Genomic DNA, 128,184 nt, shown 5'->3' with positions numbered 1-128,184 from the left:
CTTTTGTTACCTGGCTAGCAGGGAAAAGGGGTCGAGGCCGGTCCTGACCTGTTACAATGAAGACTGACTTGCTAAGTGGGATTACACCAGAAGCTTGCAGTGGAGTAATGGTAAGGAAATCAAGCAACCTTAAGTATTTCGGCTGTATAGGAGCAAATTATTTTGTAGAAGATCCTTCGTGTGAAGATCATGGAATCAAATATGGGACACTTGGACTTTGATATAAATTTCTATTAAGTTTTCTCTGCAGTGCAAATTATAATTCTAAAGCTAATATTTTCCCAATGTGTTCAACAAAATTTATCTATAGCATGGCCTCTTAATAAATGTTCTGTTCTTTAAAGAAAAAGAAAAAAAAAAAAAAGGAAAGACCTGTCTACTTAAAGTAGAATTTCCCTGTTGTTTTTAAAGTTGGATCCCTGAAGTGGTATTCTCTTACTGCTCTGAACATTTTATTGCAGTGATATTAGCTGAATACCATTACTGGTATCCTTAATTCTTATTTCTGCTCATCAAGGTTAATCATGGTTGTCTATATGGTAATCACTTTGAAATGTATTCAGATAACAGCGGTTTCAGGTGTAATCATCAAAGCTGGTTGGTCAGGCATTCCAGATAGTGGTTCTTTTCAGAACCTTTTTTTAAAGGGTTGGTTAACTACCTCAGTAGCAGAGGATTGAACTATACCCTATCTGTACTGTACATAGAAAATCTTTGTAGATAAAATCAAGGCTTGTTTAATTTTGACAAGAGGGTAAAATATATACCAAATGTAACATTCTAAGTTGCCTTTAATTTCAGAGGCTTTGTAAAAGATTCCCTCCTGTCCATCGTAACAGGCCTTGTTTTTGTCGTATTTTGTGGCTGAAAAAGCAGCCTTGCTTCTTCAGATATTGTAGTTATTTGGATGTATAATAGTTTAGCAAGATGTTACTTTTTGTAAAACATCAAATGTTAAAAAAAAGTGCATCAGCAACTTGTACTAAATACTGCAGTGTCCCTTTATAAAAGGTCAGACTAAAACTGACAGCTGTACAGTGAAGCCTGACATTTGGATATTTTGAAGTTTTTCATAAATCATAGAAAATAGTATATGGCTGTAGTTTAGCTTTTTAGGTAAAGGTATGTTTTCTCATTAGTGCATTTCTTACTGCTGATTGCTGTAAAAACAAGCAGATCAGCTTTCCATTTTCTCTTTATGCAGATCATGATAATCTGTAGAGTAGAATACAATCATTTGTGCTATGTTTTAATTTTCTAAAGCACCTTGATGACAGTGAGTGTTAAGTGGTGAAGCATCCTCTATTGAATCACTCTTCCAAAAAGTTCTATCAAGTCCAACTATGCATAGGTAAGATACACTATGATCTAATACGGACTTCACAGAAAGAGCTTTTGTTATACCTTCCCCAAAGGGATACTGCAGTTGTTACTTACCTGTAGGCACCACAATAAGATCTGAGACACCGAATTAAGGTTTTATACACACCAGTTCCCCAGTAAATGAAAAAAATTTAAAAAAAAATAGATGTCATATGTTAAATTGCTCATTGCAAACAATCATTTTGCATTCCTGCAAATAAAATTGTTTTATACTGTAAGCTGGAGGCAAGTGTAACTTATTTTTGTAATAAAGTTTTTATTTTTTTTATGTGTCATTAATATAAATGTGTGTTAGTGCAGAAATCTTCTGGTTTAAAAACTCGTGCGCACACATTTCAGTATGTTTACTTGTATTTACATTTTTTAGAATAGTCATTTCCAGTAGTCTGTCTCTCACATTAATTGAATTTTTGTTATATTAATAAACCATTTTAGTATATTGTATGTCAATTACTGGGATAGCTGGGACATAAAGTGTAATTTAAAATTTGTCAAGTATTCATGGGAATATGTAAATGTGCCTTGCTAGTTAAGAGAAAAGCTACGTGGCTGATGATAAAAAGTCATTGCTTAATGAAACACCTATTGCCACAGTTTCATATGCTGCCCATGGTAAAGTTCTACTTTCCATATTTGAATAAGAAATATGAGTGTTGCATCAGCTTCTAAAATCTTAAACTTGATAGGATGAGGTTTATGGAATTTAGGTTTGCTAAATGTAGCCTTAAATTTTGATTTCATTGTAATCCTTGGTATTGGCAATCCCAGTGCCAAGGAGGTTGAAATGCTCCCTTCAATGAGGTTGTAGTGCCAACTGGCATCTTTACTGTCATGGTTTAATGAAGAGCACTGTCAAGGTGTTCATGCCAAATCTGACCTGATTCTTTATAGGAACTTTAGAAAGTGGGAATACCATTTTAACTTGGATCTTCCCAATCCCTCCCATTGCTGAAAAACAAACTTCTTAAAAGTTTTCAAGTGTAACTGATTTTGACTGGGGGGGATAAATGATTATTTATTCAGAACAAATATTGATGCAGATGAAAAATGAAAATTTATAATAATATGGAAGCTGAAATTTTAATCACATGTCCGCAAGAGAAGGTGGGCTATAGGATACATGTCAAAATGGACTGGAATTGACTTACCTGTAGAGTTTGTAAGCAATGGTGAGTAATAAGTAACAGAATCTTGACAGTGTTCTCGAATAATTATGAATTCAAGCCATTCTGACTTTTACAATTAAACATTATTTGCACTGTTCTGACATTGGTGCAGTTTTTTTAACAGTATAATGATAAAGCTACCGTAAATGCATGTGGAAACTTGTATTGTGGAAAAATTGATCTTTTAAGAGAAAATGTTAATTTTGAAAATTTTAAAGTTGAATATGTAAAGGAAATGAGATTTCACTAATGGATATATAGATATTTGATTTTAGATGACACTGAATTGATCATGACGGATGTCAATGTTGTAGATCACATCAACATTTATTGAAGTTATCAGGATATGATGCTTATGAAATATCACACATCCTGATGTCATATTAAGACAGATTTACTATTGTATTACAACAGGAATGTTGGAGGTATATAATTCTGTGTTAGTTTATATATTAATGAAGGTATTTGTGTTCCAGAATTGAGTAGCTTATACAAGTTACTTTTGCAGCTTATAGAAGCCCAAGGATTGGAACTAGTCTATTTTAATGAAAAATAGTATTTCTTGGAAGCCATGTTTAAAGCAAGTATTCTAGACATTACAGTCTATATTACACAGCATATAGCTGAACTAAAGTGAACTTAATAAGCAACTATGTTTGCAAACATTAGTGAATATAAGAAGTGATGAGTAAACTAACTGTGATCGTTTATACTCTAACAAATACTCTTATATCAGATAGTATATAACTGAGCTTGGCTGAAATAGAAAAAAAAATCTGGAAATCCCAGGGTTTATAAACTAGATGTGGGAGCTTAAAAAATCCTGAAAGAAGGCAATTGCAACTATTTGAATAGCTTGCTATGTATTGGCATGATCATCAAAAATTAAACACAATTTAAGACAGTCTTTATAGAATATTCTGACAAGAAATCATTAACTGAGAAATGTCAGCTACGTAAAGGTATCCTGAAATTCTCTGCCCTTTGGTATACAAGATGACACTTAAAGAAAACTGTAAAAAAGTATGCATATATTTTTGATAGTCCTTGGTAGAAAATTACATTCTATGAAGTAAATAGGAGGGGTGATGTTAAGCATACTTTATTACAGTAAAAGGTGAAAAAAAATCACACATTGGAAATTAAACTCAAATGATGATTCCAAAAAAGGATATTCCTTAAAAATGAAATAGTTGTAAATTGCTTAAGATTGTACAATTTACTTTTGAGATTAGAATCAGTATTTGCTTATAAGTTAAATATGAATGACTAACTGGATGCTACATTTAATCAAGCAATGAGTTTGGTTGAATTTAATTGCTGCAAAAGAAACAAACCTATGACATTGTATGTACTATAGTTGTGTTATGCCACAGTATTCCAGTGAAAAATTACACCTTAATACTTTTTAGAACAAAATTTCAAGATGTTATATAAAGTGTATACTGCTTCCCCCCAAAAAAGACTTGGAATTCTAGGAATAGTACATGCGTGGAAACACTTAGAAACATAAAGTTAAACAATGTCATACATATTTAATCCTAATATTCACACACCCTTCTAGAATAGGGATATGTTAGTATGATTGTCTGCTATTCTGAAGAAGTGCACAAACAATGCAGGTAAGTAGGTAATAACATTTCAGTATGTGTGAGTTAAAACAGGTGAGATAAAATTCTTAAATGGAAGGAATTCCATTTTATCCCATCTGCATACAAAAGACGGGAAGAAGGAAAATTTGACAGTATTCTGCCTAGCACACTAACTCACATTCAATTTGGAAATGTTCATGAATTCACAGATACAGAGATTGGGTTAAAATGATGCAAGTTGCCCTTTGAAATGTTCTCCCCCTAGAAGCAAGGTGAGCTCCCTTTCCAGGCCTTTTAGAAAGGTCTGTAGGCCTGGCTGTGCTGCCAACAGAGGAGCACATAATTGTGGAGACATAAAACATGCTAATTATATATAGCTTTTGTGTTTTTTATGCCTACATTTACACCACCCAGAAATGTTCTATAAGGGAAATTGGCGGTTTCTAAATGTGATCTATATAGATTAGCCTAGGAATAGAAAAACCATTCACAGAATATTAATATACGAGACTCTATCTTGAACGCAGAATGTAACTGCTTTAATAATCCACTGTACTCCAAACGGAATCATGAATTCTATGCCAGTACCAAAGCACTTATTTGTAGTGGGACTACAGGCTGGGACACGGTATATGAGAAAAGTACATGTACAGACATTTGGATGGTTGTGTCAAGAATAACCAGACTTGCATTAGTTTTTAAGACTATTCAAATGAAACTCGTATTTGCTATTTGGGGGTGCCCATTTTGTATAGTTTGCATTTATACACTGCTCAAAAAAAGAAAGGGAACACAAGCAGAAGACATCTGTGATCTGAATGAAATAGCCTTATTAAATACTTTGTTCATTACATACAGTAGTTTTGTGTTCCCTTTATTTTTTTGAGCAGTATATTTAGTAGTTTAATTCTGAAAGTACTTTTAATTTTTGTTAGATATTGACCATTTCATTGTAAGCTAAAGTACAAAATGTATATGTTTTGTTAAAATAACCTAATGAATTTTCTGAAAGAAAAATGTCAGATAAAGAAACTACAGTACTTTAAATTAGTTTTGGTTTTAAACGTCCCAAGTCATGGGTTAGATTGGGAATATGGCATGATGATGAGTACTATGCTTTTTGTTCATGCTATAAAACAAAAGCTTAAAAAGATTTTTTTAAAGCTTATACTTAATTATCTAGGTCACACTGCATACATAGCAAGCCAAATTAGGTTTATCAAAGAAGCTATTTTTCCTGTGAGTAAATTTTATATGAATTTTGATTTGCAGAATAATAGTTACCATTATGGATGACAGCATTATTAAAAGAAAACATCCTAGCATAAGTATGTGACATAAAACCATCTTTCAATATAATGCAATTACTTAAAACTTTAAAATACAAAAAGTTTCAAATACGTTTTAATACCTCAAAGAAGGAGTGTTACACTGTTAGCATTAATAACTAAAGACTTTCCATAAATGGAGTTCCCCATAGAGAAGGCTGGGTTTCCTGTTCTCATGAATCTAATTTCATTGGATAAAGGGCATGACAAATGTCCAAAAATTTCCACTAGGGCCAAGAAAATTTTAAATATTCCTTTAAATATTTCAAACCCAAATTGTTCATGGTTTTAAAAATATAGATATGGACTTGGAAATACTTTTGAAAGTCCGATTATATTATTTCTACTTAGGTCAGCTGAGAGGTTTATAGAGTGTAATATATATCATTGGGGGGGAAGAGCCCTGGGATGTGTATGATAAAATTGCCTTAAAATACAGCAGCTGTCTCCTCCCAGTATAGCCAGGAAAGAAAAAGGGGCTTGCAAGATTTAACAGACTCGTTTTTAGCAGAGTTCATCCAATAAACAGGCTTGTAGCTTGTAGCCAGCTTTAAATTGATCTAGAACAGCGACTCAGTAAAATCAAGCAATGTGAATTGGTCAGCAAACAAGCACTTTATCAAGAAGCGTTAATTAATAACACGGCTTGCTCAGCGTTCTCGCGGAGCCACACAGGAGTATATCGCATTAGGGGAGCAGGTGCATAAAATGTATCTGGTGTCCAACTGGTTTTGCATCGGAAGTGATGAACGGGAACTGTACTCTTGGGATTGCTGAAGTAGTATAATTCCCAGCGTCCCTCAATATTTGCCAGCTGCAAACGAATGTTGGAATTTATATTCAACGACCTCTGGTCCCCAAGTTTACAGCCACCGCTGAAAAGCCATCTTTTCTCATCTTTTACCGCTATGAATTTGTGGGCAGGATACGCTGCAATCAAGCCCAGGCATCTCGAGGGAAGAAAAGTGATGGGGGGGGTGGGGAGGCAGGGCTTCCGCGTTTATATAGTTTCAAGGCTTCCATCCAACAGAACGCGAGTTATTCGGCGTTCCGGGCATCTGGGCAACGATCAACGCCGCCATTTTAATGGGCTTTATTTCCTCCAGGCTAAAGGGCAACCAAAAGAGTCACGGTAAGGGCGGAAGTGCCTCCTCATCCTGCCCCTTCTTGTTTGGTCGATAGCTTTTGCGACTCGAGAGATCGCGAGAAGAAATCGAAAGAAAAGAAAGAACTCCGCTCCTTTCAAGCAGCGGTGTATTGGCGCTAAGTAAGGGAACCCGGGTGGGAAAGTAAGCAAGAACGGCTTCAGGGGCCGGCGAGGATTATCTTCCGCCTTGGAGGAGCGACGCTATTGGTCTAGCCCTCCGCCACGTGATGCGAAGGGCTCGAGTGTTGGAAACCGGAAGGCAGGGGCTTTCGGTCCCTTCAAGTGTGCTAAGGAGCGCCTGGGGATCCTCGGGTCAAGCTGAAGCCGGGGGCGCAGTCTCCCCCCATCCTCCAGGATGAGGTGGGCGCGCGCGGCCGTGGAGAGGCTGTGCCAGCGCGCGCGCCGGGTGGACGTTCTGCGCGAGACCTGCCGCCAGTACCCTTTGTTTTGCTGTATCCTTTTGGGGTTCAGTGTGGCAACGCTCCTACTCAGCCGGTAAGGAGAGAAGCCCGCCTGGGTCCGGGTCTGGTGCTGGCCGCTATGAGCGAGATGGCTTTGGACTTGGTTACATGTGCCTGCTGGCGCAGCTTCTCCCTACGGGGCGATGGAGGAGGATATAACTCCAGAAGGGAAATGGTACTTTTTGATAGGATATGAAGAAGGGGAAAGATGTGATGCTTTCTAAAAACAGAGGCAAAGCCTTTTGATATGATTGGGATTCCTCCGTAACCATATCAGGTTCTCAAAGTATGTAGCACTGCGATCTCCTAAAAGTGGATTTGTGTCACAGCCCCCGCCCCCCCCCCAAGGAAATAATTTCATTGGGTTGGAGAAGAAAGAAAAATGTGTGTTACTTTTATAAGCTTTATTCCCACCACCACCACCGAGTTATCGAATGTTGTGGAACTGTAAACTGTAGGACTTGCTCTGGCAAATGAGGAATAAAGCTCAGAACCAGTTTTGGTAATGTCCTACTTTAGTGTTGCAAGTGTGGTTGCTTATTTTTTGTTCTTTTTAAATGTGATTCCCACGGGGCTCTGGCTCACCCATCTAGAGCTCCTGGCCAAGTAAGGATTGGATGCAGATAAGATCAGATACACAGATAGGGAAGTTTTTCCTTCCCCCAGCCATTCAGTTCACAGTACTATAGGTGTAACTCAAGCATAGCACACATTGGTTTCACCAACCCCAGTCAATTATCCAACTTTGCTAATTTCTTACCATATGTTTATGCCCTTCCTTTTAAGCATGATTCAGGCAGGTAGAAGGCATAAACATAAATGAACATGTATGGTTGTTTTTCTTACCAATTTTCTAAAGGAGACTAGCTAATTTCACTTTTTGTGTCTCTATATAATCCACTTGTAAACAAGTGAAGGAGGGATTTATAATTGTTCCAATATAAACAAGACTGGTTTGAGTTCAGCTTCAAAACTTCCCTTTAGGAAAGAAAGGATGGTGTGAATTGTTCAGAGATCTGAGGAAGTTGGTTAGAACAATGGATATCAACTCCTTCACCACTAGTGAATTTTAATATTTATTTACAGTATAGATGTTTTAGAAGACTTAATAGGAGTTATAATTTATCACATCTGTTAATGCCAGGCTGAGGAGATTTTATAAGCTATGGTCATACTGTATGCAAAGCAAAATTCATTTAACAAATACATTGTCAGAATCTGGAAAGGACTGGTTAAGGAATACTATCAGATTTGTGACTCTTGGAAGCATAGCTAAAAAAAATTTTTTTTTAAAGTAAACTGCTGTTCTGATTTTAATTGTCAAGACATAATAGCCTCCAAGGCAAGGTGAAACAGTGCAGTTGTGTTTACAGAATTAGCAAAAACAAAAAACAAAAAAAAAGCCTGGTTAACAAATGAGTGCTTCCTGTCATTTTCCCTTGTCTTAAATTGCTTTGTTTTCTGAAGCTAGAGCAACAACTGCTTTGGAATTATAGAAATAGGGATGTATAACCAGGGTTTATTGTTGGTTTGTATATCTGGAATTTTTTCCATTCTGACATAGTAAGGGAAAGGATCAAGAGTAAGGGCTAGGTGCAAAGGACTTAACTGATTCCATCTGCAGGATGATCCCAATAGTTGCTCTTTAGTTATTGTAAAGAGATTTCCCCTTAAATTGCTGAAATGAAACTAAAGCATCAAATTGCCAGCTTTTTTTGAACCCAAGACAAATTCATATTTAATAAAGTATTTATATCTATTTTGGAACTCTTACACTGAGGAGATATTTTTTAAAAAATAAAGTTGGGCTTTGGTTGGTATCTTCTTCCCTCCCTCCCTTTCTTGATATATGTTATTTGCATATTCCTAACTACAGTATTTTTTATTCACTTACGAAATTTATAAGCCACCCATCTCACTATCCAGAGCGACTCTGGGCAACAAAGTAACATTTTTCTTTAAAATATTAATAAAATATTCTGTGAATTGGCCTATTGGGCCTGAGTATGCTATTTCTGAAGTAAATACCATGCAGGATGACTGTTTTGATAGGTATGTAATTATACATTGGGCATGTAGGTATTGAATATAATATTCCAGAGTTGGAAGCAGGGCTATGTTATTTTGCGCTGTTGGATTGTAATTTTTCCCTTTACTTTTGAGGTATCGTCACATCTTAATGATCTTCTGGTCTTTTATGGCGGGATTTGTAACATTCTATTGTTACTTAGGACCAGATACCCTCTTACCAAATATTCTGTTTACAATAAAACAAAAATCCAAGGTAATGTATAATTTTGTCAGTGTACTTTTTATATTTTTTTATGGACAATAGTGAAATATTGCTTGTGTTACCTGCAGGCTTCAGCATTTTTAAATGTTACACGAGAAGCTGGCATTTTAGATCTATTCATTGCTAATTACTTTTAGTTGCTGTGAAGCAAATTAAATATATCCTTGATCTAAAAGGAAGAATAAAGTTGTAGCAATAAACTTGTTATTGTGTTAAGCTTGTGTTAAATAAACTTATTATTCTACTTTTCTTTTGCACCCTTATGTTTTGAAACATTTCCTAGTTGTTGACAAATTTGGATTCTTTATGTAGAGATTTATAGTGGGAACAGGAAATTCATTTTGCCATTGTGGATTAATAAAGTTAGTTTCATTTCACCCATAAGTTTAATGGCATTTTAAAAAAAGTTTTCATTCTTTTACCATTCTCAGAAAATCGATTGTAAGACTGTTCTTTAATCAATTAAATTACTTGATAGATTTTTATTGACTTACTGGGTAGGATGTATTCATAACATATAAAGAATTATTTTGTTGAGTTCACTGCATAAATACTGAATATATTACCTAGTAGTGAACTAATATTTCAGAATCGTGGTTGGGAAGACATTGTTCATCCTTATTTTGCTTTCTGTAGATCATACAAAAATGCTATGAAACATGCATATTAAAAAAAAGCCCAGAGTCTTCAGAAGTAGTTGTTATGAGAGTAGTGCTGGCAAGCTTATGATACTGGAGAAGTGACTTGAAGTTGTAATGAAAGAGGGAGATTCTAAGGCAATTTGTATTTTTCTACTTACAGATATCCCTGACTTACGACTAATTTTGGGTGAACCCCAAAATTTATGTTGCTAAGAGAGACAGTTGTTGGGGGTGTCTTTTCCTATTTGAAAACCTTTCTTGCCACAATTGTTAATTGTTATTAATTGCAGTAAAGTTAATACGGAAAGTCAATCCCCATTGACTTTGCTTTTCAGAAGGTCGCAAGAGGTGCTCACGTGCTCCTGCGACACGGCAATCGTCATAAATAACATGCTAGTTGCCAAAGCGCCTGAATTTTAAGCACGTCATCATGGGGATGCTGCGACAGGCATAAGTGTGAAAAATACATCACTTTTTTCAGTGCCATTGTAACTTCAAACTGTCACTAAACGAATGGTTGTAAGTTGAGGGCTACCTGTATTTTCAGCTAAGGTTTGATACTCCTGCTGCTTTAAATAAATAAACCCAGAACTGATTCTAGTGTTAAAAAGAAGGGAACTTGCAAAGTTTTCACTTGCAGCATTATCCAAGGTAAGACTAGGTAATCTATTCCTATTTCCCTGATTTGGTTGGCTTGATGGGAAAGTTAGTCTTTCAGTAATAGCCAATAAGGATTAGTGGGGAGAAAGGGAAGGCAGAAGAGAAATGTTTTGAAAGTGGGATCCAAACTATACATTTGAGAATTGCTTCCATGCGTGAATTAACTGAACTTTCTACCTGATGTATTTATGCCAGGGGAATAATTTCTATTTTTTCCATACTGTACAGGTAGTCCTCAACTTACGACCACAATAGAGCCCAAAAGTTTGTTGTTAAGTGAGAAATTTGTCAAGTGAGTTTTGCCTAATTTTACAACTTTTCTCGTCACATTTGTTAAGTTAATCCCTGCACTTCTTAAATTAGTAACACGGTTGTTAAGTGAACCTGGTTTCCCCATTGACTTTACTTCTCAGAAGGTCACTACATTACATCCAAATGTAAATCACGTGACTATGAGGATGCTGCAACGGTCATAAGTGTGAAAAATGATCATAAGCTTTTTTCAGTGCCATTGTAACTTCCAACAGTCACTAAGCGAACTGTCGTAAGTCGAGGACTACCGGTAATTGCATTCCCTCACTTCCACAACTGACAAAGCTTGATCAGTTTTGTTACCAAAAAAAAAAAAACACCTTGAAATGGATAGTAATTTTACTAATATTCTGAAGAATGAATTCCTTTCTGTTTTCATTTTAGCAATTAAAATTGCAAGAACAATCTTCCCAGAATGGCAGTTGTGCTATATGTGAAGATATCAAATGTAATAGACATGGGTGAGTTAAAATATTTCAGGGGGGTAGCGGTAATTATATTTTCATATCTTAATGGGGATGAATGGAATATTTTTGTTGTTGTTTCTATAGACCTGCATCTCTATTAGAAGATTATCAGCCATGGCTGGGCCTGAAAGTTCCTTCTAAAGTTGATACTTCCTTATCAGAGGTAATTGTTTATCATCATCAGTTATAGATAACTCCTGTAACTCATTTTTTAAACCAGAAGGCTTTTTTAATTGTAGCGGTATCAATTGCTATTCTTCTTAAAATGCTTAAACATAAACATTTCTGTCATATTTTCTAAATCCCAAGATGAACAACAGTTTTCATTATTTTTAAGTTGCTACCCTGGTAGGATAGTTAATCCTTTCTGGCTGCTGATAACACAACAGCATTAGAAAATCCAAGTGCTAATCTGGATGCATGCAAGAATTTACCTAGTTGTACTCTTGAACCTATAACTACCGATATGAACATAGATTCAGGTAGCCTTGGTAGTTATATGTATGTTATTGAATATGTCCTTCAGTTGCATACCATGTCTTTGGTTATCTCATTTATTATGAGCAAGCAACTTGAATTACAAAGCGCAGAGTGAAAAATATTAGTGTTTTTGCATGTTTATATGTGCTAAGTATTATTGTTGGCTATTATACACATCTTAATTATTTTACTTGTTTGCAGATGTTTGAGCTAGTACTAGAAAATTTTATTTATCCTTGGTACAGGTAAGGTTTTTATATAATTTGCCTTTGAAAATCCATCTGATCTCCCTAAGACAATGTTGTTATTTTACTTTCAGGTTTATTTAGGTTCTCTGGGGATAAAATCCAGGACATCCAATATGATTTATGACAGAATAAGGACACTTACCGTATTTTTCGGTGTATAAGACACATTTTCCTCCCCCAGAAAAGTGGGTGGAAATATCTGTGCGTCTTATATAGCAAATGTTGCTGAAGCCCCGCCCACCTCTTTGCAATTTACCTCCTTGCAGCAAACAGCCTGGTCAGCTTCAGCACAGTCTGATTTTGCACAAGCAGCTGATTGGTGATTGGATCGGCCTCCCGGAATACCACCTATAAGCTGTTCCAGGCTGCAGAGATCGCCCTCGCCCGTCACTGCATTGCTGCCCATCGCTGCTCCCACGCGTCTCATTTTTGGCCCATTCCAAGCGTTGGGGATAGATGGCGGCGGCAGTGATCCCTGCTACCTGGAATGGGCAAAAAATGGGACACGTGGAGACCAAAAATGGGACACGCAGAGGCGGCGATAGGAGGCAGCAGCGATGGGCAGCTGCAGCGGTGACGGGTGGGAGCAATAACAAATGGTAAGATTTGTTCCAGTTTTCAAGTTTAAACTTTGCAACAAAAAAAAATAGAAGTTAAATTAAAATTTACTGGGAAAACTGCTAGAAGACCATTTCAAAGGCTTTGTCAGAATTCTTCACTTAACGACAATAGTAAAGTGCTGCTCTTTAGGAAGTTACTGCAGGAAAAGTGCTGGCTACTGTTCTGATCTCTAATTTGCTTCAGCAAAAGGCGAATAGGGATGTAGCTTGCATGAGAAATGCAGGAGGAAATAGAATGAAATAGAATTCTTTATTGGCCAATTGTGATTGGACACACAAGGAATTTGTCTTTGGTGCATATGCTCTCAGTGTACATAAAAAAGAAAACATATATTCATCAAGAATCACAAAGTACAACACTTAATGATAGTCATAGGGTACAAATAAGTAATCGAATCATAGTAGGAAACAATAAATATAAATCTTAAGGATACAGCAACAAGTTACAGTCATACAGTCAAAAGTGGGAGGAGATAGGTGATAGGAATGATGAGAAGATTACCTTGTTTCCCCGAAAATAAGACATGTCATGAAAATAAGGCAAATCAGACTTTTCAAGACGTGTGATAATATAAGCCACCCCCGCAAAATAAGCCCCCCCCAACTACGCGCCCCACTCCCCCCGCCGGGCATGAAAGGGCTCCTGCCCCTCACTTAGCCACCCGCCCCCTTTAGGGTGCAATTTGGGGATGGCAGGTGGGGCGGGCGAGAAGCGTCCCACTTCCCCCCCGGCCCCACCTGCCACCCCTCTCAATAAAGAGACGATGGGGAAGGGAAGCAGCCAGGCTGCTGTTGCCATTGGGGTGGGACGTGTTGGGCTGCGAGATGTGCAACTTACCTTTCCAGCACCATCACGTTCCTCGCATTTCTGTCTAGGGAGACACATTGTAGAAAAAACTTTCGCGAGTTCAAGGAGTTTGTTTGAACTCACGAGAAAGTTTTTTCTACAACGTGTCTCCCTGGACAGAAAGGCGAGGAACGTGATGGTGCTGGAAAGGTAAGACGCGCGTCCCGCAGCCCAACACGTCCCGTCCCACCCTAATGGCAACAGCAGCCTGGCTGCTTCTCTTCCCCACCGTCTCTTTATTGAGAGGGGTGGCAGGTGGGGCGGGGGAGAAGTGAGATGATTCTCGCCCGCCCCACCTGCCACCCTCAAATTACACCCTAAAGGGGGCGGGTGGCTAAGTGAGGGGCAGGAGCCCTGTCATGCCCAACGGGGGGGGGGAGTAAAGACGGCAAGGGGAGCCACATCATGCGTCTCACTTCTCCCCCGCCCCACCTGCCAGAAACTAGTGAGACTCGTTGCGCTGCCTCCGCCACCTCGTAGAGCAGGACTCTGCAAGGCTTGTGCCATTGCATGCAGGAACTGCAGCACAGCCGCGAGGTTTGACATACTGGCACAGCCGTGAGTGGCAGGATGCCAGCTGTACCAGTATGATGAAGCTCGTGGCATGCAATGGCACAAGCCTTGCAAAGTCCTGCTCCACGAGGAAGCAGCGGTGGCGGAAGACGTCAGGGTGGGCCAACGCGAAGAATGGGGAGGGGAGGCGACGGCAGCAATGGGACATCCAGTCCCACGCTTACCACCTCCTGCACCCCCAAAATAATAAGATCCCCCGATAATAAGGCCAAGCCCTTATTTGGGGGGGGTCAAAAGAAAATAAGACTTGGAATACCAAAGGCTTGTTGATTTACAGATAAGATACATAGGAAATAATATAAAGATTATAAAATGTATACGAAGAAAAAAATCATAAACTAATATAAACCTAGAATAAAAATTAATATTCTTGTTTGATAAAATTAAACCAACGAAAGTGCAGCCAAACTAAGATGGAGCTATATTTTGTTTTGAAATTTTGTAGGGAGATAACTGATGATGACTCACCTGTGGATGAATTAAGAGTAACATTACGATTTTTTGCATCTGTGTTACTTCGCAGAATTTACAAGGTGAGATACACAGTGATGGGATCGATATTGTATTTAATTAATGGCTTTGAGCCATAGACATAGTAAAACTACTTAAGAGATTGTCTCATTGTAAATATAATTGTTTTATATTAATCTAATTCTTGTGAAGTTCTTCAAAAAAATATTGGGGAAAGTTAGTTTAGTAGAGTAGTGAAAATTAGTGATGAGTTTTTATGAATTATGAAGGGATAAATTGTTCATCTCTTTTGAATGTTTTTATGAAATTTGCAAAATAACTCCAAAATAATTCCTTAATTTTCCAAGATCTTGATGGTGGGTTATAAGCTGTAGGGAGAGCATGAGACCAAAGGAATAATATGAATGAAATATATTTTGCAGTTACCTTTTTAGTTGCAATAGAGCAAATAATTTCTCTTTCTGTTTGTTCTTTAGGTGAATATTCCAACTGTTGTAACAAAAAAAATGCTAAAGGCAGCAATGAAGCATATAGAAGTAATAGCTAAAGCTAGACAAAAAGGTAATATTAAACATTGCATGCCTTTTATTTAGAAATAAATTGACCTTTCTGCTCTTATATTTGCTTTTATTTTTATTCTTTTAAGTATTGTCAGAAATGAATTTTCATATGAACTTTACTGAATTTAATTTTTCCTACAGTAAAAAATACAGAATATTTACAGCAAGCAGCTTTAGAAGAATATGGACCATCACTCCATGTGGCTTTGAGAAGTAGAAGAGACGAACTCAATTATTTAAGAAAACTTACTGAACTTCTTTTTTCCTATATTCTGCTTCCAAAGGCAACAGATTGCGGGTATATTATACTACATGTTATATTATGAAGCTCTAACATTCAGTGTGTTTAAATTTCCTATTTTTGTAAAATAGAAAAGCTAACATGTCAGAAAATCTTGGTATGGGCAGATTACTCTACCAGTCTTAATTTGTAACAGTTAAATGAACTTGGAATAGTTGATTCTTTCAGTGTTCATGAAAAGCCATCAGTGTAGGGCAGGGGTCTGCAACCTTAAACACTCAAAGAGCCATTTGGACCCGTTTCCTACAGAAAAGAAAACACCGGGAGCCACAAAACCCTTCCCGTGCCTGACTATTTCTTGAGCGGCCACAAAACTAGCATATGTAGTTGAATTAAACATTCTGTTTTCTTCTAAAACTTTTCTTGGATTTATCCATGGTTGGCCTATCGGGGCTTGAAAAGCTCAATAAATCGGGTGCCGACGGGTGTTGCACATTGGCGGTTGTGACACATATTTTGAGTGACAGGGGTAGCAGAGGGGTGAAGCCACAGGTTGCTGACCCCTAATGTAGGGTAGGAATTTGGTCTTGTCAATGCCTGATTGTGCTAAATTTCAATCAGTGGAGGAAAATCTTCTATTGTCTTCAACCATCAGGTATGCCACCTCCATTTCACAAAAGGCCACACCAGTATTGAAACGGCTTCTCAGGGCCCGCATTGCAAAAAGGGGTAGGGCAATATTTTTTTAATAAAAAAAATAACCTTGAATAAAATAACAGGTGGCAGACCTGTGGTTTACATGAATACATTTTACCTGGCTCAAAGCTCCTCAGATCCTTTGAATACTTATAGTTTGTTAGAAAAATCTGGCCTTTGGAATTGGTTTGAATATTTCTTTCCTAGAATTTGCAAAACCAGATATGGAAGTAAATGGATCGGTGTATGAGTTTTCTGTTCATGTATTTACTATTTAATCATGTTGTATATGAATGGCATGTATAAGAACTTGCCTCTCTGCAATATTCTAGAGTTTTAGAGAGAGTTAGTGGAGTTCTGTCTTTGGGAGTGAACTAGATAAGGAAGTCCACATCTTTTTGGCCAAGGCTTCTAGAGATATCCACCAATAAAATTAACATGTCCAGATTAAAATGGAGAGTATGGAGAGAACGGCATAACAATAGCCATTGTTCTTCAAAGGCATGCCCACTTATACTTTTGCCTCTTGAGTTGAGTAGAATCAAGAACTTTCCTTTCTAAGTGAATGGCTGCAGCAGAAGTGAATGTACAAGTCGCAGTTTGGAATAGTCTCCTAGTACCACTCTGGGATAACTACCCTAGCAATATCTTTTTTTAATACCACAAGCTCAGAGAGATCCTGAAGAAGTTCTATTATGTAACTTGCCGGGAATGAAAGATTTTTAACTCTGCAATTATGCCACCATCCAGTTTGAGGATCACCTAGCCTTGTGATGGCGAACCTATGGCACGCATGCCACAGGTGGCATGTGGAGCCATATCGGTGGGCATGCGAGCGTTGCCCTAGCTCAGCTCTGGTGTGCATGCGTGCACCAGCAAGCTGATTTTCGGGCCTTCTGAGCCCACCGGAAGTCAGGAAACAGGCTGTTTACGGCCTTGGGAGGGCCTCCGGGGGGGGGGAGGCCTGTTTTTCGCTCTCCCTAGGCTCCAGAGGCTTTCTAGAAGCCTGGGGAGAGCAAAAAACAGGCCTTCCCCACCCCCGGGAGGCCCTCCCGAGGCCGGAAACGTCCCATTTGCCAACTTCCGGTGGGACTGGAAGGCCCGTTTTTTGTTGTCCCCGGGCTCCAGAGCCTTTCTAGGTCCCACCAGAAGTTGGCAAACAGGCCATTTCTGGCCTCCGGAGGGCCTGGGGGGGCGTTTTTGCTCTCCCCAAGCTCCAAGTAAGCCTCTGGAGCCTGGGGAGGACGAAAATCGGGCCCACCGGGCCATTACGTGCCAAAAGCGGGGGGGGGGGACGTTGGGAGGTCGTGTGCGCATGCGTAGGGGGGCGGGGGCAATGAATTACAGGTGTGGGCATGCACACGACACCACCACCCCAGCGCTCCCCCCACTTTTGGCATGCGACGGTAAAAAAGTTAGCCATCACTGACCTAGCCTATTAGTTTATGAACAGGACTTCTACTACCACAGCATTATATATGCATATTTTTATATACAAAAAATACTCTATACTAGAATACCTCAAAATGCAGTTTCTTCTCCTCTCTAGATACCTTGTTTACTTGTCCCTTCTCTAAAGTGGTTGTAGAACCAGTTATACTGTCTAGAACAGATACCAGTTTTTCTGAAAGAAAAAAAAAACCCAGTGCCACTGCTTTAATCATTGAATTAACTTTGATGGGTGGATCCCATGATAGTATGTTTAGAAGCAGAGAGAGAGAGGGAGATTCACATTCTAACTAGCTGGACAGTTCTGTTATCAATTAAGAAGTAGCTTCCTCACAAGTTTGCACAAGAGCTATGAGTGTCCGCCTCAAAAAGCTGGCAGATAAATAAAGGGGGAAATCTTTCTGGTTGCTGAAAGTTCTGTAATTTTATCCTGTCCTCTTTCAAGAAATCTCCAAGAGAAAACTAAGGAAATTTTATTTTCTGGGGAGATGGCTGTCCTTAAAAGTGGCAGCATCATCCTTTTTCTCTCTCCAAGCGGTAGCATTAAAAAAGTTGGACTGTTGCCATAGGGTGCTCATGAAAGATTTAGAGCACTTTCTTTGAACTATTTTTAAACTTGGGAGTCAGTTTGGTCTAGTGGTTAAGGCACCAGGCTAGAAAGCAGGAGACCATGAGTTCTAGTCCCACCTTAGGCATGAAAGACAGCTGGGTGACCTTGAGCCAGTCACTCTGTTTCAGGCCAACCCCCTTACAGGGTGGTTGTTGTTGTGGGGAAAGTAGGAGGAAGAAGGTATATTGGATATGTTCACCGCTTTGAGTTATTTGTAAAAATAATAAAAGGCAGGATATAAATAAATATACTTTGTATTGTCTGTTGCACTGAAGCATGTTCTGCTGAACAACTAACAGAGTAACAGCTTGGCCCCAATGCTTTTAGCTTCAGAAGTGGTAGAGATTAGCTATTCAAGATTATGTTTTTTGCAAAGCAGTGTTGACCTCTTGGCTTTGCAGTCACCTGAACAAAAGTGAGAATTTTATGTGGATTCACATTATCTACCCTCACTCCAACTATTATCCTTTCAGTACCGTGGCTTGCCTTGATTGTCAAAGAAACACCAGGAAATTACCACAACGATATCTAGATGTACATTATTTTGAGGCAGAGATCCCACTACAAGTTTTTCTTAGCTATATAACATGTTCTGAGGAGGTCCTGCCCAGACACAAATAGTCATATGTGCAGCATGAGAAATGAAGGAAAGAAAATTACAAATCGGGAACTGTTTTTTCTTTGTTAGTACCACATATGTAGTGCCAAGCTATATCTTTTCAGTGTATCTGGCTTCTCTCTATGTATGCCAGGACAGCACATTAAATTACTTGCAAGGATTACAAGTGTCAAGAAGAAACAATGGCACACAGGCAAGAAATTGTTCAGTTCCCTCCAGAGATGAGAATATCAGTCTATAGTTTATTTTCCTTTCCCATTGTATATTGTTACATGAAAAGTTGAGACTGGATAATTGTTCTTCAGATTGCCATGATGTTTAACAGAGGATATCATTAAAGCACTGTATTTTTCTGGTTCCTTCAGCCCAGTGGCAGGGATCAAGTACACAGAGGCTTCAATTTGGCCTAGTTATAGTTGGCTGTTGTTATAATAAATGCCCTGTGTGTGGCATAGAACCCTATTATTTACAGGATCACCTGCTCCCAAAGGCTAAATGAGTAATGTCTCCATTTTTAGGAGTTACAGTATATTTCAGATGCATTTGCTATGAATTGGCTGCTTGATTTTAGTGACAGGTGTTGGGGATTTTTTAATTTATTGGTTTTAACTTCTTGTCATTCTTTTGTATGCCCCCAAAGTCAGATTAAGTGGGTGGATATATAAAGACTACCAAAAGGAAAAAGGTGTGTGTGTGTGCAGATCAGTTTTCTGTGAAAAAAATGTAAGATAAATTGTGTATGTATGTATTTATTTAACAGTGCATTAAATGATTTTTTACACCAATTTAATTTGAATGCTAACTTCATGAAAGCTTATGAAGAAGGTATATGACTACATAAAATTGGCTTTTTATTCTCTCTAGGACATTCACCTTACTCATAAGAGAAATCCTATCGGGTTCTGTTTTCCTTCCCTCTATGGATTACTTAGCTGATCCGGTAAGTGTTGAGAAGCTCCAGGTAATTTGTGTAGGCCATGGCAGGTGTATGGTGGCTTATGAAATGTGCAATGAAGGAGGAAGGGGTTCAACGAGAGATTTTTAATGAAAAATATTAACCTCAGGGTTGTCTCCTTTTATATCCAATTGAATTGTAGCTTGCAAGGGTCGGATATCTTAGCTAGGTGCAATTTAGGAGGTGTTTGTTAAAGAATCTTGATGGCCTGGAGGTTAAGATGCTCGCCTCCCACGCGGGAGATTAAGAGTTCAATCCTAGACAGTGACAGATATTTCTCTATCAGGGCACAAATAAAAAATATCTGTTGTGAACTCCACTTGGTGTTAGGAAGGGCATCTGGCCAGTAAACGCTCAGCTCCATACAGTCACCCCAACTGTACCCCAAATTAAGGGATTACAGGGTTATAAAAAGGGAGTTTTTGTTGAAAAATCTTTAAAATCTGCAGTGCAGTTTTCCATTTTGCATCCCCATACTCCATTACTTCAGCTGGAAGTGTTGGGAAAGGAAACTGGTTTGTGACATCGAGAATTGCTTCCCTAGAATATCAATTTTCTTTATCTTATTGTTATCTTCTTGTCTTTTCCATTTGAGCATAAAAGAGCAAACATTAGAGAAGAGTTGGGAGGCAGTTACGCTTGGTTAGGGACTTTGGTAGACAAACTTCTAAGTTGACTATATTAGACAGTTAAATAAATTCATATCATTTTATATACATTTGGATTTACCCAAATGTTCTTATAAGCCATATCTAAGGTCTATAAAAATTGTATTACATGTGCATGCAAAGTAGTACAATGGGTAGAAGAATTCAATGGAAGTCAGGTTATAGAAGGCTTTGCAGAATGGAACTGTTATGTAACTATATGTGTGCCGAATTATAAATTCCCTGGTTTTTTTCCCCCTTAACTGCAAGAAAATTGAATTATACCAATACAACACGGGACAAAGCCCAGTCCAGCAGAAGTTACTTTTTGGGGTTCGAGTTAATGCTATGATAATAATAACTGATTGGAACTCTAGGAGTTATATCTAAAGGACTTCCTCGATATCTGGAAACATTGAATTTATCACAGCTGAACATCCTATTTTACAAAATACTATCCTGCTTGGAACTGCCTAAATTCTTAGACTTTCTCTTAATAATTCTCAGGTCCTTGGTTTCCACCAGTTTTAGATGTGAATCTAACTGTAGATAACCTACACTTATTAAATTTCTATAGCTGGTGTATAGAAGGCTCTATTTCTAGAGCATCTTGCTGCTTCGGTGTACAGTACAGGACCAGAAGTAGAGGTGGAGGTAGTTAGTACAAGTTGTGGCATTTTCCCCCCTCACTTGTTCCTTCCTCCCTTCCTCCTATACTGCTTTTCTAATAGAACCCTGTGCTTGGACTACCAACATTCCATTCATCATTGGGCAGAGGAACAAAAAGATACATAGCACTCTCTTTGCTACCATGTAGAGATAATCTGGATATTTACATTACAAATCTGGTAGCCTCACCCTAACTGCATTTGTTGAGTGTGTAGGACAAGAAGTAGGTAGTTAGGTGGAATCTCATGTGGTTCTGGGCCCCAAAGTGGTGGTTTACATCCCAGTTTTACAAAGATGTCGGCTGATTTCCAAATTAGTCTTTCACACAAGTTGGAAGTAGGGCAGAAGTGCCGAATTCTTCTAATGGTGGGGCTTAGAGTCTTTAAGGATTTTTTCTAAGGAAAATACAACATGAGGTGCCTTTTGCTTCTGCTACCTCTTAAATATGCCTGTCTTTTCTTTTAGGATACTGTGAACCACTTGATACTTATCTTCATTGACGATAGTCCAGTGAGTACTACAAGAAAAAAAGAATTATAGTAATTGTGAAATCATACGGCTTTGTTCTTGGATGCTGGATTTTTTTTTTCTGATTATTTTCTTACAGCCTGAAATAACAACTGAACCTGCTTCACCTTTGGTTCCTTTCTTGCAGAAATTTGCAGAATCTAGAAACAAAAAACCTTCTGTAAGTGTGAAAAAATGCTTGTTAAGTGTATATGCATTAGAAAATGATGGTATGGATAATTAGAAATAAATTCCATATTGAATCTTCTATTAAGGCCTTGCACTTTGAACTGAAAGAATTTGAAGGCAAGCAGGATCTTTTCTTTCTATTTATGAGTTTTTTGAAGAAAGAAGGAACAGTACACGTATTGCAATTTTACCTGGAGTTAGGTAAGAAATCCCTCCTCAATATGTTATTTTTTTAGTTACATTAAATAAAAATGCATTATAATTTTTTTTTAAAAAAAAGTTACTTCTGCAATGCACTTAAGCTTGTGTTAGCAGACAGAGGGGATAAAGTGGCTTCCACACTAAAGTTTATTATCTAATACATAAAATCTTAAAAGATGGAAAAGAAGGGAAAAAACTACCGATAATTTTTAAAGTGATACTTATTTACTTTGCAAGTATAAGTTTGGACTAATACAGCTTTTTTTTGGCTGAAGTTTCCAAGATTATGTATCAAAATCAGATTTCTTAAAATAAGGTATTTGGATTTGTTTTTAAGTGAGCTAAAATGGAAAGCCCCTCTTTCCATGTGGCATTCTGTTTATATTGTAGTAGCTGATGGATGCAGTTTGGAAGCTCCTACAAAAGGGGGCTTAAATCTGTATCCTGCCATTTGTGAAATAATTATCTCCTGGCCTGCCAAAAATATGAAGCTTTCCCTCCCTTGTAAAGTATTAGATAAATAATTTGGGCAGGCTCTCCTTCAAAAGCAACTTTATAACCTGAAGGGAGAATTAACATTTTGAGAGTTGTCTTCTCTCTAACCACTCATACACAATTTGGTTTCACTTGACTTTTGTGCCTTGTGAATTGCCTTAAATCAATCTCTGATTTGGCTAATATAAAATCTAGGGTTTTTTTTTTTTTTTTACTTCTACTCTGTGATGTTGCAGTTGTAGCAGATTAAAAGAATCTTCAGTTGTATCTCAAGTGGGAAAAGAAGTGGTAACAAAGTGTCCCTTAACGTAATACTCCCAAACTCCTGTGGATGATATGCATTTCCATAGTTTTCTGAAGAACCTCATAAAACTTTGGGAAGGTCTAGATTCATTTACATGAAGTTGAATGGAATTTCATGTTGTCTCCGGGAGCCACAGAATCTTCATACTGGCTAAATTCAATCCTGAATTTAGATTCATGTTCCTTTCCTCGCAAATGAATTTTTCTCTGGTTCTTAGTAGGAGAGATGATGCCAAGTAATTTCTAGCAAATGCACAGATTACTTATTGGTGCTTGTTCAACAGTGTTACTATTGAAATTGCAGTTGATGGAATAATTATTGAGAATATTTTAAAGCAAAGGATTAATCTATTTGCATTTAAACATTTTGGCTTTTTGTCTATTTTTAAATGTCTGATTACATGTCAATAAATTATAGCAGTTTTGTATTTTACGTCTTGATTTTTTTTTCTGGCTTAACTAATAGCCAGAAGAGGTTTAGGAAAAAGTACTATGAGAAACAACATTTTAACTTTGATTAAACTTTTAACATTATGTTTGGCCAAAGATAGAAATTAAAGTCATCAGCGATGCCTCCTCTTCTAAATTTTACAGGGATGAATATATGGCAGGGATCCCAAAGCAGATTTGTTTTAATTGCTGGGATTTGTGTTATTATCATAATCCAATGCTTATGGATTTAGTAGGTAAAACTCTCAGAATATATAAAGAACATTTTTAACAAAGGAAAACTGTCAGTATTCTGAACTCAATACATTTCTTTATTTTTTTTTATCCCAATCAACAGAGCAATTTAATAATAGAATTTTGCAGGCAGAATTATCAGATTCTGAGAAAATGTCCCTCCATGAAGAAGTCAAGAAAATCTATGAAACATATTGCTTAGATGAAAGCGTTGACAAAATTAAATTTGATCCTTTCATTGTGGAAGAGATACAAAGTAGTAAGTGAAATCAAAAGAAAAATGTATTTGAAGTTGTTGTGTTTTTTTTCTGAATGGTACTTGATGTAGAATAATACAGATGTTGGCATGAACATGTCTTAGCAATATTGAGAATTTGGGGCATAGTGGTACCATTACCTACCCAGGATATATTGGGAAAGGCTGATCTACTCAGTGAGCATATAACAACAAAATTAGGCATTGCCTAATTATTTTAAAAAATTGCTGTATCTTTGTACCTTGATCAGCCCCAGAACACTTTCCCATGAAATGAAAAACAAACAGATGTCATGCCTTAGTAAAAATCAAGGTTGACCTCTGATGACTTCATGGAAATGTACACTTAACTTTTTGACAGCAATACAGAAGTCATTTGCAATGGTTTCTTTTGAGATGTCCTTTCAGTTTCCTAGTCTAAACTATAGATTTGGGATTCTTTAAAAATCTCCCACTCAAGTATTTATTTATTTATTAGGTTACCCAACTTACAAATGGTGTCTCTGGATAACTTTTATAGTTGTAAAAATATAAAATAACAAATAACATAGCACACCAGACACATGGACTCATTCAAGTTCTAGGCCCCATTTTGCTTAATTTCTAAACTCAAAATCAGACAAATGCTGATGAGACAGATATCATAATCCTGAAATGTTAAACTTTTCTATAGGTAAGTATTTTCATATTTCTTATTGACACTCACATTTTCGTCTGTAGTTGCTGAAGGCCCCTATGAGGAAGTTGTGAAGCTACAACAAATGCGGTGTTTCTTTGAAGCCTATGAACAAGTTTTCTCACTCTTAGAAAATGTCTTCATACCTAGATTTTGCCACACGTATGAGGTAACAAGTGTTTGTTTATATTTGAGCCACCTCAGTTTGTAATTTTAATTGTTTTTCAGTTTTACTTTTTGAAGTTTTCGAGCTCAAGAAGTCTACTTGTTACATTTCTAGAATGAAATAACCCTCTATATTAGCTCTAATGTCTTAATGTATTCTGGAATTATGGAATGACTTAACCCCTCTGTTTTAGTTCTAAGTTCTGCTTAAATTATTGCAGTACATTATTGTGGAGTTTCCTTAAAAATAATGGAGAGATAATAATGCAGAATACTGACACGAATTGAGTATTATGATCATGCTGTGCCACTATTGCTAGTTATAATAATTCTTGGTCCATTCAGAGCACTGGTTTTCTCTTTTAATGTCTGTATAGATTTAAGAGAAGTGTCTCTTCTCTAATACATAGGCTTGTGAAAGTACAATTTCTTAATTTTAGAGAGGTTCATCAGGATAGACACTAATGTCTTCTTGATATCAGGCAAATATTTATTTCATCTCTTTTTTTTTTACTGTCACAAATACTGTACATACTATACATTTTTAAGAATTATAGAACTATATCAGAAAATATGTTCAACATTTTAGTTATTGCTACCGGTACCTACTGTTTAGGTCCTTCATAGATTTCAGTATTGTCCTGCTTTCTATGCTGTTACATATATGAACTATAGTGATTTTTATTTCTAATCTGTATCTTTGTAAAATCGTTTCTGAAGAAAATGTAGCAAATAGAATAAAATAAAATAAGAGTGATCGGCAATTTTCAACTATTTTTCCTTATTTAGTATTTCAAGCACCTCTTTCAAGAAGTTGAATCCCCAACACGCAATTCCAAGTCAAACAAGTAAGTACAGCGTTAAGTCCTCAATTTATGGCCACAATTGGGACTGGAAATCTTATGTAAATTGAGGACCCATGTGACTGGACCCAATTTTTTAAATATTGCTTGCAGTGGAAATTAAGCAAACCAACACAGTCATTAAGCAAATCCATTCTTCTGAATGGACTTTTTTTGCTAGAAACTGGCAAAATATGTCACAAATAATGGTCGCATGATTATGGGACTCTTCAAATGTCATAAAAGTGAGCCAGTTGCCAAGGCCCAAAATGTGGTCATGCGACCACAGGGGTTGGCAACTTTTTACAATAGTCAGAAGTGTTTTATTGTGCCATAAAGTACCCATTCTGAGGCTGTCATAACTCCAAATGGTCATAAATAAATGGTCATAAGGCGAGCACTACTTATATAATATAATATACCTGCCTTTAAAAGTTTTAAAGAAGGTATCTGTTGGATGTGTTCATTATTGTGTCTCATTAATTAAAATTAATTAAATAAAATAAATAAATTAAAATAAATAAAATTAAATAAAAGAGCAACTAAGATGATCAAAGGCCTGGAGACTAAACCATATGAAGAGCGGCTACAGGTTTTGGGTCTGGCTAGTCTAAAGAAAAGAAGAATTAGGGGTGACATGATTGCAGTATTTCAGTATTTGAGGGGCTGCCACAAAGCACCAGAGGGTAGGACAAGAAACAATGTTTGGAAACTAATCAAAGAGAGAAGCAACCTGGAATTAAGGAGAAACTTCCTAACAGTGAGGACAGTTTGCCTTCAGAAATCGTGGACACTCTATCACTGAAGGTTTTTAAGAAGAGACTAGACAGCCACTTATCTGAAACAGTATAGGTTCTCCTGCTTGAGCAGGGGGCTGGACTAGAAGACCTCCAAGGTCCCTCCTATCTCTATTTTATTCTGTTTATCTTTGGCTGTAATTCAGTATGTCATTCTTTTAAGTACAGGTAGCCTTCTGGTTGTGACACCATTTGAGACCAGAATTTCCATGACTACTTAATGAAAATCACAGTAAAGCAGTCGTAATGTGGGGTTCCACGTAACTGAATCAACTAGAGATGGCAATCCCAGGTGCCATCATAATTCCAGGACCACACAGGGCATTAAGTGGGAAGAGGCAGGTGTCCCAGGCAAACAGGCTGATAGATGAGAACTACAAATGGGGAGTGTCCATTCTGCCCCACCAAGAAGGGACCAGGGCCATGAGTCCTCTGTATTGTGCAATACTGCCAGTGGAGCAATCCTCCTGCTGGGCAGCATGATGGGGATGTTTCCCTGGTGCCTCCCTCATGCTTAGCTAGGATGCCTGGTAGTGATTCTTATTTATTTATTTATTTTTTAAATTTTTATACCGCCCCCTCTCCCGAAGGACTCGGGGCGGTGAACAGCCGAGGTTAAGAAACATCCAATACAAACATTAAAATACATTTAAAACAAAATTAAATCCAATGGCTTTCCCCAATTTAAAACCCCTTACCCATAAAATTCACCAATAAAAATTCTATGCCAGCCCGGCTTGCCGAAATAAAAACGTTTTCAGAGCCCGGCAAAAGGTTCGGAGGTCTGGGATCAGTCGTATCCCTGGGGGTAGCTACTTGATCAAATTCCTGCATGGCAAGTCAGCTGGAGGGGAAGGGGACCAGTGAGTCCAGTGGAGGGGAGGCAGGCAAAAGACAAAGGTCAGCTGGGGGTGGAGTGGAGGCAGTTGTATATGCGGGTCTGTCTGCAGGCACCCACATTTTGATGATGTGATCACAGAGGCCAGGGTAGTCGTTAGTACATTTTTTTTAGCAACATTGTAACTTTGAACAGTCGCTAAATGACTGAACATAACCTGAGGACTATCTGTATTCTTTCTTCCATAATTGTCAATGATGATAAGGCCCTATTGTGACAATGTGTCCATATTAACAAGAGGCAGCAGTCATCCTATTTGTTTGTTATCCAGTGTAGTGCCCAACGACAACAATGTGCCTGTTAAACATGGCTTTTGATGTCTACTAGCTCCTATCCTATTAAACTATTTTTTTTTAATTCTTTTCATTAAAAAATAAATGGGAATTACCATATGGCATAGCACTATAGCCTCTGTTTAGCAAACTTTTATATGGAGCACTAGTTCAACATTACTTCATGAAACAACACAATTTTCCAAAAACAAATTAAAACTTCAGGGATGGTTTGCTTCATATTGCTCTCCAGCAGTTTCAGCAAGTAGGACAAATTTCTGTCCTACCAGTGAGCAGCTTGGAGAAACACCCTGAGCAAATTGCATTTATGGTTGTGTCAATGTGAAGCATAGCTGTGACACAGTGATTACTAATTATCTCCTTGGTTTTACCAATGAAAGAAAATGCTGTCATTAAAAAATTGCAGTTTTGTTGTCTTGCTTCTTCTTTTTTTATATGGTTGGTTCCTCTCAAGCCTCCCAAGAACCAAGAAAGACACGTGGAGTTATTTCTGAGTAGTTTCCTTTTATGTTCTTCACCTATAGACAGAGTTTTTAAATCCTTAGTAAGACCACACCTGGAATTCTGCATTCAGTTTTGGTCACCACATTACAAAAGCAATGATGAGACTTTGGAAAAAGTGCAAAAAAGACCAGCTAAGGTGATTTGAAGACAAAAACATGAAGAATGGTTGCAGGAATTGGGTATGGCCAGTCTAGAGAAAAGAAGAACTAGGGGTGACATGATAGTAGTATTCCAGTATTTGAGGGGCCGCCCTAAAGAAGAGGAGCTCAACTTATTTTCCAAAGCACCAGAGGGCAAGACAAGAAACAATGGATGGAAACTAGGAGAAGCAGAGAAGCAACCTGGAATTAAGGAGAAACTTCCTAAAAGTGAGGACAATTAACCAGTGGAACAGGTTGCCTTCAGTTGTTGGTGCTTCATCACTGGAGCTTTTTAAGAAAAGACTGGAGAGCCACCTGTCTGAAATGATATTGTTCTGACCTAGGCTTCCTTAGAAAGTATAAAGCACAATCTTACTCCCGGCAAAACCTCTTTTATTTACACGGCTGTGAATTATTGTCATTCACAGTCTGCAAAGCTTCACAAACAGTCTTTTAGGGGAATGTTTATAAACACCCACCTTATCTCCCTTGGAATGCTGCCAGAGAACTAATTGCCAAATGCAGGGCAAGGCCAAACTTGGCACAGAGTCAAACAGAACTTTTCGAAGCTTGAACCGACCAGATGAATTAATTGCTTTTTGCAAAAGCTCACGTCCCGTTCGCTCCTCTTTTATGTCTTATGGAAGGGTCCAGTCATCTCCAAGCCTTACTGCCAAGTTGATCCTGTTTTCTTAATTGTTCTTGTCTTCTGGCAACTCTGCGCATGCGCACACTGGGAACAGGCTCCCGCTGTTCTTCTGCCTCGCTGATGTCAGACTCCGGAGACTCCAGAGGCAGCACATAACTATCAGATGGCCTTGGTCCCCTCTCTGCCTCCGATGCAGAGCCCTTGTCCGAACTTTCCTCAGCCCCCAGGACTGGCCCAAGTTCCTCCCCAACCTCCCCACTGTCCAACTCTGCTGCCAGCTCCGCTGGCCGCCAGCAAGCCACAACAGGTATAGGGTCTCATGCTTCAACAGTCAACCTCCAAGGTCCCTTCTAGCTCTACTTGATCGATTGATTGATTGAGCCTTACCAAACTAAAGAAACTATTTGCATAGCTGTAGATATGCTCTGAGAGTTGCTAGGGAGGAGCCATTTTTACCCACTTCTTTCTGACTAAACGTTCTAAGTTTTGCTATTGCTTTGCACTCTGGAATGCAGTTTCTCCCACCTGAGAATCCAGATTACATTCCATCCCAGCTGCACAGAAATAAAACCATTTTTTCCCCTCACAGTTTCCTTTTGCTTGATTGGAACAATGGATATAAAGTAATGTGTTACTGTAAGCTCTTAAATTATATACGCTTTGCCGAATAAGACTACCTACATATATCCCTTGAAGTATTTTCTTATTTTGAAATTGTTATGGATGTGCCATTTGCTGTTTGTTTTATGCAGAAGCATGCATAGAAGAGGTGAATCGTCTGGAATCAGAAGTATAAGCAGCAAAATCAAAGGAGTATTCAAGAGCACTACAATGGAAGGGGCTATGCTGCCCGACTATCTCCTTGCTGAAGGAGAGGATGATTTTGTGAGTTGAGCTAACAATTCCGAGTTCAACATAGATTGTGTGTATTTTATTGCATATCTGCCAAGTCTTTCTGCATTGTTCTCCTCATCTGTTCCAAGTCCCTTTTCACTTTGCCTTATGTTTGTTGACTGTCAACATAACTTACACCATGAACATGAATTTCCAGTAATGAAGCACTTTTATTTATACAGCTAGTCCTTGAGTTACGGCCACAATTGAGCCCAAAATTTCTGTTGTTAGGTGAGACAGTTGTTAAGTGGATATGGACCCATTTTACGATCTTTCTTGCCACAGTTGTTAAGTGTATCACCACAGTCGTTAAGTTAGTAACCCGGTTGTTAAGTGAATCTGGCTTTCCTATTGACTTGGCTTCTCAGAATGTCACAAAAGGTGATCACATGACCCTGAGACACAGCAAACGTCATAAATATAGGTCAGTGGCCAAACATCTGAATTTTGATCATGTGACCATGGGGATGCTGCAGTGGTCGTTAGTGTGAAAAATGGTCATAAGTCGCCTTTTTCAATGCCATTGTAACTTTGAACAGTCACTAAATGAACTGTTGTAAGTTGTGGACTACCTGTATTTGGGATCATACAACACTTTTCTGAATTAATCCTCCTCAGATACCTTTCATTTGTGTGGACTTCAGTTCCTAGAATTTTCATTATCAGTCAGCTAGCTGGGAAATTTCAGGAGTTAAAATTACATAATTGGAGATGCCAGTGTCTGTGGGGAAGAGAGGTGGACAAAAGAGGGGGAGGCAGAGGTGAAGGGGACAAGGATGTCACAGTAGCATGTTGAAAGCCCAATCCCTTTGTGCGTGGATTATATCACACATACCTACAAAGAGATGGGACTTGCATATGGCTTTTCATACATAATTAAATGTGGAACTGTTAATTCATCATTTCAGCATCTCCCAATAAAATTAGCTAATTATATGAGAGCAATATCTGTGTCATATTAAGTGAAATTTTCTACAGATACCACATATTGCATGTACAAGTATCTTGGTAGCTAGCAAAGGAATCTGTGAATATTTATCTTATTTTTCGGTCTACAAGATGCATTCCCCCCCCCCCAAAGTGGGTGGAAATGTCTTATAGAGCAAATGTTGCCGAAGCCCTGCCCACCCGCCAACCCCCACCCTTCAGCCTCTGCCTCCCAGCAATTTGCCTCCTTGCAGCAAACAGCCTGGTCAACTTCAGCACAGCCTGATTTATCACGAGCAGCTGATTGGCAGTTGGATCAGCCTTACGGAATACTGCCAATCAGCTGTTCCAGGCTGCGGGGATCACCGCTGCACATTGTTACCGCTGCCGCCTATCGCCACCTCCGCGCGCCTCATTTTTGGCCTGTTCCAGACAGCGACGATAGGCAGTGGTGGTGATTCCCGCCGTCTGGAATGGGCCGAAAACGGGGCGCATGGAGGCGGCGATAGGCAGTGGCAATCCCCACAGCCTGGAACAGCTGATCGTCGGTATTACGGCCGCCAGTCAGCTGCTCATGCTAAATCAGGCTGTGCTGAAGCTGACCAGGCTGTTTGCTGTTTGCTGCAAGGAGATAAATTGCTGGGAGGCAGAGGCAGATATTTTTTTCTCATTTTCCTCCCCAAAAGCTAGGTACGTCTTATAGTCCAGAGCGTCTTATAGTCCGAAAAATACGGTATATATTTCCCCTTTCATAAAATAAAACTATAAATGAAGGTGATTCAGATTATGTCTACTAAGTACTCTTTTAAAGTGTGTAATTAGTTTAGTTTGGTTTATAAAACACACATGCAGATATGCATACAATTCAGCCTCCATTGCACAAAATAAATATGATTTGACTGCCTGGTGCAGTAATTTTTCAGGTCAATTCTTATTAATTTCCTATTTAATTCTCTGTGTTTGCTGCCCTTTTTGCTTACACTTTAAGAAACACTTGGGTACAGATAGTCTTTGTTTAGTGACTGCCTCATTCAGCAACTATTCAAAGTGCAAAGGTGCTAAAAAAATAACTTTATAATCGATATCCAAGTTTATGATCTTCAGAGTCTCCCTCAGTCACATTCTTACATGTTAGTACACATTGTCCTTGGGCTCACCTGTTTATTTTTTTCCCGCCTCTTGTAGAGTGGATGAGGAATGGATTGTATGAACTGGCACTGGCAGCCAGTTGCTTTTGATTGTGTGCCTGGTTATTCTCTTGCAATCACTTCCTCTCCAATGAATGTAAATGAAAACATTAATGCCCCTCCTGCTAATTATTCCAGTGGAGTAAGCATTCCAAGAGCAGAGGAGTAGTTAGGAGGGAAACAAAAGCCAAAAGTGTGAAACTGATTTAGTCTGGTCTGTTTTAAGGTGCTACCGCAACTTTGGGGAAAGCATTCTAAAGGGCAAAGGAACAGGGCAAAGGAACAGGGCAAAGGAAAGCACAATCATAGTCTCACTTAGAGACTGTTTTGCTTAATAACAGAGGTGTTGGTTCAATAGTGATTGCTAAACGAGGACTACCTGTACAGCTGGAAAATGTAAGTGCATGGCAGTATTGGGAGAAATTCCTCATAATCAAACATCTTTGGGCTTATGTTGCTTACTTTCAAATTCTGTTGTCACTGTTGAAAAATTGTGTGTTTCCTCTGTGGTAGAATCATTGAATCAATTTAGTACAATGTTAAATTCCTCTCTACCCATACATGGATACATTCCTGATCTCTTAAGATGCCGATTAAAGTCAAGAAATCCACCAATCTTGACAGCGCGTAAGTTGATGGCCGATCATCAGAACACCACACAAAAGTGGATGGAGGTGTGGAATAGCTGTTCCCCCCAAGATGTCTCCGAGCATATCAGTCCTAGTAGTATACCTCCAGGATTTAGCCTACCCCGACACATATGGGTGACATATAATAGAATTAGAACAACTCATGGGGTGAAATTTTACATTAATTTAACAAGTGCAATCTTATTTTTCGCTGTACAGTTTTCGTTCCATTTCATTCAAATAGTTTGTAATATTTAACACTTAGAGAACAGGATCTCTACTATGCACATTGTATAATAAATGCAGTCACATAATAATCTGAAATGGACTTTGATGTGGTAAATTTTTACTGTAGATTGAAGAAGGCATTATGGTAATGGAAGATGATTCACCTGTGGAGGCACTTAGTATGCCTAATACACCTCGCAATCTGGCTGCTTGGAAAATTACCATTCCTTATGTTGACTTCTTTGAAGACCCGTCACTTGAAAAGAGAGAAAGGAGAGAGAGAATTCCTGTATTTTGCATTGATGTGGAAAGGAACGACAGGCTGGCACGTAAGCACTATCGGATATATGTACAATGTCTTCCAATGTTCTTCACATTTATACTCCGTTTGACACTCATCTTGTCTCAGATAACATTTCCAAAATCATTGAGCCCTGAAAAAGGGAAGAACGAAAACATCTGAACGGATGTTTTGCCACATGGAGAATGATGGTAAAAATATAGCATCCATGGTAGATTGAGTTTCTTTTGTGAACACCTCAGAGTGAAGCTTAATGGAGGGATAACAGATCCCTTGTTAGGCCCCATTTTTTGTGATCCATTTGTCCTTGCTAAGGACATTTCCCAAGTCCTCCAGCATAGAGCAGAACAACTTCTCTGGTGTGCACCTTCATATATTTCCCTCTACAGTATCTTTCCCTAACAAGAGTGGTTTCAGAACTTGTTTTCTCATCATCTGTGACGAGAGAAAGACATCTGCAGTCAGTTTTGTTTCCTGCAGTCTTAGGAGAGTACATTTTCTTTTAAAATGTCATATCAGATGCTAACACAGAGACAGAACAGTTTGATCCCAAAAAAGTAAATAAGACTTGTTAGTTCTTGGTTGACAGACTACCAGGAAATCCGAGTTATTGACTAGACTGGGAAGTTGGGGGGGGGGGGAAACACCTCAGAAAAAGGCAGGGCAAACCATTTCCATATTGCTTTCTAGTTTAACTACATGGATGAATTCTGAAATCCCCAGAGTGAAACTTGATAAAAGTGTTTACCTTAATATTGACAATTATGATTGCTAATAAAAGCTTTTAATAAATTTGAAAAGTGTGAGGTTTAAAATATGGTTGAAGACTTGCTTTTAGTTCTGTTAGATGTACGTTTCCATGTAAAATTCTTTTACAGGTAGTTCTCAAGTTACGAATGTAATCGAGCCTGCCCATTCCATTTGTAACCCGAGAATTCATGGGAGTGAATCTCGTACTTTGAATGAGATCACCCTCTGCTTTTGCTCATGCATTTGATAATTGAATGCATGGCTTGTATAATGCACATGAGGTATCTCGGGGTGGGGAAGTCCATGGGTGGGCCTAGTGATGGAACAGGCCACCTACTTCAGACCACCCAAGGCCTCCCCTGACCCACAGATACCTCATTCTCCCTCCCCTGGGGTCCCCACAATTGCTTCCCCTCCCTTCCATAGTGCCACGCCGGGTGACTTACCTTATGAAGATCTGTCTCCTCTCCAGCCTGTTCCTTTGCCTCTTCCTCCTTTCTCATCAGCAAAGGCCTTGACGAGGTCTCCGGCAATGAAAAGGAACCTGATAAAAGGCCCCCATGGCCACGGCCGTCATATGCTCTTCTAAAGACAGCTGTGTGTCCAGGAGGACACCCAGATTACGAGCCCTCTCTTTGGGGGGGCGAAGATTCACCCCCAATAGTCAGCGATGGCACCTGCTGACTATATCGGGGCGCCGGAAGCCACAGCCACTCGGTCTTGGAGGGATTGAGTCTGAGCCTGTTCCTCCCCATCCAGACCCGCACAGCCTCCAGGCAGCGGGACATCACATCAAGGGCATCGTTGAGGTGGTCTGGGGTGGAGATGTACAGCTGAGTATCATCAGCGTACAGATGACACTTCACCCCAAAACCACGGATGATCTCACCCAGCGGCTTCACATAAATGTTGAACAGGAGGGGCGAGAGGACCAACCCTTGCGGCACTCCCCATGCGAGACGCCTCGAGGTCGACCTCTGTCCCCCTGCCAACACAAACTGCGAGCGGTCGGAGAGGAAAGAGGAGAACCACCGCAGAACGGTGCCCCCTATTCCTAACCCCCTCAACCGCTGCAGCATGATACCATGGTCGATGGTATCAAAAGCCACTGAGAGATCTAATAGGACTAGGACAGAGGAGCAACCCCTGTCCCAAGCCCTCCAGAGATCATCCACCAACGCGACCAATGCCGTTTCTGTGCTGTATCCCTGCCTGAAGCCCGACTGGTATGGGTCTAGATAGATAGCTTCATCCAAGTGCCGGGGAAGTTGTCGTGCCACCACGCTCTCAACAATCTTCGCCACAAAACAAAGGTTGGAGACTGGACGATAGTTGGCTAATTCAGCCGGGTCCAGGGAAGGCTTCTTGAGGAGGGGCCTCACTACCGCCTCTTTCAAGGCAGCGGGAAAGGCACCCTCACTCAGAGAAGCACTTATAATCCCCTGGAGCCAGCCTCGTGTAACCTCCCGGGAGGCCAGTACCAACCAGGAGGGACACAGGTCCAATAAACACATAGCGGCACTAATCTTACCCAGAACCCTGTCCACATCCTCGGGAGTCACAGGATCAAACTCCTCCCAGATAACATTCTCAAGACCTGCCCTCGTCTCCTCCCGTGGACTCATCCAATCGGAGTCCAAGCCATCCCGAATCCGAGCGACTTTATCGTGCAGGAGTTGCACAAAATCCTCAGCACGACCCTGCAAGGGATCTTCCCGCACTCCCCCCCGAAGAAGGGAGTGGGTCACCCTAAACAGGGCGGCTGGGCGGTTCTCTGCAGATGCGATAAGAGCGGAAAAATGGTTAGATTTTGCCACTTTTATCGCCACTAGGTAGGTCTTGATATAAGACCTCACCTGTGTCCGGTCGGAATCGGATTGACTAGTCCTCCAAATGCTCTCTAGGCGTCTTTTCTGACGCTTCATCTCTCTCAGCTCCTCAGAGAACCAAGGAGCCAATTGAGATCGGCATCGGGTCAGAGGCCGCAAAGGCACGACGCGGTCCAAAGCTCCAGAGGCCGCCCTTTCCCAGGCGGCCACCAGCTCTTCAGTCGAGTCGTGTGTTAGAGTCTCAGGAAATGGCCCAAGCTCCGTCAGGAACCTTTTGGGGTCCATCAGGCGCCTGGGACGGAACCATCTGGTCGGTTCCGTCTCCCTGCGGTGGGGGAAGGCGGTAGGAAAGTCTAATTGGAGGAGCGAATGATCTGTCCATGACAAGGGTTTGATATCTAGGTCCCCTCTACCAAGATCATTCAACCACTGACCAGAGACAAAAATCAAGTCCAGAGTGTGTCCCCCTATGTGAGTGGGGCCTTGAACTAACTGGGTCAGGTCCATGGCCGTCATGGAAGCCATGAACTCCTGAGCCACCTCTGATGCCTCACCTGCGGATGTAAGGTTGAAATCCCCCATGACAAAAAGTCTGGGGGTATCAACCGCCACCCCAGCAATGACGTCGAGTAGCTCGGGCAGGGTCGCTGCCACGTGGCAGGGAGCCAGGTACGTAGTCAGCAAACCCATCTGCACCCCACGGCCCCACTTCACACAAAGGGACTCACATCCGGCTATCTGAGGAACAGTGGTCTCCCTCGGACAAAGACTTTCCCTAATAAATGTGTATGGGCTTCTGGGCCTCCTTTCTCGTTGGCAAAGTGCTTGAGGATTGCATCCCTTTAGGCTTTGTCAGCCCTTTTCAAAAAGCCTTTGCCAGTAGGAACAGAGCTTCAGAGGGACACACCTGCTCCTCCCAAGCTCCGCTGGTGCCAACAAACGGTTTTTACAAAGGGCTGCCAAGGCCTAAAGGACCGAAGCCTTCCCTCCATTTGCAAACATCCAGGCCTCATTCTGCGAATTGAGGCCTAAAGAGAATAGAGGCATAAAGTGCAAGATCACATAAGATCAGTAGCATGAGATCTCACATTACTGATCTTGCATGACCTCTTGGTACGTTCTGTTCTCTGCAAATGCACTGAAAGCCTGAAGCAAGCAATGAAAGTGCAACAGAGAGGAGATCTTTGCAAAGTAAGTGAGTCTCCATGGGCAGAGTGCCTGTGAAGACCCGATTGGGGTGGGGGGAGGGGGAATTGGTGGGGCGAACATTGCAGAACCTCTGCAACAGTCATTTGTAAGAGCGAACAACTGCCATGGTGCTGCAATATTCATAAATTTGGGATTTGTTCGTAAACTAGGGGGTGCTTATTTGAACATTCACTAAGAGAACGCTCGTAACCTGGGGATTACCTATATTCTGGACAAATAAAAAATGATAATTTTGTCTCTTTATTTTCAGTTGGGCATAAACCTGAGCACTGGTCGGTCTATAGAAGATATCTTGAATTTTATGTGCTTGAATCAAAGCTAACAGAATTTCATGGTATGCTTTCTCTACCACCTATTTCTGGGGATATTGTTGTGTATCAGTTACATTCTTTAGCTTGTATAAGTGAAAATGAACTTTCAACATGTTTAAATTTTATTGTATGACCAGGTGCATTCCCTGATGCTCAGCTTCCCTCCAAGAGGATTATTGGACCAAAGAATTACGAATTCTTAAAATCAAAGAGAGAAGAATTTCAAGAATACCTTCAGGTAGGATAAAATACGTTTTTGTGTTTATAAATCCATGGAAATAAATATATATATATATATATATATATATATATATATATATATATATATATATATATATATATATATATATTTATATTTTCTCAGGTTTTCGCGGGTGTTTGTATGTAGGTCTTTGGTTATTCGGGTCTTCTCCCACGTAAAATTGGAAGTGTCTTGGCGACGTTTCGACGAAGTCTCATTCGTCATCTTCAGGCTGGTGTTCTCGGCTTCGTGGTGTTCTTTGCTCCTGGAAGCACGAAGCCGAGAACACCAGCCTGAAGATGACGAATGAGACTTCGTCGAAACGTCGCCAAGACACTTCCAATTTTACGTGGGAGAAGACCCGAATAACCAAAGACCTATATATATATATATATATATATATATGCAAAAAGAACTTAAGAAGACACACACACACACACACACATACATACGTGTGTGTGTGTGTGTGTGTGTGTGTGTGTGTGTGTGTGTATTATATGTCTTTTTTTCCTTTTTCGTAGGCTTTTATGTGCATATTCTTTCTAGCCAAGTTTTACCTACGTAAACTAAGTTGTTCTACAGCCCTGGTTCTGTGAAATCTCATTCACAAGTTTCTGGGTCTTTTTAGCTTACGTAGGTAAAACCTGGCTAGAAAGAATATGCATATGTATGTATGTATGTATGTATGTATGTATGTATGTATGTATATATATATATATATATATATATTTGATTTATATGCCGCCCTTCTCCGGAGACTCAGGGTGGCTTACAGTGCGTTAAGCAATAGCCTTCATACTTTTGTATATTTTATACAAAGTCAGCTTATTGCCCCCACAAACTGGGTCCTCAATTTACCTACCTTAGAAAGGATGGAAGGCTGAGTCAACCTTGAGCCTTGGCAAGATTCGAACTTACTTTAATTGCAGACAGCTGGTGTTAAATTACAGTGCTTTTGTCTGCAGAGCTATCCAAGCTCTCTATATTTCCTAATAGACAATTATGTTTGTCTGATATACTTGATTGATTGATTTATAAATTACACTTCTATAGCTGCCCACCTTTCCACCAACTCTGGGCAGCTCCCAATCAAAAATTAAAAAGTATATAAAATCATTTTAAAAACTATAAAACTCAGCCGGCGAAAGTATAAAACATTAAAAACAACAAACATCTGCTGCTAGTCAGTGCTAATGTGCCATCACCTAATGTTCTCCCAACGCCTGGGGGCAAGGGCAGGTCTTCAAAGCTTTTCGGAAGACCAGGAGGGTAGAGGCCTGCCGAACTTCAAGGAGCTGAGTGTTCCATAAGGCACAGGCTGCCATGGAACACTCCTAGCTCCCATCAGATCACAATATTTGGGGAAAGCGACAAGGAGGATGCCCACTCTACCTTGCCTGATAGGATGGGTGGGAAAAGCAGCCTTGACGATATCCTGGCTACTTGCCGTTTAGGACTTTAAAGGCGATGTACGGCACCTTTAATTGGACCTGGAAAGAAACTGGCAGCACAATGCAGCTCACATAACAGAGGACAACTAAGGGCCTCCATTCCTGTGTGCACTGCAGTATTCTGGACCAAGTGGTTTTCAAGGGCAGCCCCATATAGACTGCTTCACAGTAAACTATCTTTTCTCAGCATAATTTACATATTAGAGTTTAAATTGTCTTTGCTGAAGAGAAGTTCACTAGAGTCTACCTCTTTGTTTTCCTCACAGAAACTTTCACAACATCCAGAGCTAAGCAACAGCCAACTTTTGGCTGACTTCTTATCCCGTAATGGTGGAGAGACACAGTTTCTTGATAAAATACTGCCCGATGTAAATTTAGGTAAGAAAAGTGCTGTTATTTTTTTTTTTAAATGGATTCAGAATTGAACTTGAAATATAAGAGATATTAAATCAATTCAAGCTGCTACTCAAAAGTATGATTTATTGGCACATTTGCATGACACAATAGTGATGCTTTCATAAGAGTATAAGAATTTTTTGCTTTAGTACTAGGCTATAAATGAAAGCCGAATAAAGAACTTTTAAAATATCTGCACAAACATTGTTATGATTTGGTTTGGGATCCACAGATCATTAGATAGAAATAAAACAAGAACAGATCATTTTCATTGACCTCCGATAAATTCTGTCTTGAGTTCTGCAAACACAGTTTATCCGAGGAGTCTATTAACACTCTGAAGCTTAGCTTCGTATCTGAACACATGGTGGTGTTAAAGCGCTAAACACTGGCTAACTTCTCATTATGATGTAAGAAGAATCTTTCACGAATTTAGATATGAAGTAGAGAAACAGGCAGCAAAGTTAGAAAAGTGGCAAGAGAATTTTAAAAAATGTTGATAATGAAAAGAAAAACTATTTCTCTCTTTTTTTTTTTATCTTTTGGCATGTAGGTAAAATGATAAAATCTGTTCCTGGGAAATTAATAAAAGAGGTAAGATACCTTGTTTCCTTGTTGTTTATAAACACCATTTATCCCATATAGCTTGTATGGAAACCTGTCCATTCTAACTATTTTTGGCATTAATTTCAGAAAGGCCAGCACTTGGAACCATTCATTATCAATTTTATTACCTCCTGTGAGTCTCCGAAGCCTAAGCCAAGTAAACCAGAAATTACTATTCTCAGTCCTACTTCGGAAAACAACAAAAAGGTATAGTACGTCCTGTACAGAAACACAGAAGAAAAATAGACTAGTAAAGACAAATATTCAAATAGAAGTATGACACTAGTTAATAATCACTTTATTATGATGATTAACATATTTCTGTTTGGGCGATTATTGTTTTCTTGCAAATCCCTCACTGTTACACATTTATTATGGAAAACAATATTTGGCACATCTGTTAAAAAATAAAGGTTCTTGGTGGGCATGAAACCTAGTATTGTAGAAATGAAATACCAATTATAAGCTATTCTAATTCTTATTAACACTTTTTAAAATTATGATTTTGGGCCTCCAAGGACTAGGGTGGTAGAATCGCCGTGATAAAATGACATTATAGATTAGGCAGATTTGGAACGTTTGGCCTTTTTTACTAAAGAAGTTAAGGGGCATACACAGAAAAAGCTTAGTTGACTTAGTTGACCAAAAATGTTTTTTTTTTAATTGAAAAAGTTTTACAACAAACACAATTTCCCCACAACCCCCCCTCCCAACCCCCCCTCCCCCTCCCCGACTTCCCAGAGCAGAACACAAGGTATTTCTATTAACCTTTAACAATAAACTAAATTGCATAACCAATCATTAAACTACCACCCCTAAAAAAAAAAATTCTTAACCCCTCATATATAAAATCCTATTTCTTAAACATAATATTTCTAATATCACTTTTATAACGCTTATACAAATAAAAGAAATCATTCATAAGCTATCTGATATTTTTTGGTCTGATACTTATTTTGTATATAATCAATCCATCTTCTCCAGTCCTGTATGTATCTTTCTTGTGTATGATCCTTCAAATATGCTGAAATTTTAGCCATTTCAGCTAAGTTAGTTACTTTCAGTATCCAATCATCAATAGTAGGCAAAAAGTCCTTCTTCCAGTGTTGTGTGACCAACAATCTTGCTGCTGTTATCAAGTTCAAAATCAATTTAGTCTCTACAACTGTACAGTCTGTAATTATACCCAATAAAAACAACTGTGGAATAAATTTCAATCTCTTTTTAAGAATATTCTGCATCACCCACCAAATCTTTATCCAAAATGCTTTGATTTTTCTACAAGTCCACCATATATGATAATAAGTTGCATCATCACAGTCACATCTCCAACATTTAGCTTGCACATTAAAATACATACGTGATAATTTTTTAGGATCTAAATGCCATCTATAAAACATTTTATAAAAATTTTCTCTTAAATTTTGTGCTTGTGTGAATTTCACATTTCTAATCCAGATCTTTTCCCAAGTCTCCATCATTACTGGCTCTTGAAAGTTTTGTGCCCATTTAATCATACAGTCTTTAACCAGTTCGGTCTCAGAATCTATTTCCACTAAAGCATTATACAACCTTTTAATATGCATTTGTTTTTGATCTCTAATTTGTTTTACCAAATTCTCCTCATTTTGCACAAAGCCAGTTTTTTGATCTTCCTTCCATCTAGCTTGAAGTTGACCATACTGAAACCATGTATAAATTATACCTTCTTCTCTCAGTGTATCTAGAGATTTCAAATACATTACCCCCCTTTCCATAATAAGAAGCTCTTTATAGGTGATCACCTCCTGTTTTTGTTCTATACTTATGTTTTCTATTGCATGTGTAGGATTTGCCCATACAGGTATCTTATAATTTAACTTATATTGATATTTTTTCCAAACCCTTAACAACATTTCTTAATATATGAACCTTAAATACTTTATCCACTTTCTTGTCATATAACAAATAGGCATGCCATCCATATAACAAATCGTAACCTTCATCTTTTAAGTTTTCACCACTCTTTTCTTTCAACCCTCTCAGCCTCAGGGCAAATTCCATTGATCTGTATTGTAACAAAACCATTTCGTCATCCACTTTCTCTGTCTGTGTCATAATCTCTCCTACTTTAGTTTCAAGCTCTAAGTTAGCATCATCAATTTCCCGAACTCTCTCCTCAATCTTTAACATATGAGTAGCCAGCCCTGAAACTGCATAAACAATATCATCTCTTATTTCATCATGTTTTTCTTTCACCACATTTGTAAGTTTCTTTAACTCCTCTGAAAATCCTCTCATCATTTCTGCCTGGTTGTTCAGGGCACCCATTATAAATTCTTTAAGGTCTTGTGACTGTGTATCAGCCGGAAGTTGTTGTTTTTGAGTCACTACAGGGGAACCTCCTCCTCCTTTAGAAGTTGGTGGCTTTAGTTGTTTAGCAGCCATTTTTTTTTAAAGAAAAGTTTTTCCTTTTTGCAGCCACAAAATCTTGTAAACAGTCTTACAAAGTATATTTCAAAGTTTTTCCAAAATAAACAATCCTCTCTTCAAGCTATATCCAATCCCCAGCAATTTACTCTTCAGGCAGAGGGCTCTTAACAAGCAATTTCCTTTTAACTTTCACTTTCCCTTCCGCCCTTAACAAAGGCTTCCTCTCCAGCCTCCAGCTCCAGAGAACTCCGTTTGCAACAATGTATTCACGGAGTTAAGTTCTGTTTCTCATTTAAAAAGCTTGCACTCTTGCTTCCGCTCTGTCTGCCTTAAGAAATCATTAAAACTCACTGTTTGCCGGCAGAATTGGTCGCAGACGTCTTGCTCTGTAAAACAGAGGCACCAGCGATCCGGAGCAAAGGGAGGGGTGAACTGGGGAGCTCTCACCCTCCGAGTCCCTGGAATTAATCCAGTGACAATCGGGGAGCTCTACCCACCCCCTCCGACTCTCCTCTCCTTCTTTGCCCGAAGGAGAGTTTTTTCAAACCGCCGACAGCTGTTCAGCGCTGTCAGGGCGGTTTTAACGGATCGGGTGGCTGGCGGTCTATGGAGACCGTCCTCGAACGTCCGCGGAGCCACCGGAAGTCCAAAAATGTTTTTTAAAAGACAACTGGACTTTGTTTTTTTTCTTGAAGACTTTTCGCTTTCATCAAAGAAGCTTCTTCAGCTCTGAAGAGAGCTGAAGAAGCTTCTTGGATGAGAAGCGAAATGAAAAGGCACTTGAAAAAACACTTTGGGACAACCATGACCTGGAAAACTAAGAATCTCCATAGACACTTAGTTGACTTAATTTATATATATAAAAAGAACTTCACACAGCTGTATGTCATTACATTTTGGCAGCTTTATTTGGGGCCACCGAAATTGTGAAAGGGAATTCCCACTGAATACACCCATAATCAATGATTACTTTTTTGTTTGGTGACAAATTCCACAACATTCACGCTTTTTAAAAAACCTGATTTTTCTCTGGTTTTAGCTATATAACGAACTCTATAAGAACAATGCAAACCGTTCTGAGAATTTAGAAAGAAGACAGAATGAGAACTACTTCTTGCAGATGATGACGGTTGAAGGAGTTTATGACTACTTAATGTATATTGGTAAGAAATTGCTGGTAGGGTTTTCTGAGAATGAAAGCGGAAGTGGATGAGTGCAAGTGATCTTGATTTTGTTTTCTGCTTCTTCTTTTGTAATACAAGATCTGGTAGACTGGTTGTGAAATCAATGCCACCACTGTCTGTGCATTTTAATTATTTAAATTAGAATATTACTGTAGCACAGAAAAGCTCTAGGAAAATCATTTCATCACCGGCAAATGAAACCAAAGTATTTTTAGAAGAGGATGCCAAGAGAAGGCAAGCCAGTATATGTTCCTGATTTCATGGGCTTTACCAGTGGAATTTAAAGCCAGGAAAAAATAAGAGATGAGGGTTCTCACAGTCATAAATTCCTTAGAATGGCAGGCTTCTACAAGCTGAAAGAAAAGTTATTACAACATACTGCATAGGTAGTAATTCTGTCCCGGATAAATATGCATTGACAAAAATTCTCAACATATAAATATTTTTACAATTTGAGAGAGAAGTAATATTTCAAATTATCTTGGGAGTCACTTAATAGTGAAATGGGTGGCATATATAAATTTAATGAATTTATTTATTTGTTTATACCATGTTTCTCCGAAAACACAACAACAATAATAAGCCCAACCCTAATTTTTGGGAAGTGGGCCTATTATTACCCCTACCCAAAAATAAGCCTGGGGGATGGGCATGACCACCAAGAGTGGGGGGGGGGGGACTGTCCTGCTGCAGTTGCAGCCCGCTGGCCCCTTTGGGTAGCGCAAATACTGCTTTTGCCCTTCTCTTTCTGGGCCCAGCGCTTCTGTTTGTTGGGCACTTCCCCAAAGCTGGCAGCTCCACGGGTAGCTGCTTTGCTTTTTCCCTCTTTTTGGGAGGCGAACGGGAGGCTTTTTGGCGAACGGGAAGAAAATGGGGAGGGGAATTTTCCTGTCTGTCCTCCATTCCTCAACTTCAGCACAGACTGAGGGAAGGATGGCAGACAGGAAAATCCCCCTCCCCATTTTCCTCCCGTTCGCCAAAAAGCCTCCATTCCGAACGCTGAAGGTTTGGAATGGAGGCGACGGTGCATCCACAGCACGTCCAGTTCACCAAGTCTGGCCTGCTGCACCTCAAAAACAGTAAGACTGCCTCAAAAATAAGCCCAAGTGCTTATTTTCAAGTCTAAAAGTCTAAAATTGCTTATTGCTTAACACATTGTAAGCTACCCTGAGTCTCCAGAGAAGGGCGGCATATAAATCAAATAAAAAAAAAAAAAAAGAAAAGACTCGGTTTTATTTTCTGAGAAACACAGTATTTCATATTTCTTAACCTATCTCCCTCAGAGAGGGACTCTGGATGGTAAATAAATAAATAAAATATTACTGTAAATATATGTCAAACATGAAACAGAAACAATTAAATAAATATTAGATTTGTGTATGATTTGGAAAAATCTGTTAAATTATTCACTGTACAGTGTAAGCCTTGATTTAGGAATATGTTATTTGAGAATATGAATACTCTGTTAAATTAACTTTGTAATTAACTTTGTGATCTTTTGAATTGATTTTCGTCTGTTCAGACTAAGAGAAATTCGTTTTAGTAGACAATATGTTGTTTGGGTTTAAGGAATGATTTAAAGATAAATATGATGAGTTAAAATTCCAGAGCATACTCGAAGAATGTATAATATCATACTCATGAAAGGCAAAGAAGGACTATTTTCTATTTTATATATATGTAAAGGTTGACTTGCAGATGAAAATCCTTTTTCCTTGTGTTCATTTTCCTTGATAAAACCATTGGGACTGGATAGAAGGGGGTGGGACAAAGAGAAATTAAATAGACTTTTCTGATTAGCTATCACTGAGTAATATTTTTTAAGAAACGATAAGCACTGAGTAATTTTGTTTTGAAAAGTAAACTCATGAGTTGAGCTCTAATTCTTTGACTGCATGGATAATTATCTTGGCTAGAATATGGAAGTAGTTTGCCATGGCTCTCTTCCAGGAGGTGTTTTTTTTTTTTCCTTTCAACTTCCCAGTTTAGCCTTGTTGTTCCCTGGATATCTCCCTTCCAGGGAGAACGGAACTTTCCCAGACATGCTAAAAAACATGCCCGCCCTGGGAAAATCAAACACTTACTGAGACAAACCCATCCCCAAATTCTGTAAGACAAGAATATTTCTGTTTTTGTAACAACTGAGTATGAGTTAATGAGAATTACAGTATTTTAGAGACGGAAAGACTCCTTTGTTTTCAAGAATCAGGAATCAAATATCTGTCAAATCCTGTATGTTGCAAGTTAATGAAGACCAGGTTCTGCAGGTCACATGGAAATCAGCTGCGGCTGGATGTGTTCAACAGTTTTTTTCATTTTGTGCCTTCATTGGATCAGGTCACAGTCTGGCTAATCCAGCAAGGCCGTTACTAAGATATCGATGGTAGATGAAGGCAACGATTCTCCTGGTATTTAAAGTACTCTTGTTCTCAGTGTCAGAATTGAAGTATTGTGCCATCTTCCATAACTGGCTGGAAAATAAGCTTTTTTAAATAGTGTGAAATCTAAAAGTATAAGTTGAGAAAGTAGACTTTTAGTCAAAGATGAAACAGTTGCTTTGATGTTAAACTTTGGGCTCTACAATAATATAAAAGGTATTCTATGTTACAGCTAGAGTTGTTTTCCATATTCCTGACTGGCTTCATCACATCTTGATGGGTGGAAGGATTCTCTTCAAAAATACCTTAGAAAAATATATCGACAACTACTTGCAGTACAAACTAGAACAGTTCTTTCAGGAACACCGTCTGGTCTCACTGATAACACTCCTCAGAGGTTAGTAGAAAGCTGCAAATAAACCTTTGTTGTTATCAAAGGTGTTGCTGTGCGTACATGGAGAAGGGTTGGCAGTCTACCACAGGCAAAAGCTAAATAAAGCAAATTTAATTTTACCGTATTACTCTGGGGCCAAGTGTCTGTTATTTAAGTGACTTAAATTGGCCAACTACCCTATTTCTCAGAGTATAAGATGTTCCGGAGTATAAGGCACACCTTATAGGAAAATACGAGGAAAAAAAAAATCTGCTTGAGAGGCTCTCTGTTTGGGAGGCTGCCTTTGCAGCCTCCAAAGCTCCAAAAGCTCTGTTTGCAAAGGAGCTTCTCTTTGCAAAGGCAGCCTCTCAAACGGACCTTTTGGAAGCTGTTTGAGAGGCTCTCTGAGCTCCGTTTGAGAGGACACGTGGAGGCCGAAGGGTGGGGGCTGGTGGGTGGGCAGGGCTATATTCGGTGTATAAGATGCACACAAAGTTTTGCCCTTTTTTAGGAGGGTGGGGGGAAGTGTGTCTTATACTAGGAAAAATACAGTAATTAAAGCAAACCTGTATGGGTAGTTTTACATTGTCCAAAAAAAATGTCTTCTTGTTATTGTTTTTTAGATGCTGTATTTTGTGAGAATTCTCAACCTCGCTCTCTCCAAGATAAGCACAAACGGGCAAAGCAGACCTTTGAAGAAATGATGAAATACATTCCAGGTTCAGTGTTTATGTGGCATGATTTATCAAGAAGAGAGGCAGTCTAAATGACCAAAGTCCATCAGGTTGAATGGCACTTGTTAATATAAACATTCTTACTACTATATGTTTATCAAAGCATTCTAGTATGAAAGGGGTATAGGATTTAGAAATAGCTTCAGATGTATTACCTTGCTAAAACTCATGAAGCCCAAATAGGCTTTATAGATATTGGCCTTTTCCTGTCCCCTTTACAAGCTATTCCTCTTTATTCTAATAGTGGCAGTGACCAAAGCTTTTACTGGACATAACATCTTCAAGAAGTGATATGCCCTTTGAGTTGAGAGCATGACCTGGGCTATGATATTATTGTTGTATAGTGTTTAGTGGAAGAAAATATAGAGATTAGAAATGCCCTGATTTTAATTCATGAAACAGGTTTTCAGCCACATGCAATAGCACTTAGATTTATATATCGCTCCATAGTGCTTTACAGCACTCTTTGAGCAGTTTACGAATGTCAGCATATTGCCCCCAACAATCTAGGTCCTCATTTTATCAACCACGGAAGGATAGAAGGCTGAGTCAACCTTGAGCCATTCAGGATCGAACTCCTGGCTGTGGGCAGAGTTAGCCTGCAATACTGCATTCTAACCACTGAGCCATCATGGCTCCTGCATGCAGGCAGTGCAATTTCTAGTATATACAGTCAGGTCCAGAAATATTGGGACATCGACACAATTCTAACATCTTTGGCTCTATACACCACCACAATGGAGTTGGAATGAAACAAACACAATGTGCGTTAACTGCAGACTGTCAGCTTTAATTTGAGGGTATGTACATCCAACTCAGGTGAACGGTGTAGGACTTACAGCAGTTTGTATATGTGCCTCCCACTTGTTAAGGGACCAAAAGTAATGGGACAATTGGCTTCTCAGCTGTTCCATGGCCAGGTGTGTGATATTCCCTCATTACCCCAATTACAATGTGCAGATAAAAGGCCCAGAGTTCATTTCAAGTGTGCTATTTGCATTTGGAATCTGTTGCTGTCAACTCTCAAGATGAGATCCAAAGAGCTGTCACTATGAGTGAAGCAAGCCATCATTAGGCTGAAGAAACAAAACAAACCCATCAGAGAGATAGCAAGAACATTAGGCATGGTCAAAACAACTGTTTGAAACATTCTCAAAAAGAAGGAGTGCACCGGTGAGCTCAGCAACACCAAAAGACCCGGGAGACCACGGAAAACAAGTGTGGTGGATGACCGAAGAATTCTTTCCCTGGTGAAGAAAACACCCTTCACAACAGTTGGCCAGATCAAGAAGACTCTCCAGGAGGTAGGTGTATGTGTGTCAAAGTCAACAATCAAGAGAAGACTTCACCAGAGTGAATACAGAGGGTTCACCACAAGATGTAAACCATTGGTGAGCCTCAAAAACAGGAAGACCAGATTAGAGTTTGCCAAACAACATCTAACAAAGCCTTCACAGTTCTGGAACAAGATCCTATGGACAGATGAGACCAAGATCAACTTTTACCAGAGTGATGGGAAGAAAAGAATATGGAGAAGGAAAGGAACTGCTCATGATCCTAAGCATACCACCTCATCAGTGAAGCATGGTGGTGGTACTGCCATGGCGTGGGCATGTATGGCTGCCAATGGAACTGGTTCTCTTGTATTTATTGATGATGTGACTGCTGACAAAAGCAGCAGGATGAATTATGAAGTGTTTTGGGCAATATTATCTGCTCACATTCAGCCAAATGCTGCAGAACTCATTGGACAGCGCTTCACAGTGCAGATGGACAATGACCCAAAGCATACTGCAAAAGCAACCAAAGAGTTTTTGAACGGACAGAAGTGGAATGTTATGCAATGGCCAAGTCAATCACCTGACCTGAATCCCATTGAGCATGCATTTCACTTGCTGAAGACAAAACTGAAGGGAAAATGCCCCAAGAACAAGCAGGAACTGAAGACAGTTGCAGTAGAGGCCTGGCAGAGCATCATCAGGGATGAAACCCAGCATCTGGTGATGTCTATGCGTTCCAGACTTCAGGCTGTGATTGACTGCAAAGGATTTGCAACCAAGTATTAAGAAGGGAACGTTTGATTTATGATTATTATTCTGTCCCATTACTTTTGGTCCCTTAACAAGTGGGAGGCACATATGCAAACTGCTGTAAGTCCTACACCGTTCACCTGAGTTGGATGTACATACCCTTAAATTAAAGCTGACAGTCTGCAGTTAAAGCACATTGTGTTTGTTTCATTCCAACTCCATTGTGGTGGTGTATAGAGCCAAAGATGTTAGAATTGTGTCGATGTCCCAATATTTCTGGACCTGACTGTATAAACTGTATGATTGGAGTTATGCACACTGCTTTCCAATTAACCCACTGCTTGCCCCTGTAGGTTTGGTAGGCAATAGATTCCATACTAGATTTAGATTGGTAGAACTGTTTTTTTACTGCAGATCTTCCAGATGGATTTGAGTTACAGCTGTCAGCCAGTGTTCCCACTACTAAGGAATGGAGCAAATTTCCCAGCTTGACTCTGTATGAAGGCAAAATTAGATGGAAACCAGAATATGATAATCAAAAATGTTATGCTAAATGGAAACAAAAGATGACCTCTTCTTCATTAGAACCATTTCTCCTAGATAAATGACAAGAGTTCAGGAAACCAGTTTTGTACTTAAATATCCAAAAGAGGATGGGTAACCTAGAAATGGAACATGGAAGTAAAAGGGGCAGCAAGCAAACGAACAAAAACCCTGAAGGTTTTAAGAATTGGAGAATGGATGGTGGTGAGGCTGAACTTCGTTAGCATCTTCACAAATATATTCTGAATCCCTTTCTCAAAACCAGCAGCTCATGCCCAGGACATAACCGAGACAAAATGCCAAAATGGAAATTGAGATTTACAGGACATGTCATACTCCCTGCACTATAGAACCAAGTCCCAAATGCACCTGGTTTGGGTGCTTTATTGGGAGTGGATTTCTTTCAGCTGTTAAGACAAGTGTGGTCCACGAATATGAAAAAGAAAATCTGGCTCTAAAAATGTGTGTTGAGTGACAGAAAGAGGCAATCATGCATCTAGGAAAGGACACGAAACCGAGGTTAAGCAAATCCTAGGTTAATCTTAGAGCTCTAGGTCAAGACCGTAAAAGATCAGTAGTCTGATCTTGGGAAATGAAAATTAATCAAGTAACTGAATTAAGCTATTTCACTAAATACAGATAGTCCTCGACTTACGACAATAATTGAGCCCAAATTTTCCATTGCTAAATGAGACATTTGTTAAGTGAGTATTGCTCCCATTTTGTGACCTTTCTTGCCACAATTGTTATGTAAATCACTGCAGTTGTTAAATTAATAACATGGTTGTTAAGTGAATCTGGTTTCCCCATTGACTTTGCTTGTCAGGTCACAAAAGGTGATCACATGTCCTCAGGATACTGCAACCGTCATAAATGTGAGTTAGTTACCAAGCATCTGAATTTTTATCACATGGCCATGGGGAAGCTGCAATGGTCATAAGTGTGCAAAATGATTATAAGTCACTTTTTTCAGTGTCCTTGTAACTTTGAACAGTCAATAATAATAATAATAATAATAATAATAATAATAATAATAATAATAATAATATATTTTAAAAAGGTACTTGGTTGATACCTAGGACGCTGGCAGCAACCCTGGTTAGCACCAGTCAATGGTATTTGTGACACATTTTTAAATGTCCAGTTTATTTATTTATTTATTTATTTATTTATTTATTTATTTATTTATTTATTTATTTATTTAATTAAATTTCTATACCGCCCTTCTCCAAATAGGACTCAGGGCGGTGCACAGCCAAAGTAAAACAGAGCATACAAAATTTAAAAAACAGTATTAAAATAATTAAATATTTTGGCCGTAAATTAAAACAACCCAATTTAAAATCAATTTAAAATTTAGCTCAAGCCAGCCCAACTAGTTGAAATAAATAAGTTTTCAGGGCCCGACGAAAAATCCGGAGGTCTGTTATTGTACGTAACTCTGGGGGAAGGTTGTTCCAGAGGGTGGGCGCCGTCACAGAGAAGGCTCTCCCCCTGGGGGTCGCCAGCCGACATTGTCTGGCGGACGGCACCCTGAGGAGACCCACTCTGTGCGAGCGTACTGGCCGGTGGGAGGCTATTGGTGGCAGAAGGCGGTCTCGTAAATACCCCGGCCCTAAGCCATGGAGCGCTTTAAAGGTGGTCACCAACACCTTGAAGCGCACCCGGAAGACCACTGGGAGCCAGTGCAGCTCGCGCAGGAGAGGTGTCACATGGGAGCGCCTCGTCGCCCCCATAATCCCCCGCGCGGCCGCGTTCTGGACCAGCTGGAGCCTCCGGGTGCACCCCAGGGGGAGCCCCATGTAGAGAGCGTTGCAGTAGTCCAGGCGGGAAGTGACTAGTGCCTGAGTGACTCTGTGTAGAGAGTCCCGATCTAGAAAGGGGCACAACTGGCGTATCAGGCGAACCTGATAAAAAGCCCCCCTGGCCACGGCCGTCAAATGATCTTCTAAAGACAGCCATGCATCCAGGAGGACGCCCAAGTTGCGAGCCCTCTCCGTGGGGGCGAGTGATTCGCCCCCAATAGCCAGCGATGGTGTCAGCTGACTATATCGGGACGCTGGAAGCCACAGCCACTCGGTCTGTTTAATTTAATTTAATTTAATTTAATTTCCAATTTATATACCGCCCTTCTCCCTGAGGACTCAGGGCGGTGTACAGCCAAGATAAAAAACATAGAATACAAATATTAAAACATTTAAAAATATATATAAATTTTGGCTGAGTTTCATTTTTAATGAATAAAAGATAATAATAATAATAACTTTATTGTTGTTGTATGTGTATACACAGTACATGTATACACAATATACCCATACAACGAAATTCACTTAACACCCAAAGACCACAAATGAACAGTTGTGAGTCGAGGACTATCTGTATTAAAGAAACACGCTGTTGAAGGCAAGTTGTTGTGTTTTGTTTTAAATATCTGTATTATAATGAGGGCTTTGGATGAGATTTTGCTTACCTATTATCTGGGGAAGTGGAAATGCTTTGGGACCGAGGACTAACTAATTTTTAATTGTAAACCACCCAGAGTTGCTTTGCAGAATAATGTTGGTCAGCATATAAATTTAATTAATAATTAACACATAACCTTGGGGAGGAATTAGTTGGACAGCAGAGAAGAATTGGTGCATAGCAACCATCCCTTGTGGACAATTTCTTCTAATTAGTGTAATCATGAAGAAAGTGCCCAAACAGCTAGGCTAAAATGTCTATGGAGCTACACAGGCCATTTTTCTCATTTGAGATTTCTACAGTTGAGAGCTGCTTCAAAAATGACATTCCTACCTCCTCAGTCTAATTTCTTTACATGATGGAAAATTCAAGGTATTTAGATGATTGTTAAGAACTGTGCCTGAAAGCAAATTGGAAGCCAGTGGAGCAGATTAGATATGTTAATCTACGTGCTTCAAATTAGCAAATGCAAATTTTGCATTAACTTAGTTTTTGGCTCTTATGGCCCTGCTGGAGAACACATTCTCAGATGAGGAAGATGGAAATCCAGAACATTCCCAAGATTCCTTATTCACACTTAGTCTCCTTATTCTGAGGAGACATCCTTATTGATGTCTCCTCAGACTTTCAGTCCTTAGTCCGAGGCAGAGCACTTAATGAAGACTCAGGAGCAAAGAGCTGAACTTCATTGATCCGAGAAATTAGCTAAAAGGAATGGAAGTGCAAGCAGGGAACAGTTTCTGCATCCCCTATGTGATGTGTCTCAGCTATACACCAGCTGGAAACTGAACGGGGCTTGTTTATTGCATTCCTTCCCTCTTAAAGGCGTCAAGAATAAAGGTTCAAAACTCAATTTGACCTGCATGTATGATCTGCAGCCCCATGTAGAATGCATTATAATAATCCAATCTTGAAGTAACCAAGGCATGAGTGTCTGAAAGACCTCCCCGTCAAAGGAAAAGGTACAATTCGTTATTGCAGGCAATCAGAAGATTTTATATGGTAAGAAATATACTGGCTGCCCATTGTACATTTAAAGTGTCCCGCTAAAATGTTGTACAGAAATCAGCTGTTCATTCAGTTCCCACCAACAGTTATCCTTTTGTAGAATAGACGTTTGAGCTGACAAAGCATTCAGGGTCAGGCTTGAAGTTTGAATTCCTTTTGTTTGACTTGACTTACTTACGTTGTGATGTTTTTTCCAGATCTGATAGGTAAATGTATTGGGGAAGATGCAAAATACGAAGGCATAAGACTTCTATTTGATGGATTGCAGCAGCCAGTACTTAACAAACAGGTGAGTTCTGTTGGACAAACAAAGCACCTATTGCATTTAAGGGTAGAATTTTTATCAGTTTTAATTTACAGTTTTGAAATACTGTGCATCATTACAAGTGGATGCACAGCTGTCTTACATTAATAGCTAGTATGCAAAACAACATGTAAAGAAATAAATTTCAAATTTTAGGAATGTATTTCCAAATACTGTTTCTGCATGACAGATGTGTGGCTGAGAGAGCAGCACAATTAATAAGCACAGCATTATTGTGTTTCTGCAGTTAAAGAGCAGGAACATTGATCAAAGAATTAAGCAATCCAGAATAGCAAATGTTATTAATGGGCTAAATTAGGTTAAACTAGGCCAAATCTTTTGGCATTTCCAGACTTGAGATTGGATGTGGTCCACAGAATGCTGTTTGTGTTAGTCGTAGCCAATTTACAGTTGTATCTGTAAATGAAGGTAATCTTTGTATCAGAGTGAAAAGGGGGGTGAGGATTTATGAAATGGAAAGCCTGGGGATATGAGGAAGAATAAATGGAAGAATCTAGGTAGTATAATTTGTTGAGAAAAGATGGAAAAGGAGGAAAAGGGTGCAGAAGAAAAAGCAAAAAAATAGAGAACAGTAATGGAGAACTTTAGAGCTGGATGGATGGATGGATGGCCAAACATACCCAGGAAAGAACTGGTAACTATTAGAGAGTCAAGGCAGAAAATAAGAAAGACTTAGAAGGCAAGAGTGGACATAAAGCAGGATGGACACAAAAGATGGATGATAGGCACCAGTGGTTACTAGTTCTCAACTTCATGCTGCTGTCATTGGGCCTCTGACACATTTCCTTTTGTGGGTAAGTAGACTTAGGTTACTTTGAAAATTCTTAAAGATGGTTTGTAATTTATTGTGACTACTGGTTAAAAGCTTTCTTTGAAATTTGAGAATAATTTTAGCTAATGTTTGAAGATTCTGATTATCTAATTTATCTAATATGCTAAATTTATGCAGACCTTTCCATGTTAAGGTAATATTTTAAAAGTTCAAAATTGCAACTTTTCTTTGCATTTTATTTTTAGTTAACATATGTCTTACTGGATATTGGGATTCAAGAACTATTTCCAGAGTTGAATGGTACGTCATAACACAAACAGTTCTAATTTATCTGATCGATGATGTAAAATACTAATCTAGGCAAAATAAGAGTTGCTTCCTCTAATTATTAGGGTTTTTTTCCTCAGAAAAGAACTAAAGGAATTAAAGCATTGTAGAAAAGATGAGTTGGAAGGATTTTACTGGTTGTCTAGTTCAACCTCACTGCATTACCTCCATTAAGCTTTTGTGAAGTATCTTAGTTAGATGGTGGCCCTTAATTCATCAATGCATAAAGGAAGATCAGCCATTTTTATTAGGCTATTCTGAAAGGATAGTACTTAGATAGCTTAGTATTCATTGTTAATTGGTACCAGAAGGCTTGATGAGTACCAAAAATGATGAGTACCAAACAGATTTTTCCCATAAGTAATAATGTAGTGAGTCATAAGGCAGCAACACCTACAAGATCTAGCTTGTGCATTGAGTAGCAAATAAATGATGAGTACCAGGACAAAATTTTCATGTCAAAACACATTTAAGTACTAAATTTGATAAGTTTCAAAGCAGTTGAGTACCAAGGAACCACTGTTTTAGTATTACTTATATTTATTGTACTAAATAGTGGTGGTCTTTTCATTGGCTGACATAATTTCTCTCCCCTCCCTCCCCTATTATTTTTCACAGGTTGAAAAGAATGGCTCCTTTATCTTATCAAGATCACATATACATCGAGATACTGAATTAACTCCGTTTCATAGATGACTGCTGTGTGCTAATTTAATGACTAGGTTATTTGTTTAGTCTTGTATATTTGTTTGTACATATAATTAACCTTTATTTCAGAAAACAAACTTTTACTCAAAAAAGATTGATTAAAGCCTATTGTTTATTGAATCTCAGGAAAATCCCATTATTTGTTCTTCTGAATAATTTTCGCTGAGGAAAAATGCAGAACGTGACTTTGAAAGATTATTCAGACTTCATTCATGATGACTTTTGCATTAACTGAAGATCATGTACAGAACCAAAAATGAAAGAATGCTCTTTTTATTAAACAGATTTTACAGAAATTGTTGCATAACACCATTTACTGTCACTGGCCACTTTTCATCAGAAACTTGGTTGGAATTCTCCAACCATGCGTTGTGCTGTTATTCAGATGCAAATGGAAATCTGCGATTTATATTTCTGCATTTGTGAATGTCCCCCAGATGATAATCATTTGCCTTTTGGGATCATTTAAATTGCTTTTTTAAAAAAATCAAAGATGCTACATATATACATATTATATACATAAATCATATACATATTGTATGTAGTAAACTTCAAAGGATTCCAACCACTCCAAGGGTAATTAAAAATTTACATGCTAGCTTCTGAGAGTGCATGAACTGTTGACCAAAGAGTCTGAAATAAGTTTGAAATTAAAGAATGAAATATAAAAGTGAAATGCATAATCCCCAGGTCAAAAAAAGATGTTCTTGGAATAAAGTCCCAGCCGAAAACATAAGGCGACCTTCCACTGCTGGAAAAACCTTTCCCATTCTTTTGATGTAGTCACCGACAATGGAAATATCAAGATCACCTGTTTAAAACAAATTATTTAAATAACTTAATTACTCCACATTAGCCAATTATGAACTGCCTACAAATGATCTGTGTTAAATAGATTTCAAACAATGAAACGTGTTCTGGATACTGTTAAATTCCTTGTCTTTATACAATGCAATAATGTTACATCTCCTTGCCTTCTACTATGTTAGTATACTCTTAGGAGAGTCTTCAAAACCTAGAATTCTGATCACATTATTCTTATAACAAATAGACATTGTGCAAAGGGAGTAATTTCATTTTTGAAAAGTAATCACAGTTGTACTTTGTCCAGGGAATCTGCAGCCAAGTATATCCAGTGGTTCTGTTCCCATGTAACCTTCATTTTATATCGCCCAGGAGCCCAGTTTTTAGTAGATTAGATTGAGAATAGTGACTGACTCAGTGTTCTGCTGTGAAATTAGGCTGAGTAAGCATTTGAACCGGGCAGTCCCCAATGTTAGTCAAATACTTTAGGGCACTGTAAACCCCTGGCTTTTAACTTTAGTACTCTTTTTAAAAAACCTGCACAGGATCCATTTACTGCTATTTGAAATGGAAAACACTCAAAGTTTGTTTATCAAATTTATATAGCAGCCCATATCATTCAAGGCAACTCTGCTAGTGTTGTGTTTTCATGACTGAGCAGAATGGCCGTTTGAATGCTAATGTGCATTTTCTTGAATGGTTGCCGCTGTCCTTGCTTATGCATATTAAGATTTCTCTGTCTTTCTACTCCTAGATTTTATAAACTGCACACGCAGCATCTGGAGCCTTAAGAGGTTTCCTGCTGGTGGTGTACAGTAAGGAAGCAGCACCAACCATGCTACCAGATATAAAAGAGTAGTGAAAATCTTTTCTTTAGAGAGAAACTTGAGATCTACTACTCTCCCAACTGCATTTTTGATTCACAAGTAGATTTTTCCTAGCTAGTTTATAAATAAACCTGTGTTAATACCCTGAAAACCTGTGTTAATACCTTGAATACAAATGCTACTTGATTATTCTATTTGGAAGTAAAAGAGACGAAAATGATAGCAATAGCATTTAGACTTACAAGCAGCTTCACAGTGCTTTACAGCCCTCTCTAAGCAGTTTACAGAGTCAGCATATTGCCCCCAACAATCTGGGTCCTCATTTTACTGACTTCGGAAGGATAGAAGGCTGAGTCAACTGTGAGCCATCAGGATCGAACTACTGGCAGTCGGCAGAGTTAGTCTGCAATACTTCAATACTGTGCTACCACGGCTCTTGATCGAAGATGACACTTCAATCAAGTTTTGTATTTTTATATCAAATCTTGCTGTACAGGAAAATGGTGAAGTCCCTTGCACTTCTACTTTCCCTCATTTGCATAATGGCCCAAATCAAACTCAATTCAATATTTTTTCTTGCAGTTTGAAAAAGGGAACGTAGAAATTGTGGGATGTTAGCAATACTGTCCTTAGTTACGTCATGCAGATTCATTTCGGGGATATGAATTCCAGTACTTCCATAATTAATCATTCTAATTACCTTGCCATTGGTTAATCACTAGAAAGGCTAATACTTACCACTGCTGTGGTTACTTGCGTCTCCCTTTAGCATGTAATATCCATCACCACCAGTGGCAAGGAAAGAAGATAAAAGCACTTTGTAGGACTTTTCCATCTCAAGCGGCACATAAGTTGGTACTCTGCACTCTGTGCAAAGAACATTTAAGCTGATCACCCTGCTCCCTGTCTTTCGGGAGAGATCATACACCACTTTAATGCCTATTAAGAAACACAAGTCACAAGTGTTTTAGATACCATCTATTGCAAATCTCTTATTTGTATCTCTAAACGTATTAATAAACAGTTGTGCTATTCATGGCTTTTGGAGGATAGACAAATGGTAAAACCAGATTCATGGATGCAAGTCTGCTTACAAAACACTTCTACTAGCAGAAAGGGAGAAGTTATTGTTAATTCATTCTACGGTAGCACTTTGTACCTGTTCCAGATTGGTATAGAACAGGGCTGTCAAACTTGCAGTCCATGGGTCAGATGCATCACACATTGGCCACGCCCACACTGGGTTTAGCAAAGAGGGGAAAAGTCCCACTACGTCATGCAGTGACGCGGTGAGTTTGACACCCCTGGTATAGAAGATGAAGGAGATGGTGCTGGTTACAGGAAAATCCCCTCTGACAATTTTCTTTTTCTCCAGCAAGAACTTCTACTGGAAATTTGATTCTTCTGAAAACAACTTGATCTTTATCCTTCCCTTAAACTGTCCCCCCTTTCCTTTCTTTTCTTTTCTTTTAAACCATGCTAGGAGTGCCTACAATCTAATATGCATGTACATTTCTAGCTTTATTGCTTATGGAAATTGGGGCAGGGAAATAAAATCAATATATTTCTGCAGGATTACAAAATGGAAAAGTGCCCTACCAAAATAGGAAAATAATTTTTCAGCGTAATTTTTATTTTTGAAAATCTTTTTAAACTAGGAGCGACTAATTCCTCTTTATAAGAATTTACCACAAATCAGTGCAGGGGTAGTAGTTACCAACTGCCGTTTTGCCATGAATCGCTATTGTTAAGTGGACCTTCGTTAAGTAAATAAAAGCGTGAATGAATAAATGTTTCTCATTTGCTCACCTCCGATTCAAAAACAGCCTAATGCTAAGAACTGACCTGCCATTCACAATCATCTTTCTCTTCATCCCCAGCACGTAAATACTGAAAACATTTTGTTTATGACGTGGCTACAGCAACACCGTTTTTATAGCACAGTGTAGCTCCAGGGAAAGAAATTAGGGCAGGAGTTTACAGAAGACCTCAACTGCATGACTTGGATTGATTGTCATCTCTACTACCAAGGCTAGATTAAATTATACCTGACCTGCCCTGGGATCTGGACTTCAGATTATTCTGAGGCACATCCCCATGAAAACTCCAAACAAAGATTGAGATGTTTGGCATTATTTGTTCGAAGCTCGGGTGCCTTTCCCCGCCCTCTCTCTCTCCCTCACAGTTTGGCAACAATTTTGGGAAAGGTGAGTAATGTTGCCTCCAGTATGTTGTGTTTGTTTACATCCAATGCTATTCAAGCTGGAAGTCTGAGTCAGATTCTTATTTCCTGTTACCTGGCTCCTTAGTGACACATACACCTATGGAGGTGCTGGATATTAAATCATTCTCCCCGGGGGGGGGGGGGGGGGGAAGGGTTTTGAGCAAGAGAAGATGAACTGTTAATGCTCGATGAAAAAGATTTTAGCACTTTGTGCTGGTAGCGGATGAAGGTAGCTAACCTGAGACCTGTAGCAATTCACCCGTTCCTTGCCCATGTCGGTGAACACTGTGCTCAAATGCTTGCCTTAGAGCAGAACCTTTGATCTCCAGCAAGTCGAAAGTTCCTCCAAATGGCAATACTGCTATCAGTTCCTCCAAGGTAATAATGCCTGATTAGAACACAACACTGTTATTCAGTGATCAGTCATATTATGCACAATTCTGTTCCTTTTTAAGGCATCGCGGTATTGGTTAACTGGAAGAGAGCTGAGTTCAAATCTTATTCCACAATGAGACTGCCTAGTCCTTCTATTTAATGGTGTTGTAGGAATCACTTTGGGAGACAGGAGCAAGATCCAAGGATTAGAAAAACCATCATGCAGAAGGTATCTCAGCCCTCAGAAGAAAAGCGGGACATGGGGGGCATCTCAAAAGGGATCTTCCCTAGTTTACTGGGAAGAAAAAGGAAAGGAGGGAAGAAATGTTTTCCTATTTGAAAGGTTCTGTTAATGCAACATTGCAACAAAGATATTACAATTGTGCTTCTTGTCTAGGTGACCCCAAAGGGATAAACTATCTTCCACTCCGGTTTGCATCTTAGATTTGCATCTAGTTTGCATCTTAGGTTAAAAGTGGCAGGCCATCATTCATCCATATGAAGAGTAGGGATGTTAATTTTATTTCTGTGGTTTCTACCCATGCCATCTCAAGGTCTCCAGTGCACTGCAGTATAAAAATTAAATTACATTTAAAGAATAAGTAAAACACAATTTTAAAAAAAGATAATAATGTGTAGTTTAAAGTATCAAAAAATATGTAAGCAATGTTTTTTCAATGTGCATAAAAATGATTAGATGATTTTCCAAGAGAAAAACTAGTTGTGCCACAGAGGGTTTGGACAATTATTTACAGCAAAATAATAGAAACATAAATAAGATGCTCTGTAAAGGTTGATCTGGTAGTTTTTAAATATTAATGGATGAAGGGGCTTTTTTTCTCTATCAAGGAAGTTGCAAAAGAAGGAATTTTGCTAATTTTCATTATCAGGCAATAATCACTGTAGCTTTGGATAGCATGTTCACCCAAACTAAATATGGGATGTTCAAACAGGATAAGGTCAAGAGCTAAAACTTCACAGCCTGGCAAATTTTAGAAAACTATGACAGTAAGTTGAATAGTGAATACAAGTCCAAACTTAAATATTGATATAAAATGAAAAGAAATTGAAGTGACATTGTGTAAAAGCTCTTGAAATTACACATACCATTATTGGCTTGTTCATCAATAGGTGACCGTATTCCTCCACCATTTAGGATGCACATGGAAACATGATTCCACTCGTTATCATCTGGATGTCTCAGGTTATTGTAAACCTAAAAACATTCACAAAGAAGAAAAAATGTGAATTAAACCTCCAATATCCTTTTCACCTGGCTTTAAAGACATTGGTGTATCAAAGCATGAAGGCTATTGCTGAGCACATTGTAAGCCGCCCTGAGTCTCCGGAGAAGGGCGGCATATAAATCAAATTTAAAAAAAAAACAACCCTGGGGTGATATCTAGCACTAAAACCAAAAAAGCCCATAGTAAAGTAGTTTTGTTACAAGTCTTCCTTCCTTCCTTCCTTGCAGCACCCCCTCATCAAAAAGCACCCCCCCCCCCGTCTGGCAATGTGGCTTTCTAAGAGTCTCCACTGATGCCAATGGGAGCTCTTTTGCTATCTGTATGGAAATACTTTTTGTTTTTTTGAGAAAGGCATAAAATTGAGTAGAGAGGGCTTAGCTCGTTCCCCTTCCATAGTAGCTTCTTTTTAGATTGCCCTTAACAATACTTCTGAAATCTCCTTACTGAACTTTTTTTTTTTTTTTTGAGGAAAAAAACTTTTATCCTGAGCAGCTTCTCATCAGAGATAAAGATTATTTCCTATTTTAAGGCAAGGTGAGAAGTGGGGTGATGGCTGTAGAGAAACTATGGCTCTGAGGGAGAAGCTGCTGGGTTATATTGGGCCTCCCAGCTGACTCCATTTTGTTTACAAGCTGAGCACCCTTTTTTAAAGCACAGTACAACTTCTAGGTCTTTAATTTGTTAATGCCAATAGTTATTCCTGTCAAGACCTGTGCACCAAGAGTGATGCGATTGGCAGAAAAAGCACCACAGCATGACAGGGCTAGTGGGAGTTAGTAAGACACTGGCAGGATGGAGATTGTGACAACAGAGCAGGAGTAGGAGGACCTGAAATTAGGGCTGCTTCCAGGACCAGCAGCAGTAGGAATGAAACATAGAAGGCAGACAACTGGTTGGGACTTTTGGAAATGATGCTGGCAAGGAGGAGGAGGAAAGACAAGCCAAACAAGATGCGAGGGGTGAAGAATCAGAATCTGGGGCATCCATGATGTAAATAAAGCAAGACAAGAAGAAAGAGGCAGGGCTTGGAAGCAAGATAGGGAACTAAAATCAGACAGAGTAGAAGTTTTGCCAAGCTATTAGAGGTTTCTAAATAAACACCTATGTACCCTGATCTATCATCATCCTGCAGCTACTGGAAACTGTTGGGCAAAATAGTTTTGGATTCAATCTTTACTAAGGTTTACTAAGGTTATTCGGACACATTCCAGCCTTAGCTGTGCATAAATAAAATTTCAGAATTAAGACTTTAATAGTCTTTCTGACACTATAGAAGTTCCCGGATTTCAATGTTAAGGGTGTGTACCTCCCTTAACATGTACAAGCAATGTACCTTTAACTATATTTCAGGTCAAGTACAGAACCAGTTATTTGCATTCTAATTTGTTAGTTTCTTACCACAGCGTCACAGATTAAATTTCCTAAGTTGCACTCGTGAAAGCGGCAGGCATGCGTCGTACCATTTAGGTAAACAATTGTTTTCCCTATTTCTTGCGAAGAATAATTCTGTAGCTGAACCTTCATTTTGCTGACTTCTGCTTTCACAGCTGGATCTAAAACAAAAGTCGTGATTATAATAGTAACTGAGTTGAGACCTGGGTTCTGCAATGCCTCACCGAGACTGTGCGACTGGCCATCTGCAATTGTTACAAGATTTGAGCTAGGTGATTGACTGCTACAGTATGTGAAAACCCAGCCGGATTAAGGCGTTGCAGACAAGAACCATATGAGCATCCCCCTCATTCTCCAAAGCACTTTATTGCTTTCTAAACTACATATAAATATGGGGGAAATCTTTATTTTTTCACTACATAACATTACAATAGGATTGATATTTAACCACTTCAAAAAGAATGCAGCAGAAACGAAAACTCAGAAGTAATCGCAAATTTAGTTTTGAAAGGATTTCACAATTAGATGCCAAGGCTGTGGACAACTTGGATTTAGTTTTCTTCGAAAGCAATCTCCTTTCTCTTCGTATCAGGTAAAAGATTATTTTCAAGACAAAGAGTACTTACGAAGTAGTTATGATAGAGAAAATTCAAGGAAGAGGGTAAAAACATTGCTGTTTCAGGTTCAAAGAAAAAGATGATTTGGAATGCACATGTGTGCACACAAAGCCTTTGTCAGTACTTAATCCAACTGTGATTTTTTTTCCAAAATTGCACAAAAAATAGCACAATTCTGGAAAAAGATAGAAACAAGCCTGTGGGTGTGGCCAAGCCTGTGGATAAATCTACATTAATGCTTTGAAACTGATCCAGATCTACAAAATTAATATACAGTCAGGTCCAGAAATATTGGGACATCGACACAATTCTAACATTTTTGGCTCTATACACCACCACAATGGAGTTGGAATGAAACAAACACAATGTGCGTTAACTGCAGACTGTCAGCTTTAATTTGAGGGTATGTACATCCAACTCAGGTGAACAGTGTAGGACTTACAGCAGTTTGCATATGCGCCTCCCACTTGTTAAGGGACCAAAAGAAATGGGACAGAATAATAATCATAAATCAAACTTTCCCTTCTTAATACTTGGTTGCAAATCCTTTGCAGTCAATCACAGCCTGAAGTCTGGAACGCATAGACATCACCAGACGCTGGGTTTCATCCCTGGTGATGTTCTGCCAGGCCTCTACTGCAACTGTCTTCAGTTCCTGCTTGTTCTTGGGGCATTTTCCCTTCAGTTTTGTCTTCAGCAAGTGAAATGCATGGTCAATGATTCAGGTCAGGTGATTGACTTGACCATTGCATAACATTCCACTTCTGTCCCTTCAAAAACTCTTCGGTTGCTTTTGCAGTATGCTTTGGGTCATTGTCCATCTGCACTGTGAAGCGCCGTCCAATGAGTTCTGCAGCATTTGGCTGAATGTGAGCAGATAATATTGCCCAAAACACTTCATAATTCATCCTGCTGCTTTTGTCAGCAGTCGCATCATCAATAAATTCAAGAGAACCAGTTCCATTGGCAGCCATACACGCCCACGCCATGACACTACCACCATCATGCTTCACTGATGAGGTGGTATGCTTAGGATCATGAGTAATTCCTTTCCTTCTCCATACTCTTCTCTTCCCATCACTCTGGTACAAGTTGATCTTGGCCTCATCTGTCCATAGGATCTTGTTCCAGAACTGTGAAGGCTTTGTTAGATGTTGTTTGGCAAACTCTAATCTGGCCTTCCTGGTTTTGAGGCTCACCAATGGTTTACATCTTGTGGTGATCCCTCTGTATTCACTCTGGTGAAGTCTTCTCTTGATTGTTGACTTCAACACACATACACCTACCTCCTGGAGAGTGTTCTTGATCTGGCCAACTGTTGTGAAGGGTGTTTTCTTCACCAGGGAAAGAATTCTTCAGTCATCCACCACACTTGTTTTCCGTGGTCTCCCAGGTCTTTTGGTGTTGCTGAGCTCACTGGTGCATTCCTTCTTTTTGAGAATGTTTCAAACAGTTGTTTTGGCCACGCCTAATGTTCTTGCTATCTCTCTGATGGGTTTGTTTTGTTTCTTCAGCCTAATGATGGCTTGCTTCACTCATAGTGACAGCTCTTTGGATCTCATCTTGAGAGTTGACAGCAACAGATTCCAAATGCAAATAGCACACTTGAAATGAACTCTGGGCCTTTTATCTGCACACTGTAATTGGGGTAATGAGGGAATATCACACACCTGGCCATGGAACAGCTGAGAAGCCAATTGTCCCATTACTTTTGGTCCCTTAACAAGTGGGAGGCACATATGCAAACTGCTGTAAGTCCTACACCGTTCTCCTGAGTTGGATGTACATACCCTTAAATTAAAGCTGACAGTCTGCAGTTAACGCACATTGTGTTTGTTTCATTCCAACTCCATTATGGTGGTGAATAGAGCCAAAGATGTTAGAATTGTGTCGATGTCCCAATATTTCTGGACCTGACTGTATTTCTATGAAAGGGAGTAATAATAAAATCCAGATAACTATCAGTATGTTTATATTTATATGTATATACCAATGATGGCGAACCTTTTAGACACCGAGTGCCAAAATTGCACACGCACACATGCCCAAACTGAAAGGCACATGTGCATGTGTAAACATGCGCATGCAGAGACATGTGTGAATGTGCGCATGTGCAGAAATTCACAAACCTGCACATTCACGGACATGCACGAATGTGTGCATGTGTGGACATGTGTGAGAGAGACCCGAAGACCAGCTGGCTGGTGGCCGGCGGGGCTTCCCAACACTGGCAGTGCAGCAAGAGGTAAAATCTTTTTCTTTTGTGAGCTTCAGTTTTGTCGTTTGCAGGGAAATAAGCTCACGAAAGAAACGCCACAGAGATGTGACTGCGGCAATGGTGCACGTGCTAGCAGAGAGGGCTCTGTTGCCACCTCTGGCACGTGTGCCATAGGTTCGCCATCACAGGTATATACTGTCGGTGCAAAATGGGCAATCAAGATCAAACAAAATGGAAAACCTTTGATGTTCTTCCACAAATCCATTGAAAACATGCCATGGAGATTCTCAGTCATGCAGGTCATGGTTGTCCCAAAGATGCTTTTTCAAGAGGCAACTGGACTTTCTGGTTTTTCTTTGAAGACATTTCACTTCTAACCAAGAAGCTTCTTCAGAGCTGAAGAGGCTTCTGTTCTGCCCCAGCTACGGACCCCAAAGAACGCAGCACACACAAAGTCCGTTCAAACCCTAGTTTACTAAATAAACCAGTTTTTTACAACAACAGTTGTTAATTAACTGCATTAACAGCTACCAAGAATTCAAAGAATAATTCTGAAAGCTTACTGTGGTTAGCAGAATGCCCAGAAGCAATTTGCAGGAAGATAAGCAAAACAAGACACGAAGGTATGTGAACGAAGTTGTTCCCTGCAAATTGCTTCAGTCAGCATTCCTACTTAAATAGGCTAAGGAAGTGGCCAATTAGCCCCAAGCCTTACTCTCGAGGAGACCTCCTCCTGAGGAGCCACTCCTGCCTTTTGGCAGCACTGCGCGCCCGTGCATTGGGAAGAGGCTCCTCCTCTTCGTCCTCTTCACTTAAGGGAGCTTCTGGAGGTTCTGAAGGCCCTGGCTGAATCCCCGCCTCTGGCACCACATCTTCTCCAGCCTCCTCATTGTCTGACTCGAGTGCCAGCTGCACAGGCTGCTGGTGTAGCACCACTCCAGCCACCTCACTGTCGGAATTAGCTACTAGCTGTACAGGATGCTGACAGTACACAACAGCTTCTTGGATAAGCAAAACATCTTCAAATTAAAACCAGAAAGTCCAGTTGCCTCTTGAAAAAGCACCTTTCGGACATGCCATGTATATGCTGCCCTGTACTATACTTCATGTTTTTAAAAAGCCTCATAACTATCTTGATGATATTATGCAGATGGTTTTTAGAAGTCTTCTCCTGGAGAAAATCAAACTATGTGGCTAATGACATAATCATATATATATATATATATATATATATATATAATAGTATTAAGTTTTGAAAGATCATATTTACTCAGTTGATACTTATAAGACGTTTCACATCCCCTTCCCAATTCCATACCTTCAGGAATATCTTTATTCAATAAAATGGGATTTCCAGATGCATTGATTACATTTCCTTTATCATCAAATTCAAGATTCAAATAGCCGAGATATTTTCCAAAGGCATATGCCTGAACAACAGGCACTTGACGTCCATCATCAGATACCTCCATAAATGGGTAATTACCTGCTGCCACTTCATTGGAAGGTGGACTTCCTAAAAAAAAAAACGGAACCAAAGCAAAAATTGTCTTCAAAACTATGAATACAGAACACGCCGATTGGCAGGGATTTCGTATGAATAAAATGATGACCTATTTACTTATGATATGGACTTGGTTTTCCGTTATTAAAATCAATCCCAAAAAGAATATCAACGGTTGACTAATGCTGTAAGTTTCCAACCTTTCCAGATTGGAAGGACAAAATGTTCATTCATGAATCTCTAGCCAAGGACCTTTCCTCAGCTGCCTCCCCAAGGCATTACTGATCAGAGCAACAAGATGTTTTGCCTCTGCTCCCTAGACTCACAATGCAACTGAAGTAAAAAGCAGAACAAAGCACAGATCATTTATTTCTCAAGTGGCTTTTCCTCACTTCCTGGAATCATGTCAGAATTATTGATTCAGCCAGCCGCTTCACCTGTCATCTGCATTCTCAGCCACAGAAGGAGTTTCATTGGAGTATTTTTTTTCCCCCATGCAGGGAACGTCTCCATTTCAGAAAATCACTCCGTTGGAGTGCTTGCTTATTTATTTATACTATCTGTAGCCCATCCTAATCAGGAAGGATGCTAGGTGAAACGCACACACACAAACCTACAACCTACCTATTAAAAAACCTAAATAAATTGTTGAAAGCCTCACAGGCTTAAATGAAATCGAAGCTGAAACACCACTGCTTTGGCTTATTTAGGAAACGCCAGGAGGACAATCTGTCTGCAGGGAGATTGTTCCTAGAAAGGGGGCCTCCACCAGGAAGGCCTGTCATCAGGTCCAATAAGAAACACCCACCCCCCGGCAATAATCTCTCTTTGAGAGACTGGATGGGCAGATTCAATTCTGCCACAGTGTTGTTTCATATTAAAGATTCAACTGAAATAAAGAACAATTTTGAGAATTCAGGCAGGTGTAGGTGCTCATATTTTTTTAAAAAAACAAATGACATGGTATGACTAGCTAATACAGCTAGTCCTCGATTTACAATCATTCGTTTAGCAAAGTTTTGACAGCACAAAAAATGGTAATTTATGACCAGGCCTCCAGACATAAGTCATCCCCATGATCATGTAATCAAAATCCTGATGTCTGGCATGTATTTATAATGACTGCAGCATCCTGGAGTCATGTAATTGCCATTTGTGATCTTCCCAACTAGCAAAGTCAATGGGAGAAGCTGGATTTGCTTAATGACAACATGATTCACTTAACAACTGCAGTGATTTGCTTAACAACCATGACAAAATGGTCCTAAAAATGGGTGTGACTCATATAGCAACCCTCTTGCTTAGCAAGGGAAATTCTGGACCCAGCGATGATTGTTAAATCAAGGACTATTTGTGTAAATTACACAAATAATATAATTTACCAGTTATTTGTCTGCTTAAGAGAAAGCCTATGCTGAGGACTGAGAGAAAGTGAAAAGGGAAGACTGCTTAGAGCCAACCTTTCAAAGCCATCTTCTACCTCTGGTGGAGAACTGAGCTGAGCCTCCCTCATGGTTCCAGTTGACCATGACAGCTGGAAAGCCACAGAGATCACTTTGAGAAGGACTGACTCAGCTTTCTCAGCTGGAGCTAGCATTCCAGATTCATCTATTGAGGGCATAAGCCGTAAACTACTACTGCCAGGCAGCCTTATCATTTTTGCAGTGCAATATAATTGGATTATATTGAATGTGGAAGAATCGAATGAGATCAAAAGAATCATTTGCTTTAAAGCCCTGTCCCTGAGAGCTCTAAAGGGTGAGTGTGACTAAATTAGTCCCTCTTCCTTCTGTGTTGGTGTTTCCATCTTTAGTCTCCTGGCCTTGAAACTCCTCCTTTGCTTCTCAACTCTTTACCTAAAAACATAATTTCTGTTAGTAATCCTAGTGGTTGACTGGAATGAAGACTGAATCATTTATTTATTAGGAAGAAAAATGGTTTAGGGTGTGCAGCAGTGCTTAAGGAGTTCCTGCCAGTAAATACTTTCAGCAACTCGACATCTGCAACAAGATCTGAGAAGAAAGAAGTTGATGATTTAAGAACATATTGGCACATGTCAGATCTGGGCCCACACAGGCTCTTGATCATCTCTTCTTTTTTCCTCTCAGATCCAGATTACTGCCTCACCCAAGGCTTTATCCAGCTGTATTTTGAAGCTCTTAAGCTATTTTAGAAAGCTTAAAGGTGAGACCAAAATGAATCCTCCTGAATCATATCACATTACACTGATTCTGGGAAATAAAAGAGTAGGTGGAGGAAATCGACTGAAAAACCTTGATGCAGAAACAGAATATGTAGTCTTGGGTTCTGGATTCTGACTTTGGAAAACTAGAACATGGAGGAAATAAGATATTTAAAAAGATGTTGGATTTGTAACACATATTCCAAAAGAAAAGACAATGGGATGGAATGGGACGGGACGGGACAGGATGGGACGGGAGGGAACGGAAGGGAACGGAACAGACAGTGGTGGGATTCAAATTTTTTAACAACCGGTTCTGTGGGCGTGGCTTAGTTGGGGGTGTGGCTTGGTGATCATGTGACTGGGTGCGTGTGGCTAGCTGGTCATGTGCCGTGTGGGCGTGGCTAGTTGGTCATGTGACTGGGTGGGCGTGGCTATGTGCATAGGGACTACTCAGAGGGCTGAAAAAAGTCATTTTTGACTGGTCCTCGCACTTTTTTTTTATTTTTTATTTATTGCAAGAGTTTTACAATTACATTTTCACCCCTTTCCCCCCCCCTCTACCCACCCCAAATTTCCCATCCTCCCTAACCCTCCCTAACCCTCCCCTCCCCCTGGACTTCCACACAATATAGTTATATCAGGTAAAAAAAAAAAAAACCTTAATATAGAACTTATATAAAACTTGAACCCCTCCCTCCTCCTTATAATTTTTCCATCTTAATTACACTGAGATACATCTATCTTAAAATATCATTTTCAAATAAAAGCTATTTGATACTTCCTAGTTTGATATTTGTTCTGAACATAATCTATCCACTTTTTCCATTCCCGTTCATAAGTCTCTTGTGAACAGTCTTTCAAAAATGCTGAGATCTTCGCCATCTCTGCAAAACTGGCCATCTTCAAAGTCCATTCCTCAATCGTGGGCAAAGCTTCATTCTTCCAATATTTACCTATCAATAGTCTCGCAGCTGTTATCATATACAATATCAACTTTGTTTCACCCAAAGTAAAACCCTTAACTATTCCCAATAAAAACAATTGTGGAGAAAATTGAATTTTTTTCTTCAAAACATTCTGCATGACCCACCAAATTTTTATCCAAAAAGCCTTAACTTTCCTACAAGTCCACCAAACATGATAATATGTAGCATCTAAACAATCACATCTCCAACATTTTGGCTGAATATTAGGGTACATACACGACAATTTTTTGGGATCTAAATGCCATCTATAAAACATTTTATAAAAATTTTCCCTCAAATTCTGCGACTGTGTAAATTTAACATTCTGAACCCAGATTTTTTCCCATGTTTCCAACATCACTGGTTCCTCAAAATTTTGTGCCCACTTAATCATACAATCTTTAACCAATTCAGTTTCTGAATCCCTTTCCAACAAAACATTATATAGCCTTTTAATATGCATTGGACCTTTCTCTTTTATATGTCTAACCAATTCTTCCTCATGCAACATAATACCAGTTTTTTGGTCCTCTCTCCATCTCAATTGTAATTGATTATATTGTAACCAACTTAAATTAATCCCTTCGTCCAACAGTGTTTGTAGTGTCTTCAACTGCCATCTGCCCACATCTGTAAAAAGAACCTCTTTGTATAAAACCCCCCCGAGTGACATTATATTTGTATTCCACATAATATGACCAAGATCCAGCCATAGCGGTAATTTATAATCCCATTTGAGTCGGTGCTTCTTCCAGACTCTCAACAAAGAATCTCTAAGTATATGGCTTTTAAATACTTTATCCACTTTGTTATCATAAAATAAGTAAGCATGCCATCCAAATTCAAGATCAAAACTTTCTATATTCAGTATTCCAGTCTTTTTCCTTCCAAACCAATCACTTGCTGAAGACAAAGCTGCTGCTTCATAATATAACTGTAGGTTTGGAAGTTTAACACCTCCCCTTTCTGGAACATCTTGCATAATTTTCAATTTCACTCTCGGTTTTTTCTCGTTCCAGACAAACTTATTCACTCCAGTTTGCCAAACTTTCAATTGCTTGTCGCTTTTGAGCACCGGAATCATTTGAAACAAAAAAAGAAATCTTGGCAAAATGTTCATCTTAACTGCTGCTATTCTTCCAAGTAAAGACAGCTGCAGTTTTTTCCAAGTCTCCAAATCTTTCTGCACCTCTCGCCACAAAACCTCATAATTATTTTGAAACAATTTCATGTTTGATTGTGCAACCTGAACTCCTAGATATTTTACCTTTGGTACAATCTCAAATCCTGCCCTCCTTTCAAGCTCATGTTTACGATCTTGTGTCATATTTTTAACTATCATCTTAGTTTTTTTCTGATTCAATCTAAAACCTGAAACTTTACCATAGTCTTGTATAATGTCCTTCATCTGAATTATTGATTCCATTGGCTGTGATAGGGTAACAACCAGATCATCTGCAAATGCTTTTATTCTGTAATCCTCTTGCCTTATCGTTATACCTTTCAAGGTGTTAGAGTCCCGTATTGTATTTAACAAGACTTCTAATGTTAAAATAAATAACAATGGGGATAGCGGACATCCCTGTCTTGTTCCTTTTTCAATTTTAAACTCTGTTGTCAAACTTCCATTAATAATAATCTGTGCCTTTTGCTCTTGGTAAATTGCTGAGACCGCCCCAAAATCCATCTTTTTTAAAGTCTTTAATAGAAAATTCCAATCCACTCTGTCAAAGGCCTTTTCCGCATCCAAAAATACCAGCACTGCAGGTACCTGTTTATTCCTCTCAAGATATTCCAATAAATCTATTACTTGCCTTACATTATCCTTCATGTATCTACCCTCGATAAATCCCGCTTGGTCATCATGAATCACCTTTTGAATTACTGGCATCAACCTGTTGGCTAATACTTTTGCATAAATTTTATAATCAGTATTAAGAAGAGATATTGGTCTATAATTCTCCGGTTTTTTAGGACCTGCTTGTTCTTTTGGTATCAAAGAAATATATGCTGTAGTCCATGATGGGGGTATTTTACCCCCTTGTTGAATATTACAAAACAAATCTCTAAGTTGTTCCACCATTTCTGTTTGCAAAGTTTTATAATACACTGCTGTCAAACCATCAGTTCCTGGAGCTTTAGCTGTTTTTAATTGTTTAATTGCTACCATTATCTCCTCCTCTGTTATAGGATAATTCATTCTTTCCTTTTGTTGATTTGTAATTTTTGTGACTCTTTTATTAACTAAATATTTTTCTATAAGTCCATTCTGCACATCATCTTTAGCATATAGTTTAGTGTAATAGTCCACAAAAGCTTCTTTAATTAATTTTTGTTGAAAAATTTCTTTCCCTCCAATGTCAATATTATCAATAGTCCGTATACTCTGCTTTTTTCTTAAAGTGTAAGCCAACCATCTGCCCGGTTTATTGGCATTACAAAAGGTATTATGCTTCGCATATTGTAAATTTGTTGCAACTTGTTCCGCCATAAGCATTTGAAATTGGTCTTTCAGAAGTTTTATTACACCACGTATTCTTTCATCTGTTGGGTTTTTGATAAGTAACTGTTCTTTATTCTTTATTTCTATTTCCAATTCAGATCTTTTCTTTTGTTGATTCAATTTGTGTTTAGAGTTCATGTAAATGAGCATCCCTCTCATATAAGCTTTGCTCGCATCCCACATAATTTCAATTGGGGTACCTTTATTCAAGTTTATTTCAAAAAATTCTTTCAAATGCTTTTTAAGTTCTTTTATATTTTTTTTTCATATCTGAACAAGTTCTCATTCACTCTCCAAGAACGTCGCTCGTTCTTGGCCATCTCAATTTCTATCCATACTGGGCTATGGTCGGACAAGGTTCTTGGAAGAATCTTTGTTCTTTTTGTCTTAACAAGTAAATCATCTGACAACAAAATAAAGTCAATTCTAGAGAAGGATCTATGTCTGTCGGAAAAAAAAGTGTAATCCAGTTCTTTTGGGTTATGTATTCTCCAAATATCTTTTAGTTCCAAATCTTCTTTCATATCAAAAAAGGTCTGTGGTAGTCTAATTCTGGATTTCGCCAAACTCTTTTTATCTAATTTAGAGTCAATTACTCCATTCCAGTCTCCCATTATTAAAATAGATCTATAGTCCCATTGCAATATTTTAGTATGTAACATTTTATAAAAATAGTCCTGTTGTTGGTTGGGAGCATAAATTCCAATCAAAAGAATTTGGCCATTCACTGTAAGCAATTCAATTGCTATAAACCTACCATCTTCATCTGCTTCTATAATTTTAGCTGTTAGTCTTTTATTTACATAGATAACCACACCATTCTTTTTTTGCGAAGTTGAAGATATAAAATGTGTGCCTAGTTTGGAATTTATCAAGTATTTTTGGTCTTGAGTTGTGATATGAGTTTCTTGTAAACAAATTATATCATTATTAAATTGTCTCAGATATAAAAATAACTTCTTCCTTTTCTGTACCGAATTCAACCCATTCACATTCCAAGATAAACACTTAATCGTCATCTTTATCTTTATGGAGCGACGAGCAGAATGACCGAATATCTTCCGAAATCTTCGGTCTCGCTCCCCCCATGGCTCCCATCTCTTGTGTGGTACTCTTAGTTCCCTTTTTGTCTTGTCTTTCCTGTTGTTGTTGCTTTTCTTTAAGTTGCTTAGATTTTGCACGAGTTATGCGCTGATCCTTGACCTCAACCATCCGAGCCGGGTCCAAAATTGGAGAAGATTCCAACAGAGGCTCATCCAAGAAACCTCCTTCTGCACCCTGCGTTTGCTCTAACACCACCTGATTTGACTGTTCTTGCGGTTCTTGTTGAAGTTGCTTCTTGTCACTCTCCTTAATCTCCAGAACTGTAGATGTACGTGGAGATGGTGTTCTTTCTTTAAAAATAGTAGTGTAAAAATGCTCCGCCTTCTCCACTGTATTCAAACGATGTCTTTCTCCCTTGTATTTCAGAATTATGCCAGTTGGGGCGTCCCAACGAAATGGTATCTCTTGTTTTTGCAATTCTTTTACAAGAAAGCCAAAATCTTTTCTGGCTTTCAGCATTTTAGGTGGTAGCTCCTTGTAAACTCCAATTTGTGCGCCCCCCACTTGCACAGAAGTAAGAAAAGATTTTTGCAGGATGTCATTTCTTATTGCTCTATCCGTGAAATATATGACAACATCTCTAGGCAATTGTCTTTGTCTGGCCACCCAAGAATTCACTCTGTAAATTTTGTCTATCTTGTGAAAAACCACATCAGGATTAATTTTTAAAATCATTGCCAGAGCTTCAGAACAAATCTGTCTCAAATCCTGTCTGTCATCCTCTCGGATTCCTCGTAACCTTATGGCAAATTCCATTGCACGGAACTGCATCATAACAATCTCGTTTTCAACTCTCTGCATTTTGTCATCAACATCAGCAATTTTATAATCATTGTCTTTCATCTTAACATTGACTTCTGATTTAAATTCTTCCACTTTAGAGTCAACTTTAATAATAAATTCTCCAAGGCCAGACGCCACCTCTGATATTTTTTTAGTCACCTTGCCATAATCCTGTTTCACCATATCTTTGATTTCATTCATTTCCTGCATAATTTCCTGTTGAGATTTTTGAAATTTATCATCTATTTCCTGTTGGGATTTTTGAAATTTATCATCCAAAACTTTAGAAATAAATTCTTTTAAATGTTCAATATCAAAGTCTGTTTTTTGAGTCTGTTTCTGCTGAGCAGGGGGAAGCTGCGTTTCCTTTCCTTCCTGCTTCTTTGAAGCCATCCTGCCACGTAGGCTAGTTTTTCTGAAAAGGGGGGTTCTTTTTCCTTTTCCACCTCCACAGAGACTTCTAAAAAAAGTCCCCCAGGTTTAATCAAATAGAGACTGAAGTAAAACAAAGTCAAATTATAAAAAAAGGGAATATTTCTTTAAATAGAGCAACTTTGTAGCAACTTTGTAACTTTGTAGCAAAGCAGGATGACTTCACAAATCCACTTTCACTAGCTCGTTAACTCAAATGCTGGGCGCCATGTTTTTTCAAATCACTTTCACTCACTCGCTTTTTCTCTTGAATTAAAAAGTCAACAAAGCACCAATACTTGCGATTTTCAAGTTTCTGGATTCAAGTTAGTATTTCCGCTGCTTGTTAAGGTTGGTTCCTTTCACTTTAAACGTTTGCTGCAGCCGGCTTGTTCTGCTGAAAGCAGAAACGTCCCACGCCGCCCGGAGTTTCAGCAGGTTGGGAGGGAGCCGCGCCTGTTTCCTCCCCAGAAACAATTCCCTGGGGGGTTACAGGGGCTCAACCTGTACCCTGCTGTCTCTTCTCCTTCAATCTTCAAGATTTTGGAGTTTTCGAGCCGCTCCTCAATCGCGGGGCGGCTCTACAGGCGGCGGGGCTGGCGGTCTTTTAAAAAACACCGCCGTCGCCGAGGTTCGCAAACCGGAAGTCCGGTCCTCGCACTTTTGACCGGTCCTCGCACTTATGACCATCCTCACATTTATGCCTGTTGCGGCATTCTTAACAACCGTGTCAGTCATTTCACCACTACTTCTCTTCACCACGGTGACAAGATAGGGCGCAAAACATAAAATGTGAGGACAGTCGTAAGTTCAAGGACTGGTCAAAAGTGCGAGGACCGGTCAAAAATAACTTTTTCAGCATTCTGACTAGTCCATAAGCACATAGGGACTACTCAGAGGGCTGAAAAAAGTCATTTCTGACTGGTCCTCGCATTTTTGACCGGTCCTCACACTTATGACCATCCTCACATTTATGCCTGTTGCGCATTCTTAACAACTGTGTCAGTCATTTCATCACTACTTCTCTTCACCACGGTGACAAGATAGGGCGCAAAACGTAAAATGTGAGGACAGTTGTAAGTTCAAGGACTGGTCAAAAGTGCGAGGACTGGTCAAAAATAACTTTTTCAGCCCTCTGAGTAGTCCATTTACTACCGGTTCTGTGGGTAATGTGACTGGGTGGGCGTGACCAACTTTTTTTTTAACTTTTACTTTTAAAAGCATTTTTTCTTTAAGAGATTGCAGAAAACAATGCTTTTAGAAGCTTCTGACAATCAGGCAAATCTGCTGGGATTGCCAAAAGCTTTTAAAGGGATTTTTTTTCCTACAACCTCCTCGGCTGAGGAGGTTGCAGGAAAACATGCTTTTAGAAGCTTCTGCCGATCACTCAAATCTGCTGGGATCATCAGAAGCTTTTAAGGGGATTTTTTTTCCTACAACCTCTTCAAAAAATCCCTTTAAAAACCTCTGACGATCTAAGCTGAGTTGCCTGATCCTCAGAAGCTTCTAAGAGCATTTTTTTTCTGCAACCTCTTCAAGCTTCTGCCTTTTCAAGGCAAAAAAGGGCGAGGGGGGGGCACACATGTGTCGCAGTGAGATATTCCACAGCTCAAACCTCCCCCCACCAGAAACCTTGGAAGGTTTCCTGTCTCTAAACAAACAACTCCTGAAAATTGAGTGGCAGCGGCAGGAAAGTCTCGCCCAGCAAGGAAACAGACTTGATTTCGGAGGAAACACAGCTCGGTTTAAGGTTAAGGCAGGGCAGGGCAGAGGGGCTGAGATGGCGATAGGGGGTGCGGGTGGGCAGCCTTTCCAACAAGCAAAGTGAATGTGGGGGGGAGCCGGATTCACTTAAGTTAACAACCATGTGAATCACATCTCCTTGCCTAGCCTAACACAACACACGCATACATATCCAAGAGACCCTCTCCCCAGGCAAGAGAGACCCAACCCTGACAGAGCCAAGACAGGCAGGGAAGCCAGCAGCACAAACGTTTGGGCAACTCATCCTTTTTTTGGGAGGGGGGGGATCTTTGCAAAGAAAAGGAACGCAGATAAGGCAGGTTTAAAGACCACTCCGCTGCAAAGCCAGGAGCATCCCCTAGAAGTCCCAGTCATCTGAGATCCTGGCCCCCCACCCCAAACAAGCCAATCCACAGGCTCAGATTCCCACCCATTCCCCCTCTCCCCCGAGCCACGCAAAACGTGCGTCAAGCATCAGAATCCCCAACTCGCGCCTGTTTTGCAAAAGCCCAGTTGGATAGGAAGCCCCTCCCCCCCACGCCCACACTCCCCACTCCCTCCGCCGGTTCCCTGGCGGCGTAGGTGCAGCAGCCCTGGCTGGGGAAAGGAGGTGCCGGCCGTGAGGCCGCTTTGCAAAGACGCACCTGTGCTGCGCGGCGCCTCCTGCGCTCTCACCTGTTGGATCTGCCCGGATGCCATCGCCGCTGTCGCTGCTGCAGCCATCAGATCCCATCCAGCGCCAGTGGGGAACCACGTGGCAGCCCACGTGGATCCCAGGCAGCGGAACTCAGGCTAGGGAAGTGGTGAGCAATTGTGGCTCTTTTACAACCTGTGGCCTTCAACTCCCAGAATTCCTGAGATAGCCAAGCTGTCTCAGGAATTCTGGAAGTTGAAGTCCACAGGTTGTAAAAGAGCCACAATTGTCTACCCCTGGCTAGGGTAGGCTGGCGCCGCGCGGGTGGGAGGCGGGGCAGGGCGAGGGGCGGGCGAGCCAGCAATTTAACAAACGGTTCAGTGTGCTGCGAGGCCAATAAAATTACAAAAAAACATCGAACCGTTTGTTAAATTGCTGGCTCGCCCGCCCCTCGCCCACCACTATATATTGGCAATAAATAGTGGTGCGGAGGGGCGGGGCAAGGGGCGGGGCGAGCCAGCAATTTAACAAACGGTTCAGCCAAACCGCGTAGAACCGGCAGAATCCCACCACTGGGAACAGAACAGAACAGAACAGAATTCTTCATTTAGCCAAGTGTGGTAGGACACATGAGGAATTTGTCTCAGGTGCAGAAACTCTCAGTGTACATGTACCTTGTACATGCAAACTGGGCCCAGTATTATGTATATACACAAAAATGAGAAATCACAGCTGCCAGTTCATTAGCTGCCATTGGCCTTTAACGTACCTTACACCACACCTGCATTTAACTGGACATCAACTGTTTTATTGCATTTTCTAAAGGTGCTAGGTTATTTTCAGACTGAAGATTAAATCAACAAATATTTCAGCCTGAAATATTTATCCAACCTGAAAGAGTTACCCAAACATTGATGAGTGTCCTGAAAAAACCTCTTACTACATTTTTTTTTTTTAAAAAAAAATCCCTTCCTAGTCAGCCAGCCAACCGCTTCCTGTCATGAATGCTTCTTTCTGCCTCCTGGCACAAACATTCCTATTTGCCACCAAACTACACTCTTCAACAGCTCCCAAAGGCATTTATGAATAGCAGCCAAAAAACTCAAGGAGTAAATGGTGCAGTTACTTAGCTATCACGTGTCTTTCAAAAAAGAAAATCCAACTCAGATTACTGAAATAGGTTCTAGAATATACTCAGATGAAGCTGCCTGCATTAATGGACACAGGTTTCTGTGTGACAAAAAATAAGTGGACATTTTAGTATAGCTCGGTTTTCTAGAAAACGCAGCCATTCCGGAGTATATAAATAATGTGTTTCAAATTGAGAGAAACCAGAGGCCAGGCTAAACAATGGAGAGAGAGCCAAGAAAAACCACAAGGAAGGGACTATTCCACAAGCCAAATTTGCAAAACAAGACATTAGCGGCTTCGTGTGTGTATTATAGCTGCCCATCTTAAAAACAATTCCAGAAGGCTTACAGCCAATAAAATAGCATAAAACAGCATGAAACCAGTAAAAATAAAACTAGAAATAGAACAAAATGGCGTCCGTCCACATTTTCATCCCACACTCACCCTGCCCTAACTTCCACACTTGATGGAACAGCAGGGTCTTAAAATGCATTCTGGGAAGAATAAAGGGAGGGGGCCTGTCAGATTGCAGAAGGAGTAGGTCGTTCCAAAGGACAGGGGCAGCAATGGAAAGAGCTTGCTTCTGAGAGCCCACAAGATGGGGATAAGGGACCTGGAGTGTGCTCACTTTATCCACTCTGGACATTACAAGGGAGCATGTCGAAAAATACATTTTTCCCCCTTTCATCTTCCTGAGAAATATCATACTTAAAAGATCATTATGAATCAAGCTGTGGAGAGTTCTGACAACTTTAAAAATACAGGTTAGTCCTTTACATATGACCACAATTGGGACCAGAACTTCCCTCACTTCCATCATTAAGTGAGTTGTGCCTAACTTTATACCTTTTTTTGCCATGGTCATTAAAGGGATCATGCAGTTGTTAAGCAACTTGTCAAAAGCCCCCTAGGAAGGTCACGAACAGCAATCACATGACCCCAGGGCACTACAACAATACATGCTAGTCAGAGGTGAGTTTCAGCAGGTTCTGACCAGTTCTGGCGAACCGGTAGCAGAAATTGTGAGTAGTTCAGAGAAGCAGTAGTAAAAATTCTGACTGGCCCCACCCCCATCTATTCTCTGCCTCCCGAGCCCCAGCTGATTGGGAGGAAATGAAGATTTTACAGTATCCTTCCCTTGCCACACCCACCAAGCCACACCCACAGAACCGATAGTAAAAAAAATGTTGAAACCCACCACTGATGCTGGTTGCTAACACCCAGACTTCAATCATGTTGCTGCAGTGATTCTGCAACAGGTGTGTGGGGAGTGTTCATAAATCACATTTTTGGGCACCATTATAATAACTTTGAACAGCCATGAAACAAATGGTCACAAGTCAAGGACTACCTGTAAGCCGTTCTCCTTCAGAACCCTTAAACATTTCAGATGCAGGAAACTTTGCTACACTCGCTGAGCATAACTATTAAGGGGTATAAAGTTGTGGCGGGGAGAAAAAAACAGGAGAAAATTGACAAATATATTCTAGAACAGACATAAATACAAGAAAAAAAATTAAGGGAAGAGAAAAATGGTTCATTTAAGCAAAGGATATTAGACCATGTTTCAGCATTTTGATATATCCTTCAGCAAACAAAATCAATGAATTTCCTGAGACCATATTGAAGCTCTGATGCCTAACAAACTGAAAAGCAAACTATACATCAAGCTGTATTTATAAAATATGCCATTACTGATGTCATGACTTTTCTTTTTATACTACTCAAACCAATGGGAAGGAGAGATTCATACAAGATTTAGTAATAAGTTCACTTGTCCAAACTATTCTATTTATACGAGCAAGTAATATTTATACAAATCATGTGAATACATGCTGACTTCGTTAGATGGATCAGAGTGTGAGGAATTACAATAGTTGGCACTCTAATTGCAAAGTTATATAAAAATCCTTATTTTTTGTGAAGGAATAACATACCTGTATAAAGAAATGTATTTGTATGTCCCCCAACGACAACATCTATGCCTTTAACTTTCTGAGCAATGCGTCGGTCCTCCTTAAAACCAGAGTGACCAAGTGCAATGATTTTGTTGACACCCAATGTAATAAGTTTGTTTGCGTGTTTCTGCAATTCTTCAACTTCATCTCGAAACTCTAAATATGGTCCTGAAAATCCAGAAGAGGAAATGCATATTGTTATTGCATTGTTTACTCAGAAAGCATGTTTTACCAATGAAAATCCCAATTCTAGCAATAAAATCTTCATTTTTAAAGAAGTTCCTTTCAGAGTAAACATCACATCTTGGAACTGTTTTGTTAATTTAGAGTAGAGTGTCTCAGATGTTTAATATATTTGAATGTCCTCCATAGTTAAAACTATAGCATTTAATGTCTTCACATATGTCAATGGCCACCCACGTTAAAAGAGAACTAGGTACATTCCTATAGAATCAGACTTTCAATGCCTGTTAGTCTTCATGGGTATTTACCCCCTCTAGGTTTGAAGGCAGCCAATCTTAAAACTAGCAGAAAGGAACAGTGCTATGGGTGGTAAGTGGGACTGATTGTTTCTTTGGGTGTTAACAATTGTTTGGTAAGGCTGTTGGTTTTAATCTTGCAAACCACCCAGAATCATTTGCGTGAGATGGGCAGCTGTATAAATTATATAAATAAAACAAGTAAGTGAAATCTAATGCTAGATATGAGATCTAATGTTCGCATGTTTTATCTGTGAGCATTCATATATGATTGACCTTTTTGCAAAACAACATCATGAGCTGGTGGAGAGTCCCGTGGCAAGGGTCTTAAAAGGGAGGAGGGTATGTGCTCTCCTAAAAAATGATTGGTTTTGTCTTTGTATATTGCAACTGTTTAGCTTAAACCTGATTTTGTAAAAGCCAGCAGCCAAGTATTTTCACATAAGGTGATGCCATTACTAATATTTAAATTATATGGGAAAATGGGAAATTAATGTCTGTGTGTTTTTTTGAAAATACCGGCTTTAAATGAATCTGTAGTACATCACATATACCTCCTTAATGGAACAAATGTGGTGAAGAATATGATGGCTTGCAAAAAAAATGTCTCTAGATTAGAGGTCCTAACTTGCATTTAATGAAGATGGTCACATTTTATAAAGTAGAATTGGTGGATCACATGCAGGGAAATGCAGGTGTAGGTTTAATTATGATTGAAAGGGTTAAACTATGTGTCAGGAAGTTTATTGTCATTGTAATTATTTTATGAAAACAGCAGATTAAGGGTTTGTATCAAATTATCTGACAGCAGAGACCTGTATGTATCCAACTTTTGGGAATTATTTAACATTCTTCACCTTCGGAAATCATGAAATGTAGCAACATGTTCTACCCTGTCATATTAACGATATTGGAACAAAGCAGAATGACATTAGAAAAAATTTACAACATTATGGAGGAAAATCCATCAAGCGATTCTTTCTCTAACCTGTGACTTGAGAACAGCCCTATTGGATCAGGCCAAAGCTCATCTCAGAGAAGCATTCTCTGTCACCATAGTGGTCATATATAGTGGCCACCATGTCCCTGAAACTGTCCTTGGAAATGAGATAGCTCATTCGCTGCTTATGCTTCAGATTTCTCTGTGTCACAAATGCTCAGGAGGAAAAAAAAAGTAAAATTTTAAAAAACCAAACTTCTGAGTAATGCTGTGAGACGCAATGTGTATTTTTTGATGTTTTGCTAGCTTTTGTAAGACATCTCATATCTTTATAAATTGTCCATATTCAGTAGAACAAGGAAAATACCTGGGAAGAGGGACAAATGAGGACATGATGCAAACGACATGAGTTACATAGCTTTATCAGGCATTGTGACACAAGTACAAAATGTGTGATGACATCATGATTCACACATTATCATTCTAATGTCACTTTGTCTAGTTACAGATGTATCTGAGTTAAGGGCGTTCAAAACCTTTCCAATGACATAAGAATTGTAGGAATTTCTGGCATTATATTTAATGTGATTTTTTTTAAATAATAATTTTAAAAGTACGGATCAACTATAATTGGAAAAATCCTATTCTGTACTCCAACATACACATTTACATACACACTTCTGTACTCCAACATACATACTTTTCTATAGTGGAAACTTTAAGAAAATTGAGATTTGAGTAAGGTAACATTAAAAAAATCCAACTGTGTGGAGGCAGATTGTTTAGAATGCCTGGATAGATAGTATTTATTTTTCCTACTTAGTATCCCTTTCTATTAGTCAACAAATAATTGTGATACTGCTGGTTTTAAAATGAGAAGCTTTAATTGACCTTAAAGATTAAGTAACTATGATTTTAAATGTTATCAAACATGCAGACATATGTATTGTAAAATATATATCATTTAAGAATACAGATGTAGAAGACCCTGATTCTTGGAGAAAACTAAATCAATTGAAAAAGAGGCCAATCAAAAGATGAGTTGGTTAGACATAAGCATTAATGACACAAGCATGAGCTCACAAGAACTCAAAGAACTGAATGACAGATCATCCTGAGGAAATGATGTCCATCAGATCACTGAAAGCTGGAAATTGCCAGGCAACACATATTCAGTGCTATGATTGGTTTTAAAATCGCTTAAAATCATCAAGTGTAACTGCTACTTTTAAAATTGGAAAATGTGTTTCATCACTCAACCTGAAAAATACAAAGTAATATTTATGTATTCAGGTGACAGCTCCCTTATACAGGTAGTCCTCGACTTACAACCACAATTGAGCCCAAATTTCCTCTTGTTAAGTGAGATGTTTGTTAAATGAGTTTGGCCCCATTTTACGATCTTACTTGCCACAGTTGTTAAGTGACTCACTGCAACTGATAAGTTAGTTACCTGGTTGTTAAGCGAATCTGGCTTCCCTGTTGACTTTGCTTGTCAGAAGGTCACAAAAGGTGATCACATGACCCTGGGACACTGCAACTGTCATAAATATGAACCAGATGCCAAGTATCTGAATTTTGATCATGACCATGGGGATGCTGCAATGGTCGTAAGTGTGGAATACGATCATAAGTCAAAGTTGTAACTTTGAACGGTCACTAAATAAACTGTTGTAAGTCGAGGACTATCTCTACAATGTTCACTTTCTCTACTTCTTTAAATGCTACCTTCAAAGCAAAGGAACTAGAAACAAGATTGAAAATGTTGCCTCTTATAATTTCTAGTACTATATTTATTTAATATAATTGTTATCCCTACCCCAACAATTTATGTTTGAAATGATGTTCCAGCATTGGGAAAGCAATAGTTTCCAACCATTCATACTGTTGATATTTGAACCAAGACCATTTAGTCAACTTTCTCATATAAAACAAAGCATTTCATTTGAGCTGTCAGTAAACACCAGCCTGATGTTTTTAATTTGTAATCATAGACCATGTTGTACATTTGGGATTCTTTAAAATATCTTGGGCTGCCTGAACAAAATGAGCTCATGCTCTTTCTATTCTTTGAGAAAAACAAGACAAGATGTATTTTATTTCAACAAGTGAGTGAATCAGGAGATCCCAATCTACACCAAGGATTTTAGTTAGGGCCCTGGGAATTATTTGATTATATTAATTCTTAGCTAAGTGATTAATATTTGTGAATATCCCTGTCAGATCAATGTGAGGGAAATTCCAGTGAATAAGAATTAAGATTTCACATGCCAATCTGAAAGAAGTACTTGCAGTACTGGAAGAAGAAAAAAATATAGATTTTATGAAGATGATTGCTTAGATCTAAAGTTATTTACATATTTATTTAAAAGATTTATACAGCTGCTCATCTTCTAACCAACTCTGAGTGGCTCTCAAAATGATGTCTTGTGCAAACTGAAAACCCATTTTATTTGTAAAATGGGCTCCTGTCAAATTCTTCAACTTTTTTACTCTTTTTTAGCTCTTCACTCCCAAATGTCCTCATGCTGGGTCTGTTGATCTTCAGAATTAGTGTTTGGGGAAGAAGCATGAATCTGTAATGCGGTGGAATATACAAACCCATATGACACACACACACCCAGTGCATAAGCAGAGTCTGGTTGGATCCCTGTGAATCTCACTCACTATGTAGTTCTTTTGACAATAGCAGTGCTTCACAAAGTCCTGTTCAAATTAACCTGCTACTGCTTATCTACAGTCCGAGGATAGATTTAGGACAGGGGACGTGGCATCCCTATAGAAAATCTATGGATATTCAAATCGATGTCTGCAAAATGCTACACTTATAGAATTGTACGTTTCGATCTCTTCATAAGATCTGAAATCCTGCTTTTTCTGTTTCTAATCATGTTGAAACACACCCACGTATTTGGAGATGCATGAAATAGCTTTACAATCCCAGAAAAACAGCTTGATGAGGACTTGACAATGGACAAGGCATGCAGATTGACAGATATGGGAAAAAGTGGAAGTCAAGAGAAGGAAGAACGGATTGGAGTATTCTGAAAGGATGAAAAGCTGGAATATGGAGGAGTACAGATCTCTAAAACATTTTGCTGTGCGTTCCATTTGTTCAATGAAATATTCATAAAATAGAGTTCATTCTCTATTGTATATCATCACAGTTATTTTATGAAAATATAGGATTAAGGATTGTTATTAGATTATCTGACAGCAGAGGATTCTATTTTGGGGAATTGTCGTAGGAGACAACAGTTTGTATTTCTGAAGATTTTGCTCATCGTGTTTCGTGCCACAGAGACTGCTTGCCAGAACTTAATTTGCAGCCTTTTGGCTGGGAGCTCAGGCTTTGCAATTATCGCAAGGAACTGATAAGGTCTGTTACTGCAGTTAACTCTTTGAAGGACTATTGCCTGGACTTTTTGGTGGGTGAATGCAATTAATTCACAAGAGGTAAATAAAGAGGGGTTTTTTTGTGACAAGGCATTTGTTTCTTGTTTCTGCTAAGGCTGGGTCAGAACAGGAATGATTTAACATTCTTCACAGTCAGAAATCATGAAATGTAACAACAGATTCTGCCCTGTCATATTAATGCAGAGGTCTTCAAACTTGGCAGCTTTAAGACTTGTGGACTTCAGCTCCCAGAATTCTATGCCGGCTGGAGAATTCTGGGAGTTGAGAATTCTGGGAGTTGAAGTCCACAGGTCTTAAAGCTGCCAAGTTTGAAGACCTCTGTATTAATGATATTGAAACAAAGCAGAACGACACTAGAAGAAACATCCAACATTATGGAGGAAAATCCATCAAGCGATTCTTTCTCTAACCTATGATAAATCTTGAGAGCAGCCCTGTTGAATCAGGCCTAAGCCCATCTCAGAGAAGCATTCTTTTCCCTCACAGTGGTCATTTATGGTGGCCCCATCATCACACAGGGGAGACCCATGTCCTTGAAACTGGTATGTGGAAATATGCTGCCTCAACCCAGATTTATATAGAATATTGACAGGTCATGAATTTATCCAATCTCTTCTAAAGCCATCCAAGTTAGTGTCTATTGTAACGAATTCCAGAGGTTTCTTGTCTCCTGTGGGAGCAACTGCCTGTTCTTGTTTATAATAAATCTCCTTCAAAACAGCCATGGTCTTAGTGTTTAGAAAAAGGAGAAAAACTCCCTGTCCTTTTTTCCATGCCATGCAAACGTTTATACACTTCAAACATCACTACCTTCAATAGTATTTTTTCCTCAAGCTAAAGAGTCTAGCTTTTTCTTCTAGGAAAGGTGTTTAAGCCCTTAATTATTTTCATAACTCTCTTCTGTATCTTTTTGTCAAAAACATTTTGAAAATCCCCAAATACATTATCATTGGGTTAGCTGCTCTATGTCCATGTATCTACCTACTAAGTTCTCAATAAATTCTAAATGGTTGGTGACTCAGTCTTTATGTTTGTGGAATCCATGCTGATTTTCCTTTAGGAGCGTTTGTTTCTCTACATGCCCCATTTTTATTAGACTATTGCTCCTATCAGTTTGCCAGAATAGACATTAAGCTGACTATATTCTCCTGAATATTTACAAAATTAAAATGTTTTTTTCTTATAATACATATATCATCATAGTATTATTTTTACTTTTAATGTTAATACAATCTCTTATATGCCTAGCTGAACTCATGGGAAAGTTGGTATCATGTAGGAAAATAAGCGTACCAAGAGGATTGTGCTGAAGAATATTTTTGTGTGCCATAAAATCTTAGAATAACAACTACTAAAATGATGAAATCTGTGATTTCTAAATATATAAAAATGCATTTGAGAAAGGGTCAAACTGCAAATATTCTGAAAATTATGGTTCAACTTGCATGGTCTCTTCCAGTCTTTAGACCAACTCATTCCTTCAACAATTTTTCATTCCTCTAGATGAGCTTTTCCTAAAGTTGCTTCACTTCATCCTATCATCAGCCTCTTCCCAATCTTCAATAAATCACTAATTCTGTTAACCTCAATTCATGTTATAGTCACATAAAAGAGAACAGAAACTATATCAGATTTATATTCTGTATAAAACTCAGCACCTAGTTGGCAGTTAACTTTTTTCTCTTACAACTGTGAAAGACAATGCAATCCCAATTTCATGCTAGAAAAGAAATAAAATATGATGGGAATGATGCAATCACTATTACATCTAGTTATATAATTATTGTATCTAAGTAATTTTAGATATAAACATGAAAAATGTGTACCTGGATTTGAAAGAACAGGTGTTTCCTTTGTAGTATAGCCAATAATTCCCACTTTTTCTGTACCAACATTTATTATTTTATAAGGAAGGATGTACCCTGAGATATTACTTGCTACTGGCTCTTTTGGTTTAATATTTGCACTCAGTATAGGAAAATTTACATGTTTAAGGAGGGGATCCAATAATCCATCCAAACCATTATCAAATTCATGATTTCCTAGAGCCTAGAGAGAAAATAAAAATCAAAAAAGGGAAAATACAATTAATTAGAATTAATAATTATGACATATAAATATGTACATATTAATCATATTACTTTCTTTCAGATAAACAATGTTATACAGTTTGCAAAAGAGGAAGAAATAGTAAGCACAGAAGAAACAAACATTTCTAAAACATATAAATCAGCTCTATCATATCACTAATAAGTTAAATCCAAATTTTATCTCTACAAAGACTTTCCTATCTATTTCAATGAATACCAACAAGCCCACACAGTTTTCTATTTTTCTGATTGTAAAAATTAGAACAGCACAATTATGTGCTTATGTGAATTATATTTTTCATGTAAAACCAAGGAGTAACTACATTTATTAATCAAAATAAGTTTTCAAAACTTCTAATGATTTAGCAGACTTTGCTAGTTCTTTCTTTCTTTTTTCCTCTGACCAATCTACTGATTCTATTAAAATAAAATAAAGATAACAGAGTAATGTCTTAGTCAAGAAACTTGGAGCCCTCTCACTATTGATATTTAAATGAAAACTTCTAACAATTCAGAATACAAGAGAATACTAGGAAAATAAAGTAAACATTAATTCTTGTTTTTCCCTATTTCAGAGATCAAGTATGCAAAAATAGCATTTAAATTGTTCCAGTTTAGGGCCCCCTTTATCAGTTTTCTATTAGTTGAATATGCTCTTGTTCAAAGGTCATTACTATTTTTCATAATTGGGCCATAAATGGAATATAATGTAATAACATTGTAATATTCTATTTCTACTTCAAATCAATTTGCTTGGAAATTTTTCCAGGCAAGAATCAAAGACTGTAAATCAAGTATTCCAACATGGCTGCGAGTTATCATCCCATTATATCTGGAAGGGACCAGGCTGAAGAAACCTGCAATGAAGTGTTTTCCTCAATCCTAATCCAACCGTCAAAGCTCATGATTTTAAATTGGATAATTTTATCCAGGCCTTTTTATTTGCTCCTTATGACCGCATGGACAATTTCAGAAAAGGCAACATCAATTGACCAGCTGTTCAACTACAAAAGTGGTCAAAAAATGGTTTAGCCATCCTCATCATACAAACCCACATGAGTATTTTATCCATGTCATAGGGTTTCTTTCCCCCTTTGAGCCAGGTCTGGATAATATTTGGAAATATATTGATTAGATAAGTCCTTAATTAGATATTATCAATTTCTATGCAAGGGCCTTCTCCGTGGTGGCTCCCTCCCTCTGGAACATTATCCCTCTGGAAATTAGACTGGCCTCCACTCTAACACTCTTCCCGAAGGCCCTGAAGACGAATGTCTGCCAGCGGGCCTGGATAATAACCCAAAGCAAGATGGAGCCCATTAAATAGCTGATGTGAATGTGCGTTGTCACTGGGTTGGAGGGCTGGAGGCGTTTATTATTTTATTGTCATCTTTTATTATTTTTATTGCTTTTATTATTATGTTTTTATGTCCTGTAAGTCGCTTTGAGTCGCCATGTGCGAGTAGGCGGCAATATACATTTTATAAATAAATAAACAGTTTTCCGTACAGGTAGTCCTCGACTTACAAAGTTCATTTAATGACCATTCAAATTTACAACATCCCTGAAAAAACTGATTTATGACCATTTTTCACACTTATGACGATTGCAAAATCCACCTGGTCATTTGATCAAAATTCAGATGCTTGGCAACTGGCTCATATTTATGATAGTTGCAGCGTCCCGGGGTCATGTGATCAACTTTTACGACCTTCTGACAAGCAAGGTCAATGGGGAAGCCAGATTCACTTTAACAACCATGTTACTAACTTAACAATTGCAGTGATTCACTTAACAACTGTGGCAAGTTCATAAGGTCATAAAATGGGGCAAAAGCCACGTAACAAATGCCTCATGTAGCAATGTAAACTTTAGGCTCAGTTGTGGTCGTAAGTCGAGGACCACCTGTAATTTCCCAGAATGTAAGCTGTTCTGTAAATCTATCTTTCAGTCACTCACTGTAAAAGAGACTATTGGAACCTGGCTGCATAAACCAAGCGATGCGGACGACAATGTGTACTATCAGCTAAAGCAGCATTTGTTACTTATGATATTGGCAGACCACTCATTCTTTAGCCTTGTCTGGCTGCAGAAAATTGCCATAGAAGCAAATGGTGTATCACAACTTCTCCTTGCCCTGTAGCCTTTCCAAAGAGCAGGGTTGGCGCCAACATTTGGCCCTACATAGCTTGTGGCCCGGTTATTTGATGGACTCTCCCAATTTCATCTACCCCGCCCACCAGACTAGGAAGGCATGGCATGTTGCAGGTCCTAACTATCAAGGAAGCACAGCCGGTGCGACCTAGGAAAAGGGCAGCAGCTGTGGCGCCTCTCTCTTGTTGAAACCTCACTCTCCCAGAGATAAGATTGGTCCCCGTCTTGTTTCGTTTCTACAAAGCCTTGGAGACATGGTTTTTCTCGGCAGCTTGAAGTCCTCCTTCAGGGCCACATTCTGCTTTGCTGCCATGGGATGGGGGAATTTAAATGATGGAACTTTAACTGTGTTTAATGCTGTAAGCTGCCTGGAATCACTGTGTATGAGGTGGCTGGTTATATACATTTGTTTAATAAATAATATCGTGTTTCCCTGAAAATAAGACCTTATGTCTTATATATTTTTTTTTAACCCTGAAATAAGTGATTGGCCTTATTGCCATGCGCTCAAAAGCCCGATTGGGCTTATAATCAGGGGATGTCTTATTTGAGGGGAAACAGGGTAATAAGGTTGGACTTTGGCGGGGCTAATGTGGGCACATACATATAAAATCTGAGTTATCCTTTGAGAAAGAAATTAAGCACAATGTTTTTGACTCCTCATGACATTTCCTTTCACTGCATTCACTATTTGGACCACCCTCTCAATTCATAAAACATGTATACAGCTTTGTATTACACTCCCTCATGAAGTGTTAAGAGTTACGAAGCTAACAAGATAGATGACAAAAGATCTGCAGCTCTGCATGACCATGAGACAATTACAGAATAATACAGTTGGAAGGGACCTTGGAGGTCTTCTAGTCCAACCTTGTGCTCAGGCAAGAAACTCTATACCATTTCAGACAAATGGTTGTACTAATATTGGAAATATTAATTTCCAATATTGGAAATATTAATATCAATATTGGATATATCAATATATCAATATTGGAAATATTTTTTCCATTTGCCTCATCTTCAATGAAAATCTCTTCGGCACCAATTCCTAGAAAAACCTTGCCTGAATTACCTGGAGCAAGCAAAATATGTATGAATTGAGCATTGTTATTCTGAAACAAGAGTCATCCCTCTAAACACATTATCACATCACAGTGCTTTCCTAGCAGACCAATTAATGGCAAAAGAACATTTCTGTCCTTTGCGCGGAGCTTTCTTGTAAAAACAAATTTGTGGAGGATGAAAGGGGAAAATCAGTGAATGTAAACCAGATTTAAGTCACATTTAAACCATATACCAGATTTGGCACACCTTGAATTGCTTTTCAGCTGTACAGTAATTCATGACCCAGCTTTGAGAACGAACTGAATTACCCTCAAAGGAGTATATTGAAAAAGTAAAGATAAAGTCATAGAATATCTTCTCTTTTTCAACAGAGCAAGATCTCCTTTTTTTCTGAATTCACAAAATATGAAAATTAGGATTGATTTTTTTAAAAAAATGATAATATTTGAAAACGCTATCAGAAGGCAGGACGAGAAGCAATGGATGGAAACCAATCAAGAAAAGAAGCAACCTAGAACTAAGGAGAAATTTTCTGGCAGTTAGAACAATTCATCAGTGGAACAACTTGCGCCCAGAAGTTGTGGGTGCTCCAACACTGGAAGTTTTAAAGAAAAGATTGGACAATCATTTGTCTGAAATGAGCAGGGGGTTGCACTTGAAGACCTCCAAGGTCCCTTCCAACTCTGTTTTTCTGTTAAACTGAATTTGGCATCGGCATATTTAACTATCCCTAAAACTAAAACACTACTGGATCTCTCTATTCATTAGAACCATGCATTTCCTCTTCAATTTTTAAGTAATTGGATAACAATTTCCTGTAATTCTTTTTTATCAACATGTCCCATTTCATAGTAGCTCCTGCTCACTCTCATACTTAAAACAAAAACCCTCCTCTAATAACTCACATAACTTAAAACAAAAACCATTCTCTAATAACCAAATTCAGGGGCAACAATGGAAGGCTATGAAAGTTCAAGATCTCAGGGCTAATATTTGCAGAGTTGGTTGCCAAACAAGTGAATGGAAAATCTAATTAGTGGGAAATGAAGAAGCCTCTTTCCAGCAGCCAAGAAACCAATCAGTTCAGATGAATCCTGAATTCTCTGTGCATGAATAAAATGCCAAAACTGGGATGCTTTTCTCTTTCTTTCTTTCTTTCTTTCTTTCTTTCTTTCTTTTTCTTTTTCTTTCTTTCTTCTTCTTTTCTCTCTGCCCCCCTCTCTCTTTCTATAAATAAATATTAAATTTATATGCCACCAGCTCACAATCAAGCGACTCTGGGCAGCCTACCATATCAATTGTTTGGCAAGATCTACCCTTACCGGCTGATGTTGATACAGCTAAAAACAAGCGAAGGGTGCAATGATCCTGTTTAGGACAAGCTGGAACTTTCAGGCCTGCCCTGCAAAATCAACAAACTGCATCCTGAATTCTGTCATCACGCGAGTTTGCAAGCCTGTTCCAAACTTGATACATTCGTTCCTGGAGTAAGGAACCTCCTCGCTCGGTCAGCGGGCAGCACCCGGAGGAGAAGGAGGGAGGAGGAGGAGGAGGAGGAGAAGAAGGAGAAGGAGGAGGAGGAGGAGAAGAAGGAGAAGGAGGAGGAGGAGGAGGAGAAGGAGAAGAAAAAGGAGAAGGAGGACGAGGAGAAGAAGGAGAAGGAGGATGAGGAGGAGAAGAAGGAGAAGGAGGGAGGAGGAAGAGGAGGAGAAGAAAAAGGAGGAGAAGGAGGAGGAGGGAGGAGGAGGAGAAGAAAAAGGAGAAGGAGGAGAAGAAGGAGAAGGACGAGGAGAAGAAGAAGGAGGAGGAGGAGGAGGAGGAGGAGGAGGAGGAGGAGGAGGAGAAGAAGAAGAAGAAGAAGAAGAAGAAGAAGAAGAAGAAGAAGAAGAAGAAGAAGAAGAAGAAGAAGAAGAAGAAGAATTTCTTTTCACCTTCCCACTGTCCCCACTTCCCCCCCCCCCCCTCTCTCTGTCTCTCTCGCCCATCCCGCCCCGCCAGCTCACCATCGCGTCGTAGCGCAGGCTGTTCATGAACTGCACCACTTCGCGCCCTTTGAAGTAGCTGAACCAGATGGTGCCCTGGTACTGATCCCCGGCGTCCAGGAGCAACACGTTGCGATGCGTGGCGCGGATCTCCCGGATCTTGGTGGCCCTGCGCGCGACGCCCCCGTAGCAATCCTGCCCGGTGCATTTGCCCGAGTCTCGGCTCGTTTGCTCTACGCGGGCGTGGGCGTCATTGGTATGCAGAATGGTGAGGTCGAAAGAGCCGGCGGCAACCGAAAGCGCGGCGCAAAACCAGACGGCTCCGATGAGGAGCCGCCGCCGCCGCCGCATCGGCGAAGGGGCGCTTCGAGGGCAACCCTGAGCCCCGCGCCCTCGCCTCGGTGTCTGCATGGCGCAACTTGCGTGCCTGTCCTCCTCCCTCGCCGGCGCCACACAAGCTTTTTTAGGCACAAGGGAAGGAGATCGGAGGAGGAGTTTGACCGGCGGTGTCCCAGCGCCGTCTCGTCAGCGAGCGCAGACTGGTATCTGGCTGGGTCTCTTTACTCTTCCTTCCTCGTTCTTACTCAGCTTTACTCTGGGATGACTCTTAAAAGGCAGTTCGAATCCGGTGCCCACGTTGGGAGGAGGGATATTAGTGCTTAACGATGTGAGCCTCAGCCCTGGTTTCATCGGTGAAAGTGAACACCTTCCAGGCATAAAACGAGACTTTCTTAATTTACTCGTCCAGGCTGTTCTTCGGCCAAGCTTTTCATCTGAAAAGTTCCATCAGTTCCAATAGTTTAGCACCCACTGGATTCTAAGGTGCCAAGAACTCGGAGACCTTCCATTCAAAGAAAAGTACATTAGGTTGTTGGTTTTACAGTAATCCTGCCAGATCGATACAAAATAATTTCAAAATCGGCCCTTTCTCCAGCCAGTGGCAGTTGACTCCTATAAGGTGACCAGACGTCCCGCTTTTGGCGGGACAGTCCCGCTTTTGAGCAATTTGTCCCGCGTCCCGCGGCGTTTCAAAAAAGTCCCGATTTTTCTTGAGCCCCAGCTGATGGCTAGAAGAAAAAAAAACTGTTGAAACTCTTGCCCGGGGCTTCAAAGGGCCGCCCTACAGGCAATCAGTGTAAAGCAGTTTTTTTCCCCCTAGCTAAGCTTCAGAAACGAAACCGAAACCAGGGTCTTTGGTGCAGCATGACAAAATGAGGCAGAGAGAGATTTATTTTTATTTTTATTTTTCCTCCCCAAAAAAGGTAGGTGAAAAACTGCAAACAATGGGAAATTTAGGAGGAGAGTTCAAGATTTTAAAACACAAAGGAAAAAAAGCTGTATTTAACTAGGGAATTGTAATAATTGAGATACTATTAATTGTATATTGTGTTGAAAGCAGAAATGGTTAAGTTGTGGTTCGGAGGAATATATGGGAGAAATTATTTAGTTTATTATTATTGGTAAATATAATTAATTGATTTGTAAGAAATTGGATTGCATGGAAATAATTGGAATATTCATGTTCATATTGATTAATATACAAAAAAGATAGTTTTATAACTAATTGATTTATATTAAAATGTTGAATTTGTATTAAACAACTGTATTACATAATTACATAATTAAACAATGTGAGGATGGATATAAAAATAGATGACAATGGGAAGGGGTATAATATAGAATAGAAGGGAAAAATTGAATTTGATTAAGATTAGAGATGAGGATGAAGGGTAATATTGGTTTTTTTAAAAAATAGATGAGGAATAAATATGGCAAAAAGGAAATATAGAAATTGTAAATTTAATTGAAATGACTAAACGCTGTTTAAATTTGTGAACCAGCCAAATATTCTGTTCAAAGAAAATTTATTGTATGTTTGTATGTGTGTTTCTAATTATTGCTATTTATTCATATTTGTTCTCTTTTATTCTTTAAAGTTTAACAATTCATTCTTTATCTTAATATCTTTATATTTGCTTGGGGTTGGCTTTCTTCCCTTTCATCTTTTTTATTGTACAGCAATCTTTCTCCTCAAACCTACCACCTCTCTCTTTTCTTTCCTTCTTACTTTCTCTTCCCCCCACCCTCTTTTTCTCCTCCCTGCTTCCTCTTTCTTTCTCCTCTTCCTCCCTCTCTTACCCTCACTCCTACTCTAATTTCCATTCCTTCATCCCTCTCTATTGCTGTAATCCTTTTGTGCATATGGACTACTCAGAGGGCTGAAAAAGTTATTTTTGACTCGTCCTCACACTTTTGACCAGTCCTCGAACTTACGACTGTCCTCACATTTTACATTTTTGCCCTATCTTGTCACCTTGTTGAAGAGAAGCAGTTGTGAAATGAGTGACATGGTTGTTAAGAATGCTGCACGGGCATAAATGTGAGGATGGTCATAAGTGTGAGGACCAGTCAAAAGTGTGAGGACCTGTCAGAAATGACTTTTCAGCCCTCTGAGTAGTCCCTATAGACATAGCCATGGCCACCCGGTCACATGACCAGCTAGCCACGCCCACCCAGTCACATGACCAGCTAGCCACACCCACAAAATAAGCCACGCCCACAATGTCCCTCTTTACCAATGTTAAAATCTGGTCACCTTATCCTATTAGCAAACAGGGTTTCTGCTAAGCCTGTGGTTTTCTAAAGGATTGTGGATGAAGGGATTTCCACAATTTGAAACATCTGGTGACCTTTTCAGAAGAGAATCATTGGAACCTACTTTATTGAAAGTTCTTGTGGCACATTTTTAAATCTATTACAAACCAAAGTGACACTTGTTCCTCTATCCTTCACTCTTCCATATGAAACCCTAGAAAATAAAACACTGAATTATGAGCTGTGCTGGCCTCCCTTTAAGCATATTCTGTTGAACTAAATGAGATGTGATCACAAGCATGCCTCCACCACAAAGCTTTGATAAACTACACCTGTTTTTTTCCCCAGCACTGGGATGCAATTGGGTAATTACACTTTAGGAATTTGACTTGGCATAGGTCATTATTGTTCTTAATGCTTTAATCCAGAGTGCCCATGCCTGATTTGGCAAAGGGGGAAAAAATCACAATATGTCACGTGCACTGGTGGGTTGCTACCACTTCGCCCTGGATCGGGCAAACTGGTAGTGGTGGCGGCGGGAGGCTCCACTCACTCCCCTGGACGTCTCTGCGCATGCGCAGAAGCGTCACGCGCCCACGAGCGAACCGGTAGCGAATGAAATTGAAACCTACTACTGGTCACATGATGCCGCCATGATGATGAGAGTTTGACACTCCTGCTTTAATCTGTTTTATATTTTAATATAAATAATATTTTAACATGATTGTATGTGTTGCTTTAACTTTTGATTGGGAGCTGTCCAGAGTTGGTTAGAAGATGGGCGGCTACACACATCTTTTAAATATATTAACTGACTAGGCCTGATGGGTGGATCACTCAAAAATTATTATTACTTAAAATCTGTTGTGATTCTCTTAAATAAGCTAATAATACTGGTTTGCACAAAGGTGAAATATAGGTCACAATTCAGTTTAGAGATTGTGAAACCAGAAAGTATTAGCCTTTTATATCAAGAATGTGTAAATTAGCTTTTGGGTGGCATGCTGAGAAAGTCTGTGGTCAGAAATAAGTACCATGTTTTCCCGAAAATAAGAGTAGGCGGCAATATACATTTTATAAATAAATAAACAGTTTTCTGTACAGATAGTCCTTGACTTACAACAGTTCATTTAATGACCATTCAAAATTACAACATCCCTGAAAAAAGTGACTTATGACCATTTTTCACAAATGTGTACTATCAGCTAAAGCAGCATTTGTTACTTATGATATTGGCAGACCACTCATTCTTTATCCTTGTCTGGCTGCAGAAAATCGCCATAGAAGCAAATGGTGTATCACAACTTCTCCTTGCCCTGTAGCCTTTCCAAAGAGCAGGGTTGGCACCAACATTTGGCCCTACATAGCTTGTGGCCCGGTTATTTGATGGACTCTCCCAATTTCATCTACCCCGCCCACCAGACTAGGAAGGCATGGCATGTTGCAGGTCCTAACTATCAAGGAAGCACAGCCGGTGCAACCTAGGAAAAGGGCAGCAGCTGTGGCACCTCTCTCTTGTTGGAACCTCACTCTCCCAGAGAAAAGATTGGTCCCCGTCTTGTTTCGTTTCCACAAAGCCTTGGAGACATGGTTTTTCTCGGCAGCTTGAAGTCCTCCTTCAGGGCCACATTCTGCTTTGCTGCCATGGGATGGGGGAATTTAAATTATGGAACTTTAACTGTGTTTAATGCTGTAAGCTGCCTGGAATCACTGTCTATGAGGTGGGTGGTTATATGCATTTGTTTAATAAATAATATCGTGTTTCCCCAAAAATAAGACCTTATGTCTTACATTTTTTGGAACCCTGAAATAAGCGCTTGGCCCAATTGGGCTTATTATCAAGGGATGTCTTATTTTGGGGGAAACAGGGTAATTGAGTTAGGACATTCCTTTACATGTACATTTTGGTACTATTATACAAATGGTTACCTTCCAGTTTTGGATTTAATCATTGTCAGTCATCATCTAAAAAAGTACAAACTAGTAAAAAAATTTCAAGCTCACAGGCACACTGGCACCTTGAGTTATATATTAATTTCATTTTATTTCAAAACGCTGGTTTCTCTTCTTAGCAATGCTTTCAAAGCAGCTTATGTCATGCTAATAAATTATCTTGCTAAATCTTCAAATTACATTCTTGGGCGTTTTAACAAAAAATCCTTTATTGCAACATAGTATCTAAATTCACAAGAAACATCTTTCAAAACCTACCCACCGATTCCAGGGCATCAGAGTGAGAAATTGTTTTTTCAAAAGTCAGAAAATAAATATCATAGGAAAAGAGACATTTGGGGGTATAAGCAATATGATTCTGTCATCTCATATAGCCTCTCAACTGCTTTTTACTGTGTAATAAAATCACTGTTAAATCCAAATGTCAGTTTAACACAGAAAAATCACTTTTCAAAATCACTCCATATGGAAAGAAAAATTGGGTCATTTTGGAAACCAGTTCATTTGGTATGATATAAAATTTAGAAAATGATACTATTTAATTATACTACCGTGTTTCCCCAAAAATAAGACCCTGTCTTATTTTTATTTATTTTTTTTGAACCCTGAAATAAGCGCTTGGCCTTATTGCCATGTGCTCAAAAGCCTGGTTGGGCTTATTATCAGGGGATGTCTCAGTTTGGGGAAAACAGGGTAAGCGTGGGTTTGATCAACGGAATCTTAAACAATTTTATAGTTTCACCTGTGGTTTCCAAAGATGAAATCTCTCTATCTCAGATGACTGGAAAACAGTAAAATGTTTCACCACTGCAGGGTTTTCTTTTCTTTTTCATGCCCAGATTAAAGGTAACAAGCTCAAGGAAAGAAAAATATAATTAGTGAAAAAAAGATGGTTTTGAATAATTAACTTTCTATTTTCAAAGCAAGTCACTTGTTGTAACTGTATATACATGTCAAATGACCCACCCACAGGAAGCAAAATGGCTTTTTGGGGGAAAAGAATGATGTGAAAGCATAGCAGCAGGGAATTGTCCAACAGGATAACATACTAGCTTCTATTCAGATAGAACATTTTGTAAGCTGTTGCCCAACTGTTTCAGTCCATTTTTCTTATCTTAGATGAATCCTTCATGAATAGAGCACAGAAGCATCTTAAATGGTATGCTCATTCCCCTTGTCTCCACCTAGATCCCAAATCACAAAAATAGAGAAGCAAGTTATATAGTAAGAATAATCTTTACAGTTGACCTTTCCTTTAAAGTTGAGGTGTTAACCTGAAAGCACTATTTATCTTGGATTTGATATACTGTAGACATTAAATCAAATCTGCATATGTGTTCATATTAAATTTTACTTCCTAATTGTGGTTAATGACAGTTAACCTGATGTTGTAATAAGAATTGATATGATATGAATCAGGTCAGTGGTGGGTTGCTCCCGGTTCTGTCCGGTTCTTTAGAACCGGTAGTAAACATGGCGGGAGGCTCCGCCCACCCGCCAGGACGTCATAATTGACGATCTGCGCATGCACAGAACTGGTAGTAAAGGTAAATAAAACCCACCCCTGACTCAGGTCCTATAGAATACAGTGAATTCAGTTTAATTTCATCACACTAAGAGGTATACGGTAAGAAGCCTAGAAAGTAACGTATTTTGAAAATGTAAATTGGCGATATTGCACTCCCATGTCCCTGTCCTATAAACTTCCAGAGTCCATCCCCTCTCCTTAAGCCACAGCATTCCAAAGTTCAAAGCCTTTATTGTCATTGTACATCATGCATACAACGAAATTGGTTTAGCCTCTACTGGTGCGGTCCATACAAGGCAACATGAATAATATAAAGAATAATCCTTATACAAGTAGTTAGGGAAAAAAACTAGTCATACATTTCCATATGTACGTCATATTCTGTGCAACATGTGTATTAGTCTGGTGTATGATCTTATATCAAGGTATATACATATTACACACTATACTGGCACCAGTGAAATTCGTCATATTAATCTGTTTGTGGTGCTATATTGTGTTTAGGAGTCTGACAGCCCCTGGGTAGAAGCTGTTCTTAAACCTGTTTGTCCAGCTGGCTATACTTCAATGTCTTCTGCCCAATGGTAAAAGTGAAAAGAGACACTGGCCAGTGTAATGAAAAGAAGGACTAGGGGTGAGATGATAACAGTATCCCAGTATCTAAGGAGATGCCAGAAAGAAGAGGGGGCAAACCTATTATCCAAAGCATCCGAAGGCAGGACAAGAAGCAATGGATGGAAACCAATCAATCAACCAATCAATCAAGGAGAGAAGCAACCTAGAACTAAGAAATTTCCTGGCAGTTAGAACAATTAATCAGTGGAACAATTTTCCTCCAGAAGTTGTGGGTACTCCCATCCTGGAGGTTTTAAAGAAGAGATTGGACAACCATCTGTCTGAAATGGTATAAGGTCTCCTGTCTGAGCAGGGGGTTGGACTGAAGACCTCCAAAGTCCCTTCCAACTCTGTTTTTCCATTGTTCTGTTATTTTTCAGTGCCGTTGTAATTCAAACAGTCACTAAACAAAGTGCTTAGATTGAGGACTTCCGTACATATGCAATTGTTTAATTACAGCATGCCTATTTCTAGTCCCCACGGAAGAGCAGACATCCTGGTTCAGTGATTGTTGCAAGAAGGATTGAGACGATGTAATAAACAAGCGTGACTGGACAAAGTTTAAACAATCGCTACAGTTATTGGCTAGCAGAGCTATTGGCGTAATGCTGATGTAGTCACCGATGAAATGCAATTTAGTTAATTTTGTTTTTACCTGTCATTGTGAATGAAAATTTGGGGTCAGGACTGTTGCCTGTCATTTCTGCTGTCTCATGTTTTCATGCAATGTGCTGCGATAGGTATTTCCTATAAACTTTTATGTAAAAATGTAGTTTTTCATGTTTCATGATCTCTTAGCTAGGAGTGGAAAACAGAACAATCTAACAATTGTTCCGAAGTCAGAAGTGTACAAAGTATTTAGGATAAGTTGAGACATAACAATATCTGTTTTTTGTTTGAGATGACCTATTTATGTGTTTTGCAACATGAAAAAGAATGAGCCAGAAACACAACTCCTACTTATTACTATAAATCTATTTTAGTTTTCCACCCTATAGTTTCTAATGTGTAGCTGTTAGATTTGTCCCAGTTATTGTTCGGAAATATCAGATCATTTCAAACAATGTTTTACATAAATCTTCCTGCTTGAGGGCGTATTTTGTGCAAAACCTACATAGTTATTATCTTTTTTAAAAAATGCCTTTTCCCGAATGGGCTTTTCCAGATCAAATGTTTCATGTACCAACACACACAGAACCTCTAGAGTTCAAACACCATCTTCCATTTATAACCTCTCTGAATTTTCCAGTTACTGCTTTTTCACCTAAAATGAAAACTTTGGGGAAGGAAGAAGGGCATATTTGCATAATGCATTTCTAATTAATGTTAGAAAGTATTACTTCACAGAAAAAGTAGTGGAAGCTTAGAACCAATTTCCAGCCAAGATAGTGGATCAATCATCAGCAACTGAGTTTAAACATGCTTGGGATAAATACATGCCCATGATCTGACCAACAACAACAACAAAAAAAATGTAAAAAGAATAATTAAAAATAATAACAACTCCTTTTTTATGGCCCTGTAAAAATAATAAATAAATTAAAAAGAAAACAAAAATATAGGCAAAGTCAATGGGAGACTCGATGGACCCACTAAGTCTTTTTCTGCTGTCAGTTTTCTATGTTCCTACACAGTGGTGGGTTTTAAATTTTTTTAGTACCGGTTCTTGGGTGTGGCTTGGTGAGCGTGGCATGGCTTGGGTGTGGCTTGATGGGCATGGCAGGGGAAGGATACTGTAAAATCTCCATTCCCTCCCCAATCCAGGGGAAGATTACTGCAAAATCCCCATTTCCTCCCAATCAGCTGGGACTTGGCAAGCAGAGAATAGATGGGGGCGGGGCCAGTCAGAATTTTTACTACCGGTTCTCTGAACTACTCAAAATTTCTGCTACCAGTTCTCCAGAACTGTTCAGAACCACCTCTGTTTCTACATCCTACATTATGTTTCCATGAATAGTCATGTCGGAAGCCATCCAAGTGGAGAAAATCGGATTTGTGATTCTTCCCTTAGTAGTTCATGCACCTGTGACTTCCTCTTGAGGGTCCTGAGCACAGAGTTGTAGTTTAAGGGAGTACTTTTTAATGTATGGGCAGATTGTTATCTATTAATTTGACCCGATATCAAGTGATAACCGTGTATTACTAACACCTGCTAAGAAAAACATGTAACAATCTTCTGCTGTTTGTTTCTGTGGCTTTTTTAAAATATGGTTTCATAACTCAGTTTCACGTGGCTTCTTTTTGTCTTCTGTCCAACGTACTTGATACTACCTTTATATATTTTATCACTATTTGATATACATATATTATTGGTGAAATGTAAATGTAGCTTAGGGTAATTTCTTATACGGTCTTCAAAATGCCATCATGGCTGCTTTTCTTAATGTTTGTTCTGCATGGCTGCAGGGTCTCTGGATTTTGCTCTGTACTTGTCCAACTTTTACAGTGAAGCTCTCCATGCCTGATGCAACCAGATTCAAGCAGCTTGTTCCAGAGCATGACATCGATCGGAGCAGAGAAAGTGTCTAGTGCCAGATCACCCAGCTGGTTCTTTGTGTAAAGCAGAACTAGAATTTGGATCTCCCTGCTCCTGGTACAGCTTTTTATTCATTGCCACTTGCTCTCATTTAAAAGTACCTCAGTATTTTTAATATTTCTGGAATGTACAGTTTACATGTATCAGAAACTGAAGAGATAGATGATGAATTTAAAAAGCTGCAGACAAAAAGAAGCCACACGAAACTGAGTTATGAAACCATTTTTTTTTTTAAAAGCCACAGAAACAAACAGCAGAAAAGATTTTGGTTTGAAAACAAACAATATCTGAGGCAAAACAAGGCATATTCATTTGATATGAGCCAATAACTTGAATGGTGGCACAGAACATGCCTCACTGGGCTAAGGTGCAGGTCTCAGGAACTAAATAGCAACTCTCAGCAAGTAAAAATTCCCCGAGCTTCAACAGGAGGTTGCTGCTTACATCATTAATATGCTTACATATTTTCATTGCATTATATAAGATGTATATAATAAATATAATTGATATAAAATGCTTATATAATATCTGGTGAATATTACATGCATTCCTAGAGTCTCGAATTGAGCTGGCATATTAATCATATGAACTACAATTAATGTATTGTGCTGACCCAAAAAAGAATGTCTATTCTGGTTTCCCTAGAATCTGTACTTAAACTCTGTGGCACTGTTAGGATACTAACATTTTGTGTTATTATTTTTGAATTGCTCGTTTAATGCCATGTTTTAAATTCCTTACATATTTTGGTTTTTCATGAGAGCTGAATTGATTATTTTCTTAAAGGTAACAGTGCTGAGATCATTATTACAGCTACAGTAATTACAGGAACTTCTAATAAATACCATCAATTGTTTATTTTATTTATTAGATTTCTATTTCAGGAACTAGAAATAGGAACTAGAAATCCTGTGGTTGCCGCAACCACAGGATTCTCTCCTTACATTTTCTCCACAACTACCCTCTGAGATAAGTGGGGTAAAAGAGATGAACTGACTCAAAATCTCCTAGCAAATTTTCATGTTTGAGGTGGACTTGTACCAGGGATGGGTTCTACTTACCTTTACTACCAGTTTGCAACGGGGCCATGTGTGCGCTCTTCTGCGCATGCGCAGAAGCATTTTGATGATGTTGGGGTCGGTGGGCGGAGCCTCCCGCCGGTCTTACTATCAGTTCTATAGAACCAGTGCGAATCGGGGGCAACCCACCACTGACTTGTACCCAGGTATTCCCATGCCTAGTTTAACATTTTAAGCACCATACCATACTGGCTGAAAATGGTTATTCTTGCCTGATGTGTTTGAGCATATGGTAGGTTTTCTTTTTAATTTCAAGTCATGCTAGATGGTTGTGATTACTTAAATTAATTCAATTAATTTAAATTTTACAGGATTAGGCAGTCCCATGAAACCTTGAGAGAAGGAGGCATTGCCTGGAATAAAGTAACTATTGTTTGATTGCCAACTGCAAAAGGGAAAGTGCCTAAAGTAAAATACTGATTATTGGACTTACTTGAGCTTACTGTCAAACACAGTTAAAATACTGCAGTAGTATCAAAAACAGCAAAGAAGTTGCCTTTCTTTATAACCAAATTCAAACTGTTCTAGAAAAATAAAACTGAGCATAGAAAAATTTCTCCTGTGGGAGAGATCCCTTGTCTGCTACTCTTTCAATAAGGATATTTCTCTTTTTCTGTGGTATTTTCTTTCTTGGGTAACCATCCTAAACCCTGAGCACAAGTCAAATTCTAAAGCCAATAAATAAAATGAGTTCTTATATCTCCTACTTCAATACTTTGCAGTTGAAGAAAAAGAAAAGTCAAGTTTGTATATTCTTTTGTGGCATGTTGGTTGCTCCTTATAAAAATATCATTCAACAATGGATATTTTTTAATGTGCCAACAAAGAGTTCATAGCTTTTTACTTTGCATATTTTTTAAAATGCCAGCAAATACTGCCTTTTCTGCAGAACCCATGCCTCCTTGCGATGGACAGAATATAAAAAGATTGGATAGGAAAGGCAACTGGTATGTAAGAAAATGGCAGGCCATGTGGGTGGCCTTCCTTCATCTAAAATAAACAGCACTCACAGCAATCAACAATCAGTGATGTGGGTTCTTATTATTAGGACTGGATATTTAACTTATTCAATGTATCTTGGACAAGAGGTGAACTTCAGATGCTGAGTGAGCAGCTCTGAACCTAGATTCCCTTTTAAATTTTAATCATTTTATTTTTGCTTAGCTTTTTTTTCAAATATACTTTATTGTATCTCCCCTTGTACTGTTGATATATTAAGTAATAATGCTATTAACTCCACCCATTACAGTCATTAATTACAGCATGTGTATCCTGGGCAGATTTATCAACAATAACTCCTTTGCTGGTACTCAGCAGACCAGGAAATTTACAGGGTAAACATTGGTAAGAATAGGCAAAGAAGAGGTTTCCTGAAACAAGAGCTAAATAAAAACAAAACAGTGAGGTGCCAAAGCCATGAATCACCAAAAGATAATGAGATGGGGGAGAATGAGCAGCTTTAGAAAGGAGTTAATATAATAGGCTGTGTGAGTAACCTTGGGAGGCAGGATGAGGAAGAACCGCAACTTAGACAATGGTCAGACGAGATTTATCAGCCCAGAAGAAAAGGGGGGCAGAGACAGCGTCTCAGAAGAGACCCTCCCTAGTTCTCCTGAAAGTAAAGGCAAAGGGGAAAAGCGCTTTTGGACTTGCAAGATCTGTTCCTATTCTGTTATAATAAAGGAAATGGTAGTAGTTTTTTTTAATTATTATTTTGTGCCTGGATGACCTCAAAGAGCTAATTTGGATAATTAAAGTCAGAAAAAGGAATCATGACCCCAAACTCTAGAGGTAGAACTACTGGCTAAGGATTGTCTCTGGACACACACACACACCTAAGAGTAAATGTCTCTTTATGATTAGCTTCCAATCATACAATTAGTATGGAATGAAATTTGTAAAAAAATGTGTATGTTCAAACTGAATTTTTTCCCCGGATACACATTAACATCCAATTATAAGGTTCCCCAATGCTACTGGGAGCAGGGGTCAGCATAACAGTACTATGGGGATTTTAACTGCAATCCCTTTTTTAAAAAATATAACTTGCCTGAACATAGATGGCAGAGGGAGAGTTCTTCAGCCAGATAGAATTATGTTGCTAATTGAGGAGAACAATTAACCACACCCTCCTGGTGTGCCCTCTACGTCCCTGCAATTAACATTGTTCTCCTCAGTCATCTGTGGAGATTTTTTCAGTCATCAAGTCATGGTTGTCGCAAAGGTGCTTTTCCAAAAGGCAACTGGACTTTTTTTCTTCCTTGAAAATGTTTCGCTTCTCATTAAGAAGCTTCTTGGATTATGCGGTGGCTCAGTGGCTAAGACGCTGAGCTTGTCAGTCGAAAAGTCGGCAGTTCAGCGGTTCGAATCCCTAGCGCGTAACGGGGTGAGCTCCCGTTACTTGTCCCAGTTTCTGCCAACCTAGCAGTTCGAAAGCATGTAAAAATGAAAGTAGAAAAATAAGGATCACCTTTGGTGGGAAGGTAACAGCGTTTCATGCGTCTTTGGCATTTAGTCATGACGACGGAGACGTCTTTGGACAGCACTGGCTCTTCGGCTTTGAAACGGAGATGAGCACCACCTCCTAGAGCCGGGAACGACTAGCACATATGTGGAGGGGAACCTTTACCTTCACATTTATGCTGTCAAGCTTCTCACAGCAAATTTAATGCAATCAAATAACTACCTGGATTAACAAAAGTAGCCCTCACTTTCAAACATGGGGAGGTTCCTTCTAACGCTGTGGAGAATGAGGAACCATTTAACCATGTGAACCATATTTCACATTTTCTGCTGTTCAAGGATGTTGGGGTGTTTTTTGGGGGGGAGGGTTGCCATTTTTTGCAACTGGAAAGCTGGGGTGCCTTGGAAGGTTTACCAGATATAAATGAAGGCTGATTAGCAACTTTGCCAGTCAATAGCCAAGAATTGATAGCATCCAACATTCCCCCAGGCTGATCCCCAACAGATGAGGCTCTCCTGATCAATCAGAGTGGAGACATATCTCACAGTCTCTTTTTAGAGAAGGAATTCTCAGTATAAGATAGACCCAGTAAAAAATTAATTCACAATAGCTGTACCTTTACTTTCAATAAAGGATCTAGAATTGCTCTTTAAAGAGGTTGCTGAGAACATCAGTGGACCAGCTTGATAAAAAACTAAGATTCCTGATGCATGTATGGCCAAATGGCAGTTATCATATGCAAATGTACTATTCAAAGACAGTTGGCTGTACAAAACCTCCGTTATCTTCTGTGTATTCATCCCAGATGGGGATCAGATTGCTTTGCTTATCTACCTTGCAACCTCCTGGAGGTGACATTAGCTCTTCCCTAGTGCTCTTAAGGCAGTGGTGGGATTCAAGTAATTTAACAACCGGTTCTCTGCCCTAATGATGTCTTCCAACAACCCGTTTGCCAAACTGCTCAGAAAGTTAACAACCGGTTCTCCCGAAGTGGTGTAAACTGGCTGAATCCCACCACTGTCTTAAGGTGACTTTCTGCTGTTGGCTTCTATTCCCCTTCTGCTTGTCAGATTCAGAAGTCAGTTCCACACAGACAACTAAACCAAGTTTGCTCCCTGCATCATTTGAAGTCCAATGGAGGCTCTCAGTTGTGGGATTAAGTGAAATTAACAACCAGGATCTCAAACCCAGCCAATTCATAATGATGGCCTTTATTCATCTAATGATTCACTGGCCCCTCTAGAATTCAAAGAAGACACTCCTTCTGAAATCAGGGAAACAGAACCTAATGACACTCCTGTAATAGAACACTGCAGGGTAGTGTGTATGTCCAAAGAACACCAGATTACAAGGTATGTCACAGGCAGATGATTATCAACATAAATGGTTCTAACTTCATGTTTGTCTCTATTCTGTATGGGCCTGGTTGAGACAGAATATTGGAAGGAGTACATCAGGGGGTGGGTTCTACTTACCTTTACTACCAGTTTGCAGCAGGGCTGTGTGCTCTTCTGCGCATGCGCAGAAGCATTTTGGTGACATCGGGGTTGGTGGGTGGAGCCTCCCGCCAGTTTTACTACCGGTTCTATAGAACTGGTGCGAACCGGGGGCAACCCACCACTGGAGTACATATACTACTGTATTACTCTAAGGTAGGGGTGGGGAACTATGGTCCTTTTATGACTTGTGGATGTCAACTCCCAGAATTTAGCCCTGCTCTAATGGCTAAAGTTTCCTCATTATATATATATATATATATATATATATATATATATATATATATATATGTATGTATGTATGTATGTATGTATGTATGTATGTATGTATATGTATATGTATATGTGTGTGTGTGGTTATTCGGGTTTTCTCCCGCGTAAAATTGAAGTGTCTTGGCAATGTTTCAACGAAGTCTCATTCGTCATCTTCAGGCTGGTGTTTTCGGCTTCATTGCTCCTGGAAGCACGAAGCCGAAAACACCAGCCTGAAGATGACGAATGAGACTTCGTCAAAACGTCGCCAAGACACTTCCAATTTTACACGGGAGGAAACCCGAATAACCAAAGACCTACATACAAATACCCGCGAAAACCTTAGAAATCTCTCTCTCTCTCTCTCTCTCTCTCTCTCTCTCTCTCTCTCTCTCTCTCTCTCTCTCTCTCTCTCTCTCACACACACACACACACACACACACACACACACACACACACATATTGACTGGATAAATAAAAACTGTCTTGTTGTAATTTCTAAGATTTCCTTGCTTTTAGTTAATATTTACCTAATTCCTGCAAATCACTCCTGCTATCCAGCAAATTTAATATCCATTGACCTAGAGGCCTATTTTAGTAATCTTTTGATGTCCTCACTCTTATGTAATAATTGTGGGTGATTTCAGTGCTAGAACAAAGGCAGATAACTATTACCTTCTTTATTTTAAGCAGCAACTAATCAGCTCTGATCAGGTCATGAGATTACCCCCACTCACCAACCCACCCACTCACTTTTAAGGGAAGCCAAAGATAACACTAAAGACTTCAAAGGTTTATATCTGACTCACACCCTTAAAAAGTTAGACTTTTTCTTACAGAGTATCCTGCACAGTGTTTTCCCAACTGAGCAGGAATCAGATCTCTTAGATTATACATTGTGTCAAGAAACCTTTGCCCCTCTTTGAATTCATTATCACTCTGAGGAAGTTGGAAGTCGACCCTTCTTCCATTGCTTATTTGCCTTGCCATTGGTCATTCTATTCTTCTGTTTAGGTAAGGAAATATCTCTGAAACTATGAGCCAATGAGTGTGGGTAGTCTAGTTTTACTAATAATAGATTGGTAGTTGGTGGGAAGATTCTACTTACTTTTTTTGCATGTAAGTACACACACACAAGCAAACCTAGATTACTCATGCCCATGTCCCATTGGCTCATCATTTCAGAGATATTTCCTTACCTAAACAGAGAAATAGAATGACCAATGGCAGGAATATAAGCAATGGAAGAAGAATTGACTTCCAACTTCCTGTTAGCTTCCCCATTGAGTTTCCTTGTAGGAAGCTGGTAGGGAACATTGGAAACCAACCTTCCTTCCTTCCTTCCTTCCTTCCTTCCTTCCTTCCTTCCTCCCTCCCTCCCTCCCTCCCTCCCTCCCTCCCTCCCTCCCTCCCTCTCTTGCACTCACTTTGTAACGTTTAACTCAACCTAGCCTACAGGAAGAAATGCAGGAGGATAGGTATATGCTGAGTTCTTGAACAAAGATGAGATATTGATATGTGAGCATGTTTGTGTGTCAGAGAAGGGGCATATAAAACGATAAAAATATCCAGGCCTTTCTTTATGTACCTTGAAGTTGTTATTTCTTTAAAAGCTACATGAGTTCATTTCTTGCTGCTGGGAAGAGGATGGAGTGAGGGTTTGCGACATAGGCTGTTCAAAATGATATGATTGCAGCAGCCTGAAGCAACCACAACTTCCCCAATTTCATTCTCATGGGCCCGGATTTTGGATGTATTTTGTACATTAGTTCATTTGAAGTAGCTCAGCTCAAAAACTGTTGCCCAGTTTTACCCACTTAATAGTAGTGTTTTAGTAATATATTGACATATGGCAGACATCAATCCATAAAGTTCTAGGATTGGTTAGACGTATCAGCTGAGGAACAAACTGCATTTATAAGGGACTATTTCTGACCATGCTTGAAATCTGCAACATTTGACAGAAAAAATATACTTCCAAGGTGTCTGCTAAGCTATATACAACTTCTATAGATTTTAAAGTACTTTTTCATTTAATTTATTGGCCTAATTTTTGGTGTAGGCTACAAAATTTCTCTTTAGATAGAAAATCCCTTCTACTTATTTATAAATTATACAGTAATTCAACTATAAAAGCCAGATGCTGTTCCCAGAGACATAATACTAAGAGGTTCCCTGTTAACTGAGGAGTCCTCCACTTTTTAACTATTACATGAATTCTTTAGTTACCAGGATGAATGATCTTTCTCACTATCCTGTGAATTTTTTTTTAATTTTTTTTTAATTTTTAATTTGATTTATATGCCGCCCTTCTCCGGAGACTCAGGGCGGCTTACAATGTGCTCAGCAATAGCCTTCATGCTTTTGTATATATTTATACAAAATCAGCTTATTGCCTCCACAAACTGGGTCCTCATTTAACCTACCTTAGAAAGGATGGAAGGCTGAGTCAACCTTGAGCCTGGTAAGAATCGAACCTGCAGAAATTGCAGGCAGCTGTGTTAATAGTTGTTAATAACAGGGTGCATTAAACCTCTGTACTACCAAGGCTCAATTTGGCAGCGAAACCTATTGAAATGCTGTTATATGCAGATGATATAGCTCTGCTTCCTCCATTGGCCTAAAAAGAAACTCTTGGTTGAATAATGCGATACAGAAGAACTAGAAATTAACTATAGCAAACCACAGTGTTGGTATTTGTTAATGACTTAAAACATATGCCTAGAAATGAAACAGACACTCTATTTATTAGGTCAAATTGTTTAAATATCTCAGTACAATAGCAATAGCACTTAAATTTATATGCCTGACAGCCCTCTCTAAGCGGTTTACAGAGTCAGCATATTGCCCACAACAATCTGGCTCCTCATTTTACTGACCTTGGAAGGATGGAAGGCTGAGTCAAACTTGAGGTGGTCAGGATCGAACTGCTGGCTGTAGGAATGCATTCTGAACATTGCATCATCACAGCTCTTAGTAATCTTTGTTTTAACAACATTAATTTATTTTTATTTTTTATTTATTTATTTCCTCAAGCATGTATTAGATAACAGATATAAGTATAAACATGATTATGAATACATGAAATGGATACAAATAGAAGGGAACATTAGGACAGGGACGGTAGGCATGCTGGTGCGCTTATGCACGCCCCTTACAGACCTCTTAGGAATGGGGTGAGGTCGACAGTAGACAGTCTAAGGTTAAAGTTTTGGGGGTTTGGGGAAGAAACCACAGAGTCAGGTAGAGTCATTGACAGGTAGGACCTTGTAGCAGATAATTTTATGTACTACGCTTAGGTTAGACCAAAGGCGGCATAGAACTAAGTGGGAAGTAGAATTTCCATCACTAAGCAATGTGGACATAAAGCATGATATTATGTGACTACATCACTTAGTCATGGCAGTTCCATCAGGCACAGGTTATGATCATTAAGCAAGGACTGCATGGGTTGTTAAGCAAGGACCTCAGGTGATCATGACTTTTGACTTCCTGCCAGCTGCCTCATTGACTTTACCTGTGGGAAGTGGGTCACCAATCATGATTGTATGACCACAGGAAGCTGTGATGATCAGAAATCTGAGCCAATTGCTGAGCACTTGGATCATGATCATGTGACCATAGGGGCACCGCAATGGCCAGAACATTGAGGACTGGCCATAAGTACCACTTGTTCAGCCATGTCACAAGTTTGAATGGTTCCTGAATGGTCATTAACTCTAGATCACTTGTAGAAAAATGGGGAAAATTGAATTTATCACTATTAGGGAGGATTGCAGCGATAAAGACAAATGTACTGCCGAGACTCCTTTATTTATTCCAAACAATCCCGGTAAAATTGGATAAGAATTTTTTTAACAATCTGAACAAAATAACTACAAAATTTGTGTGGGAGAGGAAAAAAACAAGAATCAAATTAAGTATTTTGCATGATGATAGAACTAGAGGGGGATTTGGATTGCCTGCATGAGAAAAATATTATAAAGCAACAAGTTTTACATGGATTAGAGAATGGGTGAGCTTGGAAAATCAAAGATTATTAAAATTAGAAGGACATGATTTAATGATGGGGTGGCACACCTTCTTATGGAACACCGGGAACAAAACATATGAACATTTCAGTAATCATATAATAAGAGACTCATTAATCTGCACATGGCAAGAAATAAAAAAGAAACATTATTTGAAAGTTCCCAGATGGTTATCCACAATGGAGGCAACAATGCACCCCAACACACTAGCAATACAAAAAATGATAAGATATAAGGAAATATTGGATTCTCAAGGAGTATTGAAAACACAGGAAGAATTTAGAGAACAAGAAATATCAATAGACTGGTGGCCCTATTTACAGATAAGAATAAGATACAAAAAAGACCAAGAGGAAGGAGGAATAGAACTAAAATCGAACCAATTAGATAAATTATTAGAAGCCAAGGAAGAAAAATTAATTTCAAAAATCTATAAATACCTATTAGAATTCGATTTAGCAGAGGAATTGATTAAAGGACAAATGATAGTATGGGCAAGAAACATTGGACGTAACATACAGTTAGAAGAATGGGAAAGGGTATGGGAAACCAATTATATCATGACAAAATCAGTAGTTTATAAGGAGAATCAGTATAAAATGAGGTATGGATGGTATCTGGCCCCTTCAACATTAGCGAAGATGTATCCTAATTTAAACCCAACTTGTTGGAAATGTAAACAAGCACAGGGTACTTTCTTTCATGTCTGGTGGCTTTGCCCAAAAATTAGGAAATACTGGGAAAAAATTAAAACTTGTCTAACAGAAATAACAACAGAGGAAATAGAGTTTAAACCAGAAATTTTTTTATTAGGCATGATCAAAGAAAATATTAGGAAAGAAACAAAATATTTAATATTACTTATAATTACGGCAGCTAGATTGGCACTAATGCAACATTGGAAAACGGATCGATTGCCAAATGATCAATTAGTAATTCAGAAAATTTACAATTGTGCAAAAATGGATAAATTAACATTTGAGTTAAAAGACAAGGTAGACTCGAAATACTATAAGGTATGGAATAGATGGTACGAGTGGATAAATCAAAAGAAAGGAGAGTAAATGTAAAATTCTATAAGAAAATAAAATTAATAAATAGGCACCGTCAATAGGAAAAATAAAGTGACTCTTTTTAAGTGTAGCTGAATTCTATTATGTAACGTATGAGATACACAGCAGTTTGACTGACACATTCTATTCATTTCACAACTAATGTTAATTTTACAAATGTAATGTGTTCTTGTGGATTGGTTAAAAAAAAGCCTACTAGGTGGGGCAAATAGGCAAACATTTTGAGAACACATCTATGAACATCAACTGGCAATCATACAACATGATGAAAACTCTCTAATTCATAACACTGATGAGTTAAACCACAATTTTCAGTTGGGAAATTTCAGTTCTGAACTAAGCCAGATCCAAAACCAAAAAGGAATTCCTTGAGGTATGATGCCTTGACAATTTAGCCATTAATTAACACATTGAGATAGGTTCCATTCATGAACCCTTCATAAAAAGAAGCAACCAAAGATCAAGGAAAAAGTCAAATAGACTTAAACATATCCTTCCTCATTATACACCTATTAACAACACCTAAAGAGGCCACAGCCCCAGATAAACAATAACCATTGAAGAAATAATAACCTACCTAAAAAGTGAAAGAAGAAACATTATCTGGTTGAAGGCTGATAAGAGAAGTTAATATAAACAGAAAACAAACTCCATTCCCCCATGCACTGATGAAGTTACACAACCCTGGTTGTGAAATGTCTGTAGGAAAAGACGCAAACTCTTGAGAACATCAAGAAATAAAGAACAAACATCGATTATTAAATACTATTAAATATCTTTAATGCAGATTTAATGTGTGAGTTCTTCATCTCCAGAAATTTTCAACGAGAGTCTGAACAGTCACTACTCTTTAAATACTTTTCCTGTACACTGCTGATGGTTGAAAAAAGACAGTTATTATACTATTTAATTCTAGGATTCAATAATTATTGACTAAGGACGTGATTCCTGAACTATTTTCTAACTCAAGGATCTGCAGTGGACACCAAAGTACAAGCACCACAGTACAGTACACTGCTAGATTATCAAAATATTTTTTTAAAAAACTCTTAAAATGTCAATTGTTTGGTTTCTTATACAAGATCTTATTCAAAATCTGTAAATGTAGCTGGGCTGCAACAAGTTCTCACAAGATGTTGTATGCGTTCTCAAATTGTGGGGGTTTTTTTTGTTTTTTATTGGCTCCTGTTTTGCACTTGGGACTTGGAAGCCTATATTCTAATTGTAGGTAAATCTTCTGCATAAAAGCAATCAGCCCCCTACTTTTGGCAAAATATCATGAGTTGAGTTGAGTAGTTTTTTGCTTGAATTTCCGTATGGTGGAAGAATAAAATATTACTTTGGATAAAGAAGGTGTCAATTCAAACACTTTAAAAAATGGATTTCAAACAGACTGCATTTGATCAGGTAGGTGTTTTTTTTTTAAAAAAGTGTTTGGGTAAGAAAAAAAGGCTCAGTTTCAGTAAGGATCTGTTTTTTTAAAAAAATCTCTCTTTCTCTCCCCCTCTCTCCCTAGCTCCTACAAAGGATCATTTATGCCAAATTGACTTTGTACTTCCAAAGATTATTCTGCTCAATAACCAACCAAACCCCAGATTCCATCACTTTTCCTGGTACTCTGCAGCCAGCAATTTATGTTGTGCATTCTAACTACTCTCTTCCTTTCTTTTCATGAAATTGCCTTCCTATCATGTGAAAGAAATTTTTAAAATCAGTTGTCACATATACGAGCATAACACATATTATGACATATGTGAGAACAGCACGTTATCACTTGTATAAGGGCGACATGCCCAGTGCCCAGCCCACTGAGGAACACATTCTCATACTTTCTTGTACCCCTACCTAGAAAGTTGATGGAAGACATGTATTAAGCCCATGCACCAGCCTATTTCTCTTTCCTAGTACCTAGGAGCAGCAGTATTCCTGCTGTTACTGAAATACTATTTCTATTTCTCCTTTCTTCCTGGGGGCAACATAAAAACTCAAGGATTTCCAGGGCATGCATGTTTTTCTGGCAAAAGGATTTCCAGGGCAATTGGCAGATATAAGAATAGTAGCTACGGGTTTTATTCCATACTCCAAATTCTAGAATTTGAATCAGAGATAAGTCTTTTTTTTTCTTAAAAAAAAAAAGAATATTTGGTTTCAGAGCATTATGCCTGTCCCCCTCCTGCCAGAATATGCATGTTAAGGAGACACTTCTAAATGGGCAACTTTACCTAAATGACTCATGTTGAATCAGAGCATTCAAAGAAAGCATCTCATAGGAAGCAAGATAATGTAATGGCATGTGGAAAGGACCTTGGGAGGAAGAGCTGCACCAGAAGGAAAAATCCTTCTATTCTAATCAGCCATCAGAAGGGAGTGGGGGAAGAGGGATGGAAAACATCTCCGAAGCGGCCCTCCCTAGTTTCCTGGAAAGTAAAAATAAGGAAGGGAATAAATATCTTCAGTTTTGCAACATTCTATCATTGTAACCATACTGTGTTGTTATTACTCACTGTTTGTGCTTCTTATCTAGACTACCTCAAAGGCTGACAGATAGACATGAAGTCTCACGAGTACCTGGCCAAGAAAATGAAGACCAATTCAATTAATCAAATGGTTAGCACAGCATGACAAAAATACCCACCCACCCCCCATGATAGTTCATAGATTTAATCACTGACAACAGTTAGAACAATTGATCAGTGGAACAACTTGCCTCCAGAAGTTGTGAATGCTCCAACACTGGAAGTTTTTAAGAAGAGATTGAACAATCATTTGTCTGAAGTGGTGTAGGGTTTCCTGCCTAAGCAGGGGGTTGGACTAGAAGACCTCCAAGGTCCCTTCCAACTCTGTTATTCTATTCTATTCTATTCTATTCTATTCTAGTCTAGTCTAGTCTAGTCTAGTCTAGTCTAGTCTAGTCTAGTCTAGTCTAGTCTAGTCTAGTCCAGTCCAGTCCAGTCCAGTCTAGTCTAGTCTAGTCTAGTCTAGTCTAAACACTTTAAGAAATTACTGTACATTTTACTCTGGGTTATTAGGAGGTACATGGAAGTTGACTAAGTATACTTAGTATACTTACAGTATACTAAGTATACTCTACTGTCCTTAGGTTGAAGTCTGTCTGTTCATGTGCTACTCAGCAGTAAAATGAAACTGAGACGGCTAAAGGAGACTGAATGTTTATGTCAGGGGTGTTATTCAGCAGGTTCTGACAGGTTCTGGAGAACCGGAGAAATTTTGAGTACTTCAGAGAACTGGCAAATACCACCTCTGGCTGGCCCCAGAGTGGGGTGGGAATGGAGATTTTGCAATATCCTTCCCCCAGGACAGTGGTGGGTTCCTTTCCTTTCCTTTCCTTTCCTTTCCTTTCCTTTCCTTTCCTTTCCTTTCCTTTCCTTTCCTTTCCTTTCCTTTTATTTGATTTATATGCCGCCCTTCTCCAGAGACTCAGGGCGGCTTACAATGCGTTAAGCAATAGCCTTCATACTTTTGTATATTTTATACAAAGTCAACTTATTGCCCCCACAATCCGGGTCCTCATTTTACCTACCTTAGAAAGGATGGAAGGCTGAGTCAATCTTGAGCCTGGTGAGATTTGAACTTGCAGTAATTGCAGGCAGCTGATGTTAATAACAGTGCTGTAGTCTGCTGCGCTACCAGGGCTCTGCACTACCAGTTGCCCCCGGTTCGCACTGGTTCTATAGAACCGGTAGTAAAACTGGTAGGAGGCTCCACCCACCAACCCCGACGTCATCAGAATGCTTCTGTGCATGCGCAGAAGAGCACACGCACACATGAACAAAGCAAGCGCCCATGCGCGGCCCTGTTGTGAACCGGTAGTAAAGGTAAGTAGAACCCACTCCTGCCCCAGGAGTGGGGAGGCAATGGGGATTTTGCAGTATCCTTCCCCTGCCACACCAAGCAAGCCACACCCACAGAACCGGTAGTAAAAAAAAAAATGAATTCCACCACTGGTTTATGCTCAGCAATGAGGAGATCAGGAACCCCAAAGTGCCTTCTTACTAGATCTGTAGAATAAAGCTTAAAATGGGGGGGGGGGGTGTGCTTAAATCCCTTCTTCTGGATTAAAATGAACCTGACATGGAAGGGCAAAGAATTTGCTTTTGGGTTGCCACTGTCATGTGGCAGACTATAATTCAGGTGATTGTTGGTTTCTTCAGTGTTGTTTTTTCTATATCAGTCTAGTACTTGGGTGTGTTGTTTATTCTCCCACGCTTTGCATTACTACACTAGGCATACAGAGCTGACATTTCAGCTACCTTTACAAAGACCGGGGAAAAGGGGTTTCAATGTACAATACAGGGGTCTACTGTTTAAAGCCTGCAAAACTATGTATATTCATCTGAAACAATGGCTAATGAATAAAAGCATATGTCGTTACGCTCAGTTCTAAAACCTTTAGTTCACAGTATATCATCTTTGCAAAATAAAAAGCCTTTTTGTATAGTTTAATGCTGCTCTCTGCAGGAAGAGACAAGAAAATTCTGTTCCAGTTTGTTCTCGCAGGCTTTAGTTTTGCCCAATTAAATCAACACAGATGCTGAGCTTCTGCCAGCAGCTTGCCAATGGCCCCAGGTTCCATCTGAAGCCACTCCCTCTTTACAGAAAGAATAAAAAACAAATTATCACGTTTTTCATTCTCCCTGCCCCATGACCCATATACTGTATATTCCTCTACATGACTTGGTGAAATTGTATCTACTGTTATGCACAAAATCACAAAGACAATCTGAGGGTAAGCTGTGTGAGGGGAAATTGACAGGGGTGGGCTTCAAAAATTTTAGGGGTTCTCTGCCCAGTTGCTGGGTGGGCATGGCCATAGTGGGCATGGCCTAGTCAGCCTCCTGCACCATGGCTGGGGGGGGTGTTTTTACCCTCCCCGGGCTCCGGAGGCTTTGCCTGAGCCTCCGGGAGGGCAAAAACAGCCTCCCCAGGCTCTGAATTTCTGGTAGGCCCATTTTTCGCCCTCCCTGAGCCTCTGCGCACCCCCTGCACTTACCTGCATCCAAAATGGACTGCATGGGGACTCCTGGGAGGGGCAGGGTGGGGTGAGCGGGGCCATCCAGGAGTGGGATTTGGGGGTTCTCCAAACTGCACAGAATCTTAGCTAGAGGTTCTCCCGAACCCCTGCGAACCCCCAGCAGCCCACTCCTGGAAATTGATGGCTAACAAATATGAAAAAAAAATGTATCGAAAAAGCTTCCCCCATTCCTGTGACACTTGTCACAGCAAACTTTCATTATCTTCCAATCTCCTGTGGCTGTTAATGCTAGTGAACTAAAAGTATTAGAACATTACATGTGTGATCTTAGATCTACAACTAATTCAACATTTTTTTACATTTATTAGATACCACAAATAATGTCTATATACAATTGTACTTTGCTGGAAGGTTAAAATGGATGAGGGGGCTATTACTCAAATGATAAAGTTTGTTTTACTGTTGGCTCATTTTGCTCTAATAGCCATCAATATGCTAACATGGGGCCAGAAAAATCATTGCAGTTTAAAGATGTAGATGAACTCTGGAATATACCCAAAAACATGGAGCTTTCATGTGTAATGAATTGTTTATTAATGGATTCTGAGGAGCAACAAAGTGATTCTGTTCAATATTGGATTGAATACATCATTTATATCAAATTGTGTTGATAAAAATTAGAACTGGCTGCCTATTAATGTAATATAAAGACTGATCAATACTATTTTGTTTGGTCAAGGTTTAATGGTGTTTAAAAATTGCACTGGTTTTTAATGTATAAATTATAATATGAATGTTATTTCCCTTTTTCTTTTTCTTTTTCCTTTTTATTTCCGTTCCTCTTTTGTCTCATTCTCCCTTATTTATTTTTTTAAAAAAACATTACTACTAGTAGCTAACAGTTCCCAATGGGAAGTCAGTAAGTAAGACACAATATTTTGATTCTCTGGTATAGCAAAGAATATTAGTATCTAGCAGTTCTCTGTTCTCTGTGGCCAGGCAGATCCTTGTGTGATGCTTCTGAGAAGACAAATGATACAGAACAACATTTCTTAACCTTGGCCACTTTAAGATAGGTGGACTTCAACTCCCAGAATTCCCTAACCAGTACAGCTGGCTGGGGAATTCTGGGAGTTGAAGTCCACTGATCTTAAAGTTGCCAAGGTTAAGAAACTTTGATGTAGCACACAATTGCTCATTCATTCTAGCAACCAGCACTTGGCAGAATAATAGTAAATAGTTAGACAGTTAGATATTTCTTTTTTTCTCTGAATTTGCTGAACTCTGTCTTAAATCCAGTGAAGTGGATAGCTATTACTATTATATTATTATATTATATTATTATTATTATTATTATTATTATTATTATTATTTATATTATATTATTATATTATTATTTATTATTATTTATTAAAATTATTTAATAATTTTAATTATTTTTAATTGATGTCTGTATATTTCTGTGTTTTTAATAGGCTGTACACCGCCCTGAGTCCTTCGGGAGAAGGGCGGTATAGAAATAAAGTTGTTGTTGTTGTTATTATTATTATTATTATTATTATTATTATTATTATTACTGTCCTATGTAACGAATCCTCTTTTAAAAATTACGTCTGCTTGAAGAAATACATTCTTTAGCTACCCCATGTTATTTACCATTCAATTTTACTGTTGGAGAAAGGGGGAAAGAGTGACTTTCATTATTATTTCCCCCCCTAAATTAAAAAGTCCCAGGCATTGAAACTTATTAGGTCTCATCATATTGTTTGTCTTTTTCTGTACTTGGCTCATGTCTACATTAGCTTTTCAAGTTCAGTTCAGTATTCAAAATTTAGTGTTCCTTTCCGTACAATGAGATTTCCTTATTTCATATTAATGGAATGAGTGAATTATGAAACAATTACATTAGAACAGTCTTTTCCAACCTCAGCAATTTTAAGTTCAGCAACTTCAACTGCCAGAATTCCCCAGCCAGCCATGTTATTCCCCACTAACCTGTCAGAGCTGAAGAAGCTTCTTGAGTGAGAAGTGAAATATCTTCAAAAGAAAAAAACAAGAAAGTATAGTTGCCTCCTGAAAAAGCACCTTTGGGACAACCATGACCTGGATGACTGAGAATCTCTACAGACACACAGTTTAAAGTTGCTGAGATTGAGAAAGACTACATTAGAATATTGATGTCAAAGCTCTTAATACTTTAGTGTCCATAAGATGGTGCTCTATTTCTTCCGAATGAGCCAATAATACTTTTCTCAATCAAGACAATTATAAAACCCTTCAATTCTTTCTCACTGCTGCCAGGGACAGCCCCATCCAAAGTTTATAATTTTTTATTGTTTGTGCTATGTGGCTTACTATGATGCAGAGGGAAACCCACCCCTGAAAAAAGCCGTGGAAATTCATTCATCTTCATTCCATTTTAATCAAATAAATAAGCTGTGAGGACATCTGAAGTTTTGAAAATTCCACAAAGTCAGCAAGATTTCTTGGAGCCTATGATTCTCAGATTTCACTGTTGGTTCAGAATCTCATGATTTGCAGGCTGTTTGTACGAGCAATTCCTCAAAACAACTAACTGGGCACATTATCAGGCAGGGGTTGGTGGCAATGTGTGAATTCCAATCTTCACTCTTTTTTCTGATCTGAAGATCTTTTGGAAAGATATCAATCCCAATTAAAATTATCCAATAGACAGAATACAGTAAGGTGTCTCTAGTACTGAGAACAGGTTCCTTTTATAGATGAATTCATTCATGGCAAGAGCCACATCCACACTGACAGTCCTCTCTATCGAAATACTGAGGAGGAAAATCACAACATTTCAGGGATTTGGAAACTCCAGGACTATTGCCTACACTTATCCCATTTTCCTCTACATTTCTTCTCAATATTCAGTTTTCATGATTTTCCCTCTGTATTTTTTTTATCTTAACCATCCTGAGATAGATTTGGATAGGAGATGACACGAGTCACAGATCTGATAAAAATATGCATATTCAAAGACAAACCAACCTGAAATCACCAATGATTTGAGAGCAGAAATTTGAACCCAGATCTTCCGTGTCCATGTCTGATGTTTAAATCATTGCCACACAAACTTATTTGTTCATTACTGTGGCTTGACAATTGAGTCAGGTACCAAAGACAAGATAGTACAAGCCTGTAGTAGGAATGAAATAATGTGTCAGGCCTGCAGGACAAATTGATAGACAGAGCTAAAGAACAAAGTAGGAATCAGCACTAATGCAGAGAAAAGGACAAATGAGTAACTAGTATAAAAAATAAACCACAAGACGCAAGTTAGAATTTAGCTGGAAAAGCTGCCACCAGATTTTTGTTTTGGGCCAGGAATACATCAGAAACCCCTTTGTAACATACTGTATTGTGTTACATGGTTTAATGGTATGCTGGACAAGCAACCACTTCATGTCTGAAAAACTTTTCATTGAGAAAGTTTCCACATAAATTCAATGCATCTTCACAGCAATCAGCCAGAAGCTCTTGATATTTATTAAATAAACCACTTACACTAGATGAGGATTTTTGTGTGTATCAAGAATTGCACAAAGTGCTCAGATGGCATGCCAGGGCTATATTCTGGAAAATGGGCAGGGCAGGGTGAAAATGGGAGGTGAATTTAGAGAGGAAAAAGAGGGAAATCATTAATATTTTACCTGTTTTTATGTCTTTTTGAGTTCAGTGTACAGTCCAGAATCCATTGTACTGTAGTTGGGCAGCCAATAAGTTTAAATAAATAAAATTAGAAATACTGTCCTATTTTCTATTGTATTTCAGCTAGATTTAACATTTTTAAAACATTACAGTTTTGCAAAAACTTTAAAAAGAACATAAAACTCTAAAATCCAATTTTGATAGCATATCATATCATTATGTTTTGGTGATCTCAGGAAGATACTGCAGAATTGGAGAGGTGCGGAAATTACTACAATTAGGAGTTGAATTGCCATCCTATATTTTTCATAGAAATACAGAGCAGTTAACATAGCAACATAACACATAGATAATACCATACACAGCGTGGTACTCTTCGTATCAGTGAGAAAAATATTACAATCTCCAACATCTTAGAGGTAAGTTATATTTTTTTATTATAAATACCATTTTGCATTCACTTTCTATGGTCTACAGCAGGGGTCTGCAACCCGCAGCTCTAGAGCCACATGTGGCTCTTTCACCCCTCTGCTGCGGCTCCCTGTCGCTCAAAATATGAGTCACAACTACCAATGTGCGACACCCACCGGCATGTGATTTATTGAGCTTTTTGACTCTTTTTTTCCTGGAGTGCAAAATGTTTTTGTTGCATGGAGAAATAAAAATTTGTTTTCTCTGTAGCAGTTCATTGATTTCATAAGTGCAACACAGTATCATTTTTTATACATAGCATAAAGGTAAAAAAAACCCGATATATGCAGTATTAATTTCATTTTAGATGTCAAAAGGGTTTTGTGGCTCCTGGTGTTTTCTTTTTGGTGGGTAACGGGTCCAAATGGCTCTTTGAGTGTTTAAGGTTGCCGAAACCTGGTCTACAGAGTGAAAAAAAAGTACTTTTCATTACCTATACATAATGTTACTGATAATTAGTATTGTATTTAAGCAAGACAATTATACAAAGACAAATGCAATTATACTAAGTTTGACATAAGAAAAATAGTTTCTAAATGTTTCAGAGTAACTACAGAAATATATTCAAGCAATACTTGCTAAGAATTTAAAATATTCCTCTTGAGGTGACTTCCTTCAATTATATTTATTATTGTTCTTTTTCCAGTGGAGGGCAGTGCTGGTCTTATGAGAAGAAAGAGATACTCGATGCAACTTGTCTGGAAGTTTGCAAAAAAGGATTTATAGCTCCCTGGTATCTGGATTATAAATCAGCAACAGATGATAAATTCAGATATTTATGACACCACCGTTTCCCACCCCTGACAATACAGTGCTAAATATCAGATAAGTTGTTCTAAAAGTCACCAGCAATAATTTACTTCAAGGAGGGGAAGCGCACTCAAAGGAATGATTTAGTCTCAGTTCCGTAGATGCATGTTCAACTCTCAAAAATCAGAGTCAGACTTTCTTCACATTTCTTTTGAGAGAACGAAGCCCTTCATTGAAAAAAGTCCTCACTACTTAAGTAGAAGATAGAGAGCAGGAAATCATACAGACTCGTCTAGGTGTTTGTTGATTCAGAGAGAGAGAGAGAGAGAGAGAGAGAGAGAGAATATGAATCAGATTCCCTCTTCTGTTCATGCAACTACAACAGCTGACATATTGCCCCCCTTTCTGGTTCTCTGGAACTTTTTCTATTTTGGTTCCAAAATAATTTGTTTACATTCTCACTTTCTCCTCTTAATAAAGTATATGTTCCTCCACAGTGATATTGATTGTAGCCAGGATAAATTGAGCACCATATGGGCTACTGCAGTGCTGCCAGTGAAATTACTTTCCATAAATAATAATTTTAACTAATGAAATGATCTGGTGACATGAGCTATTATATTGAGAAAGAAAATATTTAAAAATGGTTTTAAAAATTATCGTAGAGATAAGGGGCTCTGCTTGTATTAAGGACAAGCCCCTGCTGGTACCTTTGTTATAAATTTCCCCCCTCTATTTTTTCTTATTTTTGTTCCCCCCTCCCCTCCTCACTTTTAATCCAGGCTAGCCTTCTTCCAGAGAAGAAGCTTCTGGTGCTTGGGATTGTCAAACAGGAAAGATTTGTAGAGAGATTTCACAAGGGGAGTTAACAAGCCAGGCTACAAGAGACATTGACAGAAGGGAAGTATCCCTTGTGCCTACAAAGTGTATGAAACATTTATCTTTTTTTCTGAAGCAGACTCAAACCACACCTGCTGCAAATGCAAGTTTGGTTCCTTGTTGGAAGAAAAAGAGGAAGGAGCTTGAAAAGAAGGTTTCTGCCCTGAAATATATCAGAGAAGGAGAGAGGTTCCTGGATGGAATAGCTGAAGTTCTCCAGAAATGGCGGACAAAGGAAGACAACACCAAAGAAAGAAAGAAAAAATCTCCTTTGGCAGAGGCAAACACAAAAAAACAAGAGAATCAGGAAGACAGGTGCCTATTACTTGAGGTGAAAGAAAATGAACATTCAAAAAGATCTAGACAAATTTGAACAGACATATGAATATATTCTTAGGTAGGAAAAAAGTAAAGCACAAGGAAGAGTTGGTTTGGCAGGAGTACACATTCAAGAGATGTGGGTGTTGTTATGTCCCACAAGTTGGACATGAGCCTGCTATGTGAAGCAGCTGCTAAAAAGACAAATGCTACCTTTGGGTGTATTGGCAGGAGCACAAAAGTCTACATAATGAGAAATATTATTCCGTCATATTTTGTCCCAGATAGACTTGACTTGTAGTGCTGTATCAAGTTCTGGACACCACAATTCAAAAACGACAGGCAAAATTTAAGAGGAAAGCTACCAAGGTTAAAGAGTCTGGAAATTAAGCCCTGCGAAGAATAGTTAAAGGATCTAGATATATTTAGTTCACACAAAAGAGAATCGAGGGGCAATAAATAACCGTCTTTGAACATACAAATGAAAATGGATTTATTTTCTATTGCCTCAGGAAAAAGATTGATTTATTTATCATATGGCACACTGACATCATATTTCAGTAAAAATGGATAAAATACCAAAAAAAGAAAAAGAATATAAAATCTGAAATCTTAACAGGAAGATTACAAACAAATATCTAAACTGCAAATACAATTTTTTACTTCATTTGTCACAGCCAGGAAATCTCCATTATGGGCTGTTTTGACACTGCTACCATGTGTTGAGTAGTTGGTTTTTCGGCCCCACAGTCATGATTCGGTGATTGTGTTTTGCCTCACTTATAGAAGGTGTCTACAGAATAAGAACTGAAGAGTTAACACTACGTGGAAGCAGACCGAGGCTTCCTAAAGAATTTCTCAACCATGTGAACTGTCAGCCAATGGACAAAGCTGCCACATGAAGTAACTTCTTTCCCTTCACTAAAGGCCTTTAAAAAAAAAGGCTGCATAGTCATTGGTCAGAGATGCTGTAGTGCAGAGGTGGGGAATGATCAGTGGTGGGATTCAAATTTTTTTACTACCGGTTCTGTGGGTGTGGCTTGGTGGGTGTGGCATGGCTTAGTGGGTGTGGCTTAGTGGGCATGGCAGGGGAAGGATACTGCAAAATCTCCATTCCCACTCTACCCCAGGGGAAGGTTACTGCAAAATCCCCATTTCTTCCTGATCAGCTGGGATTCAGGAGGCAAAGAATAGATGGGGCGGGGCCAGTCAGAGGTGGTATTTACCAGTTCTCCGAACTATTCAAAATTTCCACTACCGGTTCTCAGAACTGGTCAGAACCTGCTGAATACCACCTCTGGGAACAATGATTCCCCACCATGCTGGCTCAAGAATTCTGGCAGTTGAAGTCCACAAGTCATAAAAGGGCCATGATTCCACACCCCTGCTGTAGTGGAACCTACACTGAGGAGTGGTTGGACAGGAGTACCTTTTATTTTATGATGATGATGATGATGATGATGATATTATCCATTCAGTCGAGTCTGGCTCTTGGTGGTTCTATGAGCCAAGTTTCTCCTCATCTATCAAATTCTATGGAAAGGATCTCAAACATTTTATGATACTATATGCAAATAAAAGTTATTTCTTTATCATCGCAGAAAGAGCTGTGAAGTTGATTAGAAACAGCCTTACTGTATAAAATATCTCCAGAACAAATGAAGACTCCCCCCCCCCCTTTCTCAGCAGCCTGCTCTATTTCATCTCTCACCTCATAATGACATATAATAGCTCTGGGATTAGTTTTCTTACCAAAAGAGACAGGGAAGGACAGGAATTAAGAAATACAATATATTTCTTGCCTTTTTCTCTCCACTCCTTCCCTTTTCAGTGTTACAAGCAAACCGGAGCTGTTGTGGTCAGTATTGGGATGTGCCAAGTAATGTTTCTAATTCTGTAAGGACTTGTTCTGTGTTTGAAGCAGACTAGTGTCATGGGTGATTTAATTAACTATGAGAGAGCAATGATGGCTATACGGTGGGTGGAAGAAGGAGGGAAAAAATGCCCCTTCATAATTGGCAAAAAGGTGGAACCTAAGAACAACCCCCTACCAGTGGTGGGTTTCAAAAAATTTTACTACCGGTTCTGTGGGTATGGGTTGGTGGGCATGGCATTACTTGGTGGGTGTGACTTGGTGGGCATGGCAGGGGAAGGATACTGTAAAATCTCCATTCCCACCCCACTCCAGGGGAAGGATACTGCAAAATCCCCATTTCCTCCCGATCAGCTGGGACTTGGGAGGCAGAGAATAGATGGGGGCGGGGCCAGTCAGAGGTGGTATTTGCTGGTTCTCCAAACTACTTAAAGTTTCCACTACTGGTTCTCCAGAACTGGTCAGAAGCTGCTGAATCCCACCTCTGCCCCCTACCCTGTCATCTTGAAATATCGGTGCATCAAGGAACATAGTTGACATCTCTGAGGGCAAAGGTCAGTTGTGTTAGATTTCCCCCCCTTTTTTAAAAAAAAAAAAACAATCATTAAATATATTGGCAACCACAGCCTGATCTTTGATTTCTTTATTTTAAAGGACAATACAAAGTTAGTGGGAGAATTCAGTATCGCTGTGTTTTTAAAATAATTTCTTTTTTTAGAAAAAAAAAGTTTCTTATCGTAAGATGAAGTTGGCATTGCTTCAGGGTTTTGTTTCTGATTTTATTTTTTCATTTCCTCTTTGATAACTTTGTACCTTGAAGGATTCAGTTTTATTTACATTATTTTAAAGGTCCCTGGGTCTAATTTAATTTATGGAACAGAATAAGTGGTGCTAAGAAATCACGGAAGTTTTACTCATGTGGTATCCCTGTCACAGGTCTCTTCCTCTAAGAGATTCAATGAGAAAACCCAAAACACTTCATTCTCATTTTACAGGTCTGTAGTTTCCTGTTACTTAAAAATTGTTTCATGAATTGCACTATGCTGTTAATATCATTCGATTCTCGCTTTACAGTTTTGAAGAATAATGGTGACTAATAGGTAGTTGTTCTTTTAAGCACAGAGATTTCTAATCCCATACACCTGGCAGGATGTGAGTTACACTTAATTTGGTCTGGCAGAGTACAAGCCATTGTATTGATAATATGATAAAGAAATGGAAAAACATCTCATTGTATGGAATTAAAATAAGCAATTGAAGCTAAATTAGATACCTCCATTTTGCTAGATACTACTACATGCATACAGGGGTCTCCTGAGTGCTAAACCTCACAGTTTGTTGCCTTCCAGATGTCACAGGAAACAGAATATTACATAATTCCTAATATGCTTCACCTGAGTTTTTTTTTAAAAATGTGACCTTAATGAAATAAGTAAATTGCACACAGCAGCAGCGGCTTTCTTTACGTCCAAGGCAAGGATACCTTTGAGTTTCATAGCACACTAAGAAATAGCCACGACAGCTGACTCAAACCACTGTTTTGGAAAGATAGAGGGAGAGAAAACAGGTAAGTGAGATCTTGGAGGGATAGAAACAGGGGTGGGATTCAGCTGGTTCAGACCGGTTTTGGGCAAACCGGATGTTAATTTTAATCTGGTTCAGCAAACCGGTAGTTGCAAGGACTGACTGACCCCGCCCACCCCGTTCCTCCCCTCCCAGGAGTCTCCACGCGGCCTGTTTTGTGCCAGGTAAGTGCAGCACCCATGCGGAGGCTCTGGGAGGGCGAAAAACAGGCCTACTGGAAGTCCAGAAATGGGCCCGTTTCCGGCCTCCGGAGGGCCTCTGGAGCCCGAGGAGGCTGTTTTTGCCCTCCCAGGGGCTAGAGGAAAGCCGCCGGAGCCTGGTGAGAGTGAACCCCCCCCCCCGCTGTGGTGCAGGAGGCCAAGTAGGCCACGCCCACCATGGCCATGCCCACCCAGCAACTGGGCAGAGAATCGGTTGCTAAAATTTTTGAATCCCACCACAGGATAGAAAAGATTGTGAGGTATCTTCACCAGCGTTCTTCTAGTAAATGACTGTTTTGCGACTGGCAATGCTCATGTGACAGCCATTTTGGAAAATGGGCAAGTCATTCAACATCTCTCTGTGGCCACCAGTTTTTGAGTGAATCCAGGACGTGCTATCAGCATTCCCAATATGCCCAGCACTCTATAGTGGGATGAGTGTAATGGAATGCAAAGAAGGTATTGGCGCTGCATGATCCACCCTTACCATATCTCCTCCTTTCCCAAAGGCTTTTGAGCACAAAGGTACTGCTAATAAAAAAGATAAAGGTAAAGTTTCCCTTGTCTATTCATGCTCGACTTTGGTGGTGCTCATCTCCAGGTTTTTTTAGCATTGTCCATGGTCATGTGGCCATCATGACTCTATGGTGAGACATAAGAAACATTGCTACCTTCCCACCAAAGCGTTACTTATTTATCTACTTGCATTTGTATGCTTTTGAAGTGGGCAGAACCTAATAAATAACTAATATTTAATAATGTGTCAGTAAATTTTTACTTGTCCCAACTTGTTCGCACATCATCATGATTTTCTTAATTTTTTTGCTGCTTGATGCTGTTCAGTAAATAGTATTTGTTTGTTATGCATAGGAATTGTGTTGAAAGAAGGAAAGAACGTCTATTCAGAAAGCCAAACTGTAAACCACAGACCCAAAAGCTATGTATTTGCAGATCTGTGAGATGGTAATTGAACAAAATCCATGCAGATTTTTCCAGAATTTCTCTGTTCCAAACTATTGTTCATCCTAGCACACATAGTGGGATATCCTATATGATTCTCATTGGACGAGTGATTCTTCAAACTGCCCCACTCTGCTTTTTGATTACATTTTTTTTTAGTTTTTAATCAAAAATTTTAAAAAAAGAAGTTAACATTCTGCGAAGCCTTTATTTCTAAAACTATTCTTTGATTCAATATAACTCTTCTAGGGTTTCTTAGAAAATTAAAATAGTAAATGACCACAGACCAGTGCTTTATAATTCCAAGAATAAAAAGTGTGGCAGAAGTTAATGTTTTCTGTTTGGTGGTGTCAAATACAACAATAAGTTTTTTGCATACATAAGTTTCACCCTCTTTGCAGCCATTTTCTTAGACTGTCCATAATGTGCTTTCAAAAGAACCTGGCTCACGAGCTCCTGTTCAGCCTTATTACTAATAATAATAATACCACCTAGCCTGACTAGGTGGCTCAGTGGCTATGACACTGAGCTTGTCGATCAGAAAGGTTGGCAGTTTGGCGGTTCGAATCCCTAGTATAGGTCTCCTGCGTGAGTAGGGGGTTGGACTAGATGACCTCCAAGGTCTTTTCCAACTCTGTTACTGTTATTATAGTCAAGGGCTCAGACTATGCTGTTTATCTGGGAGAATTCCTTTGACACTGGGGAGCAACAAGTCACACGATTCACTTCTCCTCTAATGCCTATTATGCTATTGTAAAAAAATCTACAATAATTTCTTCCGTTTTGGAAGCTGGGCATCCTGTTGTACAGATTTTTATATTTATATTTTACAAACACGCAAGTTATCAATAGAAGTAAGAACAGGTAGTCCTTGAGCCCAAAATTTATGTTGCTAAGTGAGAAATTTCTTAAGTGAATTTTGTCCCGTTTTCAACTTTTCTCAACACATTTGCTAAGTGAATCACTGCAGTTTCTTAACTTAGCAACATGGTTGTTAAATGAATCTGGCTTCTCCATTGACTTTGGTTGTCAGAAGGTCACAAAACATGATTTCGGGACATATGACCGTCGTAAACATGAATCAATTGTCAAGCATCCGATTGTAAATCACATGTCCATGTGGATGCTGCAATGGTCATAGGTGTGGAAAACAGTCATAA

General features: G+C 39.0%; 3 protein-coding genes across 19 annotated transcripts in view; 2 read left to right on the top strand and 1 right to left on the bottom strand.

Moving 5' to 3' along the window:
* Nucleotides 1-2,646, top strand: part of SYNCRIP (synaptotagmin binding cytoplasmic RNA interacting protein) — a 21,872-nt gene extending 19,226 nt beyond the window's left edge. For 10 of the 15 annotated variants that reach the window (XM_034408929.3, XM_034408927.3, XM_034408926.3 and 7 more), the window contains one exon: nt 19-2,646. In XM_034408929.3, the coding sequence (XP_034264820.1) occupies nt 19-60 (42 nt within the window). In that variant the 3' untranslated portion in view covers nt 61-2,646. The remainder of the gene's footprint in view (nt 1-18) is intronic. The other 5 variants (XM_034408930.3, XM_034408928.3, XM_087882556.1 and 2 more) reach the window with 1 other exon arrangement.
* Nucleotides 2,647-6,521: 3,875 nt separating this feature from the next.
* Nucleotides 6,522-55,246, top strand: SNX14 (sorting nexin 14). 3 transcript variants are annotated; one of them, XR_015731377.1, is made up of 28 exons: nt 6,522-7,111; nt 9,241-9,361; nt 11,368-11,444; nt 11,535-11,613; nt 12,132-12,175; nt 14,664-14,751; nt 15,166-15,250; nt 15,391-15,547; nt 19,729-19,804; nt 21,601-21,645; nt 21,743-21,823; nt 21,918-22,032; nt 23,618-23,773; nt 24,491-24,615; nt 25,401-25,459; nt 29,487-29,619; nt 32,727-32,928; nt 36,939-37,022; nt 37,137-37,237; nt 38,958-39,069; nt 39,641-39,681; nt 39,781-39,900; nt 43,145-43,268; nt 45,900-46,064; nt 46,664-46,824; nt 53,016-53,107; nt 54,161-54,215; nt 54,861-55,070. XR_015731377.1 is itself a non-coding variant. In XM_034408922.3 (28 exons), exons 1-28 carry the CDS (start codon nt 6,972-6,974, stop codon nt 54,863-54,865), a joined length of 2,778 nt encoding a protein of 925 aa, XP_034264813.2. In that variant the 5' UTR covers nt 6,522-6,971; the 3' UTR covers nt 54,866-55,246. The 3 variants fall into 3 exon arrangements, 1 of the variants encoding a protein (XP_034264813.2); XM_034408922.3 differs by having other exon boundaries at nt 46,664-46,759; nt 54,861-55,246; XR_015731378.1 differs by lacking the exons at nt 6,522-7,111; nt 9,241-9,361 and adding an exon at nt 10,904-10,963.
* NT5E (5'-nucleotidase ecto) lies at nt 55,045-92,359 on the bottom strand. The gene is made up of 9 exons (XM_034408932.3): nt 91,724-92,359; nt 86,238-86,460; nt 79,555-79,743; nt 65,973-66,170; nt 61,826-61,980; nt 60,288-60,396; nt 59,044-59,193; nt 57,320-57,520; nt 55,045-55,761 (listed from the first exon to the last, which is right to left on the bottom strand). The coding sequence occupies exons 1-9, from the start codon at nt 92,111-92,113 to the stop codon at nt 55,601-55,603; spliced, it is 1,776 nt and encodes a 591-aa protein (XP_034264823.2). The 5' UTR covers nt 92,114-92,359; the 3' UTR covers nt 55,045-55,600.
* Between the last annotated feature and the right edge of the window lie 35,825 nt (nt 92,360-128,184).

This window comes from Pantherophis guttatus, chromosome 1, assembly GCF_059756535.1.
Source record: "Pantherophis guttatus breed Tessera chromosome 1, ASM5975653v1, whole genome shotgun sequence".
NCBI classification, from domain to species: domain Eukaryota; kingdom Metazoa; phylum Chordata; class Lepidosauria; order Squamata; family Colubridae; genus Pantherophis; species Pantherophis guttatus.
This window is presented reverse-complemented; position numbering and strand designations above follow the sequence as displayed.

What these genes read in the sequence shown, in the direction of transcription:
- NT5E (XM_034408932.3), bottom strand. Translation starts at nt 92,113, where the DNA reads ATGCAGACACCGAGGCGAGGGCGCGGGGCTCAGGGTTGCCCTCGAAGC. An exon ending in GCCTGCGCTACGACGCGATG is followed by an intron (nt 86,461 to 91,723) that starts GTGAGCTGGCGG and finishes TTTTCTCTCTAG; the next exon opens with GCTCTAGGAAATCATGAATT. An exon ending in CGCAAGTAACCACAGCAGTG is followed by an intron (nt 55,762 to 57,319) that starts GTAAGTATTAGC and finishes TGTTTTAAACAG; the next exon opens with GTGATCTTGATATTTCCATT.
- SNX14 (XM_034408922.3), top strand. Translation starts at nt 6,972, where the DNA reads ATGAGGTGGGCGCGCGCGGCCGTGGAGAGGCTGTGCCAGCGCGCGCGC. An exon ending in GCAACGCTCCTACTCAGCCG is followed by an intron (nt 7,112 to 9,240) that starts GTAAGGAGAGAA and finishes TTTACTTTTGAG; the next exon opens with GTATCGTCACATCTTAATGA. An exon ending in TGGATTACTTAGCTGATCCG is followed by an intron (nt 19,805 to 21,600) that starts GTAAGTGTTGAG and finishes CTTTTCTTTTAG; the next exon opens with GATACTGTGAACCACTTGAT.